Raw genomic sequence first — 144,179 nt, 5'->3', positions numbered from 1 at the left:
TCTTCTTCTTCTTCACCTCCTTGTGTGTGTGTGTATGTGTGTGAGAGAGAGAGAGTGTGTGTGTGTGCGATCGAGCATTGCGACGACGGCACGGCGGCGATGAAGCGGTTGAGCGCGGCGAAGCGGCGTCTCCTTCTTCTTCGCGGCGAGGAATCCTCCACGAAGCAAGCGTAGAGCGGTGAGTGACACACCATCGCTTTCTTTGAGCTTACTAGTTTAGGCTTGTTGTGTGCTTGGAGCCATTTGTGGCTCGCACACGGTGTATCGGCAAGTCCCTTGCTTCGACAGTGCGGCAAGGAGCGCACAAGATCCATGGGAGCGATTCCTTCTTTTAGCTCGCTCAGCCTGTCTGCAGCGGGAATGAGTAGAGAATCCCTTGATTCTTCCGTTGTGCTTGGTCTTGGCTCCACATCTGTCTCATTTCTAGGTTGCTGGTCCGTTTCAGAGCCTCACTCTAATTCTTCTGGACTGGGCTAACGCGGTCTGGATTCTCCATGAATCTAATAGTTGGTCGTCGACCTTGTGTACCTCTTCTGGGCGGCATTGCTGAGATCTAGTTTCTCTAACACGAACTTGAAGATAGTTTTGGCTATCTAGAGCAATTTAGCTCAAGCCACCATGATTGCCAAAACGAAATGAGATGGGGGTGTTCAGACAGCTATTCCAAGTTGGTGGTTAGAGTAGTTGATGTTAGATTTAAGACTTCATACCAGACTTCATAATACTGAAAGACAGAATTGGAACTGGAAATGAAACGACACTGGAAACAATGATTGTAACTGGAATTGCATTACTAAAAAAACGAACAGAGTACAACTAGAAGCAGCATTGAAAGAGATTCAACTTAATGAGATTACAAAGTACATCAACCAATGGCTCAAGATACAATTACAAGGCTTGAGGTTAGATCTGGATTACAGAATATTGAGATTACAAGAGATCTAGAGATATAGAGATTGAGAGGATCTAGTCTGAGAGAGAACTCAAAATGAAATAGTGGGTCCTATTTATAGTCCCTTGAACTAATGTCTGACTGACTCTGTACTGGCACTTATCGTGGTAACTCTCTGGTTATTGCTTCTGGAAGCCTTTGGTGCATTCACCTGCTAGCCGATTGCTAAGGCCTGCTCCCACCTTTGACATTGGCACATCCTTGTTGCCTCCATGCCTTAATCGGCTCTACTGCGTCTCTCGTATTGACTAATAATGTGAGATTGTTGCTATTCCTACAGTAAGATCAGAATGGATTGGGTGACCATTTAAGATGTGTATACAGATGCTATTGAGGACCGGGGTCGATGGCATCTAGATTATGAGTCCCTACATTAAATTTTTGCATAGAGGGATCTACAATATGCATGCTATCTTTGTTTTTCCAAACATTGTAAGTCATAAAGCTCATAGGAAGATCAATATCTGGTTCATGGCTAAAGGGTCCCTATCGATGAGGGGGGCAACTTTGGGAGAGTCTAACCATTGAAGCACATGAGGGATCTTGATGCATAGTTGCTTGGGCAGCCAATTGCTATTGTAAGGAGAGGAACATTTGTTGCTATTGAGGAACGTTGGAGATGTTTGTTTCTTGCTGCATAAAGGTTATCGCAAACACGGTAGGAATTGAAGCCATAAAAGGTGTAGGAGTTGTCTGCATAGCTAAAGGGATCTACCTTGGGGGGTGGTTGTAGGGGAGGCTAGGTTGAAAACCCATACCTTAAAGCTTCATGCAGTGCCATGAGGAATTCCCCCAAAGGGAAGAAAGGGTGAGCCTCTCGTAATAAGTGAGATAGGTGGAGCGAAGCAAGAATCATGGAGCGTTGTAAAAAGCACACTAATGCAAAGACGAGCCAGTATAGTGGCTCAAGGTGCCATCGCTTTGCACTCCTCCGAGTACATATTTTTTGTGGAGGGCCTCTCACTAACTTTTGGTACAAGCATCATTATGACTTGGTTGTGCGAATAGCAAAGCATTATGTGTTGCAACATTTAGTGGAGTATGTTTTGGCCTACACAAAAGCTTTCAAATAGAAATTCTACCGATATTCCTCACCAAACACACTACCTTCTTATATTCTTCCCCAAACATGTTGGTTGATTACAAACTTGACTTGTAATTTTTGTGGCATTTCATCATAGAAGGGCAAAATGAAACCATTCCCTTCCATAGGGAAGGGTACTACTTTCGAGTGCTTGCTTTTGAAAGAATAGGGAGCCCTTCCAATCTTAACACTAAAATTCATGAGGCTCTTAAATGAAAGAACCCATTTAGAAACTAGAATACTAAAGAAGATTTGAATAATTCAATGCTTCAATACATGAAAAAGTCAAATGTATGCCTAGCTCTCGAGTCTCAAGACTCTTAACTTCACTACAAGCTTGTTTTAGGCTGGGTTCACACGATCCATGTGCACAAGGTTATCACTGAGTTGGACCAATGAATGTAGATGTCCTTGAAGCAACCATTCAAAATGCGCATTCCCTTGCTACCCAAGGTCTGAGCTGGCATGGTGACTGGCACCCAAGTGCTTGCGAGAGTGTTATGGCCTGGTAAGGCTGGGTTCGTACAAGGGCGTTGGCAATCCTTCGCTCTCTCGGTGTGCCTCCGCTACCACAGTTCACAAGGGACGACATCATACAATTGAAACAAAACATTTGATTTACTTCTCAACAAAGCAAGAAGTAGATGATTGGCTGTCAGCGTCGCAGACCATGCCCAACATTCCGTCTCTGCCTTCCGAGCTGGCATGCTGACTGGCACCCAAGTGCATGCGAGAGTGTTATGGGCTGGTAAGGCTGGATTCATACTAGGGCGGTGGCAATCCTTCTCTCTCTCTATGTGCCTTCGCTACCACAATTCACAAGGGACGACATCATATAATTGAAACAAAACATTTGATTTGCTTCTCAACAAAGCAGGAAGTAGATGATTGGCTGTCATCGTCGCGGACCATGCCCAACATTCTGTCTCTGCCTTTCACACTCAAAAACAGTCTGGAAGGCTTCAGCTTCCGGGGGGGTGTCGCCCTCGGTAATGGTGGGTCCGGAAGACGTGCTTTTCTTCTGCTCCAATGGCTGAACACAATGCACCTTGGATGCCCCTTCCCTTGCTCTTTCCGCCGCCTCGTGTGAACCCAGCCTAAGGCCACCCATGGTTGGAAGACTCTGTTTTTGTGAGCAAGTCCAGTGTCCTCGTTGGACTGGGGCATCATCTTTCTGAGGCATTAATACTCTTTAGCACGAGGACGCTAATTGTGGAGAACGAGTTTGTGATTAAGCAGAGTCAGCGAGTCGCCTGTACAGGTTTCCTCTGTTAACAAGACGAACCCACATGCCCTATTTCGAGCATTTTTGTCCTAAGAAGAGTTCAGATGCACCGCGTGTATGTGCAGGCAATCCGCATTCGTTTATCTTCATCGCCCATTTCTTTCCTCCCTTTCCGAGCCTTTTCAAAATCCGTAGCGATAGTGAATCAGAGTTCTGAAAGTACGCCTGCAGATGACCCGTGGGCAGCAACAACTGACGATGAAGCTGAGCCAGGCTTGCTCACAAATTCAAAGCCAACTCCCAAGGTTTCTCTCCAGAGCTTCTTCGCTCGAGCAAAGGCCATCTCTCATATGGCAGAATTGTTAAGGAAAGGTGTGGGTGAGAGAGAGCTCCAAATTGCCTTGACGGAATTGCCAGAAACATTTGACGGTCTGCTGGTTACTCAGATTCTGAGGGCGGACATTTCATGTGATGCTTCTTTTCAGTTTTTCCAGTGGCTGAAAACCCAGCATGGCTTCAAACACAATGCATTCACATATGGGGTCATGTTGAACAACCTTGGTAGGGCAGGCCGCCTCGATCAAATGCAGCAGTTGTTTGAAGAGATGAAATCTGTCGGCTTCCGCGTGTCCCCAGTCACGCTGAGCAATGTCATGCTTTGGTATCACAAGGCCAAAGACATGCGGCGCTTAGCTATCCATTGGAACACACTAAGGCGAGCCGGAACAAAGCCATCCATAGGGATTTATGCTGCCTACATTGATTTTCTTGCAACGGCAAACCGGCACCCTAAAATTGCAGTTCTTTTTGAAGAAATGCTTCGAGGAGACTGCCTCCCATCCAGTCGTCTTTACACAGTCTTTATAGAACACCTTGTCAAGGTTGGGAACGTTGATGCTGCCAGCAAGATCCTGGCATCAATGCAACTCATGCGAGTTGTGCCCAGTAGGGTAACTTATACAGTTGTTATTAATGGGTTTGCAAGAATTAAGAACGTAGACAGAATGCTGGAGGTTTTGGATGAGATGCGGGAATACTTTTACCAGCCGACAAGGCAGCTTATGCCGGCAGTGATAGCATTGCAAGACGCAGGTATGACTAAAGAGGCTGCAGCTTTAATGGAGGAAATCCAACCAAGCGTCGCCCCAAGTGTTGGTGACGTTATGCCAAGCATAGATGAGGATGACAATGATGCTGCCGATGGGGATCCTGTTTTGACTGTTTGGAGATCTGCTTCTTGCTCGAGTTTTGTATTCGACATATGTGCATTTGCGAATGCTCTTCAATCTTGGGATTCCGAAGTAGAGAAGATGCTTGAGCAGTTGAATATAAAATGGGAAGGCCCCCTTGTAATGGGAACATTGCGGCGTATCCGAAACTTGGATACTCTTTGGCCATTTTTCCATTGGCTCAAAGATAAAGTCGGGTTTAAGCATGATTGTTACAGCAGTGCCTTGCTGGTTGGCAAGATTCTCAAATCTAGATCCACTTTGCAAGAGAAGGAGCTTTTATTGAAAGATCTCTTTGAGGGGCTTAAAAAAGATGGTATGAGGTTTAGGGTTCAATTATTCAATCTAGTTATTCGACATTATGTAGGCGTTGGGGAAGCAGACCGAGCGTCCAGCATGTTTAATCTAATGACAGATTTTGGTGTAGAGCCCAACCAAGTTTCTTTTGCTCTGTTGATTCAGGGGTTTTCAAAGAATCACCAAGGAAGAGAAGCAACGAAATTTCTACAACAGATGGAAGAGAAAGGGTTTCCTTTGGATAGTATCACATGTGCAGAATTCATAACTTGTCTCGGCCGGGCTAAAAAGACCAACCGGGCGTATGCGCTTTTCTGTAAAATGCTCGACTCTGAGCGAAAACCTGGTCGCCTTGAGTACAAGGCAATCATGACAATGTATTTTAATGTAGGAGACTGTGGGATGGCTCTCAAACTGTATGAGGATATGCGAAAAGCTGGGATCACACCTTCTCAAGACATGTACGACATTGTTACTAAAATATTGCACAAAGCAAGTAGGGTCTTAGATGCCCAACGTTTGACGGAGGAAAGAAGGCTTTTGAATTTCTTTGATGGTAACAAGAAAGTGCTTCAAGAAAACCTGTTGCAGGTTCTCTTTACGTTCATGGACGGCATGAAGCCAAAAAAACATCGAAAAGCATCACGTCCTGCTGAGGGGGTTCTGTGTGCAGATTAGCTTGGCTTTCTATAGAGTAGATTCCATGCAGCTTGGGTTTCTATTGCTGAGTATATCATATGCCAGAGACAGGTCTGCTGCATGGAAAAACTCTAATAGAGGCACCATGGTGGCATATTGTAAATGCGAATCAACTATTCTAATGCACATGATGAGAATGTGTGCTGCTGACAACCAGTCAAGTGGAAGATATTTTTGGCATACAAGCTTATGGATCATCTTGAAGAAGGAGGTGTCAATTAGTGACATGCCCCCCCCCCCCACTGTCAACAAGGCGAACCCACATGCCCTATTTTGAGCATTTTTTTTCCTAAGAAGAGTTCAGATTCACCGCGTGTTTATGCAGGCAATCCGCATTCGTTTATCTTCATCACACATTTCGTTCCTCCCTTTCTGAGCCTTTTCAACATCCGTAGCGCTTGTGCATCAGAGTTCTGAAAGTACGCCTGCAGATGACCCGTGGGTAGCAACAACTGACGATGAAGCTGAGCGAGGCTTGCACACAAATTCAAAACCAACTCCCAAGGTTTCTCTCCAGAGCTTCTTCGCCCGAGCAAAGGCCATCTCTCATGCAGGTGTGGGTGAGAGAGAGCTCCAAATTGTTTTGAGGGAATTGCCAGTAACATTTGACAGTCTGCTGGTTGTGCAGATTCTGAGGGCAGACATTTCTGCGATGCTTCTTTCAGCTTTTCCAGTGGCTGAAAATCCAGCATGGCTTCAAGCACAATACATTCACATATGGGGCCATCTTGAACATTCTTGGTAGGGCAGGCTGCCTCGATCAAATGCAGCAGTTGTTTGAAGAGATGAAATCTGTTGGCTCCCACGTGTCCCCAGTCACGCTGAGCAATGTCATGCTTTGATATCACAAGTCCAAAGACATGCGGCGCTTACGAAGCCATCCACAGGGATTTATGCTGCCTACATTGATTTTCTTGCAACGGCGAGGCACCCTAAAATTGCAGTTCTTCTTGAAGAAATGATTCAAGGGCACTGCCTCCCATCCAGTTTTTACACAGTCTTTATAGAACACCTTGTCAAGGCTGGGACGTGGATGCTGCCGGCAAGATCCTGGCATTCATGCAACTCTGCAAGTTGTGCCTAGTAGGGTAACTTATACAATTGTTATTAATGGGTTTGCGAGGATTAAGAATGTAGACAGAATGCTGGAGGTTTTGGATGAGATGCGGGAATACTTTTACCAGCCGACAAAGCAGCTTATGCCTGCAGTGATACCATTGCAAGATGCAGGTATGGCAAACGAGGCTGCAGCTTTAATGGAGGAAATCCAACCAAGCGTTTCTCTAAGTGTGGGTGACGTTATGCCAAGCATAGATGAGGATGACAATGATGCTGCCGATGGGGATCCCGTTTTGACTGTTGGTCTGCTTCTTGCTCGAGTTTTGTATTCGACATATGTGCATTCGCAAATGCTCTTCAATCTTGGGATTCTGAAGTAGAGAAGATGCTTGAGCAGTTGAATATAAAATGGGAAGGCCCCCTTGTAATGGGAACATTGCGGTGCATCCGAAACTTGGATACTCTTTGGCCATTTTTCCACTGGCTCAAAGATAAAGTCAGGTTTAAGCATGATTGTTACAGCAGTGCCTTGCTGGTTGGCAAGATTCTCAAATCTAGATCCACTTTGCAAGAGAAGGAGCTTTTATCGAAAGAGCTCCTTGAGGGGCTTAAGAAAGATGGTATGAAGTTTAGGGTTCAATTATTCAAACTAGTGATTTGACATTTTGTAGGCGTTGGTGAAGCAGACAGAGCGTCCAGCATGTTCAATCTTATGACAGATTTTGGTGTAGAGCCCAACCAAGTTTCTTTTGCTCGGTTAATTCAGGGGTTTTCAAAGAATCACCAAGGAATAGAAGCAATGAAATTTCTACAACAGATGGAAGAGAAAGGGTTTCCTTTGGATAGTATCACATGTGTAGAATTCATAACTTGTTTCGGCCGGGCTAAAAAGACTAACTGGGCATATGCGCTTTTCTGTAAAATGCTCAATTCTGAGCAAAAACATGGTTGCCTTGAGTACAATGCATTCATGACGCTGTATTTTAATGTAGGAGACTATGGGGTAGCTCTCAAATTGTATGAGGATATGAAATTGTATGAGGATATGCTGGGATCACACCTTCTCAAGACATGTACAACATTATTATTAGAATATTGCACAAAGCTAGTAGGGTCTCAGATGCCCAAGTTTGATGGAGGAAAGAAGGCTTTTGAATTTCTTTGATGGTAACAAGAAAGTGCTTCAAGAAAACCTGTTGCAGTTCTCTTTAAGTTCATGGACGGCATGAATACAAAAAAACGTCGAAAAGCATCATGTCCTGCTGAGGGGGTTCCGTGTGCAGACTAGCTTGGCTTTCTATACAGTAGATTCCATGCAGCCTGGTTCTATTGCTGAGTATATCATATGCCAGAGACAGGTCTGCCGCGAGGCACCATGGTGGCATTTTGTAAATGCAAATCAACTATTCAAATGCACATGATGAGACTGTATGCTGCTGACAGGTACATGCTTTGATGATTATGCGACTCTCTGGGGTTTCTAGATATGATGCCAGCACCAGTAAAGCAGAATTAGTTTTGGCATACAAGCTTATGGGTCTTCTTGAAAAAGGTGTATTTATTGACAAAGAAAATATGATTTATTGCAAGATGGTTTTAATAGATCTTGGCGCTTCACTGAGGGAAGTTCATGTGATTGGCAAGGGCAGAGGTGTAAGTATGCTCTCATGGACAGGCTTGGGAACATGAGCTAACGCCACTTTGCTTGAGAGGCAGAAAATATGCTTGGGATTGCACAAAAAGATTGATTTGGCAGATTGATGAGCTTCGAATTTTTTTTGGCAGTGAGCCATACTGCTAACAATTAAGTGATGTGTAAAGGCAGACTGCTCAGTAACATGAAAGTTTTGGCAACTAGGTATACTCCATAAGAGCCAAATATGCAGCTCCTTTGTTTTTTTTTGTTCATTTGGATCAGGGAGTTAAAAGAATGCTTACCTCACTTTTGGGGATAATTTTGCAGAAGGCCACCAGTAATGTCCTAACTCTCAACCACATACTTTGAGCTAGTTTCGTCAACTATGCAGTTCAGCAGGCCGCAGTAGTGCGTTTAAAATCTGTATATTACCTAGATGAGTATCCCAAAACTCACCAGAGAAATTTGGCCTTTGTCCCATTGTTTGTGGTGGTAGATGCAGATGGGTAGAAGTGAAGTTTTAGTGGTAGGGTTTCATGATCAATGGTGCAATTAACCAAAGTTAATTACATATGTTTCACAGACTAGTGGAATTGCAATGTGCAAACGGCACAAATAAAGAGCCCAATTGCCAAGGGCACCCAAGTTACGCCGAAAAATGTTTTTTGATCATAATTAACAGCTGATGAGAGTGGAGGTTTTCTATCTGTAGTAGGGAAAAAAGATAAATCTCAGCAAGGAGCCTGAATCAAAAGATGTTCCACCACAAGAGCCGTGGAAAACGTGAGGGTAGGCATTAGCAATTTAACTGTAACAGGTGCTTTGATATGATTTAGCACAATCTCTCTCCAGCAGATTTATAATCAATTGTAATGCAAAGTGAAGAGGCTTAATACAAGCTTAAAATTTGCGCTCTCTCTCTCTCTCTCTCTCTCTATATATATATATATACCTTCATGAGGGAGACGGATTTTGTGTATATGGATGAGATAAACAGGCAGCTATGCACTCAGGAGCCGGGACGGCCACTAGCTGAACTCACTCAGATACTGACAGAGATGCTCCATGATGCAACATCAGAGGCATACCCCCACATCCAGCCTACACGGAGACAATCTGGGAGCATGCCCCAGAATAGTTCGTATGATGAGGAGTGTAGAGAGACGAGGATCAAATTACAGAGGGAAGTGCTCATGGGTATTACCACACATAGATAGTCATAGATTATCTTTCGCCGCCTAGTGCGACGAAAGAAAAGGGCTTATCTATCTCATCTAGAGCGGGATCTGTATCAGCTATGTATGAGTCAAGACTCAGGCAAAGCATGGAGGCTATTCCACGAGCATTCACCACCACCAGCGGTCACCTCCACAGAGACATGGGGAGAATATGCCACATCTCTCTATACAGCATCAGGGCAACCACCTTTGTCAGACCCACTAGAGACATGCCCGGAGACATGATCTTTCTTTACCCTCGAGAGGGTAAGGAAAGCCATTGACATGATGAAAACAAGGAGAGCACATGATCATGATGGTCAGATAGCAGAGCACTTCATCCATGCCAGAGATATGCTTGCAAAGCTCCTTGCTATGATGTTTAATCGTGCCATGTATGAAGGCTTCCCTGAGACTTGGAGTATGTCTAGGATTGTGCCTATTTTCAAGTCAGGAGATCCCATGATTCTCGGGAATTATCCCACCATCATGGTTGGTCACACATTAGCTAGGTTGTATGCATCCGTTCTTGAGCAAGAGCTGAGTAGATGGGCAGAGCGAGAGGGCATACGAGCACCAAGGCAAGCAGGATTCATGAGAGGTTTCTCCACTCTTGACCAGATTCTGACACTCACAATTATTATTGAGGAGGGTAGACACCATGGCAGGAGGATCTATTGTAGCTTTGTGGATTTCCCCAAAGTTTTTGACAAAGTGCCGAGAGACAGACTTATACACAGACTACAGGACATGGGTGTGCCTACAGAGCTGATATGGGGTATTCTGGCTTTATACAAGACGGTGATGGGGTAGGTACGCACTACTAAGGGAATGTCTGACATGATCCACTCCACTATTGGAGTGAAGCAGGGATGCCCCCTATCTCCGACTCTTTTTGGGATGTATGTGGATGAGTTTTCAGACTATGTAGAGCATCAGGGAGACAGAGGGGCTCAGCTAGCAGGGACATGGATTCCATTGTTACTATATGCTGATGATATTGTGTTGATTTCTGACCCTCCAAAGGGGATGCAGCGTCATTTAGATGCTTTGCATACTTTTGCTCGTGATAGTGGATTGTCTGTCAACCTGGGGAAAACCAAGGTTATGGTGTTCAATACCACACCACAGTGGGTCAGGAGGTCAGCACCCACATTTACGTATGGCAGGTGATTGTGGAGTACATAGATGCATCTACTTATCTTGGGGTAGTCTTTGGCGGACCGGTGTTTTCAATGAGGAGAGCATCAAAGACTAGACTGACGAGAGCGTATGAAGCCTTGGGAGGACTGGAGAGGATGTGTTCACAGGTTCAATTTCAAGAACCGCGAACAAAGCTCTGACTTTTTGACACTGTAGTGACTTCAGCCATGCTCTATGGGGTTTAGGTATGGGGACCCTCGGTAGACCATCATGGGAGATCTAGCAACACAGATGGATGCAGATGTATGGAGAGGTCTCTTGTCTCTATGATCGCTCAGATGATTCGGGAAGGCCTCAATGCCGCATGAGATAATCCGAGCCGAGCTAGCCGTCCCCCCCCCGTGGTGGAGGCATTGACTAGATAAGTATTCTTTATACACGGTTTATGGGATCTCCCCGGGGATAAATACGCTCGGCTTGCCCTGAAGTCATCTCGTCAACTAGTGCTACAAGGCGATACAACATGTTGGTATGGATAGATGACAACATGGTTTCAATCACATGGTTTCAACATGGATAGATTGCCTCCGTTTCAATACTCCCAGGATGCACCCTCCCTGTCTCTCACACGGACAGAGATCACCAGACTCATACGTCAGGATCTGATTCAGCTAGATACCAGGAGCACTTGGATATAGCCGACACATGAGTTGAGCACGAAGATAGCCTTCTACAGAGAGCATCTTCTCCAGCTCACGGAGGACGATTTTGTGACTAGGCTTGCATACATGGATACACACTTATCTCATGGGATACGATGTGCTATTGGGCAGATACGTACATCCTCACATCAGCTCCAGATCGAGATTGGCCGATTTTGGGGGGTGCCAGCAAGGGCCAGGATATGTCACCTATGTAACTTTTAGCCAGAGATAGATATGCGCTACACATGTCATTGCCCGGCGTACTATGAGATACGCAGCTGTTTCCACTGTCTGTTCAGAGATGTCTCGGATTGTTCCTGCTAGAGCTGCGCAGACTTAGGGAGAGCTTGCTGAGGGCATCACGGGAAAGACAGCCTCAGAGATGAATCACAAATTTCTTTACACCAACCAGGGAGAGCCAAAGGAGCAGTCATCATAGTGGATCTCAGAGCCCACCCACACTAGAGATATATTGCTTGACTGAGCCACTGAGCTAGGCAAATCCAGACGACCGCGACCTCGGGGGTCTCCCACCATCGACGAAGGCTGCAGCAGAAGATACAGATCACTCTAGCTCGACATGCAAGACGCCCAACCAGAGTACTGACCATGGAGGAGGTTGATGAGATTCGACAGCGACCGATGAGAGATTTCATTTGAACCGACCAAACACCCCCCCCACCCCCCCCCCCCCCCCCCCCCCCATATCTCGTCTCAATTCTGAATCAGCTTCAAATTCTTTTCCTTTTTCCTTAGTGTTTTAGTGTTAGTTCTTTGTAATTTTCGTACTCAGACATGATATCAGATTCACCAATTGTAACTTTTTGGTCTCATAGGTCATTTTGGCCTCTCGAAGACGTAAATATAACATTTCATTTCATTTCTCTCTCTCTCACCCAAGTGTGGTAGATTGGTTATGCCAATTCCCTCTTGAATAACAGTCTTGAGTTCAACTCGCCTCATCGGATAGCTCTTTAAGGTCTCTTGGGATAGTTTCCTACTCTTCTTCTTCTTCTTCTTCTTCTTCTTCTTCTCGCTCTCTCATATGTGTGTGTGTGTGTGTGTGTGTGTGTGTGTGTGTGTGTGTGTGTGTGTGTGTGTGTGTGTGTGTGTGTGTGTGTGTGTGTGTGTGTGTGTGTGTGTGTGTGTGTGTGTGTGTGTGTGTGTGTGTGTGTTTAATTGCATGTTTGCATGTGTGTAAATGCAAATCCTCATCACTTTAGAGAGGATTTTGCTACACATATTTCATGATAACTTCGTGTGGAGGATTGTTTAGACAAGTTAACAAATACATACCACTAGTTCTTGGAGTGCATATTGCTATAAAGACCATGTGAATCCACCCATACGAGCCATAAGCTAGCTAACTATAAAACTTAGGTTATAACTACCATGTAGATCTAGGCATGAAACAAATTTGTTACAGGATTTTGGAGAACATGTAATGGGAAGTGATTATATGTAATTAAATAATCTTTGGATAAGCGCAACAGGTCTATCTGTGTGCAATTGCGTGTTTTCGACCGTCAAACTCATGTATGTGTTGGGAATATGCATCTCTACTACATTCATGATCTCATGCCACCTCCAAAACTCTACATATTTGTGTGGGTCATTGCAAGGGTTGAAAGTGGATTGTATGCTTGAAAATAGTTGGTTGTTGCATTATTTTTGTTACCATATACATGTGGTAGTGATGTGTGTGAACACACTAGGACCACCAGGGCATTTTTTCCCTCTTTAGGAGGTTTTCCTCCCTGTGCATTGTATATACGCCCATCACTCTAGGGCTATCTATCTTTCCATTGCACACCAAGTAACACACTCTCTATTGTGTGCCTTGAGCTTCCTTCGTCTTCTTCAAGCTGTGTGTGTTTCTCTGCAACCCTAATTCCAACAATTGGTATCAGAGCAGGTTACATCCTCTCGGGCTTAGTCGCCAGCTGCTCCAGCACACGCCTGGTCACTTTCTCCAATTACAGTGAGGTTTGGCGAGCGTTTGCAGGTCGACAAATATTTCGGGTGTGCTTGTAGAGCTCAGTCTGCTCAGATTTCTGATTCAGGCTCATTTCGGCCTCTGTTTCCACTACACGCAAGTCTACACAAGCAATTTCGTCATTTTGTGCAGAATTTCTGTCAGTGCCCGCTCCGTTTCTCCTATTTTTGGGCAGTTTTCACATCAGGTGCAGCATTTACCATGGCTAACAACAACACGGATGTCTTAAAATGTTTGCTGCTGAGGACAGATTGGATGGGGACAATTACCCTATGTGGGCTTATATGATGCAACATGTTCTTGTGTCAAAGGGCGTTTGGAATATTGTGCAGGGCATTGATGTATGTCCTGGTTTTGAGGATGTAGGCAATGTTGAGGATGCTGCAGGTCTTGCTGCAAGGATTGCTGCTATTAGAGTTGTTTTGCCTACGACAGAACAAGCTCGTTGGGATGTAAAGGATGCACAGGCTCATGCATTGATTGCGTTGTCTGTGAAGCGCACCATTGTTCCTCACATCCGTTCAGCAAAATCTGCAAAACAGGCTTGGGATACTTTGGCTGGTCTTTATGCAAGTCGCAATGAGGCTAAAATTTCTTTGCTGCGTAAAGAGCTGGAGTCGAAGATTATGCATGAGGAAGATGATATGGACACTTTCCTTGCTAGTGTCAAGGATATCGATGAGCAACTTATTTATGCAGGTGAAGTCTTATTCAGATAGTTTCCTTGTGCAGACTGTTCTTGATGCCTTACCAGATTCTTACCAGACTTTTGCTAGTACTTGGAGACTTATGACCCTAGGAAATCCTGAAGTTGTCAAGTTTGATGCATTATGCACATTGTTGTTGCAAGAGTCACTTTCCAGAAAAAACAGGACTAGACATCGTGCAGTTGAACATGTTTTTATTGCTTCTCAAAGAAAGGGTAGTAACAACAATGCAGCCACTTCGTATGGTTCTGCTGCGAGTGGCAAAACTTCTATTCTCATTGCTTCTACTGGCAGCACATCGTTTGGCAATTCTGGTGAGAAGGGAAAAAAGAAGATGCGTTGCCATTATTATAAAGCTAATGATCACTTGATCAAGCAGTGTCCTAAGTTAAAGGTCAAAGAGGCTAAGAAGAAAGAGGGTGGTTCCACTGCAAATACTGGTTCCACTACAAATGCAGCCATTGTTGAGTCTTTTGTAAAAGGAGACTGTAATGCTGATGTTGATGCAGAATGGGCTTTTAGTGCAGAGTGCACTTACAATCTTGTTGTCCATGATGCATGCTTGTCAGTTGCTACAGATTCACATGTGTGGTATTTCGACAGTGGTGCTACAAAGCACATTACCTCACATCGTGAATTGTTCACCTCTCTTGAGTCTGTCCCTCATGGAAATTCAGTCACTTGTGCCAGCAATGCCTCTTATCCGGTTCAAGGAGTTGGAAAGATTGTGCTTACTGCTGCTAATGGCAGTTCTTTCACACTTGTTGATGCACTTTATGTACTTGGGATCAAGAAGAATCTTTTGTCTGTATCTGCACTTGCTAGACTTGGACTTGTAGTCAAATTTAAGGATGACAGATGTACAGTTCATGATCTCAGTTTTGGTGATGAAATCGTTGGATCTGGGCTTTTGTGCCATGGGCTGTATAAGCTCACTTTGTATGACAAGTGTGGACAAAATTTTGCAAATGCAGTTGCAGATTCAAGGGCTATTTCAGATGCAAAACTTTGGCATGCATGTTTTGGTCATCTGAGTTTTGTCAGTTTGCTAGGTTTGCAGAAATCTGATATGGTTGCTTCTTTGTCGCCTCTTGAAGCACCTGTCAAACATGTTTGTGAAGGCTGTATTTTGGGTAAGATGCAGTGTTCTAAGTTTCCAAAGGATGGTTCAGTTCGGGCCACCTGCAGGTTGCAGCTTGTGCATAGTGATGTTTATGGGCCCATGCAAACTCCGTCCTTGGGAAATTACCTTTACTTCGTGAATTTCATTGATGATTACTCCAGGCATGCATGGGTATTTCCGCTTAAAGCGAAGTCCGAAGTTTTTATGTGCTTCAAACAATTTCTGGCTATGGCTGAAAATGTCTCAAAATATACTATGGGCACCCTCCGTTCCGATCGAGGGGGGGAGTATATGTCTCATGAATTCAATGCATTTCTGGCTAGTCGTGGGATAAAACACCAATGTACAGTGCCTTATACACCTCAGCAAAATGGTGTTGCTGAGAGGAAAAACAGGTCACTTACGGAAATGGCACGATGTATGGTCAAAAGTCAAGCTTTGCCGCATTCTTTTTGGCTTGAGGCCATCATGTGTGCCACTTATGTACTAAACAGGTGTCCTACAAAAGATTTACAGTCTATTACTCCATATGAAGCATATCATGATAGAAAGCCTTGTATTGAGCACAAGCGTGTTTTTGGATGTTTGGCATATGCTTTGGTGCAACAAACACAGCGCAGAAAATTGGATGATAAGGCTGTCAAATTTATTTTTGTTGGTTATAGTGCTGAAAGCAAAGGTTACAGGTTGTATCATCCGCAAACAAAACATATTCTGGTTTCACGGGATGTAGTGTTTGTGGAAGATTTTGTCATGTACTAGAGACAGTAATGTAAGCTCACAGGACATTTATGACACTTTGTTGCCTCTTTTCAGTGGTGGAAATACGAATGTAAGTTCCATGAGACAAATGTACAGCCTATGGGGGTTTCTGAAAATGTTACAGATCAGCCTATTACTGATGCAGATGTACATGATGTACTTGATGAGGAAAGGGCTGAAAATGAGCAGGCTAGAGGTATGCCAAAATGGCTAGTGCACACTTTGCGTGACAGTAAATTGGATGCACCTTTGTCTAGTCGTACTTGTTCAGGCTCTCGCCATGCATCTTATGCATCAGATTGTTATGCTTTGGTTGTGTCTAGCTTACATGATGTTGAGGAGCCTCTGTCTTTTGATGAAGCACAGAATTCAGAATATGTTGCACTTATAGAAAGTGATACATAGACTTTATGTGATTTGCCTCCTGGCAAAAAGGCCATTGGTACGAAGTGGGTTTACAAGTTGAAATGCAAGCCGGACGGTGAGATCGATCGCCATAAGGCTCGACTTGTTGCAAAGGGTTATGCACTGCAAAAAGGCATAGATTATGAAGAGACCTTTCCTCCCACTTTTCGTATGACTACTGTGTGTTTTCTATGTGCATTGGCAGCTCATTGTGGTTGGGATGTACATCGATCAAACTTACTGCTTTCTTGAATAGTGACATATTTGAGGAAGTTTACGTAATGCAGCCTCATAGTTTTGTCAAGAAAGGACAAGAGGACAAAGTGTGCAAATGTAACAAGGCTTTGTATGGGTTGAAGCAATCTCGTTGTGCTTGGTATGAGAAAGCTGACACTCATTTGGTCAAACAAGGCTTTCGTAACAGTCCAACAGAAAGCGCATTGTATGTAAAGCGTGAGGGTGATGTACTTCTCATTGTGGTTCTTTATGTAGATGATTTGTTGATCACTGGACCAAATGAGAGACATATTACTGAATTTAAGGCTGATTTAAATAATACTTTCAAGATGAAAGATTTGGGGTTGTTGCATCATTATTTGGGCATACAGTTTAAGCAGTGTGATGGTGGTATTGCCTTATGTCAGAAAAGTTACATAGAGAGATTGCTATGTAAGTTTGGACTTGAGGATTGCAAACCTATTGCCACTCCCATGGAAACAGGTTTGAAGTTGAGTCTACATGATGCTGGTGATCCTGTTGATGTCACTCTTTACCAAACTGTTGTTGGCTGCCTCATTTATGTATGCAAAACGACGCCAGATATTCAGTTTGCAGTCTCACATATCAACAGATTAATGCATAGCCCAGGGTCTAAGCATTGGCAAGCTGTCAAGAGGATTTTTCGCTACCTTAGTGGAACTTTACATCTTTCTTGTTTTATCCCAATGGGGGATCATTGCCGCCAGATTTACATGCTTTTTCGGACTCAGATTGGGCTAGTTGTTTTGACATGCGAGTGTCCACAAGTGGTTTTTATTTCATGCTTGGCAATTCATGTCTATCATGGTTGAGCAAGAAGAAACCTACTGTCGCCACTTCGAGTTGTGAGGTTGAGTACAGGGCAGTCTTCACAGCTACGGTTGAGTGTGTATGGTTGAGATGTTGTCGTACAGCTCCGCTCCCATGTTAAGAAAGATGCCAGAAAATTACATATCGAGCTTAATTAAAGCTTACTTGATTAATGGTCAGTGACCAGGGTTTGTTAACAGGCCAAGTTTAATGATTAATGTATGCCAGATGCGGCTTAAAAGGGCCAATAGATGCCTTAATAATACCAAAACTGATTATGCTTGAAGTGAGCACAAATGGAAGCTTATGATCTAGAACTGTGGTGCTTGAAGTGCTCTACCGACCTGTCTTTACGGCTTGTCAATTGGAGCTAGGGTGAAGAAGTTATGGCAGTTTGAAGTTTGAGTTAATGTAGATCCGTACCAGATTGGGCAAATGCAGCTGAGGTGATCGAATTGAAATGAATGCACGGGCTTGAAGTGCTCACTTTGTGGAGCATGTCGGTCTTTTCAGATCAGCGATTGAAGTTCCAATTGCTAAGTTATTGGCCGTTAAAGATTCACCGAGGGTCGGTTCCGTACCAGTCCAGTCGGCTCGGTCGGGGTGCCATCTGGGAATTTTGGCCTCCTCAATAGAGTTTGTATGCATCCTATGCAGTTTGAGAAATCTACAGCTTGGCAAGCAGAGTCCGGTGTCAGTTGTCGGCACTACTGAGCTGGATAATTTTGGCATTATTCGAGATGTCCATATGGACAATAAAATTCACCATGATATTGTTAGTCAAGGACTGCTGAAGGAAGTTGTGCTGCTTGGCATTGCTTGGTCGGCATGTATGTTTAATGGGATGCCCTTTAAGGGCCGCCCGCCCAAAAGAAACAAAGGGCCAATGTGGCCACCCAATGGAGAAAGAGATACTGCTTGGCAATACCTCCGTCGGCATGTATGCCAAATGTGATGCCCTTACAAAGGCCGCCCGCCCATGAGTTTAAGGTGCTTAGGCCGCCTGAGTTAAAAATGGCCGCCCAAGGGCAACCAAGAGAGAGGCCGCCCAACACATTAAAAAGGCCGTCCATAGGTTAAAAATAGGGGAGTGAATGAGTGTGAAGTGAAGAGAAAAAGAAAAAAGAAATGGCGAGGGCCTGAGGCAGCGCACAGGCAGCGTGAAGGAGAAGAAAGAACTCGCCTCGCGCGCCGTGATGCTCCGACAACGACGCGCAACAAATAGAAGTTGATGAGCTTGCCATGGCACAATGTTTCGACACCATCAGGGTCAAATTCTGCGCTGGTCGGGATCCGCAGCTGCCACATCACCTAGAGAACGTTTTTGCGCTCCCTAGCAACGACGGCGCCGTCGTTGCTAAGGGAGGCAACAAGGCTATTAATAGGGGTGTTTTTTTGGCATGAGAAAGTCATTGCATGTGAGAAGAGCTAGAGGCAAGCATGGAGGGAAAGCTTGAACGAAGCAAGCAAGGGAGTAAGCTTGAAGCAAGGCGAGGAGGTGAGGGTAAGCAAGGCAAGGTCTCTCTCTCTCTCTCTCGATCTCCAATCAAAGCAAGGAGTTCCTCTCCCTCTCTCGGCCATAAGCAGCAAGGGCACACGAATTAACGAGTGGAGGAGGCCATAAACAAGGAGAGCTTGAAGCGGAGGAAAGGAGGGAAATCAAGAGCTTGAGAAGCTACCAAAGCAAAGAGAATAGGGTTATGAGAAGGGAAGTTCGGGAAGCTTGGGAGGTGAAAGAAGCAAGGCTCTCTCTCCCTCTCTCAGCTGTAATCAAGTGAAAGAGGGTAAGCAAGGCAAAGCGAGAGAAGAAGCAAGAACGAAGTCTCTCTCGTCCTCGACCTCGACTTAGCTCAATAACAAGAAGGGTGCTTGGCAAGAGCAGATAAGCAGATATTGGCAAGGGAAAGATAAGGCGAGAGAAGTTTGGCAAGAGCAGATTAGCAGATCTCGGTAAGGGAAAGATAAGGCGAGAGAAGTTTGACAAGAGTAGATGTCGGAGCTCGGCAAGCATTCAGGGAATCTGGGGTTAAGTAGCAAGATAAGGGAGCGGTAAGGCAACAAGGAGAGAGGAAAGCATCGCTCTACCATAATTGGGAATTACAAGGGCATCAAGCAGGGAATTTCACCAGATATGTACGTCCTGATCAGCTTCAAATGGCTCTAGTGACAGGCATAAGTGAGAAATTTACAATCGTGATCTAATTTGAGAGCATTAAACTCTCCTAACACCATCAGTGCCGTTAATGGAAAACATTTGTAATCGAATTTCACTTCGGTTAATCATTAGCAGCTTAAAACATTCCGGGTGTCAATTTTTAAGCATTTAAGGTGTTTTCAGAGTCTTTTGCTTTGTGTCTGGCATCTAGTCTCTCGCACCTCCCACAGCCAGAGGACTGGTGCCTACGCGGCTCACGTTTCAAACACATATCCCCCGACATTTTTGGTGAACTCGACGCGAAACCAGCTGGGGTGGGAGGTAAAGATAGAGATGCCAGAACAGTTAAAGCAATTTATTGAAGATTTCAGCGCCAATGGATTTGATAGAAATCTAGCAGTTGTAGATTTGCCTAAAATGATGGAATAAGTTCAGGGATGTCTGCAGGAAGCGAAAGCCGTGTAGTTAAAAAAGCAGATTGATGATGCTGTAGAGATGGCACTTGATGCTGTATGTGAGCAATATCATATTTTTCAGGGATATGATCCAGAAGGTTTTTTTGCTTGTTACGAAGCTGAGATGAAGAGCCAAAATATTCCAGAAGATCGGATGATTGCAGCTTTAGAGGAGGTTGTAAAATCTGATTTTAAAAAGCAGGTTCAAGAACTGGCAGAAGCATATCCCACATGGTGGGAGAATTTTGCAGAGGAATTTATTATGAAAGCTCAAGGATTCTAGATCGGGAAATAAAGGAGATTACTGAGCGAAGTAAGGTTGTCTTCAGTAAAGGTGAAGGGGATCAGATGCAGATCCTCAACTATGATGAATTCTGGGAGCATATTTTTGCAAGAACTAAAGCCAAAGAAAATGTTGAGCTAGAAGTAGCGGATTCAGTTTCAGAGGAGCTTAATTTGAGCAACGAAGAAAAGGTAAACAATGAATTTAATGCTAGAACACATTTATATGAATTTTTTTCAAAGATTGCTCGCATGGATGCTACCTCCAATAGTTCCAGTGAAGACATAGACTGTACAGCAAGAGGTTCACAAGCTGTTGACCTTGACATAGGTAATATCATCACTATAGCCGAGCAGGACAACATGTTTACTGCAGATGAGTGCATTAATAAAGCTATTATATACACAGTAGTTGATGAAGTGACCAAGATTGTCGACCCAACACACGATGATCCTAAGGATGTCAATGAACCTATGATTGCTTCTAACCATATGTTTGCAGATGCTATTATCATGGAAGAAGACGCCATAATTGATGAATTTTTGTCTAGATCTCAAGGAGATGGTTATGACAGTATAGAAGAGCTTTCTGATGCGTGTACCTCTTCAGAGGGGGTTTCAGATGATCCTTTACAGTGCTATGATGTATTGCTAAGTAGCATGGATGCAGATGAGGAAGCAGAGGATGATATGGATGACTATGAAGACTGCCTAGATCATGCTGATTGTGAACAGGTTATCGATAAGGATTTTACATTTATGCTTGTACATGGGCTACATGAGGAGATAACTCCTACAATTTTGATTGATGTTGAGACTTCTAAGGGTAATTTTCTCGAGGATGCTATGGACAAAGATTTACAGGATAAAGATGTTCCTCATGATCAAGCTGAAATCCTGACAGGTGAAAATTCGTCTCATGATACAGGTCAAGAGACTCCCAAGTTTTTTCGTGATGGCTATGAAGCTAGAGGGGGTGATGATGCTAAATTATCCTTGATACTGCATAAAATGCACAGGGTTTTTAATTTGCTTGGACAATGTGCCAGATGTGGCTGGATTTGGCTGCTATTCCTATTGATGCTTATGTCAGTGATGTCTTGGCTGCCAGTAAAAGGGAGTCAGATTTCTTTAATGCTTTCTGGTAACGAGCTTAAGTTGCCAACAGTTTACAGGATGTGGGTGCTGCACTATGCTTCAGGTGAAGCTCTAGTATATTGTGGAGCCCATCAATGCTATGTGATCTCAATGGTGTTTGATCTAGGAGATTCTAAGGATATTCATAAGCAGATTCAATATGGATAGATACTGATCAGTATGCATAGTACTTGCGTGCTATTTGAACCAGGGGTAGCATATATGCACCAGAAATGCTTGATGTTGATTGATACAGGAAATGTATGCTCATGTGGATATTATGATGCTTCAATGTGTGGGCAATTCCTTATTATCCCATTTGATCCTGGGGGTTACTAGAGTGCAAGTTGCAGATGCAGAGGATACAAGATGTTTGTTATAGTAGGTTGACACAAGATTTTGGTTTCTAGAAGATGCTAAGTCAGAAGAGTGTTTGGTTATGCATTCAATAAGATTACATGGCTGGCTTCCAGTGGACTTCTTTGGATAATTGCTAAAGTATCTTTACATCTTTTGAGTTGGTTCTGCTACCAGAACTTGAGGTAAAGGACTTGACGGCCATTCCATGTGCAGACAGAGTAAGGCATACTTGAGCTTGACAGGGTTCCTTAAAGAGAGCTTAATGGTCAAGCCGTGTGCATCATTAACTGGAGCACTTGAGTCTAGCGGGGTTCACTAAACAAGTTATCCATGATTGAATGCTTTAAAGATACGACAGATATAGTTCAAATATTTTTGATGGACAACTACCTAATGATCAAGCTATAACATTGATGATAGGGTATAAGCCTTATTTCATTTTCGGTACAGTTACATGAGTCTGATGATGCTTTATAAGTGCGGTTGGCATAGACCGGAGGCTGTGCAGGTTCAAAGGGGGTGGATGTCGTGCACCTCCTCTTCCATGCTAAGAAAGATGCCAGAAAAATACATATCGAGCTTATTTAAAGCTTACTTGATTAATGGTCAGTGACCAGGGCTTGTTAACAGGCCAAGTTTAATGATTAATGTATGCCAGATGTGGCTTAAAAGGGCAACCGATGCCTTAATAATACCAAAAATGATTATGCTTGAAGTGAGCACCGATGGAATCTTATGATCTAGAACTGTGATGCTTGAAGTGCTCTACCGGTCTGTCTTTACGGCTCGTCAATTGGAGCTATGGTGAAGAATTTATGGCAGTTTGAAGTTTGAGTTAATGTAGATCCGTACCAGATTGGGCAAATGCAGCTGAGGTGATCGAATTGAAATGAATGCACGGGCCTGAAGTGCTTACTTTGTGGAGCATGTCGGTCTTTTCAGATTAGCGATCGGAGTTCCAATTGCTAAGTTATTGGCCATTAAAGATTCACCGAGGGTCGGTTCCGTACCAGTCCAGTCGGCTCGGTCGGGGTGCCATCTGGGAATTTTGGCCTCCTCAACAGAGTTTGTATGCATCCTATGTAGTTTGAGAAATCTACAGCTTGGCAAGCAGAGTCCGGTGTCAGTTGTCGGCACTGCTGAGCTGGGTGATTTTGGCATTATTCGAGATGTCCATATGGACAATAAAATTCACCATGATATTGTTAGTCAAGGACTGCTGAAGGAAGTTGTGCTGCTTGGCATTGCTTGGTCGGCATGTATGTTTAATGGGATGCCCTTTAAGGGCCACCCGCCCAAAAGAAACAAAGGGCCAATGTGGCCGCCCAATGGAGAAAGAGATACTGCTTGGCAATACCTCCGTCGGCATGTATGCCAAAGGTGATGCCCTTACAAAGGCTGCCCGCCCATGAGTTTAAGGTGCTTAGGCCGCCTGAGTTAAAAATGGCCACCCAAGGGCAACCAAGAGAGAGGCCGCCCAACACATTAAAAAGGCCGTCCATAGGTTAAAAATAGGAGAGTGAATGAGTGTGAAGTGAAGAGAAAAAGAAAAAAGAAATGGCAAGGGCCTGAGGCAGTGCGCAAGCAGCGTGAAGGAGAGGAGAGAACTCGCCTCGCGCGCCGTGATGCTCCAACGACGACGTGCAAGAAATGGAAGTTGATGAGCTTTCCATGGCGCAATGTTTTGACACCAGCAGGGTCAAATTCTACGCTGGTCGGGATCTGCAGCTACCACGTCACCTAGAGAACGTTTTTGCGCTCCCTAGCAACGACGGCGCCGTCGTTGCTAAGGGAGGCAACAAGGCTATTAATAGGGGTTTTTTTTTGGCATGAGAAAGTCATTGCATGCGAGAAGAGCTGGAGGCAAGCAAGGAGGGAAAGATTGAACGAAGCAAGCAAGGGAGTAAGCTTGAAGCAAGGCGAGGAGGTGAGGGTAAGCAAGGCGAGGTCTCTCTCTCTCTCTCTCTCTCTCTCTCTCTCTCTCTCTCTCTCTCTCTCTCTCTCTCTCTCTCTCTCTCTCTCTCTCTCTCTCTCTCTATCTATCTATCTATCTATCTCTAATCAAAGCAAGGAGTTCCTCTCCCTCTCTCGGCTATAAGCAGCAAGGGCACACGAATCAACGAGTGGAGGAGGCCATAAACAAGGAGAGCTTGAAGCGAGGGAAAGGAGGGAAAGCAAGAGCTTGAGAAGCTACCAAAGCAAAGAGAATAGGGTTATGAGAAGGGAAGTTCGGGAAGCTTGGAAGGTGAAAGAAGCAAGGCTCTATCTCCCTTTCTCGGCCGTAATCAAGTGAAAGAGGGTAAGCAAGGCAAAGCGGGAGAAGAAGCAAGAACGAAGTCTCTCTCGTCCTCGACCTCGACTTAGCTCAATAACAAGAAGGGTGCTTGGCAAGAGCAGATAAGCAGATATCGGCAAGGGAAAGATAAGGCTAGAGAAGTTTGGCAAGAGCAGATAAGCAGATCTCGGCAAGGGACAGATAAGGCGAGAGAAGTTTGGCAAGAGCAGATGTCGGAGCTCGACAAGCGTTCAGGTAAATCTAGGGTTAAGTAGCAAGATAAGGGAACGGTAAGGCAACAAGGAGAGAGGAAAACATCGCTCTACCATAATTGGGAATTACAAGGGCATCAAGCAGGGAATTTCATCAGATATGTACGTCCTGATTAGCTTCAAATGGCTCTAATGGCAGGCATAAGTGAGAAATTTACAGTCGTTATCTAATTTGAGAGCATTAAACTCTCCTAACACCATCAGTGCCGTTAACGACAAACATTTGTAATCGAATTTCACCTCGGCTAATCATTAGCAGCTTAAAACATTCCGGTTGTCAATTTTTAAGCATTTAAGGTGTTTTCAGAGTCTTTTTCTTTGTGTCTAGCATCTAGTCTCTCGCACCTCCCACAGCCAGAGGCCTGGCGCCTGCCCGGCTCACGTTTCGAACACATATCCCCTGACAACGCCTTATGGCTCATTTGTGTGTTGGACAGGACACTGCCAACACTATCTACACTGACAGTCAGAGCGCATTGGCAGTTGCGAGGAACCTAGTTTTTCATGCTCGCACAAAGCACATTGAGGTGCATTACCACTATGTCAGGGAGAGGCTCTCAGCAGGAGAGATCAGCTTTGCTTATGTGCCAACACAGAACAACCTTGCAGATCTTTTCACAAAGGCATTGTCTTGTGAGAAGCTCGAAGCTTTCCGCAAAGCTTTGGGCTTACTCCCCTTTGTGGACTGATCATGTCCTCAGGGCATGGCACTTCCCTTTACTCATGTGCCAGCTCTCGTTCACCACATCACTCCAGGGGGGATTTGTTACCATATACATGTGGTAGTGATGTATGTGAACACACTAAGATCGCCGGGGCATTTTTTTCCTCTTTGGGAGTTTTTTCCCCCGTGCATTGTATATACGGCCATCACTCTAGGGCTATCTATCTTTCCATTTCACACCAAGTAACACACTCTCTATTGTGTGCCTTGAGCTTCCTTCGTCTTCTCCAAGCTGTGTGTGTTTCTCTGCAACCCTAATTCCAACATTTTGCTCCAGTAGTAGGTGTTCCCAATTCATATAAATTGAAGATTTCTTTGAAATTGAATGCCAAAAGGTTAGAAACCTTAGTAGGAAAATACTTTAGAAGTGTGAGATCTCCTAAGAAAATGAACGGACTTAGGGATTTGGAAAGTCAAGTGTATGGAGGAGATGAACGATGAAAACGTGTTCAAGGATATGAACGTCCAATACTACAAGTGTAGAGGAAATGAAATGAGGAGTCTCATTTTGTTATGAAAGAGAAACCTTACATGTGATTATTCTCTCTCTCTCTCTCTCTCTCTCTCTCTCTCTCTCTCTCTCTCTCAACTAGTCACATTCCTTAGGTGTTGGGTGTTATATCCTTAGCCATTCCTTAAAGGAATTGATTCATTTTTTCACAAGTGGAGACATTTAGGAGATATGTATGCCCATTAACTTTTAGAATCTAACAGTGTACTGTATGTTTTAATTTACCAATTTCTTCCTTGGAGCTTGTCCATTGAATGGTCTATAATACTTAATTGTGTACCAAACATCCATTGGCCCCATGCAATCCATTATTTCAATGATTGGCTCAAAAGATCTTTGTAATGAATTACGTGACTGAATTCTTATGGTGATTTTTTGGGATAAAGTAACCTAGCAACTTAGCAAGAAGCTTATGAATTGAGTTGGAGGTGTCATATTGCTTGAACTTTTAGAATGAGAAGCCAATGTTGTGCTTGTAGAACACTAGACGGTCATTTTTTTGCCAATTTTCATTTAAGGGAGTATAATGGCAAGGAGTTGATCTCATGTTTCATCATTTATTGTAGTGATCCATTGACATTGGCACCAATTTTCAAGAGGTAGAAACACTAATCTTATTACTTTTTATTTTTAAAGTTCCTCGGCCTTAATTTAATTAACACTAGATTGGTAACATGACACTTTTGTGTCCTCTTAACTTAGCAACTTCCTAGAATTATTGCTAGGAGGTTCTAAAGTGCTCTAAATCCACAAAGCTAACTTATGACTTAAAAAAAACTATACTCATTCCACCTTTAGAGTTGGGTTTAAGTAACATTTTTAAACCTAACTCAAGCAAAAAATCATGTGTAGTATTTGGCCAATTTTTATGGAATTGGCATTAGATCACCCTAAAACAGAACTTAGTGACCTTAAAAAAACATAGCTAGCATAGGTAGTTCTAAAGGTGTTTTTATGCTTCTATAAAATGGAAAGCGTATGTATTGGAAGCTATGGTCTATTTATGGAAAATTCTCTATGTTGATTTGCTAGTAAAATTCACGTTTTGATGAGTACTTTGGAAGTGTCTTTGTAATCAAAAGGAAACTTTGAGTGTGTTTATGGATTTTTCACTATGTTACTCTTATTTCTTGAGTTTTGGGGCACCTAATACCCCTAAATAAAAACAACACAAAGGTGGAAGTGATTTTTTTCTTACCAGAATCAACATCATTTTGAATTTAATACTATGTTGTCTTAAATTTGCTAAATTTCACTCAACAAACGTGGTACATTTCAAGCTTAGGTTCAAATATAACTGTACAACTCCAATTTGATGCCGACTTGATAGGTTTATATGCCATATGGAAGGCCGCATTGTGGAAGCCAATTTTTTATCCGTGCAGTTTTTGTACTTCATAGGTGTGTTCCAAATTGTCTTAGAATATTTTTTTTGTGCTTGAACATGAGAGAAAAGAACTAAAGTATGTAAAGTGAAAGCATTTATAAAGATATTGATGAGTGTACGCATAGAAATATTGATGATACATCAACAAAATGTACAAAATGCACCTTTTTTGTACCTAATTCTATGTCTGAAAGAAAATTTGGACCTACAATAACTATAGACGTTGGTCAAGAACTCATTGATCTTTACAAGAAAAATAGAATCATAGTCTATAGATTTTTTTTACCTTGTGTGTAAAATAGGATTCACCTAGCAAATATGTTGTTTTTTGTCAAATTGAGTACTCTTTTGTCTTTGTGATCTCCTCATGACCATATAGTCAGGGGTTGTGAATTTTTCTAATTTTTCCCATCTAAAATGTGGTGTTAGCTTTGAGTTTTAGCGTTTTCTTCTATTTAGAATGTCCTTTCACTATGTAAGTAGTGAATATATTTAAAATATACCATGTCACTTGCATTCTACATTCTAAAGGTAAACCCCTATATATTTCATGAGTTTTATATTGTATATTCATGCTTCTTTAAATAGATGCTCCCATTTCAAATGCCCAAAAGACCCACAAAAATCTTCAAAATTTGAAATTTTTGGGCTCAATTGGAGCCCCAAGCTTGTCTTCTTGGCCTCCACCCTGAAAGTTCCAACCATAATGTTCAAATTAACTCGCTTGTAATCGTTTTTGCGTGCAAACAATTAGTAAATTTTTTCACCAAAAAAAATTCCAATTTCAAAAATGCCCACACTCTACTCACATGAGTAGGTCAAAACCCTGTCCAAGCACAGTCTTTGGCATACATTCCAAAAGAATCCCAATCACTTTGATCAAAACCCAATCCAAGCAAGAATAAAAACAGAATCTTTATGTCAATTTTTTCCCCTTTGATGATCCCAGATTGTTCTCAATCAACACCATTCCAGAGGTGGAGACTTCAATTCTCAAGCATGTGTGCTATTTCTATGCAGATAATAGAGAGATTTGAGATGTATATATGTGTAAGCTTCACATGTTGAGCGCATTGGGGACGCTCCTTTGGACATTGAAGATGGCAATCATGCAAGATCATCTCTGGCCAACAATTGTGAAATCATAGAAAGAATTCGCTATCTAAGAAGGTGATGAAATGAAAATATCAATAGAAATTCTTGAGATTTGTGGTGTGTGAGGCCAAGGATAGCAAAATTGTGGGCACGACCTAGTGGGAACCAACAAAAGGAATCTCCATTCTCGTGTTGCTCCACTTGCACGATATGAAATAGGGTTAAAAGATGAAGATCTTACTTGATTGAAGTATATATGTTAATTTTGCAGTGATGGACATGATGACATGCAAGTACAATGGTGAATGTATGTCAAAATGTTCAAACAGGTATGCATCCCAAGTGTAGGGATTTCATGCTTACAAAAAAGTGTTGTATGGGAAATGCCTCTTAAAACATGCAAAGCAGGCCATGTGGTCAGTGATGGAAAGGAAAATGGGCGAGAGGCTAAGTGTACTGCATGAGGGAGGCCAAAAAGTCCTATTCTGTAAAAAAATTACAAATCTCGTTTTCTATGAAAATGTGCCACATGGAACAAGAAAAATGTTGTTTTGAACATTTTCGCATATCACGATGTCAGGAAATATGTGTTCGAAATGTGAGCCAAGAAGGCATCGGGCCTCTGGTTGTGAGAGGTGTGAGAGAGAATAAGAACAACAAGTGCAAAAGGCTATGGCAGTCACTGTAATCATCAATTAATTGAATAATGCTTTGAGTACAACTTAATCCTTAGCCAAGGCGGGCTGTTAGCAGCACCGTCACTTGGATCAGCTGAAAACTCCCTCTCCCTACCAATTGGAGTTGTATTGACTGGCCAGTCCTGGACACCATAGTGTGTGAAGCTCTCCAAAGTAAGTTGTTTAGGGATGTACAAAAGTCCCTACAAAATTCTGTACCTACCAAATTGGTGAAGGTTGCTAATTTTTGTCCTATAAGTTTATTTATGGAACTATTTCACACCTACCACATACATGTTGTGTGCTAGTATGTAAATCTCTAAGCACTTGTTTCTGTGACAAGCTTCTTAATAGAGGGTGGTATGTTAAAGAGATGGACGACATACATTGTGAGGTTCCCCTAGACACTGTGGTGGCCAAATACATGATCGTCATATAATCAATTCTCATCTCCTTTTGGTACAAGCACTCTCAAATTCATGGTTGTGACTTCTAGCATCGGACAATAAGCAAGCCACTTCTCGAATGTGCCCTCAAGGGTATTTTTTATTATGAGAAAGACAAAGAGTTGAGGATCCATGATATATATTTATGGCATGATTTGGGTAGGTAGCTAGCTCTTGATCAAAATGAAATACAATTACTAGAAGTTATTCTCTAATCTAATGACTGAATAAAAGTATGTTGAAGCTAGTGAAAGCATCTTACTTTAAGCAAATATCGATAATTGAATCAGTTATTTGAGTATCTGGATCCTTCAATATATTAAATTCAATAGAATCTATTGCAACTCTCTCTCTCTCTCTCTCTCTCTCTCTCTCTCTCTCTCTCTCTTTGTGGGTCTCTCTCTTCTCGTTGAGGTAGATTTTTAAGGTCTCTTGGGATACTTTCCTATGACATTAAAAAAATCTTCTTCTTCTTGTCTCTCTAAGTCACTCTCTACCTCTCTCTCTCTCTCTATCTCCCTCTCTCTCCCTCAACTATGCTCTACGGCACGCGCAAGAGAACTGAAGGTTTGTAAATGCATCGATGTGCATCGTGTGAAGAAAAAACGAACTTCCTCTATCTCTCAGTATTTTGTCCCACGACACACGTAGGAGAATAGGCAACACTATGTGCGTCCACGCACATCGTGGGACAAAAAAGAAATCTCATATATATATATATATCACATAAGAAATATCCTCATGCAAAATTTGGAACAGAAGCATAAATTTTTGTTACCGTTTTCTGGGCTTGGCATGGCTATCTTGCAAAGATGGAACACTGTAATGGTACATGGAGCACACTTCTAGCATTGTATATCTTCCTTGCTCAATCATCAGCTCTCTCTCTCTCTCTCTCTCTCTCTCTCTCTCTCTCTCTCTCTCTCTCTCTCTATCTATCTATCTATCTATATATATATATCATTCTCTCTCTCATAATCTAAACAACCATGTAACCGTTGTCGCCATGCACGGTATTCTAACAATACATTTCTCACACGTGTGAAAAGTCTAATTATGTATAGTGGGCATTTAATGTGCCATATGATTTTAAAAAATAAATCAATTTTTTACTTCAATGCATGCACTACTCTTCCAAATACAAAGAGAGAGAGATAGTACATGTATTAAAGTAAAAAATTGACTTATGTATTAAAATTGTATGGCGCATTAAATGCCCACTGTAAATCATTAGACTTTTCACACATGTGAGAAATGTATTTGTAGAATACCGCATGGTTGTTTAGAGAGAGAGAGAGAGAGAGAGAGAGAGAGAGAGAGAGAGAGATGCTTGATTGACATCCAGCAGGGAAGATATTTAATTACCATGCTAGAAGTGTGCTTCATGTACCATTGAATTGTTCATGTTTGCAAGATAGCCATGCCAAGCCACGGAAAAGGTAACAAAAGTTTATGCTTTTGTTGCAAAATTTTGCACGAGGATTATTACTTGTGTGATAGATATATATATGAGCTTTCCTTTTTGTCCCACAGCGCATGTGGACGCACATAGTGTTGCTATATTCTCCTACGCGCACCATGGGACAAAATATTGAGAGATAGAGGAAGTTTGTTTTTCCTTTCCATGGCGCGTGTCGATGCGTTTACAAACCTTCAGTTGTCTTGCATGCATCGTAGAGCATAGTTGAAGGAGAGAGAGAGAGAGAGAGAGAGAGAGAGAGAGAGAGGGAGAGAGAGAGAGAAAGATTGAGAGAGAGAGAGAGAGAGAGAGAGAGAGATTATGTTTTTGTCAAGATTAAGATCTCACAGAAGGAGGCAAAGAAAAGATCTTGAGACTGTGTTTGGCCAACAAGAAGCACAAGAGAGACCACCTCAATTGCTGAGAGGTTCCTTAAAGAGAAATGTGGACCAATGCTACCACAAAATGCAGACAAAGTTATCCTCTCGACAAAATTTTTGGCAGAGAATGTTTTGGATATTGTCCGGGGTACACAAGTGGTTGTGCGGCTTATTATTATACATACACATCAATGACACTCATCAAGTTGAAGGACTTGTGACTTGTACAAGATCTATTAAATCATTAGGCATCTCTTGTATATGTTGTGACCTAAAATCAAATTCTCTTGGTCCACCTATGGTTAACATATTCCATTGTCTCTCTCCACTTTCCTTTCCCTTCACGACGATTACCACTTGAGTTGTTGAATGCCTCTGCTCGTTTTCTTTTCCATTGTTGCAAATGCCTAATTGCTTTTGTTGTTGTTGAACTGTCCAATCCATGTTTTTGTTGCAGATAGTGAAGTATTCTACGATAAAACCATTGAAACAACTCTTTCAAATTGTTTGCCTTGTATTGAGAGCCACCATGCTATGTGTGTCTGAAATATGCATTATTGGCCATGTAATGAGACTTTTCCAAGCATTGGGTGTTCTATATGCCTGGGTTTCCATACTTTTGAATGAAGTATGGTAAGTGATTGAAAATGATGTGTTGCAAATAAAACAAGTTTTCAAGCATTTTAAGCATCCTCTTAATCCTTTTTATTTAAAAGGGTGCTTTAACAATACCATGTAATGAGTAATCTGTGTTTCAGTCCATGCTGTCTTAATTCTTTGTTTAGTAGCTGAAGGTTCTCCTTAAACTTGTTGAGATCATTTTGTGACCAATCATCTTTGTCATAGATTTGAAATAGCACATCAAGCGAACACCCCACATCACCCTTGTCATTGCAAGTTGTTGGTTCCTGGTCCTTCACTGCCATATGCAGATTTTTTCATTGCTGAAACTCAATTTTGCTGACATAGGTGGACTGATATATCCTTCGACGCTTGGTTAGCTTCTTCTCTTTCATGCATGTTGGTTTGGATAAGAAATGGTGTGCCTTGATCCCACCAATGGATGGCTTGCATGGTACATCTTTATCATTGGTTGACTTTTGTTGTCCCGTTAGATTTTCACACTGCCCCCATGGAGACACATATCTGACAAAACTAGTTCAAGGGCTTGTATAGCGACCTGCCATTCAACTGACTTCTTAATTTTTCAAGAAAACCCAATGTACAAATACACCAACTTCTCCACAATTCTTCAAAGAGCATGCATTGTACAAATGTGGACATTAACAAGTGGAATATCTAGAACTGGGTGGGAATTAGGATCTTCTTCAGATGAGTAGGAGCCTTTCTCCACCACTTTGGATCCATCATCTTTGCAAGCTCCATGCAATACAAGCATGGAGAATTTTCCATGGCACCCATTCCACAAGTATACATACACTTCAGTGTTTTGAGGTCACCTACAAGATGCCATTGGACTTGAAAGTCTCCCCTCCCATCTATAGCCAACACTTATCCTTGATTCATTTTTCTATCAATTACATCAGGAATAGAGGTTTGATGGAACACCCAATATAGAATCTTATAGTATTCTTTGTTTACCTGCAAGATTAAATCCTTATGAGATGTGAGATTAAATCTAAAACTAAATCAAAAGGGGGCTTATCGGAGCTGAAGAATAGATGGAAATGGATTACCTGAAAAGCACCAAGCCACCATATGTTTGTTTCTGATTGTACACTGAAGTATGAAGGATCATCAGTAGGGCATTTTGAAAGAGCTCTATTCATCAATGTTATTGTGATCCGCTCTTGCTTTTTCTCTTTAAGAATCTCACACTCATCTAGCTTCAAAAAAAAAACAGAACGCCACCAGTATCTTTAAATGTTACATTGTAGAACTCAACCATTCTAGTTTGCAATGAAGTGAGGTCCATGAAGATATTGGTGTACTCATTGTAGGTTACATTTGTTCCTTGAGATCTATAAATACCATCAATATGAAATGGACATCCAATGAAGACTGTATGTGCATGGTTGAGTTGAAGTCTCGCTTTCCAGACACTTGCTGCTATTGGTAAAATTTTGGACTTTATTCCCTTCTAACAAACATGGAAGAGATAGACTGCTGAATAGCTGAGTACCCTCTCTTACTCACGTGAAGGGAGTCAAGTGTGCCTTGTATTTCATTGGCAGGCACTGCATCCTTAGAAATAAAACAGTCAACAACATCCCACTGCAAAACCTTAAACTTTTTGTCATGGATTATATCCTTTGCAAGACCATTAGTTATCAACGGCTTCAACTACTTTCCTACATTTGCCTTTGGATCTACATTTTCTTTGTTTGTGTATATAGCACGTCTACAAAGAAAGCATAACTACCATAAGAAAAAACCATGTATAGGTGAAATAAATTAAAAGGTTCACAATCCTCACCTTAATGCTTGGATTCTTTTCTTAAGACCGTTGGAGCCAACCTTCAAGGTTTCAAGATTTTGTAGCTTCTTCTTTCGCACACGACCACATAAGCTTGTATCTTTCATTTGGAAGGTCCGCACCTTTTCTTGCAAGACCTTTACTTCCATTGTGCGTTGCAAAATGGTTTTCTAGTCCTCACAATGCAAATAAGAAAGTCTTAGAATCTTGTTTGCTTGACAATGAACTATGATTTTCTAAGTTTTTGATTGCCCAATCAGCACTTTGCAATAGCCAAAGCAAGCTAGTCTCTCCATCACCTACAAAGGTCAATAAAGTAGTGGAATATGCAAATGTAGGGGAGGCATTGGTCACAGTATTCAAAGGATAGAGTGAGCCATTTTTCCATAAATCTTTGTGTTTTGCTCCTCTACTCTGAGTCTTTATTTTTTGGTGGGTGTTACTATTGTGTTTTTTTTACTTCGCTTGCGTAATGGCCCATATTCAGGATCCAGGTCAATGTGTAGATGATATTTATGTCGTTTGGTGAGGAGGTTTGAGGGGGTGGAGGAAGAAGCCATGAATACACAGTCCAAGAAAATCAAGAAATGAAAGAGAAGAACGCCATTAGCCCCTGATGCATACATCATTTGGAGAAGAAAATCCCTCCAATATGATGAGGTGCATTCAATGTACGTGAAAAGAGACATTCCCTTAATCATCACGATCGTTACGACTCTGTCCAAAGAATCCACTTGGAAGTACACTTTTTGAATGGTTGATGAGGACACCTTCTCTTTTACCACACCAATTTTCTAGACAGAACGCAAAAAAAATATGTATTTTCTTAGAAAGCCCTCCAAAAATCCCTAATGTCCCACAAAGTGCAGTAATTTTGTAGATAAGTTCATTCATGGAAGCACAAGGATTATAGACTTGGGAAAGAAGCATAGCATTGGGAAGATCCAGGTTACTTTCAGTACAGGTGATGGGGATTGGTCGTAGTTTCTTATCTATAATGAATTTTGGGAACAAATTTCTACCAAGAAGTAAAGCTAAAGCAGATGGAGCTTTATAAGTTAGCCCTGAAGGATCATGTTTCGGGCACTTTTTAACACATGTGAATAATGAATTGATGATAAAACTAAAATCTATGGCAATTTTTCAAAGATTGCTCGCATGGAAGTTGCCTCCATTATTGGTTCTAGTGAAGATAGAGATTATGTTGTAAGTATTTCACAGGCAAGTGACCTACGCATGGATTCTCAAGAAATTCAAGATGAGCCTTTATAAGGACTTGATGGATCTTTCAACACCATGGAAGCATGTGAGGCCAAACAGAACAATAGGTTTATTGAAGACAATTGCACAGATAAAGCTATCTATACAGTAACGAATGAAGTGCAAGAAATTATGGAGATAATAGAGGTTGTGCATGAGAACACAAATGAGTATGTGTTTATTTCTCATAACATGTTTACATGTGCTGATGTCATAGATCAAGAAGAGGATTCCATTATTAATGGTTTCTTAGTAGAGGTATCCAATAGAGATGAACATTATAGTATTGAAGGGCTTTTTGATGTTATACCCATTCAAAGGGGGTGCAAGAACAAAATCCACAAGTGCAAGATATCCAGGGAGTTATTCCATTGTATGATTTCTTATGAGTTGCAAGAGGAAGTAATTTCTAGATATTTGGATGATGAAGATTTACAATGCTCTACGAGTTCAACGAAGGGTGTTCTGGGTGAAGATATACAGGTTGAAGCTGTTTTTCATTATCAACATGAAATCCCAAGTAATTATGTCTCTGATACAAGTATAGAATGTTCAAAGATTCTTGATGACTATGAAATCAGAGGGGGTGATGATGCTAAATCACCGTGGGTATTGCAAGTGGTGCACAAGTTTCTTCATTTTCTTGAACATTGTACTGGCTATAGTTGAATTTAGGTGCTCTTTCTTCTAATGTTCATGTCAGTGATGATATGGATGCCGGTAAAAGGGAGTCAGCACTCTTATATGCTTGCTTGTAATGAGAAAAATTTGTCAAATTTCTATGGTATGAGGATGTTTCATTGTGTTTCAAGGAAGCCTCTAGTTTATTGCAAACATCATTGAGGCTATGTGATCTCATTGGTATTTGACCAAGAGATTCTAAGGATCTTGAAATGAATTCAATGGGTGTGTTGGATAAAATGGGTGGTTGCTTGATGTTTGATCCAAGAATAGCATACTTATACTAGGGATGTTGGGTGTTGATTGATACATGCAATGTATGCTCATGTGGATATTCTGAAGCTCCAATTGTTTAGACAAATTTATTCTTACTTCATTTGATCCAATGGGTATGAAGATACTTATAGATTATGGCATGTTATATTTATGTGCTCTAATGGAGGGGGATCATGGGTGAAGGGTATTCTTGCTTGGTTAGCTATAAAATGTTGGACTCATGAAGACGAAGACTATTCCAATCCAATTGGCACATGCCAGAGGATGCACAGGTTCAAAAGGAGTGGATGTCATGTTGCTCTGCTTTCACGTGTAAAATAGGTTTAAAAGATGAAGATCCTACTTGATTGAATAATATATGTTACTTGTGCAGTGATGGAACACGATGACATGCAAGTGCATTGGTGAATGTATGTCAGAATGGTAAGACAGGTATGCATCCCAAGTGTAGGCATTTTATGCTTACAAAAAAGAGTTGTATAGAAAATGCCTCTTAAAACATGCAAGGTAAGTTGGGTGGTTAGAGGCCATGTGGTCAGTGATGGAAAGGAAAGTGGGTGAGAGACTAAATTTATTGCATGAGGGAGGCTAAAAAGTCATATTCTGTAAAAATTTTGCAAAACTCGTTTTTTGTGAAACCAGGCTGCAAGGGACAAAGAAAACGCCGTTTTGAGCATATAAGCATATCACGCATATGGGGCTAATTCCACACCGATTAGGAGATATCAAAATTTTTGAACTCTACTATTTTTCAGGAGAGTTTCAGGAAGAAAGAGAAGAAGGGGAAGCACAAGAAAAGGGGGTTATATTCTTCTTCTTGGATGATCTTTCTCTCTCAGAATTTGTGCAAGGGAAGCGATGTGAGGAGAAGAGAACAAAGGTTGAAGACGAAGAGGAAACCATGGGTTGTTATCTTCTAATGTTTTCCTCATGATTGGGATTAAGAGTAGGCAAAGGAAGGTAACCTGTTTAAGGGCTTGGGGAAAGGAAGGGTGAGCTTGACAACAAACAGACACTAGCTGATGCTTAAGGAAGCATCAGTCTATGTTCTCTGAGCGGTTCAAGTGCATGCAGCTATGAGGGCCTTGACATGCATCGAGAAGACTCCAAGATTGTGATTGACTGGAAGATAAAATATGGTTTTGATTAACTATCAATGCTAGAGCTTATGTTTAAGGCTTTACCCAGATTAATTGAACATCTTGGTGATTAATTATAGGTGGATTTGACCATATTGTGTATAGTTTGTTTCAAATTCAATAAATTCGGTGTTTGATTGGGCTCATATTGCATTGAACCTTGACTAGCTTAATGCTCTTGCTAGCCAATATGTCACGTATCACATGATAACAAACTTATATGTGTTTTGACTTACAGTGAAACACGGGGTTATTCACTAATGCAATCGCACTCTATCACAATGCAACATCGGAGTCCAAGGAATGCCAAGATCTCCCACTAGGCGAGCTAACCATGCAACTTCCTTGCTAGCGTCAGAAACTGCCACATACTCAGCTTTTGTGGTGGAAGATGATGTATAGTTTTAGAGACATGATCTCCATGATACGGCTACTCCAGCAAAGAGAAAAATAGATCTTCGACATCTACACAACCCGCATAATTCGCATCCATGTAACCCACAACATATGCATCACTAGTCCCAAAGCGTAAGCGCTTGTCTACTATCATACCTTTTAAATATTTCAAGATGTCCTTCATTGCTTCTTAGTACTTTCTGACAATATTTTCCATTAATCTGCTAACCACTCCCACTGCAAAAGCAATGTCTAGTCTTGTGGCTACCATGGCATACATAAGGTTGGGTTCATAGTGGGCGGCGGCAGTAAACGTCCCCTACGAGGCAGCGAATCACAGGCATGCACGTCAGAGCACCTCAGAGCACTTGTTCACAGTGCGCGGCGGCAGAACCTCATTTCGATTGCCAGCAAAAGGGAACAAAAATGCATTGTGACTTCGGACCCCCCCCCCCCCCCCCCCCCCCCCCCCCCTCGCCCAAACGGCTTCCACCCTCCACGTCATCTTAGAGGCTTGACGTGGCCATTTTCTTTTTCCTTCAACTATGGTTTATTAATGCAATTTATTAAACTTTGCTTCCTTTCACTCTCTGTTCCGCCACCGCCCCAGGTTCACAATAGACGCCAGAAGAAAATAGAGCCATTTTTTGTTCCATTATCTGTGTGAACAAATGGGTGGTGGAAGTGTGCATTTTGCAACTCTTCCACCTGGAAAATCCCATTTTGGAGTGTTTCTTCCGCCTACCCAATGTGAACCCAGCCTAAGACTACCAACTGCTAAAGAATATGACACCTTGACCATTTTTGCTTTCTCAACATCAGATTTTGCAGGATCGTTCTTGATAAGTTTTGCATATGCCAGCATTGGTGTCCTCAATGTATCCTTCCCCCCTTGCATATTAAAACGTTGCAAGACTTTGTGGTATACGTTTTTTGAGACAAGTCTAGTATTCCATGTTGTCTATCCCTCTTGATACGCATACCAAGAAAATGTTGCCCCTCCCAAATCCTTCCAGCACCATATTAGAGAGTTGAAGGCTTTAGAGCCAATTTGGGAATCACCAATGTCGTAAAGATTTGTCCGTATGGACGAATCTTAAACTATTTTTTAAGGCCAACTTTTTCCACAAGGTAGTACTTGAAAAGCTCTTTCAAGCCATGCTCTTAAAACTTTGGCTAAGATTTGGCCATGTGGTCAAATTTTAAGCTCGTTTTGAAAGTGAATTGAAAAATTCCCAAATTTACTAATATGGTTTCCTAAAAAAATGCATGCTAAGTGGCTTTTTCAAGCTAGCAATTGTCTTAGGCTTGTTAACAATGAGCATATTATAGATATAAAGTATCAAGATGATAAGTGAACCATCATTCAATATCCAGGTATACAAGCAGTGATCTTCCTAGACCCTTTCATTTGGGACTGCATGTACTTGTCAAACTTCATGTACCAACCCTTGCTTTAGGCCATACAATACCTTCCACAATCTACATACCAGTTCTTCTCTCATAGGCTTCTCATGCTTGACTTCAAAATTCTTTGGTTGTTTCATGTAGACATCGTCATCAACAGTTGTGTGAAGGAAAGCCGTCTTCACATCCATTTGGACAAGCTCCATGTCCTCAGTGGCTAGTCTAAGCACAAGATGCAATGTAGTCATCTTGACTATTGGAGACAAAGTCCACGCCTTTCTTCTTCTTGAATCCCTTAGCATCCAATCTAGCCTTATACTTAGGCTCAGAATCTTCTGCCATGTCCTTTTTCTTATACACCCATTTGCAAGGCAAGACTTGTTTTCCCTCTGAAAACTTTGTCAGTTCCCAAGTTTCATTTTCCATATTAGATTGATACTTAGATTGCATTCTCTGCTCCCACTTTATGCTATCTTCCATCTTAATAGCCTCTCGATAGTAGTTAGGCTCTCCGCAATCAGTGACCAAAAACAAATAGTCTAACCCTAGCAAAAAATGCTCAGGGACACGAAAGACGCATATAGATCTCCTCAATACGTGACTACTAGACTCTTCTCTCTAAGGAGCACTACTAGTGATAGGTACATCGCTAGTAGACTCATCTATTTGTGTAATTGGACTTGAGGTTACGTCCTCAAATCTCACTTTACGATACTCGGTCTCTTTGGCATGCTATCTATGCATCTTTGATTCATTAAAGATTACTTGTGAGCTGTGAATAACACTCTTAAGATTTCAGGTGCCAAAGACAATAACCCATAGCTCCATCTACACCATAGCCAATGAAGATACATTTTTGGGACTTGGGATCCACTTTCTTCCTAAGCTCTTTAGTCACATGTGAGAATACCCAAACACGCGTAATCTACCATAATAAGGCTTCTTGAATGTCCAAATCTCCTGCAAAATCTTGTAGTTCAATGGTGTACTAGGCAACCCGTCATAACTCTTGAGGTCATATGCACCACTGTCATAGCAACCTCTCCTCAAAACTCTTGAGGTAAATTTTCCATAGCATGGAATTGACCCTCTTGTGAATAGTCCTATTCATGTGCTCAGCAACTCCATTCTAGGCAAGCGTGTACAGCATATGCAGTGTCACTGAATTCCTCTTTTGTTCTTAAACTCAGTAGAGATGTACTCTCCCCCGTTGTCACTGCACAAAGCCTTCAACTTCTTGTCTAGTTCTCAACCATAGTTAGGAACTTCTAGGAGACACTAAAGACTTTGTCTTTTCTCTTCAAGAGGTAATTCATCTATGGAAGTCAGGAAATATAAGACTTATGCGGCATAGGCATGCATAGATCACTATGAACCAAATCTAGAGGATTTTTTGACTTTCGATCTAATGGGAAAGTAGTAAGCCTAGTTTGTTTCCCATATGTACATTGCTCACACAAACTAAAATCATAATAGTTTAACATAGGGATATAGACAAAATATTGCAATTGCTTCATTTCCTTCTGACTCATAAGACCAAGCCGGCTATGCCAGAACTCAGTAGGAGGCAGCTCAGCTACATAGATAGAGTTCTCTTTCACAGAAGTGACATACAAGAAATGTAATGAGCCAAACTTTTGGCCTTTGAGCATGACCAAGTTACCTTTTCTGGTCATCCAGGATCCATTGCCAAACATTGTAGTGTATCCATGATCATCAAGTTGTTCTATTAAAACTAAGCTCTTAGTTAGATTCATGTCTAACACCTCGAAGCATGAACTCAATATTCTTGCGCATACACAACTTCCCATCTCCACTACCACATACAAAGGCAATCCGCACTCAACATATATCAGAGTGTCCATGCATAAAGAACCATCAATGGGGTGCAATCTGGAAGATTCGATCAATGCAGAAATGGCGCTCTCAAAAGAGCTCACTGGCACTCAAACATGCTCACTGAAATGCATGAACAGTAGGTATAAACCATGCGCCAAAACCATATGCAATTTTTTATTCAATTAAGCCCCATCACTCGAGGAGGTGTTGAGTGAAGGATGTCTCATCTTCAAGGAATCTCCTAAGGAAAGGAAATTATTTCCTTTGCCCTCTTGGAAACTTGGAGAAAGTTAAATAGCTAGAGAGGCGCCTCTCCTCTAGTAGCCACTGCTCAAAAAAAAATATTGGCTCCAAGGAATCCTTATGAGGAGAACCACACCCCTTGCTTACATGGCATACCCCTACGGAAGCTAACAAGTGTCTTGTGTCTTCACCATGAGAGATCCCATATCCCATATCTTTTACATCACAAAATGTCTTCATTTGTAAGCAATCCACCCCCAAATTCTGTACATTTTGCTTTCAAATATACTTTCAGTGCTTAAAACACATTAATGCATTTACATTCAAATACATCAATAAAGTATGAATCAATCGTTAAAATACATTAATACATTTACATTAAAATATATCAACGAAGTATGAAGCAATCACATTCACCTTCCTTCAAACTAACTTGCAATATTGATAAATTGAAAACTAGAAATTTTACTATATAGCAACCACTTTGCTTTTGCATTCCTATTGAGATGAATCTACACATGATTTTTGAATATCATACACTATATATCCAAATTCTAGTACAAAAGATTTCAAGACTTTTAACCACCATAAACCTTCTTCTACCTTCACTAGCATTGGCCTTCCACCCTTCTTCCCAGAGTCCTTACAAGCCAGTTTGAGGTCCAAGCCATCAATGGCATGGGGCTAGTCTCTGAGGTTTTTGAGTGGAATGTGTTAATATATACTCATCACCACTAAAGGGTGTATTAAAAGGAATTTCCCAAAATTGCAAACAAAATTTGATTTAACAATAAAAACTAATGACAAGGTGGACCATACAAGATATAAGACTGAGAAAAGTCTAGGTGCGATCCATTCTTTCATGTGGCTTATCATTAAAAGGGCTTGTTTAAAAATTGCCCTTATGTAGAGAGGAGGAAATAGATTAGGGTACTAGTCAATGGAAGGGCAATACAATACGTTGACTATCTACTTTCAAAAACACAAAGATGCTTTAGGACTGAAAATAGGAAAGGAAATTATAAAATAGGAGTCTCTTCATTTGATCGTGTATTTCTAAAACTCTAGTGGAGAATGTCTTGACCGATTGCTTGTGAGTAGAAATTCTACTTCTATTATTCACCAAATACACTTTCTTAAAATCTTCACACCAACCATGTGACTATCTTACAAAAAATGACTTGGTGTTCTTTTTTCATTATAAGAGCAAAATGAAAACATCTCGAGGGATCCACGTCTAAACAAAGTGTAGCAAAGGGCTTTTCAAATTTCAAAGCTGCATAATTACGTCTAGAAAAGGGACCAATAATGGATTTTTGTTACAAAATGGACATTTTTTAATCACAAAAATGAAAAATCAATTTTTTAATAAGATTTCAAAGTCACATTTACAAGAGAAGTTTCAAATTGGAATTTTGTAACGAAATTAGAGATTTACAAAGGAAAATTGGTCGTTAATTCATGGTGGTGTGACAAGATTTTGAAAATCTCTCTTGAACGCACGGTGTGTTGGTTATTTTTAGTATGTGGAACCCCCCCCTCCCTCCCTCCCTCCCTCCCTCTTTCTTGCAGCCCTGCCAAAATATGCTCTTCGATAGGGAGAGGTACTACAAATTAGTGCATGTCCTTTTAGGGGGAGGAAAAAAATTGGGGGGCCCTCCAAATGTATGCTCTTCCATAGGGAAACGTACTACACAATAGTGCCTGTCCTTTTAGGAGGGCAAAAAAATTGTTGAGGACAAGAGGCATCACCTACATCTCACAAAGGATGGCATCTATGGTGGGTGTGGGAATATTTCGGTGCCCGCCACCTCTCGTTGGTTAGTGTTGTTTTTAACAGAGGAATCTTAGGAAACAACGGCTTGCGAGAGAGAGAGAGAGAGAGTGTACAAAAGAGCCTATTTTCCTCCGCCCCACACCTTCCATACACCCAAGATCTTAAGAAGCGAGGAGTAGAACCTGCAACCTGTGTTGTATTTGCACGTCTCAATACAACCACCTCAAGGTTTTGTGCCACTCAGAGGACTATCTACTACAGGTGATACAATTTGCTTTCAAGTGCATACTACACGTGATCATAAGTTTTACATCTCCTATTGTTCAATGGTTTCGTCAGCAGCATCATTGCGAGCGGCCTCGTTGTTTGGAAGTGGCACGATAGACAGATAGAATGAGCCAGGCAGCCTGAGACCTTAGGACAACCAACCTTTTTCTGCTTGCTCATGCTTTTTCCTGATGCACATTTGTATTCTGCATGCAATGCCTCACTCCTTGCACTCAATGTGCCACCATGTACCCGCATGCCGTAGTACTGTTGCAGAGTGTAGCTTTCCCTTCACCTACCGCCACATTCTTGACGATATAACAATACTAGAATCACCCACGCTCAGCACGACATCACCTAGCTGGTGGCACAAAAGCCATGGTGGTGTTGGTTTTTTCTCACAGCGCGCTGCTCTTCTAGCAGAGCATGTATGCGTCTCTCCCGATTAAATGCATTTATTCAACAATTGATTGGTGCTTCACAGGAAGAACATTAATTGTACCATAGCCAACATAGCTTACCTACTTCTACTGGCTTTATGATAAGAGACAAAAGACAAACTCTTGAGTAAGATGCAATGCAAGAAATACAGACAAATTGAAGGCTAGAAACATTAAAGCTTGAACATGAAAGCACCATAATGTTTCAGGTGTTCCAATTTTCTACAATGGAGAGAGGGGGCCCTGTTGCTTTATACACAGTTACTACAGGAGACTCCGATGACGATGCTCTTTTGAAGATAGTTCTGCATACATGTCCTCTATTGCTTTGGCAAAGTAGGCTTTTGCTTGAGGCCTCTTCACCTGGGAAAAAAAAACCCACCCAAAAGCAGATAAGTACTAAAGATAAAAGCTACTCTTAACATTTCAGCCCATCAGGTCAGATAATGTTACCTTGAATGTGGGTGTGAGGAGACCACTCTCCACTGTCAAGGGCTCTGGCACAAGCGTGACCGCTTTCGCAAACTCAAACCCTCTCAACTGCACGCAGCATTCAACTTAGATCACATTTGAGCACCACTACTTTCTTTTGAAGCACTGCACATTCATAAACCCTTTCCGCATATTACCTTGGCCTCGTGCCCAAGTGCATCCATGTCTGCAAGAACAGCTGCCCTCATCTCTGGATCCTTGCAAAGCTGTTCAAGATCGTTCACATACTGAAAACAGAGAAACTTTGATCTGTTAGAGAGGCTAACTGATGAAGAGAAGAGAGAATTTTTCAACATCGTAGAAACAATTCCAAGAGACCTCAAAGATCTATCCAACAGGGCTTGAACTCAAGACCTTCTGTGAACCAATCTACCACACTTGGGTGATAGAAAGGTTATTCCCGTTTAGTATGGCACATGCCTCACATGCGCAAACACTCTTTTTTTTGTATGTGGTAGAGCAGGGCATATGGCGGCTGGATGCACTAGCAGGATAGAGTGTCCACAGCAGAGATATCACAGAGTGTCGCACTAGAGACGGACAAAGGGGTACCAGGATGTTAGAGGCTGAGAAAGCTAAGAAACTAGAAGTAAAGAAGGGGAGAGAGCGGCAGAGGCAGACGAGGCTCCTCCAGTTAGACACGTTTACAGGCGCAGGGATCTTCCATACAATCCACCTCTTCAGGGTTGCTCTTCTTCAATAGAGACACCACGTGCTTCCACATGCACTGTACAGGATTTGCATTATCTGCTTGTGCATACACATGTGAACAGTTTTAGTAGCAATCCCAGACATTCTACGCGCGGCTGAAGGACTCGTTTGCAAGAGGACCCTAATTCAACATTTTGCCAAACTCTCTAAAAACCCTCCTGCACTTTTTTCTCTGAAAGACTTTGGCCCTTGGATTGAGGTTTTAGGCAGTGCTGCTATACTTAGCATTTTACCTGATCCGTAAAATAGTCCTTTCTTTCACATAAGGACAACATAGGGTGGCCCAAACAATACCATTTCAAGTCTGCATGCCACAAGCCTAAAGAAATCGAAATGCGCCGCTTGAGAACAGTCCCCCAGACTTGTCATAAATACTTCAAGATAGTCAATCACATACAACCACTATGGTATCTGCAGTAGAGGAAGGCTCTGGACTCTAGACGGCTTTAGACTTCCACTCTCTAAAGTGCTGATCTCTTCATGATGGAGTTTTCACATGCTGTATATGATATTCTTTGCGGATTTCTTCTTTCAAGACACTATTCCTTCAACAACGTGGGTGCAAGCGCGTGCATGGGCGACGGTGCAGGTGCTTAGGAATAGCGACAATCCATGTCATAACTCACCAGGATGTTTAAGGTTTGCTACTCTCAGTGAAAAGAGTGTCACAAATTGATGACGTGGCATGACCACCCGCAGACAGTAGGGCTGCTGACGTGGCAATGTCACAAAATGCTGACGTGTCAAAGCCCTGAAGAATGGACCAACTTGCAAATGCCGGCCGAAGGGCCTAAACCCTAAGAAGAACAAGTAACAGAAGAATTAAGTCCTACCACTTATGCGGACCCCGTCCGATGGGGCCCCAAGTGACATAAAGGATTAAAATAAAGCAAGACCCGCACACATGTGTAGCAACTGATGACGTGGCAGTTTTTGGATTTTCCGTTGACAGTGCTGACGTGGCAAATTTCCGCAAAACTCATTGACAGTGCTGACTTGGCAGTTGTACGGAATTCCGTGAGATATGCTGGCAGCTTTCTGGCATTGCTTTTGGACCATAAGCTTTTGAGCTTGAAGGCTTTTCATGTAAACTGCTTTTCATAGGCCAAGGGCCTTTAAAATTTAAATATGTGCTAAGGGCTCATTCTCTGGCATGCTTCCTGGAGAAGGTGCAGAGTTTGGACTACCGGCTTGTACTCGTCTCTCTCTCTCAGTTCAGTTGTTATTGAAGTGCTAAAAGTCTGTTCAGTTTGTTCTTCTCTATTGGCACGTGGTGCCCGTCTTGTGACAAGCACTTTGTATGGATTCCCGTAAATCACGTTGGCAAGCTGACGTGGCACAGCGTACGGATTTCCGCTTTTTGCGCTGACATGCTGACGTGGCCTGGCGTACAGATTTCTGAAATCTACACTGGCTTTTTTTTTTTAGATTTTAGAGGTAGTTGCTTTTGGGACTCTGTTTTTTAGTTTCATTGCTTTTGGGGGCTCTGCTTTTGGCATCCCTTTGTAAGAATAAAAGAAGCCCAAGGGCCTCACTTCTCAGAGCATCTGGACACAGAGAGCGTAGGGATTTCCGCTTTTTGCGCTAACATGTTGACGTGGCCTGGCGTACGGATTTCCGAAATCTACACTGGCTTTTTTTTTCAGATTTTAGAGGTAGTTGCTTTTGGGACTCATTGTTTTTTAGTTTCATTGCTTTTGGGGGCTCTGCTTTTGGCATCCCTTTGTAAGAATAAAAGAAGCCCAAGGGCCTCACTTCTCAGAGCATCTGGACGTAGAGTCCGAGAGTTGAGAACCCACGGGATTTGTACTTTGCTCAAAGATGAATACAAAAAGAAATACCGAAAGGGGCACCAATCTTTGGGGCCAATCTGTCTTGGCACGGAACTACAGTAGGCCACGTCGACTCAATTAATTGTGAACTGTTTTTTTTTTTTTAGAATCTCTCTCGTGTCGCAACAGAATCTAGACTTGGGGTGTCTTAGTCTGCTCTACCGGGAAATATGATCCTTCTCGGGGCACCTATGGATACCAAAAAAATCAAACGACTCCATCTGCCACCTCTGAAGCGGGAGGCAGCACGGAAAATTCAAGCGGATTAGCAGAGAATGAGTACAGGCTACTCGGCCCTCGCAGTATCAACTCATGGAGATGCAACCTTAACAACAAGTTGATGAGTGCGCAAAGCAGATGCTTCAGTTTGCCAAGGATCCCCAATATGCCAAATTTTTGACCCGGCACCAGATGGATGAAGTGCACACTCATTAGCAAAAAGCCATTGAGACACCAATCAAACCGGCAATCAAGAAACCTCCTACTCCGAGGATGATCACTAAAGAAGAACTCAATGATGTTGTTGAAACCTCAATCAGCTTTCGGACACGAATAAGCAATTGGAGGAGCGCAACAAGGGGACTGACTACCCCGGTTTCCCTGGGCCATCAATCTTCTTTTGCAACTGCACAAAAACAAAAGAAGCATGTGCGTTTCGAAGGACTGCCCAATTCTTCTTGCTCTTCTTCCGACAGTTCTTCTAGCTCTTCTTCTTCCGACTCGAGCGAGGAGGACAGAAAGGGCAAGAAGTGAAGCAAGAAACAAAGTTTTGGAAAGAACAAGAAAAAGGCAAAGAAGGTCAGATTCCGACCAGTTTCTGACAGTTCTATTGAGGAGTCTCCCTCTGACAGTTCGGACTCCAATGTTCACATGTTTTCAACAAAGAAGAAACATTTTTACATAGCCAACCAATATGACTTCCTCGAAGATAAGAAAAAAAAGACTAAGGAATTTAAAGAGGGTGGGTGGTCAGTGATTTTTGAAACTTTTTCTGCATTTCGAGATGCTCCCAAGTTTGTGGCCTTCATTCAGCAGTTTGATATAGCATTCTCTGGAGGGCACTACTGAGAGCACTCCAAGATCAAGAGGAGAGAAGCCCCGACCAAGTGGTTGAGTTCAAACGGCTCTTTATTTCTTCTTGGTTGACCCAAGAGTATGAACGAGATGTGAAAACCGCTTGGAACTATCCTCGAATGACCAAGGGTGACACTTTGGACGCATATTGTGAACATTGAGCGGTTTTGTTGCAGACTCCCTAAAGAGATCCGAGATTACTGCCTTGAGCAAAAGTCCGAGTCCATAGAACGCTCTCATTTTCTTTGATGGAGGAGCAAAGGCCAACTTCATTTCACCTGAATTGGTGGCTCGACTTGAGATTACGCCCGACATGATAGGGCCACCTCCGGAGGCAGTTCTAGCCACGCCCGTGCGGGATGTTGTCATTGCACCTGTCATTGGCAAACTTCGTTTGCATTGACAGGGATATTTAGGGCACGAGAACCTTTACATCATGCCTTTGGAAGGGTGTGCCCTCCTCCTAGGGTTCCCTTGGTACCACAAGAACAACGTCGTGGTCAACTATCGGGCCAAGAAAGCGACTTTGACCAATGAGAAGGGCAGGAAAATTGTACTATTGAAGGGCAAATCCGTCCCTATTGTATCAGCTTCGACCATTTCAAAACTAATGAAATTCAGTCTTTTTGTTTACTCGATCTATTTGAAAGAATTGAATGATGAACAATGAATCAACATGTCTGAATTGGACAAAGAATGACATGAATTTCTGGACACACATGCTCACTCTTTCTCAGAAGGCCTACCAGGCGAGTTACCTCCATCTCATCTTGAGGATCACACTATTGATTTGATCCGTGGAACCACACCACTAAACCAGCCACTTTACCGTGTTAGCTGAGCCCAGAATGAAGACATCATGAACCAAGTGAAAGACCTTGAAAAGAGACTCATCCAACCTAGTACTTCACCTTACTGTACTCCAGTTTTACTAGTACTAAAGAAAGACGGATTTTGAAGAATATGCATTGATTATAGAGCTCTCAATAAAATCTCCATCAAAACAGATTTCTGATTCCAAGGATCGACGATATTCTTGGCAGATTTCAGGGATCCTCTTGTTCAGCAAGATAGATTTGAAAAGTGGATATAATTAGATTAGAATCGCTTCGGGAGATATCTACAAAACGAAGAGACGACACCAGATAGGGTCCACAACCCCCCTCCAAGGGCCCCCCTCTCTATTAGAGAGGTATTTGCTTTAGATTGCACAAAGTCTGGTACAATGGTTCTAAATGCTATGATACTTGACGACAACAAAGTCGACGACAATGATGATGTCAATGACGATGACAACGACGAGGTCAAGGCTATTGGCTGAAATCTGAAAATGTTGGGAATGCTAATGGGAATCTGGTAGTGCGGCGAGGCTACGGGCTGATCGGCCATCGTCGGCGACGACAATTGCTGAAAACTGAAAAACGCTAAGTGATCTGCTGGCTGAAAACTTATCTACCGTCTTGGCAGCGATAGAACGATCGATCTCGAGGAGGGAAAGGCTGATCTGTTGGGGTCGGTGGTACGCCGGGGAGAGCAAAAGCGCTGCTGCTGGCTGAGAACGTTGAGCCAAAAACGCTGATGCTTCTTGAGAAAAACTGTAGGAGATGCTCCATATTGCGGGCACTGCTTGGTGCTTCTGTGCTTTTGGGTTTTCTGCCAATTCCTAGCACCCAAGGCCTCCTTATTTATGTGCTAGAACCTAGGTCGAGCAGCCTCATAGATGCCCCATGATTTGGGTGGGCTCAACTCACGGAATTTTTGGAAGGAGGGCAACGTAGTTGAAAAGTCACATAATTAATAAATTGAGTGCAAGAGGCGGTTCCTGCACAGTTAGGGGAAAATGAGTTCATGCGGTGAAAATGCTTATGTTGGGTGTTGGGTACTGATGCTAATGCTAATGGGTTGTGCAATCAGGGGGTATGGAGCTACTCTTAAGTGCCTGGACATATGTGTCCTGCATACAAGCTCACAAAGGTGCTAGAACGGACGGCCAAATGCTGCCTCATACAGAGTTCTACCAACGGCACTGGAATAGGAGTCATTTATAATTACTTGAACTAACGGGAGATACTGCTCCCAGTGAGATTGTCGATCATGCACATATGATTTCAAAACATCGAAAGCCAACTGATTGTAGATCTCAGTTTGGCCATCGAACTATGGATGAAATGCGGATGAATAATTCATTTTGCTTCTAGTGATGACCATGCACTAAGTAGTTGGGTACTTGGGGTACTTGGGTTCTTGGGGTTCTTTGGTACTTGGGTTCTTGGGTACAAGCTCAACTCTTCCTACGGGTGCACCCCTTGGCCGCCTTGCGCTCACACCAAGGTTGCTTTTTCCCACCTCACGTCGATTAGCCTGCCGCTAAGTGCAAGGTGCGCTCTCAATGAGTGGAAAAGAGGAACGAGGGGAGGCTCGACAAGCCCTTCTTTTCTAGGTTACCTGCCACTCTTCAAAAACACAAATTAGGGATCGACACACCCAAGTGGTCTTGGGTTACGTGCGATCACAACAAGCAAAAAAGTTTATGTAGTTCTCTGTGCTTCTTTTCTTGAGTGATGATATCGAATGCTGCCAAAGAGCTTTGATACCAATGTAATGTGCAGCAGAAGTGAATGATAGTGTATGCTCAAGATGAGTAATCGGTAGGTGCTCAAGGTTCCTTTTACTGACAGGAAGAGGGAGACCCTTCTTGGACTTAATGAGAGATTGTGCAATGACCAAAACAAGAGTGTAGAACTGGATCAACTGCTACGCCAATTGGTTTGGGACCCACCATGAAATCATGAAAAGATGGAATGAGACCTGGCTGGGCCATGACGTAATCCACTGTAGTAAAACCTCTCGCTTTTTTGATGTGACAACTCCGTCTTATAACGGAATCTAACCCACATTTCCGCTTCAGTAGGGAGGCCATAACTTCTACAAGCCAACTCCAAATTTGTCGGAGTTTGAGGATGAGAATCTACTTTCTAAGATCTTTCCAATGATATGTTGGTTGATAGGGTTTTGACAAAGCGTTTATGTACTTCATCCAGTTGCCCACTTTGGACAAGAGAGGCAAAGTCAAACCTCCTTATAGGGCCCTTTGAGAGTCCAAATTTTCCCTAATGATATTTTCCATCATTTCCACTACGGATGGCGACATTCAGACTCAGGTGAAAGATGGTGTGACATTAGGTCATCAATTTCAATTGGTATAAAATCTCTGTAGGCCATTCAAAATAGCCAATCCATGTGCAGTCTCCATGTCTATCAAGTATCGTCCATACTCAATGTGCTCCTCATCTTGGGAGAGTCTAGATAGGCCCATCTTTGTGACATCAAGCTCCCTCAACGTCTCCACTGAAGTATCATGGAATATTGTCTGGTTGGGTAAGTTGTGAGAGTGTGAAGTCATCCCCAAGAAATATCCCCGTTTTCTTCCCTGTAGGACGCCTCTTCAAGAAATCCTTCTTCAATTCCATGGAAGGGAAACGAATGATCATTGCTCTCCTTTGAAGTCTTCCCATTTCCTTCTGTCTTCTTTCCCACCCTCTATGCCTTTGTGTAAGTAGCCTCAAGCTCGTCTTCCTCCTCTGCTCTTCTTCTAAGATCATGTTGATGATTGTGGGAGTGGGGATGGTTCTTGTTTCTTTCCCTTTCCCTTTCTTGGCAATTTCTATCCATTTCTCGGCCTCATACACCTTTCGTGTCTTTGTGATCACATCCACCCACGAGGATGTTTTTGCCTCATGTTGCTTCTCTTCTTCCTTGATCTTACGTACCTATTCCTTTATGACTTTTGAGTTCCTCTATCATCGAAGGTTGGATTTCTCCTTCTTCAAGTCTACCGCTTGCTCTAGTCTCGGCAAGCTCTCACTTGAGGGCTGAAACCTCCTCTTTAAGTGCTTGCGAGTCCGCCTTAAGTGCTTGGATTTCCGCATGAAGGTCCTCTTTCTCCTTTTTCCATTGCTTGCCTTCATTGAAAAACATTTGGAGAAGGCTGGCCTTCTCCTTCCACCATCCTTCCGTCTCCGTTTTTCATTCCTTCATCTCTTTTTCCACTTGCGTTATCTGTTTGTTTGTGACCATGAACATTCCCTTCGTCATTGTCAGGGGAGACTTGCATATTGGTACAAACTAATCGTGGTTTCTATTGCTGGTTCTAGAGAGAGAGAGAGAGAGAGAGCGCTCCAAGCAGGCCAAGCTCATACACTTAATGGTATAAAGAGAAAGACCTTAGAACCCCTGGATTTAGCCCATTTTGAGACCTCCTCGGGCTCAACAACAGCAACAGCAACCAAATTGGAATTGAAACTGTCTCCTGCAATTGTCATGACAAACTTTTTATAAGTGTGGCCACAACAGAACCCCTGCTAAAAACACAAAGCAGTTCTTACCGTAGATGAAGCACTGTGAGATATACTTGCTTCTTGAATAAACATTTTCAATCTTTTCCGGAGCAATATACTCTCCTTGAGCAAGCTTAAAAATGTTTTTCTTCCTGCAATGTATGGTCACAAGATTATAGATTCGAATGGCAATCGCTACATCAGAGACTTTGCCCTAGTTAAAAATAGCAATGGAAACATAAGGAACATAACTTTTACCTTAAATCGTAAACCCTAAATCCCAAACCCTAATCACTAAGACCGACACACCTCACAAAGTACGTTTTACCCTAAAGCCGAGTTTGGGAAAGGGCCACCAAGCAAGCAAGAAGCCACCCGGCACAGAGTGCATCACCTGTCTATAATCTTGAGTCTCCCACCGGGCAACCAAGCTCCAATGTCCCCTGTATGGAGCCATCCTTCCTCATCCAGAATCTCTTTCCTGCAGACAAAACAAAATAAGTACTAGCAACTGACTTTATTGATATCAGCACTAACAAAAGGAAACCCACGTTTGAACTTCATCTCTGTAATAGCCCTTGAAAATAATTGGCCCTCTTACACAAATTTCCCCGCGAGGGTACGGCTTGTCACTATAAGTGTAATTCATTTCCGGAACATCCACCAATTTCACCTCTGAAAGTACAAAAGTTCACCTTTGAAACCAACCTTCACAACATGAGGAATACTGTGTACTAAAATAAATAAGTTTAAAGCCTTATCTCGAAGGCAAGGGATTTACTGATTGATAATTAATTTGTTATCTTGTAAGAAATAAAACACACAAGTCCGGAGTATATCAATATAACTCACCACATGCAGGATTTGGAGATCCTACATGTCCTGAAGTGTTGTCACCAGGATCACCTGCAGATATTACGCAGGCTGTCTCTGTCATACCATACCCTTCATTGATAATACCACCGAAACAGCTGCATAGAAAGTTTGTCAAGAAAGCTCACAGATAAGAAGATTCGTAATTAAGTGTCCAAAGCATCAATTTTGTATCATTTTGTTTGAGTTCAATCTTACATTCTCAGAAAATCAAGGACTTCTGGTGACAAAGGGGAAGCTCCCGAAAACATCATACGAACACGGCCACCTAACCTTGCTTGTATTTTGTTGAACACCAATCTATCCCACAGTGGGGATGGAGATTTTCCTGGAATTGGCGGCTTAAGATTAATTTCAAGCCCAAAATTATATTCAAGCTTATCCTTGAATTTGGAGGCATGGATCCAATTTCATAAGTACCAGATTCAATAGCTTGCTTTTTAGCATTGTAGGCAACATTGAACAGCCTTTCTCGCAAGCCACCTGAAGTTCTGACAGCTGCAGTAATCCTGCAAGGTAAACATGAATAGGAAACGGGAATTCCTCAAAAATTCATGTAAAAATTCATGTTAGAAACATTGTATTGGCTGACAATGTATTGTATACCCATCATAGATTCGGTTATAAAGTCTAGGAACACTTGCGAAGAGTGTGGGTCTTAAGACTCCCATGTCGTCCATCAAGTTCATGACATCCTGATTAAAAAAAAGGACCATAACTATGGCATGCTTCTGTAGTTTCCAAGCACCTTAAAAGTGTGGTTTGTTTCTTACCCCTTGATAGAACCCAATAGCTGCACCTTTGGTTGTCATAGCAATCACATTTGCCCTTTCATAAATATGAGCTAATGGCAAGTATGAGATGTATCTGTGTGTCACCACTAGTAGTAAGACAGGAGGCCAACAAGAATATTATAAGAATGAATACTGATCATACACATTGCAAAAAAACTTACATGTCAGTGGAGTATATAGGATAACCTAGACAGGAGCCTGCGACATTTGCTAGCAGGTTACCATGACTTAAAACAGCTCCCTGAAATTGTGGAGAATGATCAAACAAAGTCGCACAAATTGAAAAATGGTCCAGAACATGAGTTTCACCTTAGGGGTTCCTGTTGTGCCTGATGTATAGCAAATGGTTGCAATGTCATCTGCTTGAGGAGGTACAAAAGGCTTCACATTGCTTCGTCCCTAAGTAAACAGTAAATGATTTAATATGTAGCATACAACAAGCTTCTGTTTAGAAGAGCACGTTTGGGAGTAAAAGGAGATTCTAAATTAGTTCTTTGTGACTTGTTCTTGGCCAAGGTTGCCTTCTCCAATGCCATATACCCAAAGCTTAATCATATATCAAAAAGTAAGAAAGATATATTAACGTATCTTAAAGGCCAAAACTGCCCATGGGACCAGAACAAGGGTACAATTCATGATAATATCTCATCATAAAGTGTCACAAAAAAGGAAAGCATAATCCTAGCTGAATCCCTAGCTCGAACAAAAAAGGAAAATTTCCCAAAGACTCTAAAGCTGTAGACTGAAAGTGGCAAGTCATAGAAGTAGTCTCTCCTCAACCCAGTTTCTCCGTGAAGGGTTGTCTTGAGAGGGAGAAACAGTTCAAGTCCCCATGCAGGACTTTGATGGCCAACAATGATGGCCCGAATTCTCTGATGGTGAGGAAACTATAAGCAAGGTCCTTGTGGTCGTGGACATCTCGATCTACAATTGGCAATGGCCCAGTCCAATGCGACTCCTCTAGAGAGGCGTGTATGACAGGGTGACTTCAACTGCCAACAATGATGGCCCGAATTTTCCGATGGTGAGGAAGCTATAAGCGAGGTCCTTGTGGTCGTGGACGTCTCGATCTACAAACAGCAATGGCCCAGTCCAATGTGACTCCTCTAGAGAGGCGTCTATGTCAGGGTAATTCAGGGAATGAGGCTGTATGGCCTGTTGAGTCTGTAAAACTAGCATTGAAAACGTCTGTAACCGCCTCTCTCTGTGTTGGCAGCACAGGGCTCATTGGTCTCTTACTCCTCAACAGATTCTATTTGTAACGCCTACGCTCCAATAAAGAGCCCAAGACAATCCAATCCTCAAACACTTGACTGGACGCAATTGTCCAAATCCTTCACGCAGAAGGCAATGGTGCAACCCTCAAATCTCGTAATAGACATGGCAATGGTGTCGTGTGTACATGGCTAAGGGATTTTGTACCGCCACCTTGGTAGGCCTATTCACACAACTTGCATGTCCGGAGAAGTCCATTAAGTAGGTTTGTCCATTTCAAAACATTATTGCGTGAAGCTTTGTACAATGTTTTTAACGAGCGGTGTGACATTTTGCTAGGCATCTGACAACACTAGCATGTAGCTCAGGATAGGATAAATGCAGAATCGTTGTCTGATTTCCAAGTCAAATGGATCACTTGGCAAATACGGGCCTCACAGCACCCTAAAAAAATGTGTGCAGTAAAAAAACAACAGCCACAGACCTTGATGTTTATTGCCCACGAACTTCGAGATTTTGCCACCCAGGTCAGCACACCAAAACTCAAGGTTAATTTCCTCACACACAGTGCACCCCCCAACCTACGGAATCCGAGGTTTGCTTTTCACACACACTGCTTAGTGGTGACTTTTAGAATTTAAGGTCTGCTTTTCTTCAACCACAACATAGTGGTAACCTCGGAAACTGGAGGTCACTAAAAAAACCCCTATAAAACAGCCGGACCAATGTAACGGGATGGCACCACGTGCCAATGGAAAAGAACAGACTGAATAAACCTTTTAGGCACTTCAATACACTGAACAGAAAGAGAAAGAGAGAGAGAGAGACTTCACACGAGACACGGCATGGGCAACGTAGCAAAGGAACGAAACCACCACAACTTGCATGCGCGGGGAAGCACGTGTGTGTGTGCGTGTGTCTGTGTGTGTGCGCGCGCGCGTGTGTGCACGAATTAAAAAGAGAGTGCGGAGTGTGTGTGTGTGTGTGTGTGTGTGTGTGTGTGTGTGTGAGCGCATGTAAGGAGGCGATTACCGCGTGGCTAGATGGGGCGATGCAAACTATTGCAGCAAGCATGGATGCATAGGGATGTGGGTTGGTATGCAGCGTAGAAACAACCCGCAAAAAATCATCACGTCTCAAACCCATTGCATAGTTTCAGCGAGACACCACATCAGCATAAAAGAGACCTCTAAAATCTATTTGACAATTGTTGAACTCAAGACCTGTTATTCAAGAGGGAATTGGGATAACCTTTCAATCACAAGTGTGGTAGATTGGTTATCCCAATTACCTCTTGAATAACAAGGTCTTGAGTTCAATACTTGTCGGATAGATATTTGAGGTCTATTGGATTGTTCCTTACGATGTTAAAAACTTCTCTTCTTAAGACGTTAAAAACTACTCTTCTTCCTTACAACATTAAAAACTTCTCTTTGAGGTCTATTGGGATTGTTCGTTACGACATTAAAACTCTCTCTCTCTCTCTCTCTCTCTCTCTCTCTCTCTCTCTCCCGAAGGAGAGATCAAAGCGAAAGCCCAGAAAGCTCTTAAGGAGGAGATCACCAAAGCTCTCACAGCAAGCATCAACGACAAATTGGAGGCTACCAAGGAAGGACGGGTTGAGTAGTCAAGAAGAATATCAAAAAGGAGGCGAAAGCGGAAGCCCAAATAGATGAAGCGCTCATTATACACACAACCATTGAGGAAGAGAAGATGCGACATGCCAGCCGCCTCAATGTACAAGTGACTGACATTAAAGAAGAGGAGGGGTCCACACCCGAGAACGATGGGAAAGCCCTATGCATGAAGCTCGGGTACAAAGAAGAGGAGGAGCTACCCTTCTCCAAAGCTTGGAGAGCCGGAAAAGATCCACAAAAAAGAGCCCTCATCCTCCACCAATTCACCTCCAAGGAGTCTCGCACATCCTTCATCCAAAAGAAAGTTATCCTGAAAGGGCTCGAGGGGCTCCCTTGCTACCTTGATGACGACCTCATAAAGATGCAATAGGACCACCGTCGAGCACGCATGCCTAGAGTCAAGAAAACTCGTAAAGAAGGGAAGAAGGCGGTATACCGAGATGGTAGGGTCATCATTTATGGCAAGACCATCGCATAGGGACACGCGGCCTATGGGACACATGAGGAGATCCACCTCGCGGTCCTGGAAGTGCAACGGGAATCTATGGACACCTCCAGAGAGGCTTGAGGAGGTGATGAGAGGACGGGACCTCATTCTTCTAACAGAGACACATGAGAGTCCAAAGAGGAGTCTACCAAAGATCCAGGGCTTTCAGTGGGAGTCCTCACATCGAGAGAGCACCCGCCAGCACACCACACAAGGGTCAAGAGGGGTGGCTATACTCTTCAAACAGGGACTCCGGAGCAGGATACAGATTGTTGCACGAGACCCACAAGCCCATTACCTTTGGATCTGCTTTGAGCTATCACAAGCCAGGACTATCTACATCACCCTCTGTTCCTTTGCCCCCTCAGGCTCCAGTTTTGCTACCGCATGCGCTGGCAGGTGTTGACGTGGCAATTGTACAGAATTCCCTATTTTGCGCTGGCAGCTTTTGGGAAAGATGTTTTTAGACCAGATGCTTTTGAGTTTGAAGCTTTTCATGTAACTGCTTTTCATAGGCCAAGGGCCTTTGAATGTGCCATGGCTCAGTCTATGGCACGCTCCCACGTGGAGGTGCACAGTTCAAGCAATATAAAAAAATACCGAAAGGGGCGCCCAGTCTCTTGGGGTGAAATTCTGCCACTCCCTTCCTCGTGTGTCGTGTATCCCTTTCAGTTCAGTTGTTATTGAAGTACTAAAAGTTTGTTTAATCTGTTCTTTTCCGTTGGCACGTGGTGCCCGTTCTGTGATAGCGGTATCAGAGCTTCAGACGTGTGCTTTTTTGAAAGCATACCGGTCCTACCAAAGAGCAAACGGAGCAAGATGGCGCTTCCAGGGATTTTATGAAAGTATCTTCGGGCCCCGACCCCGGACTTATTAAGCACTCCCACCCTTACTTCATCGTACATAGGCCGCGCTCCCGTCTTCATCGCTTTGTCTTACGAGGCATAAGCCATAAAGATCACTTGCTACTGTTTTTCTCAGAGGCAGCGCCATGCAGTGGTGAATGTCTATAGCTATCAAGCTGCACACTCCAAGGACTTGGCAAGCTTTCAAGAAAATTTTTGCCTGAAGTTACATGCCTTCAAACATCTTCCTTCGGATTGCAACTTCTGGCAAAGTGGGGTATCCTAAAAGGCTTGCCACAGAAACCCTAGCAGATTAAAACTTAAAAATTTTCAACGTCTCTCACCAAGTGTCTCTTCTTGAGCTGATAACCTTGGAGGTCTAGTGTGAACCACCATCACCACCACAGGAACATTGTCTGTCAAGACACTAATACAAACGCTAAGGAGAAAGGAAATGAATCTGAAGTTGATTCGGAATATAGGGGGAACGGGGGAGGAGGGTTCAAATGAAATCTCTCATCAGTCGCTTTCGAATCTCATCAATATCCTCCATGGTCAGTACTCTCGTTGGGCGTCTTGCGTGTCGAGCTAGAGTGATTTGTATCTTCTGTTGCACCCTTCGTCGATGGAGGGGGGCCACCCAAGGTCGCGGGCATCTGGATCTGCCTAGCTCAATGGCTCGGTCAAGCAACGTACCTCTCGTGTGGGTGGGCTCTGAGATCTGCAGTGATGGCTGTTGTTCTGGCTCTCCCCCGACTGGTGTAAAGAAATCTGTGATTCGTCTTTGAGACTGTCTTTCACCTGATGTCCTTAGCAAGCTCTCCATAAGTCTGCACAGCTCTAGTAGGAACAATTCGAGACATCTCTGATCCTCATATTTCATGACTCTAGAAAATGGTCCGAAACCTTCTCTGAACAGGCAGTGGAAGCAACAGCATATCTCATAGTACGCCGGGCAATGTTATGTGTAGTGCAGCTCTGTCTCTGGCTCTAAGTTACATAGGTGACATATACTGGCTCTTTTGTTGGCACTTTCTTTGCTGACATTATTGTCTTCTCCAAGGATGAGGCAGAATATAGACATCATCTTATACAGGTCTTTCAAGCATTGCGAGATCACAAGTTGGTGATCAATGCCAAGAAGAGTGAATTTTTCCTTACACTTTCTGGGACACATCGTCTCAGCAGCAAGAGTGCAGATGGACGCCGCCAAGATTGAGGTGAAGTACTTGACTGGATAAGACCCTTTTCAAAGAGGTCTTTCACTTGGTTCATAATCTCTTCATTCTGGGCTAGGCTCACACGGTAAGGTGGCCGGCTTGGTGGTGTACTTCCAGGTATCAGATCAATAGTATGATCCTTAGGACGAGCTGGTGGCAACTCGCCTAGCAGGCCCTCTGAAAAGCAATCGGCATGAGTGTGGAAAAAATCATGGCGTTCTTTATCAAGGTCAAAACATATTCGACCTTCAATCATTATTCAGTTCTCTCCAGAAAAATCGAGTAAAGAAACTGAATTTCATCAGGTACAATCTCTTTGCCCTTCATTTGTCAAAGTCGCTTTTTCAGCCCGATAGTCAACCACTGTATTGTTCTTATGGTACCATGGGATTTCGAGGAGGATGTCACAACCTCCCAAGGGCATTACGTAGAAGTCCTAGTGCCCTAAACACCCCTGGCATTGCAAACGAAGTTTGCCAATGATCGGTGTAACGGCATCATCCCGTCCGGGTGCCGCTAAAACTACCTCCGCCTATGGCCTCAGCCTGTCGGGCGCAATTCCAAATCGAGCCGCCAATTCAAGGGAAAGGAAGTTGGCCTTGGCTCCTCCATCAAAGAAAATGAGGACTTCCTGATCTTTCACTCTTCCCTAAGTGCGGCAAACTTTGTACTTTCGTTCATCTGATTCGGTTCGGCCCCACGCAATGTGGTACCAGTTCTGTTTTCATCTGCCTTTTCTGCCACATTCCTCTGCTGCTCTAGAACTCTCTGGCTTGTCTTCAGTCTGTTCTTGCTGTGCCATGTTCCCTGCATCCAAAACACTTTCCCTCTTTGAGATAGATACCCCTTTCTCTAAGAGTCTGTTGGGGACGTTATCTTTCTTTTCTTTGTTCTGGGAACTCTCTCTTTCTACTTTCATTGTGGGAGGTCTGTTGGGTTCTTTGAGTCAAGATCTCATCAGTGGGGTAAGTCAAATTTCTAGAATGTATCACAAAACGTTTCACATGACCCATCAATTCTTCAAAAGAATTCACCTTTTGTTTCAAGCAGTAGTCTCGGATCTCTGTAGGAAGTCCGCAGCAAAATTGCTCAATCTGTTCCTTAAACAAGTCCTTCGTAAATGAAGAGGCTGGTAGAAAAGAGTTCCAAAATCTCCCTTGGTCATTCGAAGATGATTCCAAGCAGTTCGTATATCTCGTTCGTACCCCAAAGTTAGCCAAGAAGAAATAAAATTTCAACCATTTAATCGGAGCTTCCTTGTTCAATAGAAGGGTGGACCACCATGTTTGAGCATTTCCCTTGAAGAAAGAGGTAGCCCTCCGAATCTTGGACTGCTCTTCTTTAAAAATTCTTGAACTTTCGTGCTTTTATCTTCGAGGAAGTCATATTGGTTGGCTTTATAGAAATGCTTCTTCTTTGCGTGAAGTCTATGATCGTCGGAGTCCGAACTGTCTGAGGATGACTCCTCTGTAGAACTGTCAGAAACTGGGCGAAATCTAGGCTTCTTTGCCTTTTTCTTGCCCTTTCCGAAGCTTTGCTTTTTGCTTCGCTTCTCCATGTCTTTCTACGAGTACAGGTTCTGCTTTTCTGCACTCATCTGTCTTTTCGGCTTTACTCCCTATCTAAGAGGAGAAGCAATGGCCACAGGCCATCTCCAGTAAATCTTATCAATCGGGTAATGCTTCAGGTGTATCACCAATCTCGGGTCCCTAGAGTACTTAATCAATCTGTTCACACATATGCCAATCTGCAATTGACGTTTGTACTCCTTTTCTGGCAAACTTGTCCGAAAAAAAATTTGCCCAAATCTTCAATCTTTTCTTCTGTTCCGGCGCCGGATCTTCAACTTTTCTTTGCCTTCCCACTGAAAGGTGTCATCTCCGTCAGATTCTTCACTAGAACCCATGTGTAATCTGGGATTCTTTATGGCTTTATGCCTTGTAAGATAGAGCGATGAAGACGGAGCGCGCCTGATGCGCGATGTATGAAGGGTGAGAGTGGCTAATAAGTCCGAGATCTGGACATAGAGATTCTTTCCCAAAAGCTGTGCGCGTTGCAAAAAGGATCGGATCCTTCGTAGAAGAAGAAGCTTTCTATGCTCTGATACCACCGTAACAGACTTGGACACTCCAAGTCAAGATTCTGCCGCGACACACCAGAGATTCACTTCAAAACAGTTCACAATTTACAATTGATTCGACACGGCCCAACGGTGTTCCGTGCCTAGAGATATTGGCTCTAAAGACTAGCGTCCCTTTCGGTATTTCTTTTTGTATTAATCTATGTTCAAAGTACAAGAGAGTGGGTAGGTGCTCACTCTCAAACTCTAGGTCCAGATGCTCTGGGAAGTGAAGCCTAGCCCACTTATATATTGATACAAGGGATGCCCAAAAGCAAAGCCCCAAAAGCACTTACTCAAAAGCATTGGGCCCAAAAGCTTTTAGAAAATAAAGCATTCAAGCCCCAAAAGCATCTCAGTGCACTTTCCAAAAATCCGTACGACTGCTTGCGCGAAAAGCAAAAAATCCGTACAGTTGTCCGTATGCCTGCCACGTCGGCTTGTCAACGCATTTTGCGGTGGGTTTTCCGCTAGCTGCCACGTCAACGCTTTTTAGCGTGTGTCCGGGTTTGATGCCACGTATCACTGCAGTGTGTCTGGGGTGTGCTGCCACGTCACCCATTTGTGACAGTCTCCTCCTCCTGATTCTTTTCAATCTTTGCCTCCACATTAGAAATGAGAGATGAAGAATTAACAACTTCCTCCCCATGTATGACAATGGGAGAGTCACTTTTGGCATTGAAAGTGAAAGTATTGGCTGCCCAATCAATGAGAGGGTTATGCTCACGAAACCATCGAATGCCTAAAAGCATATCATATTTTGAAAGAGGAGATACTACAAATTTCCTGTCGACGGACGCTTGTTGAACAGTGAACAACACATCAAGGCACTCTCGTGTAATGAGAGAGTCCATACCGGGAGCAAGCGGGCTCTTTCGACAAGAGAGTCGCTTATCACATCATGCATACTAGCTGAATCAAACAATATGACAAAACGCTGACCTTTCACATGACCATAACACTTAATGAGAGACTCATCAATGCGAGGATCATGAGAAACTTGGGTCACACTCGTGTTCTCATTTATGGCATTAACAGAGAATGTGGGTCTTGTAGGTTCTTTAGATTTCGCTTGATTCAATCTTAGGACATGTTCTTTTTATGTCACCCTTGATGTGACAAAGATAACATCGACCTTCCTTAGAATAAATGCTTTGTTCTTCTGACGTGATGTATCATCCTAAAATTCCTTCTGCTGCTTTTTCATCTAAAGTGAGCTTAGATTTAGCAATTGTGTTAGCTTTACCCTTAGATTCATTGTGAGTGTTCTTTTCTGAGAGACTAGAGGAAGATTATTCTTACCGTTCTTACCGTCTGCGGGTTCTGAGGAGTCTGAGAGGTACTTTGAGAAGTCTTGTTCTCCTTCGGCTTTCCCTTATTGTGCTCCATCTCCTGCGCATAAGCAATCGCTACCACCTTGTTGAGATCTACGGGGTCGAGGACTTCGACATCAAACCTTGTATAGTCGTCCAACCCGAAAATGAAAGCCTCCTTGCGCTCATCATCTGATTTCCGTAATTGGGTGCCGAGCTGCAAAACACGATTAGATAAAAACATAACAGGCAAACAATTTTTCTTGAGACTGCGCCAATCGTCTTTCAACCGTGCTAGGTACTGAGGTGGCATAAACCGCGCCTTGAGCTTGTCTTGGAAGTCGGCCCAATTGAAGGAGAGGGACGGGCCTTCGTCAACTTCCTCTAGATGCGCGGCTGAAACGAACGAGGAGAAGGATCTCCCGGCTACACAGACTGCCTACAGATATACGTCGGACAAACCACACGACCATAGCCACCATCCGGCAACTCCACCGTGCTGGGGCCAGCGTCCGAGGACGTAGACGTGCACCTGTAAGACCGAGCGTCCCATACCACCCGGCCTCACCTCCTCGAGGTGACCTCGCGCACTCCTAGCCTCGCGGGCTAACCACTAGCACTCTGCCAGTGGGGGTCGATTATAAATGAGGCCTTGGCCTCCCTTTTATAATAATGGCCGGCCACACTTGCCGGGTTCACACTACGTCCGTCCGGACACTGGACGCCCATCCCGACGGCATCTAGGCTAGATCCCCTCTCCTGTGAGCGGGACATAACATACTTCCCCTCTTAAGAACCATTGATGTCCTCATCAATGAAGTGGGGATACTGAGCCTTCAAAGCTCTAACAGGTTCCCAAGTAGCAAACCTTTTAGATTGACCCTTCCATTTAATTAAGTACTCGTCATAAGCCTTTTGACGTGAATGACGGGTACGATGATCTAAAACTGCTTCTGGTTCTCGAGAAATACACTCAGTTTGCATATCTTGCCATACATTTTCCTCGATAGGCACAACGACGTCGGCTTCGCCCAATTTCACTTTAAGGCGGCTGACATGAAACACTAGATGTACACTAACATACGAAGGAAGAGCCAGTTTGTAGGCAACTTGGCCAATTTTCTTTGTGATCAGGAACGGACCACAATATCTAGCTGAAAGCTTATAATGCTTTCCTGTTCGCATAGTCTTGGAATCCTTGGGTATCTTCAGATAGACCCATTGTCCCACATCTAGAGTCCTTGGAGACCTCTTTTGATTAGCATAAGTAGTGACTCGATCACGAACCGTTCTTATACTGTTCTTAGCCAATTCGAGCATTTCCTGCATGTCATACAGGAAATCACGAGCTTGGCGTTCCTTGACTTTCTCTAAGCCAATAGCAATCGGGGATTTAGGCTCAAATCCATACATCAGCATGAATGGGCTAAAACCAGTAGCAGAATGCTTGCTACTATTATAGGCAAACTCTAACTGTGGAAAATACCTTACCCAGTCAGACTGCCTGTGAGAGACATAGGCTCTCAACATGTCCTCTAACGTCTGATTCATCCACTCAGTTTGTCTGTCGGACTCAGGATGGTGAGAAGACGACATACTCAACTTCGTCTGAAGATGAGTAAACACATCTCGCCAAAATCGGCCAGTGAACTTAGTATCTCGATCACTGACGATATCTTCTGGGTGACCATACATCTTATAAAGCTGATCGACAAATAAAACCGCCAAGTCATGGCTTTTTACTGTCGACTTCGTTGGTATAAACTTTGCCATTTTTGTGAGTCTATCGACTACAACCCAAATAGCGTCATTGCCCCGACTAGTATTTGGCAAACCAACGATGAAGTCCATGGAAATACTCTGCCACTTGGCATTTGCCACTTGGCATCTGGGATTTCCAATGGATATAGAAGGCCAGCTTTCCTAAGGCGCTCTGCCTTATTGACATGACACTCAGCGCATCTCTTCACATAGCTCTCTATGTAAGAGCGCATCCTTGGCCAATAGAAATATCGCTTGACCAAAGCCAAAGTTCTCTGGATGCCTGGGTGCCCAGCGCTAGGAACATCGTGGCATTCGCACAAAATCCTTTGTCGAATCTCATCGATTTCCGGCACGCAAAATTTACCATTTCGGAACAATAGTCCACCTCTAATGGAATATTGTCGCTGTCTTGTCTCTCCAGCACGACTCACTTGGGTCTCCAGACCACCCAAGCCTGTATGCGAGTCATGCCCCGCTTCGACCTCGTTCCATATCTTGCCAAAATGGCCATCGGCACGACATAGCCCTCGAAGAGAGAGATAGAAATCCGTCGAGATTTCAGCCATAGACAAGGCATTAAATTCAGGAATCCTGCTGAGTGCATCGGCAACTCGATTGCTGGATCCTTTTCTATAACGGATCTCAAAGTCAAACTCTTGCATAAGCTCAACCCATCTAGCCTTCCGGCCTCTGAGATCACCCTGATCACAGACATAGCGCAAGGAATGATGATCTGTCCATGCAACAAACGTAGAGCCATACAAGTAGTGCCGCCATTTCCTCAGGGCGTGGACTACGGCGTAAAGCTCCTTCTCATACGTTGGATAACGCATCTCAGCGTCAGAAAGCTTCTTACTTTCAAACGCGACAGGACGTCCATCCTGGTATAATGCCGCACCAATAGCATAATCACTAGCATCCGTTTCAACCACAAACGGTTTGCTAGGATCCACAATGTGTAATATTGGCGCAGTAGTCACCAAGTGCTTTAGTGTCCGAAAACTCTCATCGAGACGCTCATTCCAAACAACAGGGGGATTACCTTTACGATGAGGACCCGAAGTCTTCGGCCCTTTCACCCCTCCTTTTAAAAGTTGCGTAAGCGGAGCAGCAACTTTAGAGTAATCCTTGGTAAACTTGCAAAAGAATCCAGTAAAGCCTAAAAAGGTCTTTACTTGGCGTACATTCTTCAAAATGGGCCAATTTCACACTTTATCCAACTTTTCAGGGTCGACATGAATTCCATCGCGAGTAATGATGTGATCCAAGTACAGCAGCTCTTTCTTAAAGAATTCACACTTAGAAGCCTTAGCGTAAAGCTTCTCAGTTCTCAGTACTTCGAGAACAGTGCGTATATGCACTAGGTGCTCAGACAAACTTCGGCTGTAGATTAAGATATCATCGAGAAATACAACAACGAAGTTGCCTAAAAATGGTCTCAACAGATCATTCATCATCTGCTGGAACATAGTTGGAGCATTGGTCAAACCAAAAGGCAAGACCAAAAACTCGTAGTGACCATAACGCGTATGGAAGCCTGTCTTAGGAATATCAGTTTGATCTGTATCTAATGATAGCCTGATCGCAGGTCTATCTTCGTAAAATACAATGCTCCATGGAGCCGATCTATCAGATCGTCCATGCGCGGGAGCGGATACCTGTTCTTGACAGTGAGCTTATTCAACCCCTTGTAATCACGCAGAAGCGCATAGTGTTATCCTTCTTTCGAGAAAGTAGCACTGGCACTTCCCACGGGGATTTGCTAAGCCGAACAAAACCCCTGTCGAGATAATCCTTCAGCTGTCGCTGAATCTCGTCCTCCTCGGTTTTGCTAAACCGATAGGATTGCTTTGAGAAGGGCTGACTACCAGCCACCAACTCAATGCCATGATCTACTCCTCTCGAAGGCGGCAAGCCAGGAGATAGATCATCAGGAAAAATATCCTTGAAATCAGTCATGATTTCGCGGATAAGGTTGGATTCGTCAGGATCCCCAAGTTCAACAGAAGAACATGAAACATTTTTACGAAATTCAGTGACAGAAGTACCAAGCACTAATGAATCAAACCAAGCCGATGGTACACATTGATAAAAGTCACCATCAGAAGACTTTAATTCTTTATATATTTCCAAAGCAGTAACAACAGGTATTGCAAAACCATTATTGACAGACTTCTAATTACAAAGCGACACAGATACATGAGGCATGTTCTGCTTAACAAAAACAAGAGAGTGATGTACATAGTCTATATACAATGAGTCTTGTTTATCATAAAACCATGGAATTCCTAGAATAACATCTGCTCTGTCCAGGCGCATGATGTGGAAATCCAGGTTGTCTTTGTAATCAGCCAGCTCGAGCGACAAGTCTGGAACCATCCGATTCCATACATCCGTATCCACGCCATGAGCCATCTTCACGCGATACTCATGGTCATTGTCCCGCGTCCGCAGGCTCTGTTTCTGCACCAATTTTGCATCCACAAAATTGTGTGAGCTTTCATTATCAAGGAGTACGGTCACGTCGTGACCATTGATCTTCCCGGGAAAACGGAGAAGATCGTGCTTATCAAACACTTTGGTGCTAAAAGTACAATTAGTGCATGAGCTGTGCGCTAAATGATGGATTTCAACTTGAACAACATTAGAGTTACCTGAGATCTCGTGAATCTGAACCGAAGGACGACCTTGCGGTTTCTGCGTCTTCTTCTTCTTGGGGCAATACTTGATTTGGTGACCCGTCTGGCCACATTGGAAGCAAGCCCCCTTCTTCACTACATCAGCAACTGAAGCATTTCTGGCTTTCTTCTTCTCCTGAGAAGATCTAGGCGGTGATTTGGACTTATGCTGGAATCGGGGTCGCTTCCTCGAAGCACCCTCACCGTATTGATGGTTTGCAGTTCTTTTCTCATAATTCGCTCCATTTATCAAATGGAACGTCCTAGCCTTTGCCACTGCATCCTCGACATCAGTCGGGGCTTTATCCTTAAGTAAGGCCCAACGGTAATCCTCATGCAATCCCAGCAGATACATGTGCACCACGTGCGTAGAATCCACCTTGCAGAAGGTGAGCGCCTCTTTGAAAGCAGTCGTATATTTATCAAAAGATAGAGTTTTCATCGGCAGACTCTATAGTTTGGCATAGACTTTCAAAGGGTTCATTTTAGCGAAATCCCTCTTGAATTTCACACAAAAATCAGCCCACGTCGTAGGCTTCTCTGTCATGTCGCGCCACCAGGTAAGCGCCTTACTGCGCAGATAAAGAGGAGTCATCTGAATCCTCCGTTCATCATGCTCCCCATGGAGATCAAAGTATGTGGTCCACTGGTGCAGCTAGTTATTTACGGCCAGTTTTGTACACTCCTTCTCTTCGCCCGAGAAATTCATAGTTTTGTAGGGAATCGTGACAGTCGGACCACCCTGCGAACGCCCAAAAGCAGCAATCTGCATCTGCAATTGCTAGAGATGGGTTTCGCCCTCGGAAATACGCGCAGTCGTCGACTGAGCCATATTTTCGAGAGTAGAGAGTCGGGAACTGAGCCCCTGCACGACCCCTTCGAGAGAGGCCAAGCGAAGGTTCGTCTGAACATTCGCGTTTTCCAGAGCAGTAACACGCTGGTCGAAACTCTGGAAAGTACTTGTAATCCATGTGTAGAGAGCATGCGTGAATGGAATTTGGATGTTACCTGGCGCATCGTCACGCTGCACATCGGAGCTGGAGGAATCCATGGCGAAGTGCGTGAAAAACTGGATAACACAAAAGAGGTTTATTTTCTACCTCCCCCATCTCCACCCAATGCATAACACCAAAGAGGTCTGTTTTCCACCTCCTCTGCCTCCATCCAATGGGCTCCTCACTCCCTTCCAAGAAGATTCTCTCTCTCTCTCTCTCTCTCTCTCTCTCTCTCTCTCTCTCTCTCTCTATATATATATATATATATATATATATATATATATATATATATATATATATATGTGTGTGTGTGTGTGTGTGTGTGTGTGTGTGTGTGTGTGTGTGTGTGTCTGCAGAACATGAATTTTTATTAGAGGCAAAAATATCATGGAGGCAATATATATATATATATATATATATATATATATATATATGTATATATATATATATATAATATATATATATATATATATATATATATATATGTATATATGTATATATATATGTATATATGTATATATATATATATATATATATATATATATATATACATGTATCTATATATATATATATGCTTCGCACAGAGAGACTTACAGAGAGAGGGACTTACAAAGAGATTTGAAAGTATATCATATGCTGAATTTTAATCTAAAGCAGCAAATTAATGATAAAATACATCGATTCCGATTGAAAACCAGTAAATTCGGTAAGAATCCTCTGGTTTTCAGCACTCCCACCTATTGAATTGCTGAATTTTGTCAAAAATCAGCAAGAAACACATCAAGTTTCACCTGCAAACACACTCATGAGAAGAAAAACGCACAATTTCAGCGGTTAATTACCAAAAATTACGCAAAATCGAGGTTCCCCGACTCGAACTGATCCGTAGGTGTGTACACAGTCCATTCGTGCAGCCAAGCCGGCTCTGATACCGTGAAATGAACGAGGAGAAGGATCTCCCGGCTACACAGACTGCCTACAGATACACGTCGGACAAATCACCCAACCATAGCTACCATCCGGCAGCTCCCCCATGTTGGGGCCAGCGTCCGAGAACGTAGGCGTGCACCTGTAAGACCGAGCGTCCCATACCACCCGGCCTCACCTCCTCGAGGTGACCTCGCGCACTCCTAGCCTCGTGGGCTAACCACTGGCACTCTGCCAGTGGGGGTCGATAACTGCAAATGAGGCCTTGGCCTCCCTTTTATAATAATGGCCGGCCACACTGGACACCCATCCCAACGGCATCTGGGCTAGATCCCCTCTCCTGTGAGCGGGACATAACAGCGGCCAACTATGTCTCTTGCCATGCGTGGTACCAATTAATGGCATCACCGGCAAGGTACAATGGCTGCCGTCAAAACCTTGCTATCCTTGTCTTCTTAGTTGTCGCAAAATAAGCATTAAATTGATGCAACCAAGAATGAGCATCCATCTTATCGTCATACTTACTGAACGTAATCTTCTCTGTGACAGGGTTGTTGGACTTCGAGCCTCTGCTACTTGATGAACTACCAACATCTTTGACCGGCTCGGTTTCAAGATAAGTACCTGTCTCTCTGCGCCTCACGCTCTCTGCGCCTCACGCTCTAACTCCAAGGCCGCTCGTCTTCGGCCACCAAGCGCGCTTGCTCACGCTCCAAGGCTACCCTTCGGCCGCCAAGCGCACACACTCACGCTTCGTCTTCGGCCGCCAAGCGCACTTGCTCGTGCTCACGCTCCAAGGCTAACCGTCTTTCTTCGCACTCGCAATCAGCCTTTCTTTCTTCGGCCGTCAAGCGTGCTCAAGCTCTAAGGCTGCCGTTCTTTCTTCGCATTCACGATCCAATTCTGCCTTTCTTTCTTGGCACTCGCGCTCCAAGGCGGTGCGTTGCGCTTCTTGTTGTATCCTCATGTCCATCATCATCTTGACCAAAGCCTCCATAGGATTTCGTGCAATCCTTGGCGTAGATCGGGAAGGGGGAGGGTCGGAAAAACCTCCTGGTGGGGAAAATTCTTCTTCGCCACTTCCATGCTCATCACCTCCATGCGAAGTATCCATTCCGCTTCGGGTGATGACCATAGACTGAAGTCTTGGGTTCGTAAGTTCACGACAAACTAGGGTTCTTGTGGTTCTTGGGTTGAGGTTCTTGAGTTCTTGAGGGTCTTGAGGTTCTTCTTTAGCTTGCAATCTGTGTTAGAGAAAGATCTTCTCTTACCCGAGCTCTTCTCTTTCCCGCGGGCGCACACCTTGGTAGCCTTGCGCTCACACCAAGGTTGCTTTTTCCCACCTCACGTCGATTGGACAGCCGCTAAGTGCATGGTCCGCTCTCAATGAGTGAAAAGAGAAAAAAGGGGAGGCTGGACAAGCCCTTCTTTCTTGGGTTTCCTGTCACTCTTCAAAAACACGATTAGGAATCGACACCCCCAAGTGGACTTGGGTTACGCGCGACCGCAACAAGCAAAAAACAAAAATCTTGTGGTTCTTTCCTTTAGTGATGCAGAACACTGTCAAAGCTCTGATACCAATGTAAGGTGCAGCGGAAGTGAATGTTGAAGTTTGCTCAAGATGAGTGCTCCGAACTGTGCTCAAGGGTTCCTTTTACTTACAGAAGGGAGAGCCTTCCGTTCCTTTAGTGAGAGAGTGCAAATGATCACAAACAAAGTGGTAAACACTGTGAATGAAGGTGCTGAGACTAAGAGATAGAGAGAGAAGAATACGACACCAAAATGTTGTCAAACCCTCCTCCAAGGGGCCCACTCTCTATGTCACGTGACACATCCCAACCCTATGTGTCCGTGGACAAGCTACACCACAACAGGGTTCAGTAAGCCCGTCAGTCTAGATTTAGCAGTGATCTGGCACTTTTGTGAGTCTATTCGTAGACCGTGCATGCCCAGTCACTTAGCATAGATGCATATCCTCCGGTTGCACACAGCATGATCATCGAAATTCCCATCAAAATCCATTAGCATCAGTTAGGAAAATTTTCCAGTGCATTTAGCCTATTTTCCTATTTTTGGTTATTTTTACTTATTATTTTTAAGTGACTTTCCAACAAAAGTAGGTAGGGCAATTTTGCTAAGTTAATATATAAGCAAACCCAAGTTAGCACTTTCTGGCAAAAGAGGCAACAGGAGCTTCCCGCTCAACAGGCAACTTCTCAGCAGTACCCCCCCCCCCCCCCGCAACCCCCAGCGTTTTTGGACCTCCTTCGCGGGGATTCCCAGCAGATTCCGTCGCCAGACATCCCCCTTCATTGGCGTTTTCACTCACAGCAGACCCTCGCCATCAAGCAGCCCCAATCACTAGAGTTTTTGACATCAGCCCATTAGCGTTTTTATTCCCAGCAGGCCAGCGTTTTGGCAAGGATGAGAGGCAGCCAACGTTAGTGCATTTGCAGCACAACCGCATCAGAATGCACAACGTTTTCAGCCTATGACATAGAAGCAGATCAGCCTGTAACAGACTTGGACACTCCAAGTCAAGAATCAACCGCGACAGCACCAAATAACCACTTCAAAACAATTCACAAATCACAATAGATTTGCATTGGCCCGGCGAAAAAAGCAATGAGAGTCAGTAAAAAGCAAGTTCTCTTTTTCTCTTTCTTTCTCCCAAATCAAAGCGAAAAGCTGAGATTTGCGTCGCTCAAAATTTCCCCAAAAAATATATATATATATATATTTTTTAATAATAATCCGCCTCCGCGATTTCCGAAAATTAGGGTTTCTGGCAGAAATTAGGGTTTCTGGCAGAAATTAGGGTTTCTGCTGTCCGCCACGTTATCACTTTGTGACATACCCCCCTCTTGAAAGCATTGTAATCGACCGCGATTACGCCTGCAAAACCGACAAAAGCCATAAACCGTCTTAGCAAACACTGACTGTTAGTACCTACGTACTAGGAACACACATCTAGCACATTTACAAAATCGACAGTCACATCACACGACATCACAGGACATCACGTGACATTCAACATTCATTCGGATCTTAGACCATGATTTATCGGCAATGTAGCTAGCAATCACATCTAGGTCCAATCGGGACCTCATCGATGTCCGATTGACTAACCCCTATTGCAACCATGTCTATTCGAGATCAATCAGACCAAAATGCTGCAGTCATTTCGGCTATCAGTTCCTGCATTCACAAGAAGTCAAGAACAAATCAGTATCATTATCAGGAATTCCATTTCATAAAGTCATCCAGCAGAATACTGTCAGCTCTCAGTATCCCTGAAGCTCAAAGAGACATCAGTGACTTTCGTATCAAAATTGAGGCATCTGTTGACAAGGGAGCGGAGTGACTCCCCTCTTGTGCATCCCACTGCACCAGATCTCCGGCCAAGCTGATATCTGGGTTCCGTTTGGAGTAGACTATGCTAAACCAAAACATCGAGGTAAAGTTTCACAATCCGAGGAGTATCTGCTAGGTCCTCCTCCTCCATCCACTTCGCATCAAATGCAGGAAACTTCTTGAACTAAACCAAGAACCGCCTTCGGACTTTACCTTTCTTCGTATCGTTATGTGCCAAAATCTGTTCAAGAACAAGGATCTCCTCGTTTTCTTCCACTTCGGGTTGCTCATCAGGCTCCCCATCATCAGGCACATCACCCTTAACAGGGTTCAAGAGACTCACATGCAATGCATTATGAATCCTCCAAGTATCTGGCAGTTTCAATTGGAAGGAGACATCATTTATCTTGTCAGTGATCTGAAAAGGTCCGTAGTATTGCATACTAAGCTTTGGAAAAAGGCTCTCCTTTCCCTTTTTCTTTCATAGGCGTGCCTTCTCAAAAGTAAGAGCACCCAATCATCCTCCTTCAGTTTCAAGTCGCGACGATGGCGATCCGCTGCCTTTTTCTGTCGTTCTTGAGACTCCTGCAAAGTCTCGCGAACCTTGGCAAAAGCCGTATCCAAATCTCGCAAATATTCATCCGCTTCAAATATCTAACCTTTCGTGCTCAGGAAGGATGGAACCTTCGCAGCACTTTCAACAATCTCACATGGCGTCTTCCCCGTCGAAGAGTGTATCGTGTTATTGTAGGCAAATTCCACCAAAGGTAAGTTCTTTTCCCATTGAGTCTTCTGATCCGAGATACAAGACTTCAATAAATCTAAAATCATTGAATTGGCAATCTCAAATTGCCCGTCAGTCTGCAAGTGGAACGATGATGAGAACTGCAACTGCGTGTCAATGTTCTCCCAAATTGCCTTCCAAAACAAACTCATAAATCTGGGGTCTCTGTCGGAGACAATCGTCTCAGACGTGCCATGTAATCGGAAAATCATCGTGATCATTCTGTGTTCTTGGGAGATCAAAAATGAAATCCATTGCAATACTTTCCCGGGGGTGGGTGGGTATGGGTAAAGGCTGTAACAATCCCTGTGCCTTATGCCTGTCAAACTTGACCTTCTGGCATACCAAGCAACTGCGCACAAACTCTTCCACATCCTTTTTGAGTCTCGGCCCATAGAAGTATCTCTCTACCCCTTTCATGGTGGTAGCAATGCCGCGGTGACCCGTAAAAGGTGGACAGTGGCATTCAGTCATAACCTTATCCCTCAACGGCTGTGTAACGCACAACATAGTCTTTCTCATCAAGTAGCCTTCCCGAAGGGAGGATCCAGCTACTGTCTCCCCATCCCGTATCCGTGTGAAAATATCTGCAAAATCTGTATCTGTGGCATACTGATCGACCATATCCTCGAAGCTCCTACGATGTATCGCGGAAACAGCCAGAACCAACGGTTTCCGAGACAAAGCATCTGCCACCACATTCTTCTGTCCCTGCACATGGACAATCTGGAAGTGGAACTGTGACAAGATGTTTGCCCACCGCATCTGCTTTTCCGAAAGCTCCTTCTGTGACAAGAAGTAGCGCAAACTCTGATGGTCTGTAAAGACAATAAAATCCGCTCCGAGTAGGTAGTGCCGCCACTGAGTAAGAGCATGGATAACCGCCAAAAGCTCTTTCTCATAGATCTGTGCTGTCATCTTCGGCCTAGAGAACAAACGGCTCTCGTAAGCTATGACATGGCCTTCTTGCATCAAGACCGCACCCAGACTACGACCACAAGCATCACAATATACTTCGAATGACTTCTGCAAGTCCGGCAAAGTCAAAATAGGTCCTGTAGTCAATTTCTCTTTCAATGTCCGAAAGGCAGTCACCTCTGTGGGTCCCCACGAAAAAGGTACTCCTTTCTGTGTCAAGGTATGCCAAGGGGAAGCAACCTCTGCAAACTTTCGTATGAACCGCCTGTAGTACGAACACAGTCCCAAGAAGCTTCTAACTTCATGGACAATCCTCAAATCGGGCCAATCACGGATAGCCTCTATCTTGGCCGAGTCCATTTGCACTCCTGCTGCTGACACAATGTGTCCCAAAAAGTGTATCTCTGGTAGGAAAAATTCACTTTTCTTTGCATTAATCACTAATGTGTGATCTCGTAATGCCTGAAAGACTTGAAGCAGATGATCTCTGTGTTCTGTCTCCTTCTTGGAGAAAACAATGATGTCGTCAAAGAAAGTGTCAAAAAAATAGCTTGTACTCTCGAAAAATCTTGTCCATCATCCGGTTAAATGTCGCAGGAGCATTGGTTAAGCCAAAAGGCATCACAAAAACTCAAATAACCCAAAAGTCGTCCGAAAAGCTGTCTTGTAGACATCTCCTGGCACTATCCTGATCTGATGATATCCACTCTTTAAGTCAATCCTGCTAAAGCACGAGGATCCTTGTAACTTGTCGAGTATATCATCGATCCTAGGAATCGGAAATCTGTTCTTGATGGTGATTTCGTTGAGAGTGCTATGATCGATGCACATTCTCCAAGATCTGTCTTTCTTCAAAACCAACAATACTGGAGAGCAATACGGTGAAGTACTAGGCTGGACAAGACCCTTTTCCAAGAGGTCTTTCATTGGGTTCATAATCTTTTCATTCTGTACTCGGCTCACACGGTAAGGTGGTTGATTCGGTGGCGTGCTTCCAGGTATCAGATCAATGGTTTAATCTTCAAGCCCTCTGAAAAGCAATCGGCATGAGTGTGGAGAAAAATCCTGGCGTTCTTTTGACCAGGTCAAAACATATTCAACCTTTATCCATCGTTCAGTTCTCTCCCAAAAGAATGAGTAAGAAATTGAAGTTCAAGTACAATCTCTAAGCCCTTCATTTATCAAAGTCGCTTTCTCGGCCCGGTAGTCAACCACGGCGTAGTTCTGGTGGTACCAAGGGATTCTGAGTAGAACGTCACTCGCGTGCCCTGAACACCCCTGTCATTGCAAACAAAGTCTGCCAATGCTCGGTGTAATGGCAACATCCCATCCGGGTGCCAGTCGAACTACCTCCGCTTGTGGCGTCAGTCTGTCGTGCGTAATTCCAAATCGAGCCGCCAATTCCAAGTGAAAAGAAGTTGGCCTTCGCTCCTTCAAAAGAGCTTCCTGATCCTTCACTTTGCCCCAAAAAGCAGCAAAGTTTGTACTTTCATTCATTTGATTCGGTGCAAGTCCCACGCCATGTGGTACCAGTTCTGCTGTTCTATCTGCCTTTTCTGCCACGTTCCTCAGCTGCTCTCGAATTCTCAGGCCTATCGTCGTTCTTTATCATTTTGTTCTTTCTATGCCTTATTAGGGCACTTCGCAGAGATATGTCCCTGTTCCCCGCATCCAAAGCACTTCCCCTCTCTGATGAAGCGAGCTCTCTCCTCAGGAGTAAGCTTGGGTCGTGCATCCTTTTTCTCTGGGTTGCTCTTTTTCTTTCTACTTTCATTCCCAGAAGTCTGTTCGGCTCGTTGTGTCATGGCCTCATCTGTGGGGTAGGTCAGACTGCCAAAGTGAATGGCAAAGCCCCGCTTCGCATGACTCATGAACTCCTGAATAGAAGCTGACTTTTGTTCCAAGCAGTGATCTCGGATCTCTGTAGGTAGACCCAAGGTAAACCGCTCAATCTGTTCTCTGAATGAGATCTTCTTGAATGAAGAGGCGGGTAGAAAAGAGCTCCAAAATCTCACAGTAAGAATTCACTGTATCGCTCTTGGTCATCCGGAGATGGTTCCAAGCAGCTCGTATATCTCGCTCAAACTCTTGAGTCAACCAAGAAGAAATAAAAAGCCTCTTAAATTTCAGCCATTTAACTGGCGCAATCTTGTTTAAAAGAAGAGTGGACCACCAAGTACGAGCATTCCCCTTAGAGTAAGAGGTAGCTCTCCGAATCTTGGAGTGCTCTAAATAGCGTCCTCCCGCGAAAGCGATGTCAAACTGCTGTATAAAAGACAAAGCCTTCGAAGCATCTGAGTATCCTGAAAAAGTATCAAACTTGATCGAGTGGCCACCTTCCTTAAACTCTCAGACTTTCTTGCTTTTATCTTCGAGAAAGTCATACTGGTTGGCTTTGTAAAAATTCTTCTTGTTCGCATAAAACTTTCCGTCATCGGAATCTGAGCTGTCTGTAGACGAGCCCTCAGTAGAACTGTCAGTCTCTGGGCGAGATGTAACCTTCTTTGCCTTTTTCTTGCCCTTTCCGAAGCTTTGTTTCTTGCTTCGCTTTTTACCTTTTCTGTCTTCTTCGCTCGAATCCGAGGAGCTAAAAAAACTATCAGAAGAAGAAGAAGAAGAACTGGGTACTCCTTCAAATCGAACACGCTTCTTCTGTTTCTTTGCCTTGTCAAAAGTCGACTGATGACCCAAATAACCTGGAAAGTCAATGCTTTTCTTCTGCTTTTTGCCGTGCTTTTTGGCTTTCTTTTGCGCGTCAAAAAGCTGAGCAATCCATGCATCAACCCCGTTCTCCAGTTCCTTCTCCGTATATTTTCTTGGAGGCAGAAGGTTTCTTGAGAGCGGGTTTCGGGAGTGGTATTGTGATTCTTTGCCACTCCATCTGTACCTCTTTCAAAGAAGTCTGGTCCATATATTTTGCCATCTTCGGGTCCTTGGCAAAATTGAGCATCATCTTTGTTGCATCGCCAATCAATTGACGACGCTCCATCTCTCTTTGCTCCGCCTGAGTAGGCCGAGGCGGGCCATACTCTCTGTCTGAATCTTCGTTGTGATCCCAGCCCGCATCTCCAGATGCAGAGGGAGTCGACTGATCATTGCCTGAAGCCATAGGTGCCGCGGAAAAAAAAAATCGGGGATCGGATTTCCCGTAGAAGAGAAATCGGCCGTGCTCTGATACCACTGTAACAAACTTGGACACTCCAAGTCAAGAATCAACCGCGACAGCACCAAATAACCACTTCAAAACAATTCACAGATCACAATAGATTTGCACTGGCCCGACGGAGTTCAGTGCCTAGAGATATTGGCCCCAAAGACTGGCGCCCCTTTCGGTATTTCTTTTTGTATTAATCAATCATCAAAGTACAAAAGAGCGGTAAGGGTTTCACTCTCAGACTCTGCGTCCAGATGCCCTGAGAAGTGAGGCCCTCACCACTAATTTAAAGGTTACAAGGGATGCCCAAAAGCAGAGCCCCAAAAGCTTGAAAGCAAAAGCAGATTCTCTCTCTCTCTCAATGAGAGTCAGTAAAAAGCAAGTTCTCTTTTTCTCTTTCTTTGTCCCAAATCAAAGCGAAAAGCTGAGATTTGCGTCGCTCAAAATTTCCCAAAAAAAAAAAATTTATTTTTTTTATTTTTTTACAATAATCCGCCTCCGCGATTTTCGGAAATTAGGGTTTCTGCTGTCCGCCACGTTATCACTTTGTGACACAGCCCCAGATCGGTTGCAGATGTTCCCTTCATTTTCAGCCATAAAAACGCAGCCAAAACAGTCATTTTCAGCCACCAAGAAGACCACGAAATTCAGCGATTAGAAGATCCCAGATTTCAGCCATTAAGTCGTCGTCGTCACCACCGTCGTCATCGGCATAGTCCCATTGCATCAGTCCATTGCATACACATTGTACACCTTTGTGCAATCAAAGTAGACCACTCTCGCCGACGAGAGTGGGGCCTTAGGAGGGTTTTACAACCTCTCGGGTGTCGTATCTCTTCTCTCTCCTTCTCTCAGTCTCATTCACTTGCACGCACAATATCCACTCACTTTGTTCGTGATCATAGCACTCTCCACAAGACGGAAGGCTCTCTCCTTCCCTAAGAACTAAAAGGAACCTTGAGCAATAAAGATCACTAATCTTGAGTAAATACAACATTCATTCCGCTGCACCTTACATTGGTATCAGAGCTTTGGAAGTGTTCTGCATTACTCAAGGAAAGAACCACAAGAACCACAAGAATTTTTTTTGCTTGTTGCGATTGCACGAACCCAAGTTTACTTGGGCGTGGTGATCCCTAATCGTGTTTTGTTGAAGAGTGACACGAATCCCAAGAAAGAAGGGCTTGTCCAGCCTCCCCTTGTATCTCTTTTCACTCATTGAGAGCAGACCGTGCACTTAGCGGCCGGCCAATCGACGTGAGGTGGGAAAAAGCAACCTTGGTCTGAGCGCAAGGCCGCCAAGGGGTGCGCCCGCAAAAAAGGGTAGAACTCGGGTGAAGAGAAGATCCTTCTCCAACACGATTTGCAAGCAAAAGAAAACCTCAAGAACCCAAGACCCAAGAACCTCAAGAACCCAAGATTCTCACGAATCAAGGACCTCAAGAACCTCAAGACCCTCAAGAACCCAAGTTCCTCGCGAGCTTAAGAACCCAAGATCATAGTGCATGGTCGTCACCCGAAGCGGAATGGATACTTCGCATACAGGTGATGAGCATGAGAGAGGCGACGAAGACTCGTCCCCACCCGGAGATGATTTCTTCAACCCTCCCCCTTTGCCATCTACGCCACCAAGTGCTATGGAGGCACTGGTCAAGCAGATGATGGCCATGATGGATAGACAAGAAGCAAGTCGCCTTGCTCAAGAACGTGAGCGCGATGAAAGAAACGCAAGACTTACCGCACAACAAGAAGAAAATCGACTTGCTCAGGAACGTGAGCGCGATGAAAGAAACGCAAAACTTACGGCACAACAAGAAGCTAATCGCCTTGCTCTCGAACGCGAGCGCGATGAACGAAATGAACGAAAAGCAGAAAAGGACGCCGAGCGTGAAGCTCAAAGGGAGCGGAAGCTTCGCCATCAAGAGTTTATTTCCCACATCCTAGCCTCGAAGACCGAACCACCCAAAGATCGTGGGAGTTCGTCAAGTGGCGCAAGCCACGACGCGGATTCCAACCATCCCGTCATAGAAAAGTTGGCTTTCAGTAAGTATGACAGTAAGATGGATGCTACACTTATTCATTCTTGGTTGCATCAATTTAATGCTTATTTTGTGACAACTAAGAAGACAGGAAATAGCAAAGTTATGACGGCAGCTATGTACCTTGCCGTTGATGCCATCAATTGGTACCACGCATGGCAAGAGGCACACCTAGCCGCGCATCTAGAGGCAGCCGACGATTTCACGCCCCTCTCTTTTAGTTGGGCTGATTTTCAAGACAAGCTCAAGGCGCGGTTTATGCCACCTCAGTACCTGGCACGATTGAAGGACGATTGGCGCGCTCTCAAGCAAAATGGTATGCCGGTTATGTCTTTTTCTAATCGTGTTTTGCAGCTACGTACCCAATTACGCATGTCGGATGATGAGCCCAAAGAGGCTTTTCTCTTTGGATCGGACGAGTATATCAAGTACGATATCGAGTTATTCGATCCAATCGATCTCAACAAGGCGGTAGCGATTGCTCTCGAGCAGGAGATGAAACACAACAAGGGAAAGCCTAAGGAGAACAAGACTTCCACAACTACCTCGCAGACTCCGCAGAACGGTAAGAACGGTAAGAATGAAAGAATGATAACTCTTCTAACCAATCTACCAACAGTCTCTCATCAAAGAATTCTTCCAATGAATCTAAGGTTAAGGCTAACACAGCTGCTAAACCTAAGCTTACTCCAAATGAAAAGGTAGCACAAGGAATTGTAGGAGGATACATCACATCGGAAGAACAAAGCACGTATTCTAAAGAAGGTCGTTGTTTTCATTGTCACATTAAGGGTCACATAAAACGAACATGTCCTAAGCTTGAATCGAATGAATCTAAAGAACCCACAGCACCCACTACATCTGTCAATGCAATGAATGATAACACGATTGTGCCCAAAGTTTCTCAGGACCCTCCCATTAATGATTCGCTCATTAAATGTTATGGTCGTACGTCGGGGCACCGTTTTGTCATATTGTTTGACCCAGGTGGTATGCATGATGTGATCAACCCCTCTCTTGTTGAGAGAGCCCGCCTCGAAGTTAGTCTGAGATCTCCTATCGAGGTCTCTGGCTTTCGTCCTGGTATGGACGCTCTCATCACGAAGGAGTGCCTTGATGTGTTATTTGCAATTCAACAGACTGCCTTCACTAGAAGATTTGTTGTTTCTCCTCTCTCAGGATGTGATATGATTTTAGGCATGAAATGGTTTCGTGAAATTAACCCTCTCGTTGATTGGGAGGCTAGCACTTTAACTCTCAATGCCAAAAGTGATTCTCCTACTGTCTTTCATGAAGTGGACACTGCTCCTTCTCCATCTCTCATTGCTAATATGCAGGACAAGGTTGAAAGGATTCGGGATCAGGAGATTCTCTTAATCTCTTTTTCTCCACAGCATGACACACAGGATTTGCATGATTATGAGAAGCATGATGATTTGCAGGATAATGATTTGCATGATGATTTGGATGATAAAGACAAGCATGATGAATTGCATGAACAAGATGTGATTGTTCACAAGGATGATGTGTTAGTTGATGCTTTTTCTAGCGAAGCTAACCTCGTTGTAGATTCGATCAATCACCAAGAATCAATCTTGGCTTTCGAGTCGAGGTCCACAGATCCTCCACAAGAAGATTCGATAGATCCCGAAGAAGCCATCTTGGCTCTCGAGCCTTGGTCCAAAGAGCCATCACAGGAAGTATTGTGTTCGCATGATTGATACGCATGCATTGTTTTGAGTGTTTCATTCGTGAAGGTTTCCTGTATTTTAGTCAGCATCGTTATGTGATCCCTTTTACTAGGCATGACATATTGTATGTTGAGCACGTTTCTATCATGGATGAGCACGAATGTATGCGGATTGTTCATGAAAAGTTAAAAAGTTTGTATGTAAGGAAGTCACATTCCATGTCTCTTCCTTGGCATGACACAATTTTCGAAAGAGCACATGAAAGTATGAGCACCAAGCATGGGCATTTCCATTGTGATTTGCCACAGTTGATTGATTTCGATCACACAGAAAAGATTCGACCTCATTGTTTGCATGTGTTTGATGAACGGGTTGTCACTCCGTCTCTATGTTCGTCTACATTGCATACACAGTCTTTAATGAAGACTATTTTTTTCCTTCACTTTACATGGAATGGGTATGTTCATGGTTTTGTGTTGGAGATGGTTTCAGGGATTTTCAGCCATGGAGATGCTTGAAGACGTAAGAAGCAGGACTCTAGACGAAGTTGAAGCAAGAAAGGAGATTCAGAAGACTTTGTATCGCTTTCGGCGCGGCCCAAAGAAGCAAGCTTTGCAGACCTTTATGAAGTTCAAGTACCGCTCGATCCACACAGCAGAGTGGGCCGGGGAAGAGTCCCTTCCAGGATTCCGGATGCTGTTGGCGATCTCCCTCGACGCCATACAGTTCGGTACCAGTACCTCACTTTGAAAAGGAGGGGATGTCACATGACACATCCCAACCCTATGTGTCCGTGGACAAGCTACACCACAACAGGGTTCAGTGGTGAGTCCGTCAGTCTAGATTTAGCAGTGATCTGGCACTTTTGTGAGTCTATTTGTAGACCGTGCATGCCCAGTCACTTAGCATAGATGCATATCCTCCGGTTGCACACAGCACGATCGTCGGAATTCCCATCAAAATCCATTAACATCAGTTAGGGGAATTTTCTAGTGCATTTAGCCTATTTTCCTATTTTTGGTTATTTTCACTTATTATTTTTAAGTGACTTTCCAACAAAAGTAGGTAGGGCAATTTTGCTAAGTTAATATATAAGCAAACCCAAGTTAGCACTTTCTGGCAGAAGAGGCAACAGGAGCTTCCCGCTCAACAGGCAACTTCTCAGCAGTACCCCCCCCCCCCCCCCCCCAGCGTTTTTGGACCTCCTTCTTCGCGGGGATTCCCAGCAGATTCCATCGCCAGACATCCCCCTTCATTGGCGTTTTCACTCACAGCAAACCCTCGCCATCAAGCAGCCCCAATCACTAGCGTTTTGGGATCGCAAAAAACCTCAGCAGATCAACGTTTTTGACATCAGCCCATTAGCGTTTTTATTCCCAGCAGGCCAGCGTTTTGGCAAGGATCAGAGGCAGCCAGCGTTAGTGCATTTGCAGCCCAACCGCATCAGAATGCACAGCGTTTTCAGCCTATGACATAGAAGCAGATCGGCCCCAGATCGGTTGCAGACGTTCCCTTCATTTTCAGCCATAAAAACGCAGCCAAAACAGTCATTTTCAGCCACCAAGAAGACCACGAAATTCAGCGATTAGAAGATCCCAGATTTCAGCCATTAAGTCGTCGTCGTCACCACCGTCGTCGTCATCGACATAGTCCCATTGCATCAGTCCATTGCATACACATTGTACACCTTTGTGCAATCAAAGTAGACCACTCTCGCCGGACGAGAGTGGGACCTTAGGAGGGTTTTACAGCCTCTCAGGTGTCGTATCTCTTCTCTCTCCTTCTCTCAGTCTCATTCACTTGCACGCACAATATCCACTCACTTTGTTCGTGATCATAGCACTCTCCACAAGACAGAAGGCTCTCTCCTTCCCTAAGAACTAAAAGGAACCTTGAGCAATAAAGATCACTAATCTTGAGAAAATACACATTCATTCCGTTGCACCTTACACTCTATGGCGAGAGAGGTCTATGCTATTGATTGCACAAATCTCGTACAATGGTCTAAATGCAATGGACTTGCCGATGATGTCGACGACGATGACGACGACAACGAGAGGGACTGAAATCTGCAAATCTTGTATCTGCTGAATTCTGACTCTATGTCGGTGACGACTACGACGCAACGACGATGCGCTAAAAACGCAGATGCTGAAATCTGCAAATAGTGGGCTGAATCTGAAAATGCTGGTTGATCTGACCGTGCGGCGAGGATCTGCTGCGGGAAGGTGAGATCTGCGAGGTTTGGGAGCTACGGTGCAAAGTTTGACTGTTGAAAACTGAAAACGCTACTGCTAGGGATGGTTCTGTCGTCGGGAATCTGCAAAACGCTGATGTAGATCTGCAATTGCAAAAACGTTAGGCTGATCTGTGGTTTGCAAAAACGCAAGGGCTGATTTGCTGTCTGCAAAATGCCACGGCTGATCTTGATGAAAAACGCTAGGCTGGTCCTGGGCCAAAACGCTGGTCTTGTTGAGAAGGCGCACTGTGAGTGGTTGGACTCCTGCTGCCTCTTTTGCCAGAAAATGCTAGCGCTAGCTTTCTTATATATTAACTTCCAAAGTGGCCCTACCCAGTTTCCAACAAAGTCACATAATAATAATAAATAAATAATGGCTAAAATAGGGGAAATGGGTTCTATGCACTGAAAAATGCTCCTCATGGATACTGATTGTAATCTGATGATCATGTTGTGTGCAACTAGAGGAAATGCAACTATTATAAGTGTCTGGACATGCACGGTCTGCGAACAGACTCACAAAGGTGCCAGAACACTTCCTAAGCTAATTGAACCCTTGTCATGAAGTAGCTTGTCCACATGCACATGGGGTTAGATGTGCACGTGACATCTCGACTATGGAATATTCCCACCCCCACCACCCACCATGCGACGCATCAGGAATACCCATCACCTAGTCCTTTCCTACCGAAATTACGGTTCAATCTCCTTCGCGATGCTCTATGTCACCCATCCTATGACCCATCAAAGATTTCTACCGGATGGTCGAATACTTCTCCCTAATGCTCCCCGTCACTCATTCCCGTTCACAGTGCTCCTGTCATTACTCTGAATGATGCACTAGAAATATCTGTACCTGGATGTCTCTAATGAGAAACACTCTCTCACTTCAAATTCCAATAATTCATCTAGAATTATTTTTCTATCAGATAAAGCCAATTTAGCAACAGCTAGCTTGAGTTGTTTTGCAGATATGTTGTAATCGCGGACGATTACTTTCTTTCGAGAAGGGGGGATGTCACAAACTGCTGACGTGTCAAGCTACTAAAGAACGGAGAAGCCTAAACCTTAGAAGCAACAGCAGCAGCAGAAGCAGCAGTAGAAGTTTCATCAACTTGCAAAGTTTGGTCGAGTCACCTATTTTTAAAGAAGAGTTCCCACCAACCTTATGGGACCCCGTCCGATGGGCCCAAGGGACCTAAAGCCCTTAAAATAAAACGGGACCCCACACACTCAATCTCTTGTGAAAAAGGTGATGACATGGCAGCTATATGGATGCCCTGATTTACGTTGATGACGTGGCAGGCTGTACCGATTTCCGCGAATTGCGATGGTAGGTGCTGACGTGGCAGTTGTACGGAATTCCTTGTTTTGCGCTGGCAGCTTTTGGGAAAGATGTTTTTGGACCAGATGCTTCTGAGTTTGAAGCTTTTCATGTAACTGCTTTTCATAGGCAAAGTGTAAGGTGCAGCGGAAGTGAATGTCGAACTTTGCTCAAGATGAGTGCTCCGAACTGTGCTCAAGGTTCCTTTTTCTTAGGGAAGGGAGAGCCTCCCATTCTTTAATGAGAGAGTGCAATTGATCACAAACAAAGTGGATAAACACTGTGAGTGAAGGTGCTGAGACTGAGAGATAGAGAGAGAAGAATACGACACCAGGAAGTTGTCAAACCCTCCTCCAAGGGCCCTCTCTCTATGGCGAGAGAGGTCTATGCTATTGATTGCACAAATCTGGTACAAGATACTGATGCAATGTGTGTCTAGGTTTGATACGACGGCGATGACGGAAGAGGCGACGTTGAATGGCTGAAAATGCTATCTTCAGACTGATCCTCTATCTGCTGAATTGCTGCTGGGATCGCTGAGTTCTACTGCTGCTAAATGCCAAGTTCTGTTGCATGCAAACTGCTGCCTTTGTTGGTTCAAAACGCTGCCCTTGCTGGTTTGGAAACGCTGGTCTTGCTGGTCTAAAAACGCTGGTGCGGCTGGTTTAGAAACGCTGCATCTGCTGGGCTTAGCTTGTCCAAAACGCTGAAGTTTAGGGCAGAAATCGCCAGGCTTAAGGGCTGGAAAACGCTGAAGTTGCTGCGGTTTCCAATGCTGAAAACGCTGGAATGGGGGCCTTCAAAACGCTGGGCTTCTTGCTGAAAAACGCCAGGCTTTGCTGGTTCTTGCTTGAGAAGTTGCATGTTGAGCAAGTGCTCCTGCTGCCTCTTCTGCTGTGGGATGCTAGCGCTAGGTTTGCTTATATATTGTCTTATGCAAATTGCCCTACCCAATTCCCAACAAAAGTTACTTAATAAATAAGTGAAAAATGTCAAAAATAGGAAAAATAGGTTCTGTGCACTGGAAAATGCTCCTGATGGATTCTGATGGTACTGCTGATGATCATGTTGTGTGCAACCAAAGCATATGCATCTACTCTAAGTGTCTGGACATGCACGGTCTGCGAACAGACTCACAAAAGTGCCAGATCACTTCCTATTCTAGACTGATTGAACTAAATTGAACCCTTGTCATAAGTAGCTTGTCCACGTACACATAGGGTTAGATGTGGCCATGGGGTGGAATTTCACCACTCCCTGTCTCGTGTGTCATGCATCTCTTTCAGTTTAGTTGTTATTGAAGTACTAAAAGTCTGTTCAGTCTGTTCTTTTCCGTTGGCACATGGTGCCCGTCCTATGACAACAGGAGCAAGAGGACTAGTAGAGGTGGTCACCTCCTACATCTACCTCGGAGACAGGGACCCTTCTCCATGGCACAGGCCGCCATTGATAGACTCACCAGAGGATATGCAACACTGGCCATGCTAGAGAGGAGATGCCATCAGGCACACTTTCAGGAGCCCCGCACGAAGGGGTGGCTATTCGACACATTAGTCACTCCAGCCCTGATGTATGCAGCAGCAGTGTGGGCACCCTGATTGACACATAGCCAACCGGCACAGATTGAGAGACCACAGATCTATATGATTTCTTGCCTGTATCGAGGCAAGCACACAGTGCCACCGGACATCATCAAGGCAGATCTTGCCCCCCCCCCACCCCCCCCCCCCCCCCCCCCCATGGTAGTGGAGGCACTCTTCCAGACAGTCTGCTTCATCCAGAGAGAGAGAGCTCCCGACCGACAGACTCACCCGGCGAGCATTTGAGTCAACTATACAGATATCAGAGGCTAGATGCGTAAAGCATGGTACACACAGATTAGAGCATGGTTCGCAACATACGGCCTTGACCTGGAGAGTTTGCCACCTTTCCAGTACGACCCTGACTTCCCTCAGCTTCATCTCTCACCTAGTAAGAAAAACATAGTGATCAGACAGGATCTCTGGCAGCTCTGCATCAGACAGACTTGGATCACATCTCCCCTCCAGCAAAAGATGTCACACTACAGAGACCATTTTCTTACCATACTGAAGGGTGGGTTCATACAGCCACCACGCTATATGGACCCCTACATGCCACATAACTCACAGGTGGCGATTGGTTAGCTCAGTGTCATCACACAGACTAGAGATCGAGGTGGGGGAGCTCATGACATTCCCAAGGAGGGGAGAGCGTGAAGAGTATGCAGAGAGGAAGTGGAGAGTGAGGAGCATTTTGTTTGAAGATGCAAACCTTATGCAGATATCAAAGGCCGATACGAGCTCCTATTCAGAGGGTAGCCTACCTTCCGAGATCAGAGACAATTGGGGCACTACCATAAAAGTCACATAGGTAATAAAGGGAGGGCCACACAGACATGTCCCCTCTCAACGTCCTACCCACACGCAAAGCCCACAACATGATCGTAACAGGTCTGAAAATAAGAACCAATCACCACCAGCCAAAATAATGGCCTAAAACTCCTGGTCAGAACACGAGAGTGGGAAAAAAATAACCCAGCAACCTGGACAACCACTGGGCACAATCAAGGCTCCAGACATTGCTGGAGGAAAGAGAACTACCTCATGTGCAGCGATGGACAAACACAAGAGCCCTCACTCCTTATATAGCCATTGGGAGATACATAAGAACACACGTAAATGACAAACTCTTATCACCATCTACAGCCCCAAATTGACCTCATCCAACCCAAGCTGGTCCCACGAAGTCGCATGCTCGAAAGGTTCTTATCATGTAGGACCCTTACAAGGTGTGCAACCACACAATGAAGGTAGGCGAAGGGAGGTGAGCATCAACTGTATACTAATAGACAAATTTATCACATGCCAACCCTTCACAACTGTAAAATAATATCAGCACATCTAATTTGCTCAAATGCCTTTCTATATATCAAGAATCAGCAAAAAAACTGCTGCTTCTAAATTGCTCGTGAGAAAATATGGCATTCTATGAATGGTCTAAGACTAATTGACCACTCACTAAACTAAAACATTCTGGGAAGGTAGCAAGCTTACTTGAGCATCTAACCTTGAAAATGAAATGATTTCCACGCCTGGTTTGGAAGGGAGCAAAGGAACCAGAAGATCATTGCCACCAACCACCTGCCAAAGTAAAATAGCAGAAAGCCAGCCATTCAAGGCTTGAATTGAGCTTCATCCAAATGTGAAATTTTACCAACAGGCTGTTAGATTCGTACCACCACCAGTCGAACTGAGCATGTCTCTGTGATACAGTTGAGCAGCTAAACCAAAACAAGGAAAGCCATATCAGTTTTGTGAGTCTCCATGAAAAGGAAACCAGAAAAATTCATGTCCAACAGGAAAAATGTAAAATTAAAAAATGAATGGAATTACATACAGAATGTAAGTTCAATATGAAAACAAGTGCATGCTTCCTCTAAGCTGGAGACTAGAAAAACTTCAATTCATCACTTACATGCATCTTGGATAAGCAGGCTATGACAAATCTTCAGCCAGTAACCATTCAACAATGTTACACAAACGATTTTCCATAAATACAAACATAAACCTAGATGAGTCCAGAAGAGCCCGTGGATCATCTTGTCTCCTAAAATATCAACTGCTCCTTGTTGTTAGGAGGGAATGCTCATGGCTTGTGCAATTTCCTCACTTTGCTACTCTTCGTTTATCTGCAGATATCTTACCCTTGAATGAGTTCTACCAGCAACTAATCAAGAGTCTGCTCTGAATTCTCAACTTAAGGGCTAATCGCATTTTCAAGTTCTAGTTATGGCCAGCCTAGTAAGCATAGATGGTCATGCTTCTTGCAGCTACAGGAATTTTAAAAATGCTGGCAATCTCTTCAAATACTATTGATTGTAAATGTTCAATATTGCCAAAAACAAAGAGAGAAAGAAAACTGGTCATGCACTTGTCAACTAACTTTCCAAACCCCCTTCCAGATTGATCGGGTACAACCTGTCATTTTTGTAAGGTTCCTTGAGTAAGTCTCTCTCTCTTTTGATAATAAACAAGAAAGGAGGGAGGAGGAAGTAGGCAAGGGGAGAGGGAGGGGGGACAAAGATTATACATACAGTTTGAAGCTTATCAGGCGTACAGAACACACAAGGCGTCTCGGCATGGTTTATGATAAATTTCACTGCATCAGGGCCTGAAATAGAGCAGACAATTTTATTAAACATCATGCAAAAATATGTTCCAATAATTTCAGAAAGACAGCCAGTCTGGGCTGAAATCTAACCAAGAGTATCATAAAGAGGGACAGAAACGAAGGAATAGGATGAGCATGCATGCTCTGTGATGATCCATTCTGGACGGTTGATGAAGTAAAGCCCAATACGAGAACCCTACAACCAGAAAAATTCATCTCACATGCAGCTAATATTAACTGATGTATTGTTTGTTATATCCTCACCACAAATGATTATAATATATAAACAAAAGTCCATGAATGGAATTACCAAAAAAGCCAAGACTAAGTGTACCTTCGTGATTCCATGTTGAAGAAGGCCGGATCCAATAGCAGCTCGGGCCGTCCCTGCTTCTCCATAGGTCATCCATTTGTACCTTAACCAAGGTAAGGAGTTGAAAATGTCAAACTAGCTGATGGTGGAAATAAATCACAGAAAGGAATACACAATATACTTTTAGCATAAGGATGTATGTTTTGCATGCATGCGATTGGATGGTGTTTCTCATTGTCCATGTCAAAAATTGATGACGTGCCAGCGCATATAGACATTGTGTCACGTGACACATCCAACCATATGTGTCCGTGGACAAGCTACAGCATGACCAAGGTTCAGTTCAATCAAGTCAGTCTAGGATAGGAAGTGATCTGGCACTTTTGTGAGTCTGTTCGCAGACCGTGCATGACCAGTCACGTAGAGTAGATGCATATCCTCCGGTTGCACACAACATGATCATCAGCATTCGCGTCAGAATCCATCAGGGGAATTTTCCAGTTCATTAAAACCTATTAACCCTATTTTTGACATTTTTCACTTATTATTTTAAGTGACTTTTGTTGGGAACTAGGTAGGGCAATTTTGCTAAGATAATATATAAGCAAACCAGAGTTAGCACTTTCTAGCAGAAGAGACAGCAGGAGCATTGCTCAACACGCCAATCCTCAAGCAAGAACAAGGACCCGTTCAACCTGGCGTTTTCAGCAAGAGGACTCCAGCGTTTTTCAGCCCTGCAATAGGCAATTCAGCATCAGCAAATTTCAGCCTCAGCCAGCGTTTTTGAACCAGCAGCTTCAACGTTTTTTGGATCTACTATCCAACGTTTTCAGCCAGCCTACTCAGCGTTTTTCCAGCCCTGCAATTGGCGTTTCTTGCACCAGCATTTCAGCCAGCAGCATAGCGTTTTGCACCAGCATCATAGCATTTTTGCAGCCTATGATCAGCGTTTGAAACAGCCATAGATCAGCATGGACAAGCGTTTTTGACAAGGACAACCTCAACGGTTTAGGGCAGCAAATTCAGCAGATAGAAGAGCAGCAAACCCGCGATTCCAAGCAAGAAAGACAGCATGTTTTAGCATCCAAAGTCACAGTAGCATACAATTTCAACATAGCCCCATTTAGATTTGCATCAGCATTTTGTACCAGATTGTGCAATCAATAATAGACCACTCTCGCCATCGAGAGTGGGGCCCTGGAGGAGGGTTTGACAACTTCCCGGTGTCGTATTCTCTTCTCACTCACAGTGTCCATTCACTTTGTTTGTGTCCATTGCACTCTCTCATTAAAGAACGGAAGGCTCTCCCTTCCCTAAGAAAAAGGAACCCTTGAGCACAGTTCGGAGCACTCATCTTGAGCAAAGTTCAACATTCATTCCGTTGCACCTTACGTTGGTATCAGAGCTTTGGCAGTGTTCTGTATCACTCAAGGAAAGAACCACAATAACCACAGAATTTTTTTTGCTTGTTGCGGTCGCACATAACCCAAGTCCTCTTGGGCGTGTCGATTCCTAATCGTGTTTTTGAAGAGTGCAAGAAACCCAAGAAAGAAGGGCTTGTCCAGCCTCCCCTTGTGCCTCTTTTCACTCATTGAGAGCGGACCGTGCACTTAGCGGCCAATCAATCGACGTGAGGTGGGAAAAAGCAACCTTGGTGTGAGCGCAAGGCTGCCAAGGGGTGCGCCCGCGGAAAAGAGAAGAACTCGGGTGAAGAGAAGATCCTTCTCGGATCTTCTCTAACACAGATTGCAAGCGAAAGAAGAACCTAAAAAACCTCAAGACCCTCAAGAACCTCAAGAACTCAAGACCCCCAAGAAACCAAGAACCCAAGACCCACAAGAACCCAAGCTCCTTGTGAACTTAAGAACCAAAGATCACAGTGTATGGTCATCACCCGAAGCGGAATGGATACTTCGCATGGAGGTGATGGGCTGCGGGCATGAAAGTAGTGAAGAAGAATTTCCTCACCATGGAGGTTTTCCTGACCCTCCCCCTTCGTCGTCTAAGTCAGGGATTGCACCAAATCCTATGGAGGCTTTGGTGAAATCAATGATAGACATGATGGCACGACAAGAAGCGACTCGCGTTGCCTTGGAACGGATGAACGAAAAGAAAGAAAAGCAGGAAAAAAAGGCGGCTATTGAGCAAGCGCGCTTGGATGACACAAAGTGCAAAGGGACCTCCGCATGAAAGAGCTGATCCGAGAGGCTCTCACCTCGAAGTCCGAGCCAGCCAAAGATGTTGGTAGTTCATCAAGTGGCAAAGAAGATCCAGTTCAGTAAGTATGATGGTAAGATGGATGCTACAGTTATTCATTCTTGGTTGCATCAATTTAATGCTTATTTTGCGACAACTAAGAAAACAGGAAATAGCAAGGTTTTGACGGCAGCCATGTACCTTGCCAGTGATGCCATAAATTGGTACCATGCATGGCAAGAGGCACAATTGGCCGCGCACCTAGAGGGAGCCGACGAATTCACGCCCCTTACCTTCAATTGGGCCGATTTCCAAGACAAGCTCAAGGCGCGGTTTATGCCACCTCAGTGCCTCCCACGATTGAAGGACGATTGGCGCAGTCTCAAGCAAAATGGTATGCCAGTTATGTCTTTCTCTAATCGGGTTTTGCAACTCGGCACTCAATTACACAAATCGGATGCGGAACGCAAGGAGGCATTTCTTTATGGATTGGACGAGTATATCAAGTATGATGTCGAGGTGCTCGATCCAATCGATCTCAACAAGGCGGTAGCGATTGCTCTCGCACAGGAGATGAAGCACAACAAGGGAAAGCCTAAGGAAAGCAAGACTTTCACAAGTACCTCTCAGACTTCTCAGAACACTCAGAACAGTAAGCACGGTAAGAATGGTAAGAACGGTAACTCTTCTAACCAATCTTCCAATAGTCTCTCAGAAAAGAACTCTCAAAGTGAACCTAAGGGTAAAGCTAACACAATTGCTAAACCAAAGCTCACTCCAGATGAAAAGGTAGCACAAGGAATTTTAGGAGGATACATCACGTCGGAAGAGCAAAGCACTTATTCTAAGGAAGGTCGTTGTTTTCATTGTCACATTAAGGATCACATAAAACGAACATGTCCTAAGCTTGAATCGAATGAATCTAAAGAATCCACAGATCCCACTTCCTCTGTCAATGCAATAAATGACAACACGAGTGTGCCCCAAGTTTCTCATGACCCTCCCATTGAGTGAGTCTCTCATTAAATGTTATGGTCATATGACAAGGCAGCGTTTTGTCATATTGTTTGACCCAGGTATTATGCATGATGTGATTAGTCCCTCTCTTGTTGAGAGAGCCCGCCTAGAGGTTAGTCAGAAATCTCCTCTTGAGGTCTCCAGCTTCGCTCCCGGTATGGACTCTCTCATCACGAAGGAGTGCTTGGATATGTTGTTTACAGTTCAACAAGCTGCTTTCCGTAGAAAATTTTTAGTCTCTCCTCTTTCAGGATGTGATATCATTTTCGGCATTCGATGGTTTCGTGAGCATAACCCTCTCATTGATTGGGCGGAAAATACATTCACTTTCAATGCCAAGAGTGACTCTCCCATTGTTATTCATGGAGAGCAAGTTGTTCATTCTCCATCTCTCATTTCTAATGTGCAGGCAAAGATTGAAAGGATTCAGGAGAAGGAGACTCTCTCAGTCTCTTCTTCTCCAAAGCATGACACACAGGATTTGCCTGATGATCAGCATGATGATTTGAATGATAATAATGAGCATGATGATTTGGATGCTAAGGACAAGCATGATGATTTGCATGATGATCAATGTCATGTGACACATCCAACCCTATGTGTCAGTGGACAAGCTACAGCATGACCAGGGTTCAGTTCAGTCAAGTCAGTCTAGAATAGGAAGTGATCTGGCACTTTTGTGAGTCTGTTCGCAGACCGTGCATGACCAGACACTTAGTGTAGATGCATATCCTCTGGTTGCACACAGCATGATCAGAAGCATTCCCATCAAAATCCATCAGAATCCTTCAGGGAAATTTTCCAGTGCATTTAGCCTATTTTCCCTATTTTTGACATTTTTCAATTATTATTTTAAGTGACTTTTGTTTGAAAGTAGGTAGGGCAAATTGTGTAAGATAATATATACGTAAACCAAGGCTAGCACTAATTGGCAAAAGAGGCAGCAGGAGCTTGGCTCAACAGGCAACTTCTCAAGCAAGATTCCACCTTGGTGGCGTTTTCTCCTCCAAGCAAGAAACCACAGTCTCTAGCATTTCCAGCAAGATCCATCATCGCCATCAACACCCTCAATACCTAGCATTTTCAGCCAAGCATCATCGCCAAGACTCCCCTAGCGTTTTCCATCAGCAAATCTTCATCGCCATAGATCCCAGCCTTAGCGTTTTTCAGCAGGGCACTGTCACTCTCCTTTCCTAGCGTTTTCAGCATCGCCACAGCCTCAGGATTTCAGCCATTAAGAGCCAGCCGAATCCAGCCCCAAACCAGCGTTTTTGGTCCCAGCAGAATTCAGCCCAATAGCGTTTTTGGACAGCAGATAAAGAGCAGCAGATTTCAGCCATTAGCGGTTTTTGGACAGCAGATAAAAAGTGCATCAGTTTCAGCCCTAGAGTCGGTCTCGTCATCCCCGTCGTCGACATCGACATAGCCTAGACTTGCATCAGCATCATTGTATCAGATTGTGCAATCAATAGTAGACCACTCTCGCCATCGAGAGTGGGGCCTTCGGAGGAGGGTTTTACAACGTCTCTGGTGTCGTATTCTCCTCTCTCTCTATCTCTCAGTCTCATGCACCTTCACTCACAGTGTCTATCCACTTTGTTTGTGATCACTTGCACTCTCTCATTAAAGATCGGAAGGCTCTCCCTTCCCTAAGTAAAAGGAACCCTTGAGCACAGTTCGGAGCGCTCATCTTGAGCAAAGTTCAAACATTCATTCCGCTACACTTTACATTGTTATCAAAGCTTTGGCGGTGTTCTGTATCACTCAAGGAAAGAACCACATAAATATTTTTTGCTTGTTGCGGTCGCACGTAACCCAAGACCTCTTGGGCGTGTCGATTCCTAATCGTGTTTTTGAAGAGTGAAGGAAATCCAAGAAAGAAGGGCTTGTCCAACCTCCCCTTGTTCTCTTCTCACCGATTGCGAGTGGACCGTGCACTTAGCGGCCGGCCAATAATCGTGAGGTGGAAAAAAGCAACCTTGGTGTGAGCGCAAGGCCGCCAAGGGGTGCACCCGCAAGGAAGAGTATAGCTCGGGTGAAGAGAAGATCCTTCTCTAAAACAAATTGCAAGCGAAAGAAGAACCTCAAGACCTCAAGAACCCCAAGACCCTCAAGACCCTCAAGAACCTCAAGAACTCAAGAACCTCAAGAATCCAAGAAACCAAGACCCACAAGAACCCAAGTTCCTCGTGAACTTAAGAACCCAAGACTTCAGTGGATGGTCATCACTCGAAGCGGAATGGACACTTCGCTTGGAGGTGGTGAGCATGGGAGTGGCGAAGAAGAGTTTTCCTCACCAGGAGGTTTTTCCAAGAAGATGATGTGATTGTTCACAAGGATGATGGTTTAGTTGATACTTTTTCTAGTAAAGCTAACCTCATTGCAGATTCAATAGATCACGAAGAACCGATCTTGGCTCTCGAGTCGAGGTCCAAAGAACCCCCACAGGAAAATTCGATCCCTCACGAAGAACCGATCTTTGCTCTCGAGCCTAGGTCCAAAGAACCCCCACAGGAAGTACTATGTGTTCGAATGATTAGTCAGCACGCATTGTACGAGTGTTTCATTCGTGATCGTTTCTTGTATTTTAGTCGGCGTCTATATGTGATCCCTTTTCCTAGGCATGACATATTGTACGTTGAGCACGTTTCACTCATGAATGAGCACGAATGTATGCGGATTATTCGTGAAAATCTGAAAAGTATGTATGTAAGGAAGTCACATTCCATGTCTCTTCCTTGGCACGACACAGTTGTAGGAAGAGCACAAGATAGTATGAGCACCAAGTATGGGCATTTCCGTTGTGAATTGCCACAGTTGATTGATTTAGATCAGAAAGAAAAGATTCGATCTCATTGTTTGCATGTCTTGGATGAATAAGTTGGCACTCCGTCTCTTTGTTCATCTACATTGCATGTACAGTCTTTTGAGAAGACGAGATTTTTTCCAGTCCCTTTACATGGAATAGGTATGTTCATGTTTTTGTGTTGGAAGTGGTTTCAGGAATTTTCAGACATGGAGAATCTTGAAGAAGGAAGAAGCATGACTCTAGACGAAGTGGAAGCATGGAAGGAGCCACAGAAGACTTTGTGTCGCTTTCGGCACGAGCCCAAAGAAGTAAGCATTGCAGACCTTTATGAAGTTCAAGTATCGCACAACCCACACCTCAGAGTGGGCCGGCGAAGATTCCTTCATAGGATTCCAGACCCTGTTGGGATCTCCCTCGACGCCATACAGTTCGGTACCAGTACCTCACTTTGAAAAGAAGGGGATGTGTTATGTCTCGCTCACAGGAGAGGGGATCTAGCCCAGATGCCGTCGCGATGGGCGTCCAGTGTCCGGGCGGACGTAGTGTAAACACGGCCAGTGTGGCCGGCCATTATTATAAAAAGGAGGCCAAGGCCTCATTTGCAGTTATCGACCCCCACTGGCAGAGTGCCAGTGGTTAGCCCTCGAGACTAGGACGCTCGGTCTTACAGGTACACGCCTACGTCCTCGGACGCTGACCCCAGCACGGGGGGAGCTGCCGGATGGTGGCTATGGTCGGCTGGTTCATCCGACGCGTATCTGTAGGCGGTCCGTGTAGCCGAGAGATCCTACCCCCCCCGCTTCATGGTATCAGAGCCGGCTTGGCTGCATGAAGGATTGATTGTGTGCACACCTACAAGCTGATTTAAGTCGGATTATTACCATTTCATGTAATTTTTGATGAATTAACCGTTTACTCGATTGTTTTCTTCTCATGAGCATGTTTGCAGGTGAAATTTGATGTGCTTTTTGCTGATTTTTTATAAAATTCAGCAATTCAGCAGGCGGAAATGCTTAAAAATGGAATTTTTCGATGAATTCTATTGAGTTTTGACAGAAATTGGAGGATTACCTATTAAATTGCTGGTTTTGGATTAAAAATCAGCATACTGTATCCTTTTGAACTACCTCTCTCTGTGAGTCCCTCTGTGCGAAGCATAGAGAGAGAGAGAGAGAGAGAGAGAGAGAGAGAGAGAGAGAGAGAGAGGGTCTTACCTCTCCCAGTATGGGGTTCTGAGAGGAGTGGCAGGGAGATCTTGCGCTGGTTGTACACAGAGGAAGGAAACGTGGGAGAGCAATCTGGCGTGGCAAAAAACTGCAACGCTGGCTCCTACGTGGGCAACCTTCCATGAGCCGGACACAAGAGGCCACGAGCCTTAGCGCATCATTCCTCCCTCCACGCGTCTGTTGCCTCTCTCTATGCGTTGGGTTTTTTTTAACCCACTTAGGACTTTATTTAAGTGGCATCTTTTATTTTAAAAGGGCCAAGACATTTTGGGTTTTTTTTTAAACTATGGTCTGAAACTTGAGTTTATTAAAAAAACTCACTTACAGAGACTTGGAAGTTTACAGAGAACTTCATTTTTCCTCTTCTGCTTCTCTCTCGAGTCTGCTCTCTCCTACCTGCTCGCGTTCAGACGCCCACGCCGGCGCGTGGAGCTCCTCGAACTTCACTTTTTCGCGACCGAGAAGTGTAGAAAAGGCCCGGTTTTGCGTGAAAAATCCAGTTTTTTACGCAATCATGGATTCCTCCAGCTCAAATGTGCAGCGTGACGACACACCAGGTAACATCCAAATTCCATTCACACATGCTCTCTACACATGGATTACAAGCACTTTCCAGAGTTTCGACCAGCGTGTTACCGCTCTGGAAAACGCGAATGTTCAGACGAACCTTCGCTTGGCCTCTATCGAAGGGGTCATACACGGGCTCAGTTCCCGACTTTCCACTCTCGAAAATATGGCTCAGTCGACGACTGCGCGTATTTCCGAGGGGGAAACCCATCTCCAGCAATTGTGGATGCAAATTGCTGCTTTTGGGCGTTCGCAGGGTGGTCAGACTGCCACAATTCTGTACAAAACTACGAATTTCTCAAGTGAAGAGAAGGAGTGTACGGAATTGGCCGTAAATAACTGGCTGCACCTGTGGACCACATACTTTGATCTCCATGGGGAGCATGATGAACAAAGGATTCAAACGATTCCTCTCTATCTGCGCAGTAAGGCGCTTACCTGGTGGCGTGACATGACAGAGAAGCCTACGACGTGGACTGACTTTTGTGTGAAATTCAAGAGGGATTTCGCCAAAATGGACCCTTTGAAAGCTTATGCCAAACTACATGGGTTTTCATTTCGATGAAAACTCTGTCTTTTGATAAAATATATGACAGCTTTCAAAGAGGCGCTCACCTTCTGCAAGGTGGATTCTACGCACGCTGTGCACATCAATCCGGTGAGGGTACTTCGAGGAAGCGACCTCGATTCCAGCATAAGGCCAAATCACCGCCGAGATCTTCTCAGGAGAAGAAGAAAGCCAGAAATGCTTCAGTTGCTGATGCAATGAAGAAGGGGGCTTGCTTCGGGTGTGACCAGACAGGTCACCAAATCAAGGATTGTCCCAAGAAGAAAAAGACACAGAAACCGCAAGGCCGTCCTTCGGTTCAAATCCACGAGATCTCAGGTAACTCTGATGCTGTTCAAGTTGAAATCCATCATTTAGCGCACAGTTCATGCACTAACTGTACTTTTAGCACCAAAGTGTTTGATAAGCATGATCTTCTCCGTTTCCCCGGAAAGATCAATGGTCACAACGTCACCGTACTCCTTGATAATGGAAGCTCACACAATTTTGTGGATGCAAAATTGGTGCAGAAACTGCGCCTGCGGACGCGGGACAATGACCATGAGTATCGCGTAAAGATGGCTAGTGGCGTGGATACGGATGTATGGAATCGGATGGTTCCAGACTTGTCGCTCGAGCTGGCTGATTACAAAGAGAACCTGGATTTCCACATCATGCGCCTGGACAGAGCAGATGTTATTCTAGGAATTCCATGGTTTTATGATAAACAAGACTCATTGTATATAGACTATGTACATCACTCTCTTGTTTTTGTTAAGCACAGCATGCCTCATGTATCTGTGTCGCTTTGTAATCAGAAGTCTGTCAATAATGGTTTTGCAATACCAGTTGTTACTGCTTTGGAAATGTATAAAGAAATAAAGTCTTCTGATGTTGACTTTTATCAATGTGTACCACCATCTGCTTCGTTTGATTCATTAGTGCTTGGTACTTCTGCCACTGAATTTCGTAAAAATGTTTCATGTTCTTCTGTTGAACTCGGGGTTTCCAACGAATCTAATCTTATCCGAGAAATCATGACTGATTTCAAGGATGTTTTTCCTGATGATCTACCTCCTGGCTTGCCGCCTCGAGAGGAGTAGATCATGGCATTGAGTTGGTGGGAGGTAGTCAGCCCTTCTCAAAGCAACCCTATCGGTTTAGCAAAACCGAGGACGACGAGATTCAGCAACAGCTGAAGGATTATCTCGACAGGGGTTTTGTTCGGCCTAGCAAATCCCCGTGGGGAGCGCCAGTGTTACTTTCTCGAAAGAAGGATAACACTGTGCGCTTCTGCGTAGATTACAAGGGGTTGCATAAGCTCACTGTCAAGAACAAGTATCCGCTCCCGCGCATGGACGATCTGATAGATCGACTCCATGGAGCGTTGTATTTTACGAAGACAGACTTGCGATCAGGCTATCATCAGATACGGATCAAACTGGAAGATATTCCTAAGACAGACTTCCATACGCGCTATGGTCACTACGAGTTTTTCGTCTTGCCTTTTGGTTTGACCAATGCTCCAGCTACGTTTCAGCAGATGATGAATGATTTGTTGAGACCATTTTTAGGCAACTTCGTTGTTGTATTTCTCGATGATATCTTGATCTACAGCCGAAGTTTGCCTGAGCACCTAGTGCATATACGCACTGTTCTCCAAGTACTGAGAACTGAGAAGCTTTACGCTAAGGCTTCTAAGTGTGAATTCTTTAAGAAAGAGCTTCTGTACTTGGATCACATCATTACTCGCGATGGAATTCGCGTCGACCCTGAAAAGTTGGATAAAGTGCGAAATTGGCCCATTCTGAAGAATGTACGCCAAGTAAAGTCCTTTTTAGGCTTTACTGGATTCTTTCGCAACTTTATCAAGGATTACTCTAAAGTTGCTGCTTCGCTTACGCAACTTTTAAAAGGAGGGGTGAAAGGGCCGAAGACTTCGGGTCCTCATCGTAAAGGTAATCCCCTTGTTGTCTGGAATGAGCGTCTCGACGAGGGCTTTCGGACACTAAAGCACTCAGTGACTACTGCGCCAATATTACACAACGTGGATCCTAGCAAACCGTTTGTGGTTGAAACGGATGCTAGTGATTATGCTATTGGTGCGCCATTATATCAGGATGGACGTCCTGTTGCGTTTGAAAGTAAGAAGCTTTCTGACGCTGAGATGCGTTATCCAACATATGAGAAGGAGCTTTACACCGTAGTCCACGCCCTGAGGAAATGGCGGCACTACTTGTATGGCTCTACGTTTGTTGCATGGACAGATCATCATTCCTTGCACTATATCTGTGATCAGGGTGATCTCAGAGGCCGGAAGGCTAGATGGGTTGAGCTTATGCAAGAGTTTTGACTTTGAGATCCGTTATAGAAAAGGATCCAGCAATCGAGTTGCCGATGCGCTCAACAGGATTCCTAAGGTTAATGCCTTGTCTATGGCTGAAATCTCGACGGATTTTTATCTCTCTCTCCGAGGGCTATGTCGTTCCGATGGCCATTTTGGCAAGATATGGAACGAGGTCGAAGCGGGGCATGACTCGCATACAAGCTTGGATGATCCGGAGACCCAAGTGAGTCGTGCTGGGGAGACGAGACAACGACAATATTCCATCAGAGGTGGACTATTGTTCAGAAATGGTAAAGTCTGCGGGCCGGAAATCGATGAGATTCAACAAAGGATTTTGTGCGAATGCCACGATGTTCCTAGCGCTGGGCACCCAGGCATCCAAAGAACTTTGGCTTTGGTCAAGCGATATTTCTATTGGCCAAGGATGCGCTCTTACATAGAGAGCTGTGTGAAGAGATGCGCTCAGTCTCAGGTCAATAAGGCAGAGCGCCTTAGGAAAGCTGGCCAGCTACATCCATTGGAAATCCCAGATGCCAAGTGGCAAAATGGACTTCATCGTTGGTTTGCCAAATACTAGTCAGGGCAATGACGCTATTTGGGTTGTAGTCGATAGACTCACAAAAATGGTAAAGTTTATACCAACGAAGTCGACAATAAAAAGCCATGACTTGGCGGTTTTATTTGTCGATCAGCTTTATAAGTTGTATGGTCTCCCAGAGGATATCGTCAATGATCGAGATACTAAGTTCACTGGCCGATTTTGGCGAGATGTGTTTACTCATCTTCAGACGAAGTTGAGTATGTCGTCTTCTGACCATCCTGAGTCCGACGGACAAACTGAGAGGATCAATCAGACGTTAGAGGACATGCTGAGAGCCTATGTCTCTCATAGGCAGTCTGACTGGGAAAGGTATCTTCCACAGTTAGAGTTTGCCTATAATAGTAGCAAGCATTTTGCTACTGGATTTAGCCCGTTCATGCTGATGTATGGATTTGAGCCTAAACCCCAATTGCTATTGGCTTAGAGAAAGTCAAAGAACGCCACGCTCGTGACTTCCTGTATGACATGCAGGAAATGCTCGAATTGGCTAAGGATAGTATAAGAACGGCTCGTGATCGAGTCACTACTTATGCTAATCAAAAGAGGTCTCCAAGGACTCTAGATGTGGGACAATGGGTGAAGATATCCAAGGATTCCAAGACTATGCGAACAAGAAAGCATTATAAGCTTTCAGCTAGATATTGTGGTCCATTCTCGATCACAAAGAAAATTGGCCAAGTTGCCTACAAACTGGCTCTTCCTTCGGATGTTAGTGTACATCCAATGTTTCATGTCAGCCGCCTTAAAGTAAAATTGGGCGAAGCCGATGTTGTGGTGCCTATCGAGGAAAATGTATGGCAAGATATGCAAACTGCGTATATTCCTCGAGAACCAGAAGCAGTTTACTGTTTTAGATCATCGTACCCGTCATTCGCGCCAAAAGGCTTATGACAAGTACTTAATTAAATGGAAGGGTCAATCTAAAAGGTTTGCTACTTGGGAACCTGTTAGAGCTTTGAAGGCTCAGTATCCCCACTTCATTGAGGACATCAATGGTTCTTAAGGGGGAAAGTATGTTATGTCCCGCTCACAGGAGAGGGGATCTAGCCCAGATGCCGTCGGGATGGGCGTCCAGTGTCCAGGCGGACGTAGTGTAAACACGGCCAGTGTGGCCGGCCATTATTATAGAAGGGAGGCCAAGGCCTCATTTGCAATTATCGACCCCCATTGGCAGAGTGCCAGTGGTTAGCCCTCAAGGCTAGGAGTGCGCGAGGTCACCTCGAGGAGGTGAGGCCGGGTGGTATGGGACGCTCGGTCTTACAGGTACGCCTACGTCCTCGAACACTGGCCCCAGCACGGGGGGGAGCTGCTAGATGGTGCCTATGGTCGGGTGGTTCGTCCGACGCGTATCTGTAGGCGGTCCGTGTAGCCGGGAGATCCTATCTCCTCGTTCCAAGATGTCACGTGACACATCCAAACCTATGTATCCGTGGACAAGCTACAGCATGACCAGGGTTCAGTTGAGTCAAGTCAGTCTAGAATAGGAAGTGATCTGGCACTTTTGTGAGTCTGTTAGAAGACCGTGCATGACCAAACACTTAGTGTAGATGCATATCCTCTGGTTGCACACAGCATGATCAGAAGCATTCCCATCAAAATCCATCAGAATCCTTCAGGGAAATTTTCCAGTGCATTTAGCCTATTTTCCCTATTTTCCAGTGCATTTAGCCTATTTTCCCTATTTTTGAGATTTTTCACTTATTATTTTATGTGACTTTTGTTGGAAAGTAGGTAGGGCAAATTGGGTAAGATAATATATAAGCAAACCAAGGCTAGCACTAATTGGCAAAAGAGGCAGCAGGAGCTTGGCTCAACAGGCAACTTCTCAAGCAAGATTCCCCCTTGGTGGCGTTTTCTTCTCCAAGCAAGAAACCACAATCTCTAGCATTTTCAGCAAGATCCATCATCGCCATCAACACCCTCGGTACCTAGCGTTTTCAGCCAAGCATCATCGCCAAGACTCCCCTTCCCGAGCGTTTTCCATCAGCAGATCTTCATCACCATAGATCCCAGCCTTGGCGTTTTTCAGCAGGGCACTGTCGCTCTCCTTTCCTAGCGTCTTCAGCATCGCCACAGCCTCAAGATTTCAGCCATTAAGAGCCAGCCAAATTCAGCCCCAAACCAGCGTTTTTGGTCCCAGCAGAATTCAACCCAATAGCGTTTTTGGACAGCAGATAAACGTGCATCAATTTCAGCCCTAGAGTCGGTCTCGTCATCCCCGTCGTCGACATCGACATAGCCTAGACTTGCATCAGCATCATTGTATCAGATTGTGCAATCAATAGTAGACCACTCTCGCCATCGAGAGTGGGGCCTTCGGAGGAGGGTTTACAACGTCTCTGTGTCGTATTCTCTTCTCTCTCTATCTCTCACCTTCACGCACCTTCACGCACAGTGTCTATCCACTTTGTTTGTGATCACTTGCACTCTCTCATTAAAGATCGGAAGGCTCTCCCTTCCCTAAGTAAAAGGAACCCTTGAGCACAGTTCGGAGCACTCATCTTGAGCAAAGTTCAAACATTCATTCCGCTGCACTTTACAATCAAGATGTGATTTCTCACAAGCATGATGATTTGCATGAAGATGATGTGATCAATCACAAGAATGATATGTTAGTTGATACTTTCTCTAGTGAAGCTAACCTCATTGCAGATTCGATCAATCAGGAACAACCGATCTTGGCTCTCGATTTGAGGTCTACAGAGCCCCCTCAGGAAGAACCAATCTTGGCTCTCGAGCCTAGGTCCAAAGAACCCTCACAGGAAGTATCATGTGTTCGAATGATTAGTCAGCACGCATTGTTCGAGTGTTTCATTCATGATCGTTTCCTATATTTTAGTCAGCGTCCTTATGTGATCTCTTTTCAAAGGCATGCCCTATTGTACGTTGAGCACGATTCCCTTACGAATGAGCACGGATGTATGCGGATGATTCATGAAAAGATGAAATGTTTGCATTCAAGGAATTCACATTCCATGTCTCTTCCTTGGCATGACACAGTATCAGAAAAGAGCACAAGAAAGTATGAGCACCAAGCATGGGCATTTCCGTTGTGAATGGCCGCAGTTGATTGATTTAGATCAGCAAGACAAGATTCGATCTCATTGTTTGCGTGTGTGTGGTGAACAACTTGGCACTCCGTCTCTTTGTTCATCTACATTGCATGCACAGTCTTTTAGGAAGACGAGATTTTTCCCAATCACTTTACATGGAATGGGTATGTTCATGTTTTTGTGTTGGAAGTGGTTTCAGGAATTTTCAGCCTTGGAGATTCTTGAAGAAGATGGACCTACAGCCATAGACAAAGTTGAAGCATTGAAGGAGCTACATATTACTTTGTCGCTTTCGGCACGGCCCAAAGAAGCAAGCATTGCAAACCTTTATGAAGTTCAAGTATTGCACAACCCACACCTCAGAGTGGGCCGGCGAAGATTCCTTCACAGAATCCCAAACCCTGTTGGGATCTCCCTCGACACCATACAGTTCGGTACCAATACCTCACTTTGAAAAAGAGAGGATGTCACGTGACACATCCAACCCTATGTGTCCGTGGACCAAGCTACAGCATGACCAGGGTTCAGTTCAATCAAGTCAGTCTAGGATAGGAAGTGATCTGGCACTTTTTTAAGTCTGTTCGCAGACCGTGCATGACCAACCACATAGAGTAGATGCATATCCTCCGGTTGCACACAGCATGGTCATCAGTATTCCCATTAGAATCCATCAGGGGAATTTTCCAGTGCATTAAAACCTATTTTCCCTGTTTTTGACATTTTTCACTTATTATTTTAAGTGACTTTTGTTGGGAACTAGGTAGGGCAATTTTGCTAAGATAATATATAAGCAAACCAGAGTTAGCACTTTCTGGCAGAAGAGGCAACAGGAGCATTCCTCAACGGGCCAATTCTCAAGCAAGAACAAGGACCCGTTCAACCTGGCGTTTTCAGCAAGAGGACTCCAGCGTTTTTCAGCCCTGCAATAGGCGATTCTGCATCAGCAAATTTCAGCCTCAGCCAACGTTTTTGAACCAGCAGCTTCAACGTTTTTTGGATCTACTATCCAACGTTTTCAGCCAGCACTCAAGAGTTTTTCCAACCCTGCAATTGGCGTTTCCTGCACCAGCATTTCAGCCAGCAGCATAGCGTTTTGCACCAGCATTTCAGCACCAGTATCATAGCGTTTTTGCAGCCTATGATCAGCGTTTGAAACAGCCATAGATCAGCATGGACCAGCGTTTTTGACAAGGATAACATCAGCGTTTTAGGGCAGAAAATTCAGCAGATAGAAGAGCACCAGACCCACGATTCCAAGCAAGAAAGACAGCGTGTTTTAGCAAACAAAGTCACAGTAGCAGATAGCGTCGTCGTCGTCATCACCGTCGTCCTCACAGCATATAGTTTCGACATAGCCCCATTTAGATTTGCATCAACATTTTGTACCAGATTGTGCAATCAATAGTAGACCACTCTCGCCATCGAGAGTGGGGCCCTGGAGGAGGGTTTGATAACTTCCCGGTGCCGTATCTCCTCTCTCTCTCTCTCTCAATCTCAACACCTTCACTCACAGTGTCCATTCACTTTGTTTGTGTCCATTGCACTATCTCATTAAAGAACGGAAGGCTCTCCCTGCTTTCTAAGAAAAAGGAACCCTTGAGCACAGTTCAGAGCACTCATCTTGAGCAAAGTTCAACATTCATTCCGCTACACCTTACACATTGATGAAGAGGTGGGGCATTTGATCAGGCTGTTGTGGCACTATATGGCAGGGTGTATGGATGCCAGTCTGATGTGGCAGTGCGAATGCTTTTTACGCTAATGTTTATGAGAGCTTCCGAAAACAATTTTTTGAAACTGCTTTTAAGGTGTTGCTTTTAGCGTTCAGGTGTCTATAAAAGGGTGGTCCATGTGCCAATTGTAACATCTATCTTGAAGCATCAATTGTAACCCACAAGTCAGTCACAAGGTGGTGAAACAGCAAATACTTGGTGAACTTAACGAGAGCTGAGAACTGGGGACAAGACACAGTGGACCAGACTTCCCCCCCCTCAAATGCAGTGATCCCTAACTCCTAAGATAGGTGCCCCTTGAGATACTCCTTTATTGCTTCAAATCTTCCTAAACTGCCAGGAAGAGCCACTCATATCCACAAACTCATCAACATACTAGAGCTCCCCCAAGGCCACATATCTAAAGGCACTGTGGTCCAGCTTTTACAAGTCGCCTTGAAAAGAAACTGCCATCAAAAACTGACCCCCCAAAAGCCCTTAAAAGTCAGCACTTTCATAACTGGTCGAAAAGCTGACCCGCATCCCAGCTGTCACATCATCACGCATCCATACTACTGTATCAGCATGACGTACAACTGCCCGAGATTTGCGCCCAAATCTCGGCGGGATTTCCACTGGCTACGCTCACATTCGGTCCTCCTTTCCGGTCCAGTTCCAGATCAGCTCTTGCTGCTCCTTCCCATCCAGACAAGTCATGCCACAATCACCAAGTTTTGACATACGCCCGTCCCCCCCCCCCCCAAAAAAAAAAGGAGCCGAGTAATTTGCCATCACTTACGCCTGAAAATAGTCAACAAACCAAGATTCAGAAGACAGCGACTCCATGCGAGCATGCATTTGAGTATCACTCAAAAGACAATACAATCTCAAGGCATGCACTAGCACAAAGAACACACAACAATCACGTTCACCTCTTAGTTCACATCGAGATCTCAGACATAAACTGTGATCACAATGAATCATTTAGTCATCACATCCAGGCCTTGCTGACCTCTCATAGATGTCTCGCTGACCTCCTTTAACTATAAGTATCACCCTATTGGTGAATAGAGACAAAATGTTGCCAACATTCCATCTCACATTCTCAAACAAACATACAATTTGGAAGAGTACACGGTTGTTCGAACACCTCAATCACACAATAAACATCACAAATCATTGTAATCCATGTACCATCAACACATCAGTATCTCTATAATATCAGAGAAAAATGGTTACTCTTATCTTGATCTGTTGTTGATATGTGACAAAGGGGCGTAGTTTACTGGTCGTAGTAGACTCACAAAAAACAATGGTAAGAACAATAAGAATGGTAAGAACAGTAACTCTTCTAGCCAATCTTCCTCTAATTCTTCGGAAAAGAACTCTAACAATGAATCTAAGGGCAAAGCTAAAGCACCTGCAAACCTAAGCTAACCCCGGATGAAAAAGCCGCCCAAGGAATTGTAGGACGATACATAACGGCTGAAGAACAAGTGATTTATGCTAAGAAAGGTAGATGTTATCAATGTCATGTCAAGGGTCACATTAAGAAGGCTTGTCCTAAGACAGCCCCACCTAAAGAACCTAAGGCACCCACAGCAACCACAAGCACTTTAATGAACCAAGCTGAATTTTGTCATGTCTCTGACACACACATTGATGAGTCTCTCATGAAGTGTTATGGTCATGTAAAGGGTCAGCGTTTTATCATATTGTTGATCCAGGCAGTATGCATGATGTGATTAGTACCTCTTGTTGAGAGAGCCCGCCTAGAGGTTAGTCAGAAATCTCCTCTCGAGGTGTCTGGCTTCGCTCCCGGTATGGACTCTCTCATCACAAAAGAGTGCCTTGATGTGTTGTTTACAGTTCAACAAGCTGCTTTCTATAGGAAATTTCTCGTGTCTCCTCTTTCAGGATGTGATATGCTTTTGGGCATTAGATGGTTTCGTGAGCATAACCCTCTCATTGATTGGGAGGCCAACACTCTTAACATTAAATGCCAAGACTGACTCTCCCATTATCATCGCGCTGAGGAGGGTCCGCATTCTTTGCCTCTCATTTCTCATGTGCAGGTAAAGCGTGAATTACGACGAGGAGCACAAGCGGCATTCATCTAGCGGCTCCAATTTCCCAGAGTATTTAGGCTCCAAACAGGTATTCAGATTTGTTTACCAAGTTTCAGCATCTCTTTTTGCAGGATGATCTTCCACCCTATCTCCCACCCGAGCGGCTGGAGGACCATCGCATCGAGCTTATGGAAGGGTCACAGCCTGTCAGTAAGGCTCCCTACCGTTTGAACAAGACACAGGAGGAAGAGTTAGAGCGGCAACTCACAGAGTTTGTGGCTCGAGGATTCATACGCCCGAGTGTAAGTCCTTTTGCTGCTCCTATTTTGTTTGTCCGCAAGAAGCATGGTTCGTCTCGTTTGTGTGTTGATTACAGGCATTGAACAAGATGACCGTCAAGAACAAGTTTCCAATGCCTCGCATTAAGTATATCCTTGATAGGCTCAATGGGGCAAAGGTTTTCCGTAAGGTCGATCTCAAGAGTGGATACCATCAGGTACGGGTATTCAAAGGCGACATCTTCAAAACCGCTTTTCGCACAGAGCCAGGGCAATGGGAGTATGTGGTTATGCCTTTTGGATTGACAGGTACATTTAATCGTCTCATGGTAGGCCGTTTCGGCGATATGGTCGGTGTATGTGTGCTCATCTTTCTAGATGATATTCTCATTTTTTTTGCATCGTGGGAACAACATGAAAAGGATGTCGAAAGGATACTAACCCGTTTGGATGAGTGTCAGTTGTACATTGCAGCTAAGAAATCTGAGTTTTTTCTCGCTGAAGTTACTTATCTGGGTTATATCATTTCTGAAGAAGGCGTCAAGCTAGACCCCGCAAAGGTGGAACAGGTACATAATATGCGGATTCCGAGTTTGGTAAGCAGTGCAACCCCGCTACCTATTCTCGATGGACCTTTTCAAGATATTTCCATGGATTTTGTGACTAACCTTCCACCTAGTTTGCATTCAAGGAACACTCAATGTTTGACAATTGTTGATCGTTTCAACAAGTTTTGCATGTTAATTCCTTGACAGCACAAGATGTAGCACGGTTGTTCATAAAGCATTGATACCCCCTCTGTGGTTTGCCAAAATCAATGTTTCAGATAGGGATGTTAAGTTCACGTCCAATTTTTGGCGCGCACTCTTTGAAAATTTTGACACTAAGTTTAATTTTTCATCGGCTTTTCATCCACAGTCAAATGGTCAGACAGAGATTTACAATCGGTTGGCTTTTGATGTTTTAAAGTCATATGTGCATGATCAGCAGTCTCAGTGGGAGCTCTATCTCCCATTGGTCCAGGCTATTGGTCAGTCAAATGCCTGATGCCAATGCTAAAAGTCAGTCATTGGATGAGATTTCTGAGAGTGTAAAGCTTCGGCTAACCAAGGCTCGGGAATCTTATTCACGGCAGGCTAATAAGCATCGTCAGGATGTTTCGATCAAGGAAGGGGATTGGATGTATTTAAGAATCATGAAGCAATGTCTTAAGCAAGTTGGAAAGAAGTGTCCCAAGTTGTCTTTTCGAATGTATGGTCCATTTCCTGTCATTAAAAAGATAAATGAGGTTTCAATGAAATTACAATTGCCTAACTCATGGTCAATGCACAACGTTTTTCATGTTTCTTGGTTGAAAGTGTTTAAGGGAACGCCTCCGAAGGACATCTCAGAAGAAGAAGAACCGGAGATCATCGATGAAGCTGACGTCATGGAGCCGGAGCAAGTGTTGTTGCATCGGTTTCGACATGGTTCGTGAAACAATACTTTTTGAAGTTCAAGGATCGAGGAACCCACGAAGCAATGTGGGTCGACGAAGAGTTTTTTAAAGATTATCCAGAGTTGTTGGCAGACTAGAAGAAAGCCATGCACTCGGTACCAGTACCTCACTTTAAAAAGGAGGGGATGTCACGTGCACATCTAACCCTATGTGCATGTGGACAAGCTACTTCATGACAAGGGTTCAGTTCAGTCCCGTCAGTCTAGCTTAGGAAGTGTTCTGGCACTTTTGTGAGTCTGTTCGCAAACCGTGCATGCCCAGGCACTTAGAATAGATGCATATCCTCTGGTTGCACGCAGCATGATCGTCAGCATTACCATCAGAATCCATCGGAGCATTTTCCAGTGCATTAAACCTATTTTTTCTATTTTCGCCATTTTTCACTTATTATTTTGAAGTGACTTGTTGAGAACTGGGTAGGGCAAATGAGCCAAGGCAATATAAAAGAAAACCTAGCGCTAGGCTTATCTGGCAGAAGAGCAGGAAGTGCACAGGCAAGTGAACTTGCACCAGGCATCTCTCGCTCTCTCTCAAGCAAGAACCTTGAAGACCTGGCGTTTTCTCCAAGCAAAAGCCAGCGTTTTTCAGCAGCCCTTTGACCAGCGCTTGAAGCCCTGCAGATCAGCGTTTTGAAGCCCTTGATCAGCATTTTGAAGCCTCTGTCAACAGCGATATTTAGCATATGTTCTCAGCGTTTTTCAGTCAACAACAACAGCGATTTCAGCCAGGATCCATAGCGTCTCTACAGCAGAAAATTCAGCGCTTTTATACAGCATGAATCAGCGTTTTCAGCAGCACAGACGGCAGTAGATCCCGCCCTTCCAGCAGTTAGCATTTCAGCCTCGTAGTCACCGTTGACCCCAACCTAGACGCACTTTGCATCAGCATCTTGTACCAATTTTGTGCAATCAATAGCATAGACTTCTCTCGCCATCGAGAGGAGGGCCTTCGGAGGAGGGTTTCACAACTTGTATGGTGTGGTATTCTTCTCTCTCTATCTCTCAGTCTCAGCACCTTCATTCACAGTGTTTAGCCACTTTGTTTGTGACCACTTGCACTCTCTCATTAAAGAACGGAAGGCTCTCCCTTCCCTAAGTAAAAGGAACCTTGAGCACAGTTCGGAGCACTCATCTTGAGCAAAGTTCAACATTCACTTCCGTTGCACCTTACAAGGCATCATGTAGTATGTACTATGTAGCTACTAGCATCAATAGGTGTGTGTGTGTATATATATATATATATATATATATAGAGAGAGAGAGAGAGAGAGAGAGAGAGAGAGAGAAATGAAATGTTATATTAACGTCTTCAAAAGGCCATAGTGACCTATGAGACCAGAAAGTTACAAGGTGGTGGATCTGATACAAAGTTAGAGTAACAAAATAACCTAACAACAAGACAAAACAAAGACATATACTATGGGATCCTAGATTGGTCGATGTGAGCTAAGCAAAAAACTAAGCAAAAATGGACGGCTTATAGCTGAATCACAAAAGATCTAGCATCAGTCGTTGGCGAATCTCATCAATTTCCTCCATGGTTAGTAGTCTGACCGGGCATCGTGCATGCATGGCCAGCGTGCTCCAAATCTTCTGACATAGCCTCCGTCGATGCTGTGTAGTCCTTCGCAGTCGTGGGCGCCTGGATTTCCCCAGTTCAATCGCTCGGTCGATCAGATGCCTCTGGTGTGAGACGAGGGGGAGCTCTGCTGTGGGAGTGGCTCTTGCGGCTATCCCGTGTCTGCTATGAAGAAGTCTGTGATCCGTCTTTGAGACTGGCTAGCCTCGCCATTCATCACGCTCTCTCTGTGTCTGCGCAGCTCGAGCAAGAACAAACCCAGGCATATCTGATCTTCGTATCCCATTACTCTTGAGAGTGGTCCAAAACCCTCTCTGAACAAGCAATGGAAGCGGCCTCGTATCTCGTTGTAAACGGGGCAGCGGCATGTATAATGCAGCTCTGTCTCAGGTTCCATGTCACACAAGGGGCATGTCCTGGCCTCTACTGGTACTCCGCTGTATCTCCCAGTTTCAATCCGCAGCTGGTGAGACGATGTGTGTAACTGGCCAATAGCACATCGTATCCCATGAGACAAGTGTGTATCCATGTATCTGGGTCTCGTCACAAAACCATCTTCCGTAAGCTGGAGAAGGTGGTCTCTGTAGAAAGCCATCTTCGTGCCCAATTCTTGTGCTGGTTGTATCCATGTCCTCCTGGTGTCTAGCTGGGTCAGGTCTTGGCGGATGAGCTTGGTGATCTCCGACTGTGTAAGAATGAGAGATGGTGCATCCAATGAGTACTGAAATGGTGGCAGCCTGTCTATGCTGAACCCATGCGCCTGAAACCATGATGTCATCTCCCCATACCAGCATGTTGTATCTCCTTGTATGGCTAACTGTCGAGAGGACTCAAGTGCTATGCGAGCATATCTGTCTCTAGGAAGTTCCCATGTGCGGTTTATGAAGGAGACTGATCTGGTGAGCACCTCCACCACTAGTGGGGGGGCCGCTAGCTCTGCTCGGATAATGGCCCGTGGTACTGATGCCTTGGCTCTAATGAGCCGCGAGATCATAGAGACGAGAGGTTTCTCCATGTTCCCCCATCCGTCTGTGCGACCCGGCCTCCCGTGGTGATCCAATGAAGGTCCCCATATCTCAACCCCATAGAACAATGCTGAACCCACCAAGGTGTCAAAGAGCCAGAGCTTCGTCCGGGGCTCCTGAAACTGAACTTGCGAACACATTCTCTCCAATCTACCCAATGCTGCGTGGGCTCTAGTCAGTCTGGTCTCTGCTGTTCTTCTGAGTGAGAATGTAGGTCTGCTAAAAACCACTCCAAGGTAAGTGTACGCGTCTGTGTACTTCACAGTCTCCTGGCCGTATGTGAATGTAGGTGCTGACCTCCTGATCCACTGTGGGGTGGTATTAAACACCGTAACCTTGGTTTTACCAAGCTTGACAGACAAACCACTTTCGTGGGCAAACGTATGCAAAGCATCCAATTGACGTTGCATTCCCTCTGGGGATTCGAAGATCAACACAATATCATCAGCATATAACAAAAGTGGAATCCATGTCCCTACTAGCTGTGCACCTTTATCCCCATCGCTGTCAATGTAGTCAGAAACCTCATCCACATACATACCGAAAAGAGTAGGAGAGAGCGGGCAGCCCTGCTTCACCCCAATAGTGGAGTGAACTGGTGTAGAAAGTCCCTCCGGGGTGCGTACATGCCCTACTACTGATCTGTACAATGCCATGATCCCCCAAATGAGCTCTGTGGATACTCCCATTTCCTGTAATCTGCGCATCAATCTAGCTCTGGGTACTGTGTCAAAAGCTTTGCGGAAGTCCACAAAGCTACAATAGGTTCGTCTCCATGAGATCTGCCTTCCTCGATGATGGCCCTGAGTGTCAAGATATGGTCAAGAGTAGAGAAGCCTCTCCTGAACCCTGCCTGCCCAGTTGCACGCATTCCTTCCCTCTCTGCCCATCTACTCAGCTGTTGCTCAAGAATGGATGCATACAACCGTGCCAGTGTGTGCCAAATCATAATAGTGCGATAATTCCCAGGCTCCATGGGGTCTCTTGACTTGAAGATAGGTACGATCGTAGATAGGCTCCAAGTGTCCGGTAGGCCCTCACACATGGCACGGTTAAACATAACTGCTAGAAGCTCTGCTTAGGTCTTTGGCATGCATGAAATGCTCAGCGACTAAGCCATCATGATCATATGCTCTCCCAGTCCTCATCCTGTCAATAGCTTTCTTCACCATCTCAGCGGTGAAAAAAGCACATGCGTGTGGGCATGGGTCGGGGGGGTTGGGGAGGGGGGCTGTCCAGGTACTATGTACAAAGATTATGCGTACTGACCCCAGGTCTCTGTGGAGGAAATAGCAGGGGGGGGGGGGGGGGGGGGACTGCTCATGAAAGAGCCGCCACGCCTCACGCGAGTCCTGACTCAAGAATACCTGATATAGATCCTGCTCGAGTCGAGCCAAAAAAGCCCTCTTCTTCCGCCGTACCAGGCGTCGGAAGTCAATCTGTGACTGTCTGTGAGTGACGTCCCCCAAAAGCACCTCCCTCTGAAGTCTGGCGGCACTCCTTATCGTACCAACTGTTCTGAGGCATGCTCCCTGATCGGCGGCTCTGCTCAGGCTGGGTGTGTGGGTATGCTTCTGCTGCTTCCTCATGTAATGTCTGTGTCAGTATAGTAGTTAGCTCCTCCACAGGTCGCCCCGGGTTCTCAGTGCATAGGCGTCTGTAGATCCCGTCCATGTATACAGAATCCGTCTCCCGTGTAAATGTGTAGCGAGTAGGGGCTGCTACTCGTGGCCTGTGTGCTACATTGAACTGGAAAGAGATGGTCATCGACACCAGAGCATGATCTTCTGCTACCTCGACCGGTCTGGGCCCAACTGTGAGATCCTGGATACTAGAGATGAGATTCGATTGTGCTATGACATAGTCCACTGTGCTGGCTCCATGCCTGTGTGGGAAGCATGTAAAACCTCCCGCAGTAGGAAATCTCTGTAGGCCGTTCAAGATGGCCAATCCATGTGCAGTGCCCATGTCTATCAGGTGTCGCCCATACTCAGTATATTCCACATCGTGTGATAGTCTGGACAACACCTAGCTCTCTTAGCATCTCCTCTGAAGTATCATAAAACACTGCCTGGTGATGGGCAGTCCTAGCATTGAAGTCCCCTAGGATGATAATGTCACCATCCCTAGAGAACTCCCATATGTCATCATCCAAAATAGAGAAAGGGGATTGTCCTCTGGGTGATGCATAAACTAATGTACTCGGGGGAAAGTAGCAAATAGCTAGGTAGAGATATCTACCTGTCTCTGCTTTCAATCTCACCCACATGTACCTAGCCTGCTCATCCCTGCGGGCTATATGTATCAGTGGCTGCAGATCCTCTCTAAATTACACTGCCACTCCCCCCGAGCCCCACCCTCTGTGCTCTGAGCGTGTCTCCTGTCTGTAGGCTGTCTCCCACCTGTATCCACTGATGTGAGGCATGGATTGCCCAGGGGTCTCGTGTGTCTCAAAGTAAAAGATGATGTCTCTTCCAGTAAAGCTATCCTCAAAAGCACCTACATCAAGACGCATAGATCCTTTTCCCCTTGCCGCTCTAATCTCCGGCATTACTTCCTGCATATGAGCAATCTACGAGAGGGTGAGATCATCCCCGAGAAAGATGCCAGTCTCTTTAAGAGTTGGTCTTTTCTTCAAGAAGGACTTCTTCGCTTCCATGGAGGGAAAACGGAGGATGAGTGCTCTTTCTTTTGAGGTTTCTCCACTGCTTCCATTTTTCTTTATGTTGCCCACTCTCCATGCCCTTGTGTGCGTCGGCTCATGAACCCCCATCAAGGCTGTGAGTTCTTTTACTTCTTCGTCCACATTGCCTTTGTCTTTAAGACCGCAAATTCTCACATGTAAAGTGCGCACCCGTCTCCTTTGCTCCTCCTCTAGTGTCTGATTAATGATAGTGGGTGTGGACGTGGGCGTTATCTCCTTGCCTTTTCCTTTCTTGGCCACCTTGATCCATTTCTCGGCTTCATCCGCCTTCTGTTGAGTTTTGGTAAGAACATCTACCCAAGAAGTCGTCATTTCTTTGTGTTGCTCTTCTCCCTCTTTGATGGCCCGTACTTGCTTCTTGATTGTGTTGATTTCTTCGATTACTGAGGGTTGCAGTTCGCCCTCTTCCAATGTGTTTCTTGATCGTGCTTCGGCGAGATCTTTCTTGAGCGACGCAATCTCTTCCTCTTGAGTCGTCACTCGGTCTTCCAGCGTACTTATCTTGCTCTCTTGGATCAGCAACGTCCTTCGAGCATGTTTATTGTGCTCAAGAGATTGCGGTTCATCTTAGTAATGATCTCCATCATTTCCTCTTTGCACTTTTGAATGGCATCCTCTAGGGGGTCGGCTTTAACGTTCAGCTTCCTCATGCTTGATCGACGTCCGCCAAGGAGTCACTAAACGTACGTGTGCACCCACACTAGCAGCGGGCGTGGTAGCTGGGCAAGTGGGGGAGCGTGAGGCGGTATGGCAAGGGAGGGGGAGCGATAGAGTGCAGACGAGAGAGAGAGAGAGAGAGAGAGAGAGAGAAGAGAGAGGGGGGGGGGGGGGGGGGGGGGGGGGAAGGGGGAAGGGGGAGCATCAAAAAGAAATAAAATGATATATTAACGTCTTCAAAAGGCCAAATTGACCTATGAGACCAAGCTGATACAACATAGTGAATTTGATACCATGTCCGGAAAAAAAAAAATGACTTACTACGCGTAGAAGAAAAGAAGGGGGGGGGGGGGGGGGGGGAGGGGGGGTTGCAGAGGCAGCGCGAGGGGAGGCGGGGCAACGCAGGGGTAGAGAGAGAGCGGGAGCGGGAGGGTAAGGCAGCGAGCAAGAGCAGGCGCGAGCAGCACAACAGGGCGAGGGGGGGCGGGGCACAGCAGCGCGGGAGCACAGCAGCACGAGGGGAGGGGGAGGGGAGCACAGCAGCGCGGGAGCACAGCAACGCGAGGAGGAAGGGAGGGAGGGAGGGAACTTGGAAGGGTGGGGTGGGGGTGGGGGGAGAGAGATGGAGACGTGAATTATGAGAGATTCAATGGGAGCTTGAGAGGGAGAGACCCATCGGAGAGAAGATGGAGAGGCAAGACTCTAGTCTCTAGAGCTTGTCACTTGAGAGCTAGAACATGGAAGCATCGAGAGCTTGAGAGCGTTGAGAGCTTGTAGTTGTAAGTGTTCGAGAACAAGATGTAGAGGCATTGCTTAAATAGGAAGAGGCTAGAGCATGAGAGAGGGAGAGCATGGATGATGACTCTTCATGAGTGAGAGAGAGCGTGGGAGAGAGGGAGTGTCATTAGAATTTAGGTTACATCATCTCACATGGATGATGGGCTCTAGCATGTCTTGGCTCTAGCACATGCCATATGATCCAATGTGGTGAAAATGCGCTCCAAAATGGCTCCAAAACCTGTCTACAACATTCACCAGTCAACAGTCAAAATACTGCCAATGGTCATAAACGTCTGGAAATTTTTGAACGTACGGAACGCATTAGACGAACAGGACGGAACGAGACGTTTCGTACGGCGTCTCGTTCCGTACCGCTTACGAGAACTACCTTGCTCGATAGAATCCCTTGAAACTTAGGGCTGATGCAAAAGCGCAGCAAATTGAAACAAGTTACCACGGTGAAATCTCTTTTAAAAGCCGTCCGAAGCGTGTCATAGGTACTGCCTGCTTGCCCTTATACCATTAAGTAAGAGAGAAGCACATGCGTGGGGGAAATTTAGGGTTGACTCTAGCTACATAAAAAAGCTACCTTATTAGAATAGTGATACATGGCATAAGAACCTACCTCATATATGAGCAAAATGGACTAAAAATGTTTATGAACGTGAGACACCTGGATTGCCACCATATGGTGGTGACATATCTCAAAAGTCTCAAGAGATGCAAAGAATAATTAGAGACAAGCATTGCTAACGAGTGAGTTTGGCATAATATGAAAAGGCAAGGCTTAAAAATATAAAAAGGCAAGACTTAGAAATATAAAAAGGCAAAACTTAGAAATATGAAAAGCAAAGACTCACGATTCCTCCATGTGAATCCTTCACCCGCATATTGAGAAATCACAAGAGATCTTCCGAAGACAGAGACTCCTTAAAGATACCTTCAAAAGTTCAAGACCTATCCTTGTGGGGTGGAAGAACCTGAAGAGTTCAAGGATCACAAGGATTTGATCAATTATTCAAAGATGCTTTTGGGCTTAGATAAGGCTTAAAGCTCTATACATAAATTTTGAATAGTTGATGGCATGGTTACGTCATACTATAAGGTGGATGCTCACTAAGGTGGCTCCACATGGCCTTCGGATAGACAATCATATCAAAAGAGACACCAGTTGGGACAGTGCCCTCTCATGAGATCCAATGTGACACATGTTATATGCATTCAAAATAAGCACATGATTTGACATTATTCCATTGAATTTGGAACGTGGAATTTTTCAAAACGGATTTTCAGACACACTCAAAGTGTCTATTGCAAGCTTAATTCCGCAGATTCACACTAACACCACGGCATAGGATACAAGTTACATGTGTGAGGCCCGCGGCAGAGGAGTGGAAAATTGCTTGTGAGCATACAGTTACATGTTTGAGCCTGTGTCACACACGGAGGGCCGGGCAAGGCAAACAATGCGAAGTTTGGTGGCATGCCTTTCACATGCAGGCGGACAAGGAGCAAAATTGTATACCTTCACCAACCATGGCAATGAATTAGATTATATACAATGGGGGTAGAGGTGCCTCTTATAGAGTACTTTGGGCGCCTCATGTACCCCCTTCAGTAAATTGCCCTACCCAGAATCATGTCAAAGTAAAATAAATACCTACTAGAAAAATTAAATAATGGGATCACCCTAGGTATTCACATAAACTTTAACATTGCCCACCTAGTTGTGACACGCAGTTAGCATATGGCACGAGAGGTTTACCCAGTTGAGACAAGCTCAACAGTCCTCTTTCAATCTCTTCAGGTATTGTGGGTGGCAAGGAGCGTGACGATCCTCTCAGAACTCCTCCCAGCTAAGCGGGAGGGTCGTCAAAAAAAGTGGCTTCATTGGCCACTTTATGAGCGGTCGATCCATCCACTCATCCTTCGAGGTGTAGCATAACTCGTGAGATGCATCAAGGCTTGAAGAACCTTATTATCTTTGGACCTTTTCACAACAATTGAATCCATCTCTATTCTTATCGCATACTTCCTAAACGTTATCTTCTCGAGAATTTTTTCATGGCCAAGGGCCTTTAAATATGAGCCAAGGGCTCATTCTCTGGCACGCTCCTGCGTGGAGGTGCAGAGTCTGGAGTATCGGCGTTGTACTGAGTTTAAGCAATATAAAGCAATACCGAAAGGGGCGCCAGGGTTTGGGGCCAGTGCTCTCTTGGGATGGAACTCCACCACTCCGCGTCTCATGTGTCATACATCTCTTTTAGTTCAGTGTTATTTGAAGTGCTTAAAGTTGTTCAATCAGTTCTTTTCTATTGTTGACACGTGGTGCCTGCCCCCATGACGCCAAGCTTTTACCTCGACCTTGTTGAAATGAGCTGGTCACTTCTAACACCTATTCCGGTGTCACGTGCACATCTAACCCTATGTGCATGTGGACAAGCTATCTCAGGTCTAGGGTTCAGGTTAGCCTAGGAAGTGTTCTGGCACCTTTGTGAGCCTGTGCGCAGGCCGTGCATGTCCAGGAACTTAGATTAGTTGCATATCCTCTGATTGCACACAACATGATCATGAGCATGACATTCAGTACCCATCAGGAGTATTTTTTAGAGCATAGAACCCTTTTTCCCAAAATACACATTTTCACTTATTTATTAATAAGTCACTTTCTTTGGAAAAGTAAGTAGGGCAAATTGCTAAGGAAATATAAAAGAAACCCAGTGGTCACTCAATACAAGCAGAAAAAGCAACAGAAGGAGCTCCGGCAACTTGCACTCCATCTTCTCAGCAAGACCGGCAAAAGACCATTACTTGAAGAATCTTCGTATCCCGAGCGGACTTATTAGCCATTCCCACCCTTACTTCATCGCGCATCAGGCGCGCTCCCGTCTTCACCGCTCTGTCTTACAAGACATAAGCCATAAAGAACACAAGACATTGCGTTTATGGATTCAGCAGAATACTTGCAGTTTCTCCTGGATGAGCTTCGCGACATTTTTTCACGGCATCCTCAGCAAAACTTCCGATGCTTCAAAGTTTTCAGCAGTTTTTGAACTACATGTTACCCCCTCTGATGCTCCAAGTGGTACCTCCTCCAACACCAAAAAGTACGAGAGCTTCCAACCGGCAACCTTCCCAGCCATCTGTTCTAATCGGGGGAGTCTTCAAGAATATGGTGCAGCCATCTAACCTTGACCTTGTGCAATCGCCATTGCCCCCACCACCACTGCCACCAGGCTACAACGGTTGGAGCCCATATGGATACCCTTACTATCCGTACCCGGGATAGGTGCCTAACCAACCAAAAGATTTCAAGGATGGCGGCACGACAATCAAATCTTTCACTTTTTCTGGGGTGAAAGATACGAAGAAAGCATTGCAGTTACTACAGCAATTCGACAACATCTATGCTCTGGGGAACTATACAAAAGAATCCAAGATTTCTCGAGCAACAGGATTTCTTAAAGATAATGCTATGCAGTGGTGGAGTTCAATCGCGACACAAGCACATGCTCCAAGGACCTCGCAAGCTTTCAAGACACTCTTTGCACGCAATTACATGACTTCTCTCTTTGAAGTCCGGATTTTGGCAGAGTGAGGCAACTTGAAAATGCTTGCCACCGAAACCATGGACGATTATAACCAAAGGTTTCTTGACGTGTACCTTCCAGCGTCCTTTAGGTTCATTCCCTTGGAGGCCCAATGCGAGCGATACACCATTGGACTACCATCACCAGTGCAGGAATATTCTCTCTCCAAGCAATTCTCCACCATGCAAGAGCTTATGGACCATGCCGCGGTCGGCTACAAACTGATGAAGAGAAAGCTAGAGTTTACCACAGAAGAACCTCCGGCCACTAACCACAACTCTCGGCAACAACGAACAAATTCTCTGGAGTCTCGTGAAAATCAACCGCAAAGGCCTCGTTTGACGCCTCAACAACGAGACACCTTACTACAAGAATGCCGATGCTTTGGATGCTTTCAAACAAGGCATAACCATTCTAGTTGTCCCCATCGCATTGATAGACCAACGGACCCAACGCCCGCACCAATGGTCGACAGAACCCTAGCACCACCTCCAGCTAAGAGAGCTAGACCCGCTATTGGACTAGTCCCTGATATCTATGGCATATGCCTTGAGAGTATCAATAAATTGTGCCGAGCATAAGGAAAAATAAATGGCTTTAAAGCCCTTATTTTCTTTGACCCGGAGCTAAAGAGAACTTTATCCATCCACAATTCTTGAAGCAGATGCACTTTGATTATGATGCACAGGGTGGAGAAATTGAATCCGAGCTAGCCACAGGGCAAACTCAAAAAGTGGCACCGCTCGTTGGTGCTCTTCCAGTCACTATCCAAGATTATCATGGAAAAGCTGATTTTCACATTATGAAGTTGGGCAATTGTGACTCTCTTGGACATGCCTTGGCATGACCAGAATGATGTGACTCTTAAGGCTCGGAACCGAACCATCACTGTGATGCAGAAGGGCAAGCCAGTCGTCCTCAAAGTTCGGTTGTCTGAACAAAACCCTGAATGAACTCTCTAGTTGTTTTATAGTTAGATACTTTTGAACTCTGTTTGAGAAAGTATTGTCTGAAAATTTGTTTGAAATGGATGGTGTCTGTTTTGAACTTGAATTGTGATGTGCCAACCACTAAATATTCCTTATTGGATGAGATACTTTTGAGAAGTCAACGACCCAGGATATCAAGAGTTCCGATCTGGAATGAGACTCCTTATTGGATGAGATTCTTCTGGGAAGCCAACGACCCAAGAAATCAAGAGCTCAAATTTGGATTGAGAAAGTAATTGTCCCTCAGAATGACCCTCGGAAATGTTTGAGCTAACTTGAATTGTTTTGCAAATGTTGTAATCGCGAACGATTACTTTCTTTCAAAAAGGGGGGATGTCACAAACTGCTGACGTGTCAAGCCATTGAAGAACGGAGCCAACCTGCAGATCTCGGCTCAAAGGCCTAAACTCTAAGTGAAGAAGCTGAAGCAACATGAGAAGTTTTACCGACTTACAAAGTCTTGCCGAGTAGCCTATTTCTAAAGAAGAAGAAGTCCTACCAACTTATGGGACCCCGTCCGATGGGGCCCAAGTGACATAAAGGCATTAAAATATAGGTGGATCCAGCGCGCGCACACACACACACACAAAGAGGCTAATTTGCGAGCAGATGATGTGGCAGCTGCTATACCGATATCCGGATTTTACGCTGACTGCTGACGTGGCAGATTGTACGGAATCCCACGTTTTCCGCTAGCTGCTGATGTGGCGGAGCTGTACGGATTTTTGCTTTTGCGCTGGTAGTTTTTGGGCATCTGCTTTTGGGCCAGTTGCTTATGAGTTTATAGCTTTTCATGTAAGTGCTTTTCAAGGCCAAGGGCCTTTAATGTAGAGGGCTCATTCTCTTGCATGCTTCAATGTGAAGGCGCAGGGATTGGAGTACCGGCATTGTACTCAATTGAAGCAATATAAAGAAATATCGAAACGGACGCCAATGTTTGGGGCAAGGACTCTCTGGGGTCGAATTCCACCACTCTGCATCACATGTGCTCTCTCTCTTTCTTTTCATTTGTTATTGAAGTGCTAAAAGTCTGTTCAATCTATTCTTTTCTATTGGCACGTGGTGCCCATCTTGTGACACTTATTTAAAGGCTCTTTTATTAAAAAGCAGTTACATGAAAAGCTTCAAACCCAAAAGCATCTGGTCCAAAAAGTACTAGCGCCAAAAGCTGCCAGCCGGTTTTGTGGAAATCCACACAACTGCCACGTCAGCATGTCAGTGCGAAATCCAAGATTTTATATAGGCTGCCACGTCATCAATTTTTTACGCATTCTTTTGAGTATGTTTATGCTTTATTGAATATATTTATGTCACCCGGGCTCCATCGGACGGGGTCCCATACATTGATAAGACTTCTTCTGCTGCTTCTGCTTCTTCAATTGCTTCTTCTTAGGGTTTAGACTCCTCGGCCGGGATTTGCAAGTTGGTTCCATTCTTTAGTGGCTTGCCACTTCAGCAATTTGTGACATCCCCCCTTCTTGAAAGAAAGTAATCGTCCACGATTACAACATATCTACAAAACAACTCAAGTTAGCTCAAAAAAAATCCGACAGTCATTCCCATGGACAATCCAAGGACCATAAGTTTTCTCATTCCAAATCGGAGTTCTTGATTTCCCGGGTCATTGGCTTCCTAGAAAATCTCATCCGATAAGGAGTCTCATTCCCGATTGGAGCTCTTGATATCCTTGGTCGTTGACTTCCCAAAAGTATCTCATCCAAAAAGGAGTCTCATCCAAAAAGTATCTCATCCAAAAAGGAGTCTCATTACGAATCGGAACTCTTGATATCCTAGATCGTTGACTTCCCAGAAGTATCTCATCCAAAAAGGAATATTTAGTGGTTGGCACATCACAATGCAACACAAATGCTCACATATGCATGTTACAAGACACAACGAACGCCACTAAGCACTCCCCCGAGACAGACGGTCTGCAGTATGACGACTACCTCGTCACTTCCCCTGCAAATAACCTAAAAAGGTTCGGGCCATGAGTTCAAAGGACTGATACAACCAAACGTTCCCCAAACCGCAACATGCATCCCTTGGAGGTTCAAGCATACAACCAAACGCTCCCCAGACATACCGTTGGCATCGTTCGGAGGTTTTCCAATATACAACGAAACGCTCCCTAGACATCCCACTTGCGTCGTTCCGAGGTTTTCAAGAATACAACGAAACGCTCCCCAGACATCCTGTCTGCGTCATTCCGAAGTTCAGACAATACCAAAACAACATTTCTCACTACTTCACTCGGTAGTAAATCACCAAGCATTGAATGTCACAAATTAATGACGTGGCAGTGCTACCTGAACACACACACACGGCAGAGCTACTGACATGGACAAACAGTACGGACGCCCGTGAGACACGCTGACAGGCTGTAGACGCCTATGAGACGCGCTGACAGCTGCTAACATTGCAGAACTGTACAGAATTCCGCTTTTTGCACTGCTAACTTTTTATGGCAGTTTTTGGAACAAGTTGCTTTTGGGACTTTTTGCTTTTGAGTTTACTGCTTTTGGGGCTCTGCTTTTGGCATCCCTTGTAAGAATAAAAGAGCCCTAAGGGCCTCACTCTTCAGAGCATTTGGACGCAGAGTCTAAGCAGAGGTCCCGCGGGCAGTTGTAACTTTGCTCAAATTGTTAATATAAAAAGAAATACCGAAAGGGGCGTCAGCTTTTGGGGCCACTACTTTTGGGCACGTAACTACGCCAAGCCGTGCTGTCTCGAATTGAACTGTGATCTAAAGTTTTGAAGTGTTTAAGTGAATCTCTCTCATGTCGCGACAAATTCTAGACTTGGGGTGCCCAAACCTGTGACATTAAAACCAGTATTCAAACCAGAGTCAAACAGTTCAAATTGGCACCAAGACAGGTTCAAAACAGATACCATCCATTTCAAACACATTCTAAACAAGATCACCAAACAAGTTCTCAAACAGATTCAAACTTAAAAAGCAATCTCGACATCAATCGAGCTCGAAAAGTCGACTGACTTTCCATCCTGAAACTTGCACCAAAAATTAGGGTTAGGTTCCTTCCATAAAGTCGTAGCCGATTGTAGCATGGTCCATTAGCTCTTGGATAGACAGTGTCCCTGTGGCGGTGATGGTAGTCCCGAGACATAGCAATCTCACTAAACCTCCGAGGTTATCAGCTCAAGAAGAGACACCTCAGCGAGGTGTCCAATCAAGTCGTATTCTGCTAGGATTTCTCTGGCAAGCATTTCACGATACCCCACTCTACCAGAAGCTGCATTGCGAAGAAAGATATCTGAAGGCATATAACTTTGGGCAAAAATTTTCTTAAAAGCTTACCAACTCCTTGGAGTGTGCGGCTTGGTAGCTATAGACATCCACCACTGCATGGCACTGCGTCTGAGAAAAACGGCAGCTCGCTCTGCAAGTGATCTTTATGGCTTATGCCCTGTAAGACAGAGCAATAAAGACAGGAGCGCGCCCGATACGCGATGAAGTAAGGGTGAGAGTGGCTAATAAGTCCGGGGTCAAGACACGAAGATTCTTTAGAACTTCCAAACGAAGATTCTTTAGAACTTCCAAACGAAGATTCTTTAGAATTTCCAATAAACTTTGGAAGCGCCAAAGTGCTCTGTCTGCTCTTTCTTAGGACCGGTATGCTTTCTGAAAAACACACGCCTAAAGCTCTGATATCACTGTCACGGGGACAACGGGCACCACGACGCACGTGCCAATGGAAAAGAACAGACTCAACAACTTTAAGCACTTCAAATAACAACCAAACTGAAAGAGATAAAAAGTGCACGACACACAAGACGGGGAGTGGTGGAGTTCCACCCCAAGAGGCGCCCCTTTCGGTGTTTCTTTATATCATAGTTACCAGGAACGGGAAACCGGACCGGGAACGCGGAACGGGAACGCGGAACGGGAACGCGGAACAAAATGCCATTCCCTGTTACAGGTACTCACGTTTGAAACACGGAATGGGGATTCGGAACGGGAACTTGGAATGGGAACGAGGAACGGAGACCTGAAAACGGCCATTCCCTGTTATGCTTTATATTGCTTGAACTCACTACAATGCCCGTACTCCATCCTCTGCACCTTCCCGTAGAAGCATGACAGAGAAATAGGCCGTGGCACATATTTAAAGGCTCTTGGCCTAAAAGCAGTTACATGAAAAGCTGCCAACTCAAAAGCAGCTGGTCCAAAAAGTACTAGCGCCAAAAGCTGCCAGCACGTTTTGAGGAAATTCGTACAGCAGTTACATGAAAAGCTGCCAACTCAAAAGCAGTTGGTCCAAAAGCTGCCAACACGTTTTGAGGAAATTCGTACAACTACCACGTCAGCATGTCAGCGCGAATTTCAGGCATTCGTACAGCTGCCATGTCAGCATGTCAACGCGAATTCGGGGATTTCGTATAGGCTGCCACGTCATCAGTTTTTTTACGCATTCTTCTGAGTATGTTTCTGCTTTATTGAATATCTTTATGTCACCTGGGCCCCATCGGACGGGGTCCCGTACATTGGTAAGACTTCGTCTGCTGCTTCTGCTGCTTTTGTTGCTTCTTCTTAGGGTTTAGACTCCTCGGCCGAGATCTGCAAGTTGATTCCATTCTTCAGTGGCTTGACACGTCAACAGTTTGTGACAAATTCCATGGGTACACTACTCCGTTCCATAGACCATTCTAAATGGTGTCATTCTATCTTCTCCCTTCAGTCTCTTGTTCCAACCTGTTTCGATACTGATTATTCAATTCTCGAAGGTTGTAGTAGCATATAGTGTTGATTTATCCAACTACTGGTCCAAAGTGACAACAGCTTAAGAACAATAAACTGTTAAGTTAAAGAAACCAAGAGTAACAAGAACCAGGTAAGGTATGGAGGAGGAAAGGCCATCATACATGAGTTCTACGATTCAAACGATCGACAAAACTAGCCCATTAATTGTATCCCATAATTATCTTTTGCAATAGCAACTACCAAATATCACTGTGAAGCTCTTGGTCGTTTTAGTTCCCTTGTCACAAGCATGTCAAAAATATGTAAGCTGTCCATTGTTATAATTAAGTACTTACTCTCCAACACTGCCATCTTCGCGAATCCTTGAGCCAAGGTACTTCAAGTCTTGAAATTCCTTTATAGAATTCCTACCAAATATCCAGAATCAGCACACATCCCATCAGATATCAAGACTCAACAGGCATAACCACCCCCGTAAACTAATCAAATAATCAACTTACAAAAAGTTGTCATGTAATGTTCTGATCTCTGGATGATCCAGAAAATGATCAACAAGCTGCAATGGAGATCGAGCTGACCTACAATTTTAAACAATTATGAGCAGCCAGTGGGGCCATACTAGATTTTCTTAAGGATCGATCGAATGAATTACTTACCTAAAAACATTCCAATTACCAGCACTCAGCTTTTCTGGCAACACAACACTATAGCCTTCCTCTGTTCCAAGAAAGAAAAATTGCTTATACTCGATCTCCAACTAAAAGGAAAATTATATATGCTTAGGTAGACGAGGATTACTGATAAAAAATTCTCCCGCTGTTGGTTGCAGGGATAGCCCATTGATTTCTCCTAAAGAACAAGAAGCTAAGCTTGTAAATCTCAAACTCTTCTCCAAGCTTTCTTTATCAGACCAGATCCATTCATTGCATGATTGAGGTGCATAGAATTGTAAACGAAAATGTATATTTCCAGCAACTGTCTTTTAATGCATGATTAAGGTGGATATAATTGCAAACAAAAATAACCACAACAGAGCCCACGACATCATTCACGGGTATATCATTGTCAAACCACAAAACCATGCTAAGAATAATTTTTTTCTACGACTTTTTCAAGTCCAATTTTGGACTAGACAGAGTTCAATTAATCAAAATGTGGCCCCTAACATCAAAAAGTGGGACAGCCAGCATGGCCAGATAATTTGCAAATTTGAATAGAGCCTCACAATGGCATCCAACCAGTATTGCTGAATGCTAGTCAGTGTCAGACTGGACATGAGAAACTATGAAACTTTAAAAGTTGTAACATTCGAGTTGAGACTTTACGTGTATGTGGTTTGCCCTGAAGCTTTAAAAAGTCCTGATTGTCTCTTGTTAGGCCAATCTCACATGGTCAGAATTAAAAACAAGATGGCTAGAAGAATACAGAAATCCTGACACCTTGAACTATGGTCCTTCCAAATTCAGATATGTTCGAATTGTAAGAGCAACAAACTCGGAAAGTATTTCGGTTCAGATACATCAATAAGTATAACATACACACAGTGTCGGATTGCATGAATCGATCACTATTACTGTATAAATGAAAGCAAGCATTTTCTCCAAAATATGGAAAAAAACAGTCAAATTTTGACCCCTCAAATAACTGCAATGGATTGCCCGCAAACGCAACGAGGTCATTTGACAGAAATGGAACAGGAAAACATCAAGTTTGAATGTTCATAGCATAGTTGTGCTGCTAATACCAGCAAAAAAACTTCCAGAACAACCCGCCCTCCCCCCAACCCATCCTTCTTCCCTTCCCACAAGTTTGAACACTTGAGCTACTGTTCTTTCCAAAATATGAAAATGATAGTCAAACATTGCCCCTCAGACGAAAGAATAAACAGAAACACACAGGTACACACAGACACGAAAGAAGCTTTACTTGCTGGAGGCACGGGCTGTAAGTGGGCGTTCATAACTTGAAAGCGGCGACGAGCAGAAGAGTCTGATTCCATGTTTCGTGGCATGAAACCCCTTCAAATTGAAAGCTGCCCGCGATCGCCCAACTCAGGTGTTGATGCTGTAGATGATATTGATGCGCGACAGATAGCTACAGCAATTAAGCAGCGCTTTTTTCCGCCAGAAATACGGTACCGTGCAGCGAAATCAGCATTGGTTCAATATATACAGTGGGCAGGCCACCTAAGCAATGATGCAATAAGGCAAAGCGTCTATCCTTGGGCTTAGTTAGCCAAATTCACGCACTAGTGACTAAGAAGGGTTTCGCACGCAGGAGGCCTTGCTGCCAAGAAAGAAGAATGAGACAGGGGTTTGTGTAACTCCGCCTGTTTTGGTAGAAATACCAGGTGGGGGGGGGCAGTTAGAGTTTTCTAGAGATGAGGTTGGCAATGGAGGTTAATCCTTGCCTGGTGTGAATGGCCTCTAAGGCCCCGTATTGCACAAGCACACCTTAGACAACATCAATGTGCTTTGAAACCATGGTCTCACACAATTTAGGTAATTCCGCCGGTTTTTTCTTTTTTTTTTGGGGGGGGGTAGAGTTTTCTAGAGATGACGCTGGCAATGGATGTTAATCCTTGCCTAGTGCGAATGTCCTCTAAGGCCCCGTATTGCACAAGCACAGCTTAGACAACATCAATGTGCTTTGAAACCATGGTCTCACACAATTTGTGAGACTAATTGCAAAACATGTGACAACTAGAGCAAAACACCATCCTGCATGGAGCTTTTAGGGGCTACAACTCAAGCAGTGTATGTGCTAAAACAAGAGGCTAGTGGCCCTCTTGTAATGGGAGCTACTAGAAAAGAGAGGATAAGGATCCAAGATGAGCTCAAAAATAAGCCTTTCGTTAGCAAATCAATTGCAAATTGCTCTGCAGTGTGCATCACTAAAATGCTATAAGTATTGCATATTTTCAAAAATATGAGATGGACTACAAGGTATCGTCAATCCCCCATAACACCAAAGAGGTTTGTTTTCCACCTCCTCGGCTCCACCCAATGGGCTCCTCGCTCCCTTCCAAGAAGATTCTTTCATGCATAACACAAAAGAGGTTTATTTTCCACCTCCCCCATCTCCACCCAATGCATAACACCAAAGAGGTTTGTTTTCCACCACCTCTGCCTCCATCCAATGGGCTCCTCACTCCCTTCCAAGAAGATTCTCTCTCTCTCTCTCTCTCTCTCTCTCTCTCTCTCTCTCTCTCTCTCTCTCTCTCTCTCTCTCTCTCTCTCTCTCTCTCTCTCTCTCACACACACACACACACACACACAATTACTCTTTTTCCACTCTCTCGACTCAGTCCAATAAAAGGGAAATAATAGATATTTTCCTCTCTCCCTTTCTCAATGCACATTCTCTCTCTCTCTCTCTCTCTCTCTCTCTCTCTCTCTCTCTCTCTCTCTCTCTCTCTCTCTCTCTCTCTCTCTCTCTCTCTCTCTCTCTCTCTCTCTCTCTCTCTCTCTCTCTCTCTCTCTATCTATCTATCTATCTTTCTATCTATCCATCACACACACACAGTTACTCTCTTTCACTTTCTTGCATCAGACCAATAAGAGAAAAAATAATTTTTTTCTTCTCTCTCTTTCTCAATGCAGATACACACGCACAATGACTTTCTTTCACTCTCTTGGATTATCCCTATAAGAAGAAAAAATAGATTTTCCCCTCTCTTCCTTCTCAATGCACATACAAACACACACATACACATTCACAAATGCTCTCTCCCCCTTCTCGAAGTAGCGTTGTCTTTCTCTCTCACACACACTCTCCCGTTCTTCTACTTTCTCAATCTCTCTCTCTCAACACCCCTACACACACAACTATACATGCCACAATGCGCGCACGCACACACACACACACACACACAACTATACATGCCACAATGCGCGCACGCACACACACACACACACACAAACAAACATCAAGAACTCAAAAATGCACTCACCACACAAAGAATGGTAGGACAACTTTGACAATTGTTGTCGACGACGAAGGAAATATCAAAATCACGAAAAGCAAATTTAAAAAGGAGTGATAGCATTGAAGGCATGTCTCGACAAGCTATGACGACGAAGCATCAATCCAATAATGATTTTTAATGCTCTTCTTCTCGGGGGGGTGCTAATAAGAAGAGGAAAACGGTATAACCTTTCTATCACCCAAGTGTGGTAGGTTGGTTATGCCATTTCCCTCTTGAATAACAGGTCTTGAGTTCAAATCTCCTCGTTGGATAGATCTTTAAGGTCTCTTGGGATAGTTCCTACGAAGTTAAAACTCTCTTCTTCTTCTTCTTCTTCTTCTTCTTCTTCTCCACTTCATTTTAGTTGTCACATGGCTAGTGAGTGAAAAAACACTACATGTAAACTTGTTGAACTTATTTCTACCCTTTTGTCCCTTCACTCTATTCCATATCTTTGTAATTTTCAAGCTTAGAATCATTGTATATTTCCTCCCTCTAGCTGCAGTGACCACCCACCCACTAGAGGGGACATCTAGTTGTACCTCCTCTCAAATCATGCCAAGACAATGGTCTTTTGGTGGGTGTTAGGGTGGGGGCCATGTGCTTACCCCCCCCATGATTAGATAAAAATAATCCTACTTATTGCGGGAGCGAAACACACCACCTATAAAGTGCATGTAACACAACCTAGATCAACATAATGTCAATCGAGGACACAAATGACACAATAGGCACACGGAGGAAATCTCTTTAGCTTGTCAGGCTGAGACCATCCTACACATACAACACTCTGGAAGGCCAACTAAACCACAACCTAGAGTCTCACTGCTCTCAACTACACCACCTAACCGCATACACACAAACGGAAGGAAACTCATCAAACCATGCCAAAATCGTATGAAACTTATGGAACACCATCCTCTCACTAGGATACACGTGTCCCTAAGTCTTTACACTCAAAAGTCTAGCTCTAGACCCATCTGAAAAAGAGACAGAGCCGGATTTTTGAAAGTGTCCAAAACTAAAATCTATGAGTACTTATGTGTAGCTTATGTCGCCACGATTCTAATGATACTTGCATGCTAAAAACAGACATCATTTGATATACTTACAGCCACAAATAGCTCGTAGATACGTGAGTGCGTTCGCTCTGTTCCATGAGGAATGCTTAGCGTCGATGAGTAGCTCTGGCCGAGGCTAGTGTAGTGGTGCAGTCGTATCTACAATGTGATGAACGAGCGGGGAGTAGCACCAAGATGAAGCTCACGCTCTCTCTCACACACAATCTACGGCAGCTTAAAACTTTTTCATTATGATAATAGTTCTTCTTACAAAAATGACCTAGGTACCTTATATACTAAGGTCACCTTAAGTTAACCAAAAATAGAGTTCAAGGGGTTGAATGGCTTGGTATTTACAATCTGGAAGTGCCATTGTACCCCAGCTTCTGCAACTAGACTAGTTACTTATTACAAATGATGTTTATGATCATAATCCTCAGCATGCCATAACTCTCAGAGAATAAGGCTTTGTTGAGTTATGTTGTGCGTTGACCTAGCCGTCGACACTCCCCCCCTCCGTGATCATGTCATCCCTGACATGACCTGGTTGTCGATGTCGGTGAGGTCTTTGTTGTCGTTTTGCTCAGTATTTGTTTTTTTCGTGATAGGTCTATTGCCATATCTAAATTTTGAAAGAACCCATCTCCTTAAGCTTGACTCTTATCATCATGGATAGAGAAAGCTCCATCCATTACTTGCTCCAGTAAATATTTCAATTCTGAGTATTTGTGATTCTCAGAAACAACTTCTACAATCTTTAGAATTGAGTGATTGGCTTTCAGATCTTGTGAGCCAATGACAACTTTGTAAGGATTCTGTAGAAATTGTTTGGCTAAACCTTCAACTTCTTTAGGCCAAGTGGCACTTCAACACAAAGTCTGTCTGTCAGGTTGAATCTGGGAGATAATTTTTTTGATTTGAGGTTCAAAACCCATGTCCAGCATTTGATTCGCATCATCAAGGACAATCTTTTGAGATCCTTTGATTACTTTTGTGTCTACTCTTTTCGTTGGTGACTCCTTTGTTCCTGCATCAAGGTGATCAAAGTTGCAATTGCCATTGTTATGTTTTGTGTGATTTGTAAATCATTATACTGCTTCTACTTGATACATGACTTAATTAAAGCCCGACAAACCCCAATTAATTCCCAAGTTAGTAGCTTGCATCAAAAGGGTTTATCTGACATCATTCGCGATAAATGCCCATCTATGAGCTATCATGGTCCATTTGCCCAAAAATTCATATACATGATGTAAAGGGTATGTAGATGGCAATCATGGCTTCATATTTGAAAAAATTGCATCTTTGCCTAAGGGTTAGACTTTTTTTTTTTAATAACAACCCTTAACTTGTATTCTCTATGCATAGCCTCCTGACAAAGTTTGGCTTGATTTGGGCTTGTATTTGGCATACAAGCTAATTTTTTTCATCTCTTGCACTTTCAAGCTACCAAACACATGTAGAACCAATGATAAAGACCAGAAATTAATAGATGAGTGAACCGTCGTTTCTACCCCTTTTGTTTTTTTTAGTACAGTTAGTCCCATTTGTTTGTTAGGCTTCATTAAGTCACATACAAGATAGAAGATTTACAGTATAAAGATCTACTTCATGTATATGGCCTTATAGGTCACGTGAAGTGTCTGATGGCAACTTTACACTTGATGACTTCTTTCGTTTAGTCGATCACCAACTTCCTTTGTCCTTGAAGGCCATCTCGGAGTTTGATGACCATTCTCAATCATGTTTGGCCTCATGTTGTTGTTGAAGGCTGATCAACATTCTTCTCTTACCTCTGACATTCCTATACCTTCTTCTCTTTGTATTGCTCAGGCAACTCTTCAGACTTTACTTCCTCTGGATTATGGATTTTCCCTGCCTTTTTTTTCTCTTTTTTTGGGTGAAAATCTCAAAAATAACAAAATAAAACAAAAAATCAAGTCAACTCAAAAAGCAAAATTATTATAATAGAATTCAAAACAGGAAGTTATTAGAGAACCCACACCGAGGGACAATGCCAAGCGGCGGTGTAGTAACAAGAGCTGTCATAAAATCTAATATCTAACCAACCCAAATGATTTTCTCATATTAAATTGATCACTTAATGTGGGAGAATAAACGGGAACAAGTGTTAAGATATAGATATGTGCTTATAGATCTATCTCAACACGGGGCCAATGGTAAAGGGGCCCAAATGAGAGATGGTCTATCAAAGAGCAAGGCTAACCAATGGAGCATAAGACCTTAGGGTTAGCTTCATTGAAGACCTCCAATAATGTGTGTAAAAGTCCTTTGACCTTAGGTAAGCTAGGGCTGAGCTTGAGGCGGGAACCCGGCCCAAGCTCGAGGTGCTTGTCGTGCTTGAGGTGCTTGATTAAGGTGCTTGAGGTGCTTGATCTGCTACATGCTTGAGGTGCTTGACTTGCTACATGATTAAGGTACTTGAGGTGCTTTGACAAGCTTGCCTGAGATGCTTGTGGGAATACCCCCTAGTCCAAGTGCTTAGTCATGCTTGATGACTAAGGTGCTTGAGCACCAAAAGTCAAAAGGATCTCTACAAAGAGGGGGGCGAGCCCTTTTTCTAGGGGCTAGAGAGAGAACACACACTCACACACACAAGGAAGGCCCAAGCTTGAAGAGGCAGCAGGGACACATGTCAGGCCCCTACCTATGTTACCTTCATGAGATGCATGAAGCCTATTGGTTGGCCACCCAAGGGGTCCAATAGTAAATTAGGAGATTTAATTAATTGATTTAGCATTTATCTAGCCCTCTCTCTCAAAGGGGAAAGGGGGACACTTGTCTCAAGGCTACCCCTACTGCTTGTAATGCCTCCTGCTTATGATTGGCTAGGCCTGGAGGGGTCCAATGAGCTTCAAGCATGAGCTACAAGGGGGGGTCGATCCAAGCAAGCTAGGGGGTTGCTTAGGGGGTATACTCACCCACACACACTCAAAAACACTCTCATTGTGTGCTATGCAAAGTGCAAGAGCTCCCTCTCCTTCTCCAAGCAAGTAGTGGTTGAGAGCCTACCCCAACACTCTTGGCTATGGAGTGCAAATCCAACCAAGAGCCATGCTTCAATGCTTAAGCTTGCCATCTCCTTCTTCTTCATTACTATGCTATTATGTATGCTAGCAACAAGAGTATGATAAGTGAGGAACTGATTCTTTCTCCTACGAAATGTTTCTTCTTCCTCTTCCCTACCCTCATTCCCTGCTAGCTCTCTCCACCTTCGAAGGTGTTTGAGGTCTTGGGACTGAGGCTTGGGATAGTTAAAGCTTTCTTCAAGTTTATGTTATGTTTGTGATGCATGAATCTTTCCATCTTCATTGCATCACCTAGGTCACAAGGAACACAAAGATTGTATTGTAACAAGTCTCTCTTAATGGGAGAAATCATAATACCAATGCCTATTGGAGGGGGGACGGGCTCCACATAAATTCGGTCCTCAACTGTTTGTCATGTTCTCTAAATTCTCTCTCTTGCAAAAGTATTGTTCATGCCAAGTTAACTAATTGCTATGATTATGTTGCTATCTTCAATTATGTTCACCCATTATGCTCACAAAGTTATTTCTCAAAAATACTCTCATTAATTTCCGCTACTCTCAAGTTAAATAGGCCAATTCCATTACAAGAGCTGAAGCAAAGACCGTTGAAGACTCACACAGAGAGAAGGTGGATCCCAAAGAAGTCTCTTCAAACACAAACAAAGCAGGGACAAGTATGGGTTCCCAAACGAGCAACATCAACAAAACAGCCAGTAACCACAAAGAAGTGGGTCCCAAAGAAAATCAATAAAACTACTGTTACTGCACCGCCGCTTGAATTCTTTCAATTCCTCCTACAGTTAGAAGAGAACCCACACTGAGAACTCAAGCGGCGATGCAGTAATAGTAGTTTTATTGATTTCCTTTGGGACCCACTTTTTTGTGGTTACTGGTTGTTTTGTTGATGCTGCTCGTTTGGGAACCCATACTTGTCCTTGCTTTGTTTGTGTTTGAAGATACTTCTTTGAGATCCACCTTCTCTCTGTGTGAGTCTTCGATGGTCTTTGCTTCAACTCTTGTCTCTTGGTTGAGGAGGACGAGGTTCAAACTTTGGGAGTTGATACTTTGGGAGTTGACAAATTAACCGTTTTGGAATCCAAATGAACTCCTGACCTCTTTGTGCTTGAGTCAACTTCTTTGAAACCCAAATATGAGTTGCAAAAGCTTGCGACTTTGTGACTTTTGTAGATGTTCTTGCAGGCTTCGATTGTTTTTCTGCTGGCATTGGATCCTGTGATTTTTCATCAAAGATCTTGGTCTTCTTGATCCATACCTGCTTTTGACCAATCTGGCTCTTTGGTATCCAGATTTGTCGAACTTTTTGGTTTTGAATCTTTGTTCTTTGATTTTGGCCTTTCTTGGTTGTCATGGAAGCTGCTAGTGATAGTGATGACCTGAGTTTCTTGTAAGGAATGTCAAAAGATTCATCATTGTTGTTGTTATCCTCCGCAAGGTTGCATTCTAGCACTTTCCCTTTGTGGTTTGATTGGTTATGGAGCGTTATTGTTTGTTTGCTCTTGGGTTGTTTCTTGGATGACTTTTTTATCCACTTGATTAGTGCTTGGTAGCTCGTTGACATGGATGTGTTCTTTTTGGCTGAGTCTTTTCTTCCTGTATAGGAGCCACGTATGATGATGCTTGTTGCAGTTGCGTTTCCACTGAGGATTTTGGAATCCATTTCTGATGCACTTTATTCTTGTAGCGATGACATTGTTTCCTTGCTTTTTGATCTGGACAATCATAAAACCATGCATTTTTTAAAGTTTCATTTTTGTCACCTGCTAGGCCATCCGGATTTTTGTTTTTTGCATATTCTTGAAGCTCCAAGTGTCCTACAAAGTCGTAGAGCTTGTCTTCTTCTTTGTCTTTGTTTTCATGGATTACACTCACTGCAATATAAGAAACGACATCATAGCCATCTTCATCACAAAACTTCGTTGTTGGATCGTCTTGAGTAGCACACACATCCAAAGTAGCCAGGATGTGTTCCCATTCAAGTGGATCTAATTATTCCTCAGGAAAGGGTTCTGGGATGCAATCTGTATCATCAATTTCCCTTTGTAGAATGCCTTCCTCTCGCTTTAAGCTTCTACATTGTGAAGCTCCACACATCCACAGTTCTTTAGGATTACCCAACCATGCTGGAAGTTCTGATCCTGCTACAATAGTTGGATCAAACTCCTCCATAGGTATTCTTGTCACATCCATGTAACTATGGTCCTTCATATTTATCCTTGTCGTGGTTTCCATAAGTCTCAAGTAGATATGGTCATAACCCCAATCTTGGACCATTTTCAGTTGTCTCATGAATGGTCTTCCTAGAATGATATCATAGTTGTTCTTCTTGCAAAAATCAACAATAGCAAAGGTTTGCTCATATTCAATTCCACAAGAAGTAACAACTGCTTTTTCTAGCAGTCCTATGGGCCTTTCTCTATGTCCATCCGCAAGCTGCACTTTCATCCTTGTAGCCCTCACTGCTGGTTTTCCCCATTTTCTCCATACCTCTTTTGTTGCGATGGAAACGCTGACTCCACTGTCAAGGATTGCCATGGTTTTTACACCTTGGAATTCCATGGGAAGAGTGGTGTTCCTATTTTCTCCCTCATAATACTTGCCTACTTTGTTCAATGGCACTGGCCCGGTGTTTAGCTGAGGCATTTCAAGCTCTTTGATCCCTTCCAGAGTCATTGGTTTTTTAACACCAAATTTCTCTAGGCATTTTCCGACAGTAGCCCACATGTTTGGTCGTATTCTAAGCAACTCGGCTAACGTTATTGTACAGATGACTGGTGTAGATAGAATATCTATCAGCCCTTTTGAATCGATGACCTTGTTGGGAGACAGTCTCTATGACGGGACTGCAATAACATCTGACTTGGCCTCGTATTCTCCCGTATAAGATGGTAGTGTTCTTAGCGAATGGAGTTGATTGTCCATAGATTATACAAATCCTTTGTCTCCCCAATACGATTCCACTTCTAGATTCATTTGAGATCCAGCCTCAAATTCCTGTATTGGTGGAAGAGACACTTCTCTTCCATCACTCGTCTGGTTTACTCGTCTACTTAGCCCACTTGCTTCATTGGCCTCTCTGACTTGTTTCCATAATTCATCAAAGACCATCTATTTCTTTATAGTTGTCAGGTATAGTTATGTGAAATCCCTCGAAAGAGTTATCCATGGTATTCAACACTATCCTTGGCTCTAATGCGAGGTCCTTGAGCTTTTGTCCGTGCTCATGACTGAAATTTAGCTCTTTTTGTTCCTGGTTTGGTGGGACTATTGGTGTAGGTGGGACAGGGACCCTCAGGTTCTTCATCTGGTAATTCCAGTAAATCTTCGGCTTTTTGAATCATTTTCTTGCACATTTCAAGCCTGTCCTTTTCTAGTTTTGCGTATGGATATGTCATCAACCTCCTTTCTTGAGTTTGGTTGTTTTTGAGCCATGTTTCATAGTCTTTTAGGAGGTCGTCTAAATGCTCATTAACCTTCTCGACCAACATTGATCCTCCTGAGCTAGCACTTTTTGGCTCACTATCCGTGGATGGTTCTGTTGGAGGTTGAGATGCCTCCGCAAGAGAAGATGCAACCCTTTCCTCATGTTGTCTTATCTTCTCTTCAACTTGGGTAAGCTTCTCAGCTAAGGATTTTTGCTCTTGTTCCCTACGTGCTTTCATCCTAGCCTTTCTAGCTTTCAAGCTGTTTTGTTTGCTCTTGGTCTTTTGACTAGGTGCATTGGTCTTTGGTTCACCCGTCTCTAGACTCACGTCAGTTTCCATTTTCTTTGTCTCAAGATTCTCAGCAGCTTCCTTTTGAGCTTGCGCTCTTGTAACTACTTGAACTGGTACGACGTTGTCATTTTTCAAGCTACTAGGTAGCTGAACGATTCCTGAGACATTCGTTGCGATCTTTCGGACTCGGTTTGGATTTTTTGAACAATTGGGGATCGAGTGAATGACGCCACAATCAAGACAATACGCATTCACTTGCATGATCTCCATTTGAGGACATCGTTTGACCAAGTGGTTGCCACGGCTTTTGTGACAATCTATCTTTGGTTGAGGAGCTTCTTCTTCTAATTCCTCTTGGTTGTAAACAGGCTTTGACCTTGCTAATCCTCTATTTGTAATGAACCGCAATGTCCTTTCGCCCATCTCGTATCTTCTTTCTTCAGGTTGAAACGCATGATGTGGAGGTTGTACCGGCCTCATCACTCCATTTGTTTCTCTTAACTTCTGTCACTTTGAAGGGCAGTACCCACTTTGGTTGTTATCACACATTGTAGCTGGTACTAGCGCTTGTTTGTTGGATGGTTCAATCATCTACGTATATCTCATGTCTATAGGCATTCTAGCATCTGATAGTGGAGGTTGTTGTCCTAAGACAAGCTGTGGCCTTGCAACTCCTACTGGACCTGGCGCATTTCCCATAGCGTATCTAGGTGGAGTAGGTGCTATTGGAACAAGTTGTACATACCTCTCCTTAGCATATTCCATGCCATAGTAACACTCTTCTCTCGTATGGTTTGTCCATTTTCTCTCAATTCTACACCATAGAGGTTCTCGGAGGTCAGATTTAACTAGAGGAGCAAGTCTCTGAGCTAATCCTTCTATAAGCTTCATTTGCTCACTAGATACCTCTGGCTTTATTGTGGATTGGATTCTTGGTGAATCTGAGAAGATGCGTCACTTTCAGTATCATATCTTCTCAAGGTTCTGCTCTGATTTGGATAGGAGTAAGTTATAGGGGGTGGTGATGGTACATATGGTCCTGTTGTTGTGGCCGTAACTCCACCTCCATAAAAGTCATGCTCTGTGGTTGCATCTGGGTACATCCATGGTCCATTAGGCAGATTCACTTGAGGAGGCATGCCTTCCGTCTTTGTGATCATTTTATCTCTCGTTATCGCTTTAGAAGGGAATCCACGTGGATCCTTTTTGGAATTCTCATGCTCGGTGGAGATATTTGTGGTCCTTCATTGACCAAATGTCCACCTCTTTCTAGTGCATTGTGTGGGTTTGTTTCAAAATGTGGATAGATTGGCATTTCAACACTTCTAGCTTGGCTTGTCATACCTCTGGTCATATCTACAAAAGGATTGGTAGATTGGGTTTCCATCCTAATGATCTTAGCTTTCTTAATGGCAGGCCCACTCTCTACTTTGTTAGTCCTTAATAAGAACCTTTGGCCCTTTATCAAGTCTCTCAAAAGTCAGGGATTTATGAGTCTTTTGGTCTCTAGAAACTAGTTTTGGGTATCCTAAAAGTTTGGATTTTGGGTCCTATTGCCCGCAAGCTTTTCTCCAGGCTATACCTGACTCAATTTGGAGTTGTCTATCAAAAGTTACAGCAGTTTTGGTGAACTGCACTTGAAAAGGCACTCAAAACAATTTCAGGACGAAGGTTTTTTGCTTGTATCTTGACCAAATGTGACCCAAAGTTGTTAAAACTTGGTCACTAGGCTTCTTTTATGCTGGCAAACACTTCTGTGAGCTTAGATGTAATTTTTGACCTCTACTTTGACACTTGAGACGTCATACGCGTATAAAGTATATGTGCTCAGATTTTGACAAAATTTGGTATGCAAGCTCTTCTTGATGTCCTCTATCCACTGGTATGCTCAATTTATGATTTTAACCTTTATTTTGACACTTGAGACATTATACGCGTATAAAGTCTTTTGTGGCAGAATGAGGTGACTTTTGTTCCAATGATTCCTTATCACTCAAGCAACTCTCAACAAGTTTCAGAATTCAATTTGGACATTTTTTGAGCAAGTTAAGACCAATACAAGCCTGAATCTGTAGTTTTCTGTCTTTTGCTCTTTGCAAGCCCAAATGAGCTCCAAATTCTATGAAATTTTGGCTAGGGACTTCTTTTATGCTCTAGGACACTGAGGTATACTCAAATGTCTGTTTTGACCTAGATCTGGCCTATGAGACTTTATACACGTATAAAGTCTTTTGGCTCAAAATTCACTTAGATTTCTACCCAAGGTACTCCTTGATGCATACAAAAAGAATATGTGATTACAACAAATTTTGGATGTCAAAATTGCTCTAAATCACCACTTTTTCACCTTTATCTTCTTATATCTGCAAAAATCTCTTTAAGTGCAAAAGTATGAGTCCAAATGAGATGAAATTTTACAAGCAAGCTTAACACATTATTTACCAACCCCCTATGTAGTCAAACGTGAAATGTGACTTTTAGATCTGGCCTTGAGACTTCATACGCGTATAAAGTCTATGTGCTCAGATTTTGACAAATTTGGTATGTGAGCTTGTCTTGTGGTGCTTAACACTCTGGTATGCTCAGATTTCAATTTTGGTCTCTAAAAGTGCCCTTTAGACATCATACGCGTATGAAGTCTAACTGGTCAGAATGAAGTGAATTTCACTCCAGAGGTTCCTCACTACACTAGCAACTCACAACAAGTTTCAAAATTGAATTTTGATATTTTTTGAGCAAGTTATGGCCAATACAGGCATTCACTTGCGTAGATGCGTCTTATGGGGTTTGTAAGCCCAAAAGTGATCCAAATTTGATGAAATTTGGCCTATATGCTTCCTAAATGTTGTAGATCACAAGGGTACACTCAGTTGTAACTTTTGATCGTCAGATCTAGCCTTGAGACATCATACGCGTATGATGTCTTTTGGTCACATTTTAATTATGTTTCTACTAGAGGCGCCCCTTAGTGTGTGGAACAAGAATATGTGCTTACAACAAATTTTGGATGTCAAAATTGCTCAAAATCACCAATTTTACAAGGAAATCCCCTGAAAGAGTAAAATTTCCTTAACTCTCAATCTATATGTCCAAATGATATGAGATTTGGTGAGTGTGCTCAACACAACATGCAGAAGATGGATATAATGTCAAAAGTTCAAAATTCTTGTGAGAATCACCCTTTAGACATCATACGCGTATGATGTCTATTGATGAATTTTTGGACATAAATCATTCACAGGCATCCCTAAGCCTCTAGCACTGGTTTTCAAGCACTTCTACCAATTTTCATGCCAAAATGTGCTCTGTTTTCCGTTTCAAGCACTCCGTCTTTTGTCTTTTGGGTGTCAAGAGTTCGTCAAAACTCTAGTTTCAATGTATACTTAGAGTAAAACCCCCCACACTAGTGCAGTCAAAATTTTCAAATTTGTCTCAGGATGGTGCTGAAGACTTTATACGCGTATAAAGTCTACTATCTTAGATTTCAGATCTGTTTCTATTCTAAGTTCCCCTCATCATTAGCAACATGTACATGTGTTTACAACAAAATTTAAAGCTCAAAAGTGCTCACAAACACAAGTTTTTGCTTTTTCAGTCACAACCACTCTATCTTTTGGCTTTTGGTCCCCAAATCTATGTTAAAACTCCCCACTCAAGGTGATACCTTCTAAACACACTGGTGTAGTCAAATTTTTCAATTTGGTCTCCATATGCCCTTTGATACTTTATATGCGTATAAAGTCTAAGTTTACAAAATTGCAGTTTTTCTTCACAGAACCCTTGCACATGCCCTCTTATATGCTCATCACCAATCAGCCATGCAAAAATGTCAACATAACCCTTTTCATTGCATTTTTACCTCAAAAGCAGGCTTTTCAGAGATTCTTAATGCAAACGAGCACTTAGCAAATAGATCAATGATCAAAATCAGATTATTTACCTAAAGCTACTCCTACCAATCATGTGGGGTTTTGCATCTATGAGTATAAAAACGCTTCAATGCCACACACGGACTAGCAAACGCTTTTATCACCTCAAACCACTCGACCACCAACAACTACTCTACTCTACAAATATGAACTAAACCTATCTAGTCGTAGACCCTCGACAAGTCACACACTTCCTGGCTATCCACTTGATCGCGGAATAACCTCTTCCGGATCCACCTAAGAAAAATGATTTCTTTAGCCGAAACTAAAGCAAGCAACCATCATATGAGTGTTAGTAGGAATACCTACCTAAGTCCTTGTATCCCCGGCAGCGGTGCCAATGTTGCGGGAGCAAATCACACCACCTATAAAGTGCATGTAACACAACCTAGATCAACATAATGTTAATCGAGGACACAGATGACATGATAGGCACACAGAGGAAATCTCTTTAGCTTATCAGGTTGAGACCATATTACACATACAACACTCTGGAAGGCCAACTAAACCACAACCTAGAGTCTCACTGCTCTCAACTACACCACCTAACTCGCATACACACAAATGGAAGGAAACTCATCAAACCATGCCAGAATCGTATGAAACTTATGGAACACCATCCCCTCACTAGGATACACCTGTCCCTAAGTCTCTACACTAAAAAATCTAGCTCTAGACCCATCTGCAGAAAACACGTATAAAGATAGAGCCGAATTTTTGAAAGTGTCCGAAACTATGTGTACCTATGTGTACCTTATGTCGCCACGATTCTAATGACTACTTGCAGGCAGAAAATAGACATCACTTGATATACTTACAACCGCAAATAGCTCATAGATGCGTGAGCGTGTTCGCTCCGTTCCGTGAGGAATGCTTAGTGTCGATGCGTAGCTTTTGCCGAGGCTAGCACAGTGGGTGCAATCGAATATACAATGTGATGAACGAGCGGGGAGTAGCGCCAAGATGAAGCTCACACTCTCTCTCTTCCTCTCTCACACACAGTCGACGACAGCTTAAAACTTTTGATTATGATAATAGTTCTTCTTACAAAAATGGCCTAGGTACCTTATATACAAGATCACCTTAGGTTAATCAAAAATAGAGTTCAAGGGGTTAAATGGATTGGTATTTACAATCTGGAAGTGCCATTGCACCCCAGCTTCTGCAACTAGACTAGCTACTTATTACAAATGATGTTTATGATCATAATCCTCAGCATTCCATAACTCTCAGAGAATAAGGCTTTGTTGAGTTATGCCGTGCATTGACCCAGTCATCAACACTACTTAGCACTAAAATAATCACTCTCTAATCCCTTCTCCACTATATTAGGAGAGTTAAAGATCACTTTTAAAAGAGAGCAAGTATTCTATACAAGAGTCACACATAGATATTTAGCAAAACACCATCACACTTGATGAGCTATGAGCACCATCATGCTACACCACACAATATCACCATCCATGACATGAGAGCACTTATAATGCATGTAAACATAGCCATGGGCTATTTTGATCATGTCTCGTGGCTATTGGCAATCTGAAGTTGTTGTGATACCTCCTTCTCCTCCTCTCTCTCTCTCTCTCTCTCTCTCTCTCTCTCTCTCTCTCTCTCTCTCTCTCCCCCCCCCCCCCCCCCCCCCCCTGTTAGCACTATGCACACTTGCACCTTGAGCACCATTTTTGTTGATGAGAGGATGTCACTACAACATACTAGCATCACACGTCTTGGCCATGCACCAAATGGAAAGAGATATCGGGTGTCTTCTTTCTCTTTTGCACGTTCTCTCACTTTTGATTTCTCTTAATTGGCTATTGATTCCCTTCTCAATGCACAAATTTGCATATGTATTATGGTTTTTTATACCCTTGTGATGCACCTCGCTAGCCATCTCTAGCATGTCTCCAATCCTGCAATGACATGATGGGCCCAATTGCAACATGTCTACATCCCTAGGCACAATGAGTAGGTGTTTGATTGGTCATCACCATACCGCGTGCCCCATGTTTTTGGTGCTTCTTGCTAGGTTTATTGCATCTTAGCCACACTCCCAATTAGGTGGTGCCCCTATCTTCTATTCTCCACAATGAGGTCCTTGTGTATCACCTCGGTGTAGAGGCCATCAGGTCTACTTTGCACCTCATTGAACGGTGCCCCCACTAAGGAGGGCTTTCCAAGATCTCCAGTCATTCCTCCAATAAGTAACACAACCCTAGTAAGTGTGCCTGAAGCAAAAATCTTATACATCGATATTAGAACAACGAGTTTATCCGCATCAAAAGAGGAAAGAGATTGGTAAAGCCTCTCTTCTTTGAAGAGTCACCAAAGAAGAGAACGGTCACGACCATCCCAAAGTGGCCCAAGGCAGCTACACAAGCAAAGGGGAAAGGGGAGGTTGTTTCTATTGGCCAAACCTAGGGTTACATGAGCTGCAAAGAAGAGAAGGCAATAGGTGATGATGATTCCTCTAGCTTAGAACAACCCAACCCAACCACAATTACAAAGGTACTACACATATTGCCATGGAGGTCATCGTTGAGGCCAAGAAGTGCAAGGTTGTCTATCACCTTGTAGGCCATATGCAACTGCAGCCAATGCATTTCACCAACCTTGAAGCAAGACCATCACACTCAATTCCGTGTTCAAAAGAGAAGTGGTTTGGCAACTACAATTGGTGTTGTGGGGAGCATGTTGAGGGCCACCCTGCTCTTTCTTTATGGATCATTTTGAAGAAGTTATCCAACACGGGTGCAAGTGACTAAACTGAACGAGCTAAACTTGAATGGTGTACACTTCATGCAGCAAGCTGACTATGATAACCATGTACAACAGTTGTTGGCCAAGAGCTACACTTGAATGGTGTACACTTCATGCAGCAAGATAAGTATGATAACCATGTACAACAGTTGTTGGCCAAAAGAGTCTAGGAGCTGTTAAAAAGTTTTTCATAACACCATATGCTCTTAGAGGAGAGTTTGACAAAGTGGACATCATGAGCGGCAGAGACCTACTATACATCTATCACCTTGTCAATGCCAATGTAGTTGCAATAAGTGTGGCCCTATCTTGTGTCTAGTATGGATAATAATAAATGGCCTGAGTTTTTTCATCTTTGTTTTTTGCATCACATGCATGTGAGTGTCTACATAGATAGGATAACCTTTTATCAACAAGAGATTGTGTTTTTACTTGGTTGGCCTAAGCCGATTTTGTCAAATCATTCCTCACAATCATCCACGTAGCATAGTATTCAACCATTGGATTTAAAAAAAATTGTGAACAGTGGGACCTCATCTTTTCAGGAGTTATCTGATTTGTGCAGGCTTTTCAACAGCATGTTCTCTTTTTCCTGACGCCACAAATGCTTTTCAAGTGCAACTTTATTTCCAGTGTAGGTTTATTAAGCAAGCATGCGTACATCAAGCAACACAAGGTTGGTTGGTCTGTTGGTTGCTACGCAGGGAATTTCCTAATGAGGATTGGGCGCATGAGCAGTAAAATTGGATGTGGAAACCCTACCAAGGCACCTAGTGCCACATAAAGCAGCACACAACAAGCTTGTCAAGTTTAGTTTCTTTGCTACGCTCTTGTTTGAGCAATCCATGCACGAGATTATTTGCTAGCTGGTGAAGGTGAAGCCTCACGTGAAACTAAGTTCAAGAGTGACTGTGTAAATGAACTTAAGGTTGGTGAAGCACCAAGCACGCAAATATGAGAAAGAATCATTGAGAAGTAGCCTAAAAAACAACACTGTAGTGGTCGCATACCTTGTGATCCTCCTACCTTGCGCTCCTCCCCTACAAGAATCTCCTCGGGAGCAAAGGCTCTGGTGCTTGCTCCTTCTTGCTCTCGTCCTCGCACTAGCAGAGGCTTTCTTCAGCAAGTGCTATTTAGCACAAACCAGCGCTAATTTTATTTAATATGAAAATAGCCACATAGTTCCATGTTAAAATTCTTCTTGTTAACATAGTTTCACACGGTGTTAAAATTCTCTTTATCTAGTATTGCGATCGATCTTCTCATGCAGCTGACACTAGTGTTACAGTAACGCCGCCATGCCAACAACA

General features: G+C 43.8%; 2 protein-coding genes and 1 pseudogene across 2 annotated transcripts; 2 read left to right on the top strand and 1 right to left on the bottom strand.

Annotated features, from left to right (window-relative positions):
- Window positions 1-2,773: 2,773 nt before the first annotated feature.
- Window positions 2,774-8,442, top strand: LOC147455225 (uncharacterized). The gene is made up of 2 exons (XM_086514058.1): window positions 2,774-6,040; window positions 6,115-8,442. The coding sequence occupies exon 1, from the start codon at window positions 3,366-3,368 to the stop codon at window positions 5,463-5,465; it is 2,100 nt and encodes a 699-aa protein (XP_086370184.1). The 5' UTR covers window positions 2,774-3,365; the 3' UTR covers window positions 5,466-6,040; window positions 6,115-8,442.
- On the top strand, window positions 5,797-8,442 carry LOC147455226 (pentatricopeptide repeat-containing protein At5g66631-like; annotated as a pseudogene).
- Window positions 8,443-43,230: 34,788 nt separating this feature from the next.
- LOC147455224 (long chain acyl-CoA synthetase 6, peroxisomal-like) lies at window positions 43,231-126,514 on the bottom strand. The gene is made up of 24 exons (XM_086514057.1): window positions 126,296-126,514; window positions 125,168-125,218; window positions 125,026-125,086; window positions 124,870-124,947; window positions 124,705-124,776; window positions 88,425-88,506; window positions 88,181-88,286; window positions 88,014-88,090; window positions 87,156-87,200; window positions 86,974-87,060; window positions 53,506-53,595; window positions 53,358-53,437; window positions 53,176-53,269; window positions 53,009-53,097; window positions 52,823-52,911; window positions 52,601-52,730; window positions 52,382-52,500; window positions 52,081-52,204; window positions 51,924-52,010; window positions 51,578-51,681; window positions 51,416-51,501; window positions 43,713-43,802; window positions 43,537-43,623; window positions 43,231-43,446 (listed from the first exon to the last, which is right to left on the bottom strand). Exons 1-24 carry the CDS (start codon window positions 126,378-126,380, stop codon window positions 43,348-43,350), a joined length of 2,112 nt encoding a protein of 703 aa, XP_086370183.1. The 5' UTR covers window positions 126,381-126,514; the 3' UTR covers window positions 43,231-43,347.
- Window positions 126,515-144,179: the final 17,665 nt, after the last annotated feature.

Source organism: Adiantum capillus-veneris, chromosome 6, assembly GCF_014529385.1.
Source record: "Adiantum capillus-veneris isolate H3 chromosome 6, ASM1452938v2, whole genome shotgun sequence".
NCBI lineage: Eukaryota > Viridiplantae > Streptophyta > Polypodiopsida > Polypodiales > Pteridaceae > Adiantum > Adiantum capillus-veneris.
Note: the sequence above shows the minus strand (reverse complement) of the source record. Positions and strands in the feature narration are given on the sequence as shown.

Bases quoted from the DNA above. Each gene is read 5' to 3' on its own strand.
- LOC147455225 (XM_086514058.1), top strand. From the start codon at position 3,366: ATGCACCGCGTGTATGTGCAGGCAATCCGCATTCGTTTATCTTCATCG.
- LOC147455224 (XM_086514057.1), bottom strand. From the start codon at position 126,380: ATGCCACGAAACATGGAATCAGACTCTTCTGCTCGTCGCCGCTTTCAA. The intron at 124,948-125,025 runs GTAAGTAATTCA...TTAAAATTGTAG, and splicing joins GGTAATTGGAATGTTTTTAG to GTCAGCTCGATCTCCATTGC. The intron at 52,912-53,008 runs GTATACAATACA...TTTACCTTGCAG, and splicing joins TATAACCGAATCTATGATGG to GATTACTGCAGCTGTCAGAA.